At 43.7% G+C, this 144179-nt stretch overlaps 2 protein-coding genes across 5 annotated transcripts in view; both read right to left on the bottom strand.

The window, feature by feature from the left end:
- Positions 1–52671, bottom strand: part of LOC117359440 (fatty acyl-CoA hydrolase precursor, medium chain-like) — a 57486-nt gene extending 4815 nt beyond the window's left edge. The window contains exons 1-11 of one of the 2 annotated variants that reach the window (XM_033942218.1): positions 52589–52671; positions 32873–33077; positions 28131–28269; positions 18977–19110; positions 18607–18760; positions 12536–12649; positions 10671–10775; positions 9131–9271; positions 5540–5620; positions 3270–3417; positions 2102–2251 (exon numbers count right to left, since the gene is read on the bottom strand). In XM_033942218.1, coding sequence (XP_033798109.1) covers positions 2102–2251; positions 3270–3417; positions 5540–5620; positions 9131–9271; positions 10671–10775; positions 12536–12649; positions 18607–18760; positions 18977–19110; positions 28131–28269; positions 32873–33077; positions 52589–52664 — 1447 coding nt within the window. In that variant the 5' untranslated portion in view covers positions 52665–52671. Of the gene's footprint in view, positions 1–2101; positions 2252–3269; positions 3418–5539; positions 5621–9130; positions 9272–10670; positions 10776–12535; positions 12650–18606; positions 18761–18976; positions 19111–28130; positions 28270–32872; positions 33078–34537; positions 34586–52588 lie in introns of those variants that run through there. The other variant, XM_033942219.1, reaches the window with a different exon arrangement.
- A 29953-nt stretch (positions 52672–82624) lies between these two features.
- LOC117358782 (ankyrin and armadillo repeat-containing protein-like) lies at positions 82625–141793 on the bottom strand. Of its 3 annotated transcripts, XM_033940436.1 has the most exons (10): positions 141603–141793; positions 130926–131996; positions 126219–126397; positions 117478–117696; positions 115695–115832; positions 106508–106752; positions 94299–94455; positions 89533–89680; positions 87266–87385; positions 82625–83594 (listed from the first exon to the last, which is right to left on the bottom strand). In XM_033940436.1, the coding sequence occupies exons 2-10, from the start codon at positions 131978–131980 to the stop codon at positions 83390–83392; spliced, it is 2466 nt and encodes an 821-aa protein (XP_033796327.1). In that variant the 5' UTR covers positions 131981–131996; positions 141603–141793; the 3' UTR covers positions 82625–83389. The 3 variants fall into 3 exon arrangements, with proteins under 3 accessions (XP_033796327.1, XP_033796328.1, XP_033796329.1); XM_033940437.1 differs by lacking the exon at positions 141603–141793 and having other exon boundaries at positions 130926–132076; XM_033940438.1 differs by lacking the exon at positions 82625–83594 and having other exon boundaries at positions 87271–87385; positions 89533–89619.
- Between the last annotated feature and the right edge of the window lie 2386 nt (positions 141794–144179).

The following is a 144179-nucleotide window of genomic DNA, read 5'->3' as shown; positions in this document are numbered from 1 at the left end:
AGAGGAATATTGGTCACAGTATGAATTGTCAGCAGAGGTTGATGAAGGGATTGATTTTTGGGATCACTGGACGAAAACAAGCACACTTATTTCGGATAATATTGCTCCTATACAAAATAGTAAAAGCTGCTCAAATAAATATAATAAATGGTTTGATAATGAACTTTTAAAAATGAAACAATTAGTAAGACGATTGGAAAAAATTTGTCAAAAAACGGGAAAGCTATCAGACCAGAATAATTGGAGATTGAATATAAAAGCTTATAAACAATTGATAAAAGAAAAATGTAAAGCATTTTATTCATCCAAAATTGATTCATTAAATATAGGCTCAAAGGCTATTAACACAAAAGAACTGTTTAATTTGGTTAGCTTGGTATTTTGATTCAAAATTAAAAATTTAAGAAATGTTTGCCCGACAACAGATAATTATGAATATCAAACATCTAATATGCAAGGAAATGCTGCTCAAGTGGACATGATTTGGAACTCCTTTCATGATTTAGATTGGAATAATTATACCAAACTATATAACAAGTATGTTAGATCTTACTGTGTTTTGGACACTTGTCCACTGGAAGTTATGAAGGCAGCTCCATTAGATTTTAAACTAAACTTGCTAAATTATTTAAATGATAATTTAAAGAATGGAATTTTTTTTTTACTAATAATGGTTATATTATAATAACTCCAATTCCAAAAAATCATAAAGAATCTTTACAATTAATAACTAAACTAAACTAAACCTTAGGTTTGTATACCGCACCATCTCCGCATGCGCAGAGCTCGGCACGGTTTACAGAGGTAGAGAGGAAAGGGAACTACAAAGAAGGGAAATAGGAGAGGGACTGAGAAGATAGAGAGGGACAGAGTACTAGAGAACGGGAGGTGATTAGGTTTTTGAGAAGAGCCAAGTTTTCAAGTGTTTGCGGAAGGATTGGAAGGAGCTAGAATTTCTGAGCGGGGATGAGAGGTTGTTCCAGAGTTCTGTGGTTCTAAAGGGGAGGGATGTTCCAAGTTCCAAGTTATACTGGTCTATAGTTCCAACTAATTATAGACCAGTAGCATCTATTCCATTTTTTTTGTAAAATAATGGAGGGACTGGTCCATTCTCAATTAATGGAATATCTCTCTTTTGCATGAATCTCAGTCAGGTTTGAGACCTTTGTTTAGTACGGAAACAGTAATTGCAGCTATTCTGGACAATTTACGTTTTATGTTCAGTAAGGGCTTCAGTGCCTTGATCATGCAATTTGATATAAGTTCTGCATTTGATTTAGTGGACCATGAAAAACTGTTACAATATTACATTATAGGGGAAAACACCCTCCAGGGATTCAAGACAAAGTTAGACAACTTCCTGCTGAACCAGAACGTACGCAGGTAAGGCTAGTCTCAGTTAGTGACCTAAGGGCCGCCGCGTGAGCGGATTGCTGGGCACGATGGACCACTGGTCTGACCCAGCAGTGCAATTCTTATGCTTATGATTTAGTTGCAAACTATACTAAGACCATTAGTCCCAATTTCCAATACATTGAAGGTAAATTGATTCAACACACTAGAGAGCTGAAGAATTTAAATGAAGATCTGACTGTTTCAAAAGCTTCAATTCAAAAGCTGGATCAAGACTTGATGACTAAACAAATACAAGGACAACATTAATCTTAGAAAGAAATTAGAAACACTTGAAAATAATTCATGGACTAATAACTTGAGACAGTTAAATATGTTTTCTTTGAACTTCAATAGTTAACTGCTTTTCTGACTCTGTCTCGACTGGATAAAGAGAAACCAACTGCTCTATAGTTTGTATAAGGCGCTCCTACCTCAGCTTTGTCTGTAGTTTATCTTGCTAGATATCTTTAATTTTCTTTTTCTCACTAGTAGGTAATCTTGGATCCACAGTTTGAGGACTTGAGTTGAGTTAGTTGAAAAAATTTTTCTTTATTATTAATTATGTAAATGTGTAAATGAGATTTATATTTGTTATAAGTCATATCCTCACTAACTTACTTGATGTACAAGTGAGTACTTGGTATGTAATTTGAAAATCTATAAATAAATTAAAAAAAAAAAAATGTACTAATTTAATATTACTTACTTAGCAGAGATGCAGCAGTATCCAGGAAAGGAGTCCCAAACACAAAGCCAATTTCATCTGTATGATCCGCTTTCACATAATCTGGTTTTGAATCGCCATATGTGCTTGGTCGATGCTGAAATTCATAAAGGTAGACGGGAAGGCCGGAGTCTAGCAGAAAAGGAGAGACAGTTAGGGGCAAATTCTATAAACGGTGTCAGGTCAAAAGCGTGCCGTGACAAAGGCGCGCCCAGACAATTGAGCGCAGCGCGGAGGCGCGCACCGCTCTAAATTACTGTTTTTTAGGGCTCCGACGGGGGTGTGTGGGGGGAACCCCCCACTTTACTTAATAGACATCGCGCTGCGTTGTGGGGGGTATGGGGGGTTGTAACCCCCCACATTTTACTGAAAACTTAACTTTTTCCCTGTTTTTAGGGAAAAAGTTCAGTTTACAGTAAAATGTGGAGGGTTACAACCCCCCAAACCCCCCATAACGCCGGTGCGATCTCTATTAAGTAAACTGGGGGGGTTCCCCAACAAAACCCCCCGTCGGAGCCCCTAAAAACTGTAATTTTGTGCGGCACGCACCTCCGCGCTGCGCTCAATTGTCGGCGCGCGCTTTTGTCTTTCGCGCCGTTGTCTATGAACCCTATAAACGCCATCCCGATTGTCAGCAGTGGTGCTTTGTCGCGTAGTTAAAAATATGTATAGTTAGGGGCAGATCGTGGGTGTGTTTTTGAGTTAGGTGCCTTTTTTGAATAAGACTAAGGGCCTGATTTACAAAGCCGTGCTAGCGGCTGCCGCCTGGCAACAGCCCCGAAGCCCTTTAAATCTCTATGGGCTTCGGGGCCGTTACCGCGCTGCAGCCACGCTAGCGGCTTTGTAAAACAGGCCCTAAGACTTTTTCTGATAAATACAAAGCAAAATCCACACTGCTCCTTGTGACCCTGAGCAAGTTACTTAATCCCCCATTGCCCCAGCAATTAGATAGTGTTGGCCTGCCAGGACAGACAGGGAAAAATGCTTGAGTACCTGAATGTAGGTGGTATATAAATACATAGAATTAATAGTGTGATAGACCTGGCCTCAAATCTAAGATTTCAGACTGGAGTGCATTGTGAACTAGCATCATCTATACACTCTTTACTTCTCTCCCAACAGGCATGACAATTGTAATTTTTTTCCTTACCTCTGTGATATCTCGCTGTTTTAACAGTTGGGATAACAAAGAACCAATCTCCAAACAACTCAAGCATCCGATCTCTCTGTTGGGTTGAGTCCTTTGTATCTTCAAGATACTTTTCAATCACCAGCTTGTAGATTTCAGGATTTGGAATCTGATATAAATATAACATTAAATGCTCAATTGATCATTTGTGGTCAGAATTGGCCATTACCGCTGAATAAATTGCTCTTTCGGTAATAGTTTGAGATCAAACCTTTATGGCAAAAGTGTGCAGAGATACTGGTGCGACCAAAACTGGTCCCACCATGGCCTCTGAACAGGAATGGCTCCTTCTCCTTGCTTCCCCAAAGAAAAGGCGCCTTCTCCTAGATCAGGGGTGTCAAAGTCCCTCCTCAAGGGCCGCAAGCCAGTCGGGTTTTCAGGATTTCCCCAATGAATATGCATGAGATCTATTTGCATGCACTGCTTTCATTGTATGCTAATAGATCTCATGCATATTCATTGGGGAAATCCTGAAAACCTGTCTGGATTGCAGCCCTCGAGGAGGGACATTGACACCCCTGTCCTAGACCCACCTATAGGCCTCCCCCACATAAGTCCCAGCAGCCATTTTGACTGAGGAACCGGCGGTAGCAACAATGGATCGCTCCTGTCCAGACTAGCCATTACCCCGTCAACAATATAGTAGACCTGGGGGTAGGTGGCAGAGAAGCTCCTTCTGTTCAGAGGGTGAGGAGTGAGGTAGCGGCTGAACAGCATGGTTTTCAGTTTCATTTGCAAATGCACTGACATTTTTTGGCTTAAACCAAAGCAATACTACCTATACAATTCCTTTCTGTCTACAGGCAGAGTGCATTCATGTTGCAGCAAGTATACGATAAGATGCAGAAACATTTTTGGATACTAATAATGATAATGTGAGATGTGTCCTCAGTGTGTGGTCTTAAGCGATGGGCAATCCACCACAGGTATGGACGCTCTATGATTTCTGTGAAAGACTTTCCCACAGAACTATTTTTGCTCCGACACACGCCTAGGGCTCCTTTTACGAAGGTGTGCTAGGGTTTTTAGCACACAAAATTACCGTGCACTGTAGCGCGCAGTAGCCGAAAATCTACCGCCTCCTAAAAAGGAGGCGGCAATGGCTAGCGCGCTATTGCGTGCGTTAAGGCCCTAGCGCACCTTTGTAAAAGGAGCCCCTAGTGTCCTACGTGAATGCAATCGTTCTCAAATAGTGAATCAATCAAATTCTGTGCATCCACATCTCTATACTTCTGTACAAATTGCAATAGTCTGTTCGAAAAAGCATTATTAAACACTTATCTTTAACATTCATTGGCAGTTGTTGTTTTCCTTGGGGTTTTTGGTTTTTTTTAATTACATAGGACAGCAGTGGTTCAATTGTTCCGGCGAATTTAAACTAAATTTAGCCTTTTTTGCTGTCCTAACTTTACATAAGAACATAAAAATAGCCTTACAGGATCAGACCAATGGTCCATCAAGCCCAGTAGCCAATCTAGGTCACTAGTACTTGGCCAAAACCCAAAGAATAGCAACATTTCAGCATCTCAAAGAATAACAAGATTCCGGAACCCCAATGAGAGCAACATTCCAGAGCTGAGATTGTGATGTCATAATGCCTCATTCCACAGTGCCTCAGAGCCAACCTCATCAGCGATGTTACAATGGCTTAATTGTCCTATACTTGGCACACGTAAGAGCATAAGAACAGCCACACTGGGTCAGACCAGTGGTCCATCAAGCCCAGTAGCTCGTTCTCACGGTGGCCTATACAGGTCCCAAGTACCTGGCCAAAACCCAAAGAGTAGCAACATTCCAGCATCTCAAAGAATAGCAAGATTCCGGAACCCCAATGAAAGCAACATTCCAGAGCTTAACTATTCTCTGAGTGAAAAAATATTTCCTCCTATTGGTTAACAGGCTGAATATCCTGCTATTCAGAAAACTCCAAGGAATATCACCACTCTACCCATTATGCACCTGCTACTATCTGGATAGTGCTGAGAGAGTTTATAAGAATATCTAGTAGCATTATCCATACTGTGCTGTTGAATATACCAGTCAGAGGTTTGCTACCCAGATAAGTGTCAATGAATATCAGGCCATGAATGTCTACAAATTAACTCTCAGGTACTGTAATTCTTTTAAATTAAAACTTTAATGTTCCGCCATGTTCATATTGTTTATGTCTTTCTGAGAGTCAAGAACACCAAGTGAAGCAAGACAGAGAAAATGCTTGGATTACATCTTACCAAGTGTTCCAGAAAATCCAGCAAAAAAGTGGTAATGTTTTCTTCGTGCAAGCCTTGCAGAGATCTAGATAACTGAGCCATCTGTGTAATAAAGCAGTTGATATTTTTTCATTTTCAAAATAATTATATTATGGCATTAACATTAGAAGGAAAGGTTTAGCAATTTGAATCTTCAGCACTGAAATGCTCTCCTCCTGTATAAGTTTATTAGGATTTTATATACCGCCTATCAGGGTTTTCTAAGTGGTTTTACAATCAGGTACTCAAGCATTTTCCCTATCTGTCCCGGTGGGCTCACAATCTACCTAATGTACCTGGGGCTATGGAGGATTAATGTAATGTAATGTAATTTATTTCTTATATACCGCTACATCCGTTAGGTTCTAAGCGGTTTACAGAAAATATACATTAAGATTAGAAATAAGAAAGGTACTTGAAAAATTCCCTTACTGTCCCGAAGGCTCACAATCTAACTAAAGTACCTGGAGGGTAATAGAGAAGTGAAAAGTAGAGTTAGAGGAAAAATAAAAATAAAATAAACATTTTAACAAGACAGCATTGATCTAAATACTTTGGAAGGTAGAAGAGAGGAGAGAAAGGAATAGAAGCAGAAGGGGGAGCCGTTGAACAGTAGAATTCTGGAGAAATTTAAATGATAGAAATAGAACAAAACAAAGACAAAAGGCAAAACAATAGATAAGATTAAAGATAAATCATAAGCTGGAAAGAAAAATAAAATAAAACTTTGTCTTCAATCCACGGTTTTAGCGTCAATGATGAAGTGGAGCAAGTAAGTTTAGGAGGAGCGATTGACGTTTCCAGAAAGGGCTTCTTCAGGGAAGAGACTTGGCAGACAGTCCCAGGATGCCTATGTCTCCTCCCCTGCGATGTTCTCCCATCCATGCATTCCCTCCCAGACACACTGCCTGTGCCCCAGCCGCAGGGTCACAAGGAGCAGCACGGGGTTTGAACCCACAACCCCAGGGTGCTAAGGCGGTAGCTTCAACCACTGCGCCACACACTCCTCCTATCTGCTGTCCTGTGGCAAATAGCTTTTGACAAGACCATATTGAAAGAGGGATTGATTCATCAGAACTTATATATGTTTTCAGTAGAGAGATATTTATGTGTATCCTGAAAAAGTAAATCCGGTGTAGCTTCCTTTTCAACTATGGATGCTGTTGTGTATCTCATCTGCTTTCGATGCCATGACTATTGGAAATCAAAAGGTCCTATCATCTCAATTTAGGATGTCCGTTAGTCACAGAGAAGAAAAAGTGTGTGATGACTAATTGAAATCTACTTGGAAGGCATAGAGGCTCGATTTGAAAGCACTTAGACACACAAATTACCATAGGTTACAATGACATTATGTGTGCCTAAGGCCCCGATTCACTAAAGTCAGTGACAGGTTTAGTAACGATCGCTGATAACCGACCCGATTGACAAACCAGCCCACCCCCATATTTTCCCCCCTCGATTGCTCATTTCCTGATCCAGCCATGTAAATGAGTAAAACCCATACAAAATAGCCAAGTGATTGATTCACTTACATTTGTTTGACTATTTTGCATCGGGTTTTAGCATCCTAAAACTTGATTACTGTAGACCTGTAGGTAACTGTGTTATTGACAGGTCTGCCTGGTTTTTTTTCCATTTTTTTTTTCCTTGGCACAGATATTTTGCGTGTATTACACATGCAAAATATCTGCCCCATAAAAAAAAAGAAGAAAAAAATCCCCCACTGCTCGCAACAGCCCTCCCCCAATGACCCCTACAAATGCACCCCCCGACACGTGGCAATGCAAAAATGGCAGGATGGATCCCCACTCTCTCCTGCCATGACTCCCACTGGCCCACCCACTTTCCTGAGGGATGCCCACTCCATCCTACCACCTGACGCTCCCCCCTGCACCGAACTTAAATATGGCAGCAGGGATGCCCAATCCCTCATGCCATCACCCCCCCTCATGCTGCCGAAATGGCAGGAGGGATGCCCACTCTCTCCTGTTACCACAATGCCCCCCTGTCCAACAGCACCTCTTCCCTGCTCTGCCTGTCCAGCAGCAGCCCTTCTCCCTTCCTTTTATCTCCCCCCTGTCAAGCAGCACCCCTTCCCTGCTCCCCCTGTCCAGCAGCAGCCCTTCTCCCTTCGTTTTATCTCCCCCCCCTGTCCAGCAGCACATCTTCCCTGCTCCCCCTGTCCAGCAGCAGCCCTTCTCCCTTCATTTTACCTCCCCACTGTCCAGCAGCACATCTTCCCTGCTCCCTAATACCTGCTCCCAAACCGCTGTTCTTACCCTCCCTCCATCTCGGCTTCCTTGTCTCTTCTGGCTGCCACCACTGCTGCTCTTCATTCGCCTCTTCAAAGCAGCCTCCTGAGGATCACCAGCTGGCTATAGCGAACCTCGCAGGCTGCTCTCCACCTCGGGAGCATGTTCCCTCTGACGCGATCCCACCCCTCCTCTGACGTATGGGATCGCATCAGAGGGAATGTGTTCCCGAGGTGGAGAGCGGCCTGCAAGGTTCGCTACAGCCATTCAGCGATCCTTAGCAGGCTGCTTTGAAGTGGCGAATGAAGAGCAGCAGTTGCGGTAGAGGTTTGTTGTCTGGCGAGCCAATTTTGAACACCCTGCGGGCCTTAAAGTGAGTGAGGGCGGGAGGGGGGAGTCTCCAGCCTGTTCTCCGCCTCCTTGCATCCGTAGTTGCCATTTAAAATTCCACATGCGCAGTAGGACTGCCACGGAGCTACGGATCACGGACGCAGAGAACACGAAGTTTGAAGTGCGCATGCGCGCTTAGGGTTTTATTATAGTAGATTATTTTTGTCATTAGTAGACTTCAAATATTGCTTATAATCCTGAATTATATTAGTAGAGAATGACATGGGGGAAAAATTTGTCCCCGTTATCGCCCCATCCCCACGACCATCTTTGGTCTCACTCAGTACGGCAACTCTTTTTGTAAATTCCTAGCCTATGCTATTTTAATCTGAGTGGGTAACTGGAGCATTGGAAGATGAAGAGACTTGCCCATGATCACAGTGAATGTCAGTGCAGATATATGACAAACTTGGGTTTAATGCCAATGTAATTTATTATGAGTCTGCTGTTTTTGAACTTCATATCACGTAGACAAGGAGTCATAATCCTGCATTTTTTAGGTAAATTAACATATGAATATTGTTGTGGAATAGTGAAAATGTATTTTTGAAGTGGGTACTGAAAAGTTCTCTATCCAGCTAAGACGAGAATGATGAGGATATGGTTCAATCGATGATCTGAAACAATGTGAAAACATAGAATTTTGTTTCTGAAAATTGGCACTTAACGAAATAAGATAACACTCTTTTCAGCTGCGTTGGCAAAATAACACTCAGAACTGAGGTTGGTTGGGCTGAGAACTTTCCAGTACTCCCTCTTAAATGTTTTTTAAATTTTGCATGTATGATTTTATCTTGCAACAACATTAAAAAAACCCAAAAAAAACCACCCTAGATTTAGATCAAATGCATGTTGAAAATGTTCATAAATGTGTATCATATCCAGCTGTCTTTTTAAAATTTGGTACATAGAATAACATAGTACTTACACTTGGAAGTAGCCAACCGTATTCATGGTTATTAACTCCTAGCAGATAAGGGACAGGATTGCCCATTTCACCTGATAGGAACTCTTCAGGGCTCTTTTGAAGAATGACTCCATCCACAACCACTGGTACAATGGAGATGTTCTAAGGGGAAATTATTGGTTGATTATAAGATTACTTTCCTGGGCAGGATAGCCTACGACAGATTTTTTTCACCTGATTTTTTTCAAAGAGGATTCGAGAGTTGGGTTCAACGATGGCGCAAATGCATCGCTTGTGATGCAGATTATGTTGAGTGGTACCTTTGTATAGAGGAAGACTTAGGGCTCCTTTTACTAAGGTGCGCTAGCGTTTTTAGCGCACGCAGGAAATTACCGCGCGCTACGCTTCTAGAACTAACGCCAGCTCAATGCTGGCGTTAAGGTCTAGCGCGCGGGGCAATGTAGCTATTCCATGCGTTAAAGCCCTAACGCACCTTAGTAAAAGGAGCCCTTACTCTACCAACATGTGCAATTCGAACGCCCTATATCAGTTACATTCGATACAGCCCTCATACAAACGTACAGGCTTTATGCATGAAACTTTATTTGCGCTCAGAACTGGCAATTTTATTAAAGCCCATTATTGAGGGTAAACCACTGCTTTATCTGCAGAAATGGTTTTGAAAATTACTCTTGGGGGAGAGGTAATTTTTAAAATAATTTCCCCACATTTAAAGCTATCCCCCTTTTCTATTAAACTGCGCTGGCAGTTTTTAATCACAGAGAGCCATGCTGAATGGCCTGCGCTGCTCCTGATGCTCATAAGAACTCTATGAACTCTATGAACATAGGGCCGTTCAGCGCGGCTCCCCGTGCTGGAAACTGCTAGCGCAGTTTAATAGAAGAGGCCCTATGTTCAAGTATGCCAACAAGAAGAGGTGTACATATATGCGGACCAGATGTTCCTGGGGCATAGTTTGGTGTCACAGGAATGGAGTTTTTTATTTTTTTATAATACAACTCCAGGAATGGAGTTTTGATATTATTAATTGGAATTTATTAACCACCTTTTTAATGAAGAGATTCACCCAAATCAGTTTACAATACTGAATAATGAATAGTAATCAGATACTCTTAAGTATTTTCCCTATCTGTCCTGGCAGGCTTGCAATCGAACTGTGGTAGGATTAAGTGACTCGCCAGAGTCACAAGGAGCAAGCTGGGATCAAACTTACAACCTCAGGCTGCTGAGGCAGCAGTTCTAAGCACTAGGCCACACCTCCATGCCTAGAGTACATACCCCTATTTACATTTGCTCTTCCACAAATTTGTTCTTCCTCCAAGGCCTTTGTGTGGCACTGAGGATATTTCCAGATGCCAATTTTATAAAGGTGCATAGGAGCCTATTTGACGTGTCTTTCAAAATCTTTATAGGTGGCCTTTTATAAAATTTCCCGCCCCCCCCACATGTACTGTAGATCTCTTGGACCCTCCATTTCTGGGTGCTCTTGTAGAGTTCTACAGCTAGGTATGAATCTGTGAAGTTAAATATTTCCACGTACCGCGATTACAGGGGAGTTCAGAAGTTCATCCTCGGGTTTATTCCGTAAACAGTTCACAATGGCGGCAGAATCTTTGTCTTCACAGCCGGACAAGCTTGCTACTTTCTGCGATCCATTCAAACAGAGGAAAACAAAGTTTTCATTCATTCGTTAACTGCACTCAGGGAAATTAAAAATAAAATAAAAGCATAATGAGTCAGATTCAGTAAATGGTGCCTACATTCAGGTGCCAGAAAAATCTCAGCTAAGTTAGTATTCTATAACGGGTACGTTGCAGCCTTTATAGAATATTAGCTTAGTGACGATTTTGCGCCTAATTTTGGTTGCCAACATTTTACGCCTGATGAAACCTAGTGTAAATGCTGATGCCTAATTTTCAGCAGCTGGGCGCACAAATCACAGTGCTCTATAGTCTATAACATCGTGCCTAACTTCTAGGCCACGCCCCTTATGAACTGTGCCCTAGAAAACTTAGGCGCGAATGTTATACAATAGCAACTAGGGCAGATATGCACACAAATCCCAAATTATTGCCAATAAACTCCAATTATTGATTAATGCCTTGTTAACTAATTCATTTGCACATGGCATCTATCCTGCAGGCCCAAATTTGGGTGCTCCGCTTTTTGACGACCCATATAGAATCTGAGGGAATATGACCAATACCAATTTTAAGTTTAAAGCAAATTTAATGACGACTGACATTTTTAACAGAGCTTTGGTTAACGTAATGCACTATAATAATGGAATATGTATCTTGTATTTTTGTTGTGATCTGAATTTTATTGTATAAATTGAAACAGGCATGATGTCACTGGCACATGCAAATGAAGACAGAAAGGATTTGGGATTTAGCTCACATCCTAGCAGCCAATTTTGGGGTCCTTTAATTAAGGTGCGCTAACCAATTTAGTGCACGCTAAATGCTAAGATGCCCATTAGGATATGATGGACGTCTTAGCATTTAACAGGCATTAATCTTTAGCGCATGCTAAATCAGCGTACCTTAATTAAAGGACCCCTTTGTCAAATGGTTGGGGGTGCTAAACCAAATGGAAATTATCCCTCCTTTGACACAGTCAATGAGTTTGCTCAATATTGGGGGTGCTGAAGCACCCACAGCACTCACAGAGTTGGCTTCCACGACTCACGCCTTTCCCAGTAGTAATTGAAGACAAATTAAATTCAGGTAGAGTTGGTAGGACTGGTGACTATAGGCAATAACCAATAGCATGCAAGTTTCAAAATGTTTCACCTAGACTTACCACTATTAACTTAGCAGTTACAATTTCTCAATCTACAAAAATTCTAGGGGCACTTATAGATTCTTACTTAAATTCTTAAAAGGACCATTGAATACCATAAATAAAGGTAATCAGATTAATTATTGGCTTAGTGTTAAGTCATGTCTTCAAATAATAATATTAATAGCTTTATTTATATCCATCATACCTTTCAGTTCAAGACGGTGTACAATAGGTGAATATGTGAATATTGGCCCTGTTATTTCTGTTCCAGAGGTTTCTACTGATTACATTGCTAAAGTATAAGGGGAGGGGGGGGGGAGATATCTGCATGAGTTTGTGCTTAGTTTTCTTGTCCTCAGAGCTGCTGAAGTGCAAGTGGAGGTGATGCCTTTGTGGGCCTTGGAGGAGAACAGGGACCCCTGCTGGTGCTCAAGCAGTATGGAAGGTTTCACTCTGAGAAGGCTTCTCTTCAGTCATTGTTTAGCAGAGATAGGGGAACTGAATTACCTGAGCAATTGTCCTATGCATGTGAGAAATCAAAATCTAAAGGAATGGGAAGACAATGAAGAAAAGGCCACAAAGAAAAAATACCCTGAAAAGGAAACTCTAAAATCTTACATTTGTGAAGTCATTTATCTTTTTGGGATCAGAGATGATGAAGTCAGGCATGCTTGCCACTCCACTCTCAGAAATGGCTTTGTGGAACAAACCCTTAGTTAAAGAAGACAAAATCTAGAGAAAAAAAAAAGCTGAAGGTTACAGGAGCTCAGAATCTAGTAAGTACAGTAATGATAGTTTCTTTATTTATTCATTCCCAGAGGATCCAAGTCAGCATAAACTCATTGGATCCGTAATCTTTAACATTAGCAGACTGGACTCTTAATTTCTTAAGCAAATCTTCTTTAATACAGAACTCAACAACAAAGAAAATAAACTTACAATTCAGTTGCTCTAAAGCAGGGGTGTCCAACTTCAGCCCTCACCAGGTCGGGTTATCAGGATTTCCCCAATGAATATGCATGAGATCTATTTGCATACAGTGGAAGCAGTGCATGCAAATAGATCTCATGCAAATTAATTGGGGAAATCCTGAAAAATGACTGGATTGCAGCCTTTGAGGACCAACGTTGGACAACCCTGCTCTAAAGGAATCTTGCCTTCTGAAAAACTCCTCACACTCCAGCGCGTTTCAGGGTTGGGGAAACTGGGAGTGTATTCAACACATTTGTTGAGGATAATGTTGTACTTCAGAAATTAGTAATATTAGAAACTAACAGTTCCAAAGGTGTAAAACAAGATGGAGAACAATATTTTTCCTATAGCCAAGTGGCTGCCTTAATATGGAATCTTACCCCTGAGCGCAGAACACAGGAGAGAAGCAGAAAGGGGGGCTGGGGATGGGGTGAGGGTGGTCAGCCCAGCATGCATAAAGAAAAGAACGCTGGAAGCTCAAGTTAAAGGTACAGATGCTCTTTACATACTTAAGCAATGTCAAACACACTTCAATACAAGCAGCCTGCTTCCAGGAATGTGGGGGCAGAGCAATAGTTGAGGATCCAGCAAGATAGAAACCTACATTCATAAAATCACAGTTCATGTTTCAAAATAGAATTATCGGAGGAGCAGGGGGGCTAAACTAATAGCTCTCTGTACCATATATACTTCTACCTCCGTTTTCACTGTGATAGGTGATTAACAGACCCGCGAATACAGAAAAACCGAGAATAACTTTTTCATATATTATTCACTATTTTCTATTAAAAACCGTCATGAATCTAATCTAATCTAATCTAATCCTTAGGTTTGTATACCGCATCATCTCCACGTTCGTAGAGCTCGACGCGGTTTACAGTAGGAGAAATAGGAAGGTACTACAACATGGTGAAACTGCAAATAACATGGCGAGAGACCTGGCCTGTTCTTGAAGAAGAGGCAAAACATGGTGAAGAAAGTGATAAGAATCAGCAATTTTCTCTGTAAACGCTTGGAATCAGCGATTTCTCTATGCAAGCTGATGTAATTTTTTGGGAGGAGCCAGCAAGCTAAAAACCGTGAATAATCGATACTGCGATTGCTGAAACCGCGAATACGGAGGGAGAAGTGTATGCCAAATAGCTACACCATGATAGAGTCTGCAGTGCGTTCATTTTCAAAGATATCAGCCAAAAAACACCCTCTGAAAAAGTTCACCACCAAGGGAAGTTTCAAGTTTATTATTACATTTGATTAATCGCTTAATCCGAATTCTAAGCGATGTACAAATTAATAAAAATTACAGAGTAAAGGAAGACAGACTTAAATGACAGGTACCTAAACGACTAAAACATAATATTAAATTAAATTACACATACAAGTAGAAACATAAGGAAATTTGGGAATGAATTACAATTTGATTATAAAGTAGTACAATTAGGGTTAAGAACAATGGGGAAGGGAATAACAAAAGTCCAAATGGTCTAGGTTAGAATCAGAGCCATAAGCAATTCAATTAATCGTTGAATGCATCTTTGAAAAGAAGACTCTTTAATTTGCTCTTAAATTTTTCAAGATTCTTTTCCTCTCTTAAATAAATTCGAAGGGCATTCCAAGATTGGGGAGCTGTTACAGAAAAAATAGACTGCCGCCGCGTATTGATAATTTTAAGAGAGGGGATGACTAATAAATGTTGGTCGTTTGAACGCAAAAGTCTAGATGAGGTATATGGGATTAAAACTTTATAGATAAAAGCTGGAGTTTTAAATATCAAAGATTTAAAAGTGAGCAGGCATAGTTTATACATAATACGGTGAGCGACTGGAAGCCAATGAGCTTTTTTTAGTAAGGAAAAGACATGATAAAAATTTTTGGCTTTCGTAATAAGTTTGATTGAGGCATTCTGAATAATTTGCAAACGTCTAATTTCTTTTTGTGCCAGACCTTTGAATAGGGCGTTACAGTAGTCGATTTTAGAGATAACCAGAGAATGAATTAGAATATTCAGAGATTTCGGGCATAAGAATTTAGATATTGAACGTATTTGACGGAGTCTATAGAAAATTGCTTTGACAACATGACTGACATGGTCGTGATATGATAGCTTATCGTCAAAGATAATCCCAAGAATCTTGATTTTGTGAATCAACTTCAAGGGGATTCCCTTAATAGTGATTGGGAAAGAGAGTTTATGACAATCTTTCCAGGGAAAAAGCATGATATTTGTTTTATTAATGTTAAGGGCTAATCTATTTGAGTCAAGCCATTGGTGAATTTGTTCAAGCTTATCATTTATGGCTGATATTTCACAAGAATTATTGGGGTCGAGAGAATGTAATAATTGTATGTCATCCGCGTAAGCAAATACAGAAAAGTCAATAGATTCATAAGTGTCATAAGAGGTGCAAGGAAGATATTGAAAAGAAGGGGAGAAAGAATGGAACCCTGCTGAATACTGTAGGGTGCAGAAAAGCTTTCTGAAGAAGATTTGTTAAAAAAAACAGAAGAACGATTATCAAAGTAAGATTTTAATCAAAGTAAAACCTGGTCTGTGATACCGATAGAGTGAAGTCTATTTAATAAAAGGTTGTGATCGATAGTTTCGAAAGCAGACGAAAGGTCGATAGAAATCAAAAGCACAGAGGTATGAAGATCTAAATAGTAGAGTATAGAAGTAGTCATGCCAATAAGCGAGTGCTCGGTGGAATGATATTGTCTAAAACCCGTTTGATTTGGGTGTAAGACATTTGTCTTCTCTACAAATTCTGAAATTTGATTAAATACAATCTTTTCTGTCAGTTTTGCTAAGTAGGGGATATTGGCGATTGGCCTATAGTTAGATTTTTCTTCAAGGCTGATTTTGTGATCTTTCAGGATAGGATGAATAATTGTGTTTTTCCAAGCTGGGGGCACGGTACTATATTGCAAACTTGTATTAATTAGAGTGAGTATTTGAGGACCAAATATGGTAAAGTATCTCTTAAGAAGAAAGGGAGGGATTGATTCAAATTGCGTGCCCTTGGTGTTAATAGTTTTAATAAGAGATTCTAGTTCTTTAAGACTGGGAAGATTGAATTGTGAACATTTCGAAGATGATATTAAACTTTGCGCCAAAAGTTCTGAGGGAGGGGCAAGGTCTTGTTTGATAGTTAAATTTTTCCTTATGTTAATGATTTTATCTGTGAAATAGGTTAAGAGTTCTTGTGCGGTCGGTAAAGAATTAGAAGTTTGAATTTGTTTTTTAGCTGTACAAGTAACCGATTTGAGAATAGCATAAAGCATGGAAACATTTTTGGCTTTTAGAATTTGGCTTGAGTAATATTTCATTTTTGCCTGGTTTATTTTTTCTTTATACAGGGTGGAGTGGTCTTTGAATTTTTCATAATTAGATTGACTCTTTTCTTTTCTCCAGCTTCGTTCAAGTGAACGAAGTTGTTTTTTGATAAGATTTAGTTCAGATGTAAACCATGGATTGGACCTTTTCCGAGCAGAGATAAATTTTATTTGGATAGGAGCTAGATTGTCTAATAGAAGCTTAGTAGAAACGTTCCAAAACCCCCCAGGCAAACTGCACTACGTAAGTCCCAGAATCACACCATGCTGTCTGGTACAGTCAACGCTCTTGCTCAGAGATTGAAGCAGGCATGGGGCATATGAAGATCCCAGCAAAGTTGCTCTCAAAATCCCAGGAGGGCAGAGAGGATAGAGTTTAATTTATATTTAATTATTATTTTCTATCACATGCCATCATTGCGTGGGTGTGAATCTCAATGGGGGAGGGGAAGACATTGCAAAGTTGACATTAGCAGGTAAAGTGTTGTTAGGTAGCAATATTGTTTGACTGTTGGATTAATCATATGGACAATATATGCATCTTGTACTTTGTGGTATTGTGTTCCAAAATTGCATAATACATACATAACTGCCAAAATGGGGCTGGCATGATGGCAAATTGCCAGCTGCCCTATTTGAGATGCCAGTGCTTAATTTTGAAGTGGTGCAACCTAACTCTGAATAAAGTCTGTCTACTTTCTCTCTCTCTGGGGCACCAAGGATCTTTTTAGATTCTGCATCCTATAAACTTGAATTATGGCAATAAGTTTCAGTTATTCCGCGCTTTTTTCGACACTTCATTTCGTATGAAATGAAACAAAAAGTGTGGAATAACTTGTAAGTTTCATGGTTCCACATCATTCTCTTCTTGGTTGGGTTGAGAACTTTTCAGTGGCTCGTCGTATCCAGGGCAGGATTAATGAATAGGCCCAGTAGGCATGTGCCTAGGGCCCGAAATGGTCAGGGGTATTTTTTTTTCAAATGGTGATGGGCCCCCCCAGCATCGATCGGCAATGCAGCCCCCCAATCATCAACGTGGGCCCCTCCCTCCATCAATGGACTGATCGGCAACGGACCCCCCCCCCCCATCGACAGAAAGTAAGATGAGTAAGGAACGCGGATAAGAAAGGCAACACCAACTGTAATTTTCCAAGCGGTGCTGCTTGCCGACAGAAAGTAAGATGAGTAAGGAACGTGGATAAGAAAGGCAACACCAACTGTAATTTTCCAAGCGGTGCTGCTTGCCCAAAGCTTCCCTCTGACGCAGCTTCCTGTTTCCGCCGGGGCGTGTCAGAAGGGGAAGGGGGTCCAGTGTACCTGTGTGCCTAGGGGCTCTCGAAAAATTAATCCTGCCCTGCTTGTATGACAACAGATGTCAAAAGCCTAGAAGGGACTGCTCTAATATTAGCTGTAGATATCCCTTATTATCTATTGAACTTATACCATGATAATAATCACAAGCTCCTCATGATGTTGACAATAGACATTAAACTTAATATATGTAAACCGATGTCACAATCTGGGTCACGAAGAACTGTTGTCTTATTTTCAATGTTTAACCTCTCAAATGTCAGTATCTACTCTGTTATTTTCAGTCATTTTAAAATTGTGGGATGTTCATGGAGGCTATGAAGAGCCATGAGCTGAGAATACTGACTTAGAAGAACATGAGTTGCCATACTGGGACAGACTGAAGGTCCATTAAGCCCAGTATCTTGTTTTCAAACAGTAGCTAACTCAGGTTACAAGTACCTGACAAGATCCCAGACTTATGAAGTTTTTTATTTATTTATTTATTTTTCAAAAAAATTTATTTTCCCCCTTCAACCTAGGCGGATCACAACACAACAAACACAGAATATTTCACGTAATCTTCACAGCAAAACAAACTGCAACAAGTAACTCTGCTCCTTCATTCCCTCTTCTAAAATTTCAAATATAAACTCTCACAAAGACATTTCAATCACAAAGGATTATTTCATAACATTTCGCTCTAGAAAAAAGCTCGTAAAAATAAGTACGTTTTCGATTCCTTTTTAAAAGATTTTATCTACCTACATAATCTGGTTCCACAATCATAGGCCTGGAACTGAAATTGCAGTTGTCTGTGTCCTTTTATAATGAGCCTCTCCAGCTGACTCAATCGACAATCGCCTCGCTGTTTCAGATCTTAAAGAATGTGTTGGCAGGTACTTCTTCAGTGCATGTGTTAAATACCAAGGTGCTGTGCCCTAGATTGTTTGATGCACAATTGTCAAAACTTTATATCCTAAACGCCATTGGTAACCGGTGTAGTTATTTTAACACTGGCAAAATATGCTCATATCTAGGTAACCCAGAAATTAATTGCGCTGCAGTTCATTAAAGACTCTTGTAATACTTACCAGTAGAGAAACACTTATTCCACCTGCAGATTCTCCAAATATGGTGATAGAATCTGGATCACCTCCAAAATGCTTAATGTTTTCTTGTGTCCAATGTAACGCTTGAATTTGGTCCTGAAGGCCCAGGTTGCCAGGGCGATCTGCGTTCTCAGAGCTGGAAGCAGAATGAGTAGGGAAATGCTCTTCTGAGTGGGACCATTAGACGTGTCAATATTAACTGAGATTTAGATGAAAAAGATACTGATCTCGCAGCGTTACACTACTGCATTCTACGATAATGAAGAAAAATTCTCAACAGATATTTAAAGCTGATCAATGTATTGGAATACAGTTCAAAGTGTTCTGATATATAGTATACAAAATGTCTTACCTAATAAATCCCAGGACCCCTAATCTGTACTGAATTATTACCATGGTCACATTTTCATAGGCAGATAATGCAGATCCATCATAGAATAAGGCTCCACCATTCACAAATGCTCCTCCATGGATAAAGGCCATAACCTGAATATGGCAAAAGCAATTCAGAGTAAAAATATTTTGATGATATGAAATGCACTTTATCCATTAACTCATTTTCAATCTCTGCATAAATAAGAACAGGGCAAAGAAACTTATGATATATTTAAAATAATCTTAAACCTCAACCCCAATTGTATCTATTCTATGTATCATTAGTATTGTGCCCCGCCTAGAAGCCTGATTAGGCGGTATAAGAAATTTTTAAGAAACTTAGAAACTTAGATGCAGGCATGTGGAAATGACCATGTATAGATTTTGGGCATCATTTTAGAAAAGCAGATCTGTGTGTTTAAGTCCTGTCTAAAATTAATTTATTTCTGTCCCTGGCAAAAGGCATGTAGGTTAGGTGCTGTCTGTGTAGGGCACAGGTGTCAAACTCAAGGCCTGCGGGCTGAATCCAGCCCACTTGGCTGTTTTATGCGCAGGGCCGCCATCAGAAATTTCTGGGCCCCTTACTGAGCAATCCTATTGGGCCCCCCCCCCCCGCACCCCTTCCCCCCCGACCCCCCCCTTCTTCCATGGGCCGAATACACACATACTTTTCTCTGTCGCAGCACTCTTTGACCAAAAGATTTGTAAGCCTGCAACCACGTTAAGGTAGACTCTTTCAGCAGGGCCCTAACCTAACCTAAACTAATCTATACCTATCTATTCTAAACTAACATATGTCTAATACTGAACTAATAACAAACTAACAAACATCTGCATAATAAATAACTAATAAATAATAGTGCTAGTAGCTATAATTCACTTTTGAATGTAAAATCTCAGTTAAGGATTTCTTTTGACCTTTGTAGGCCAGAAGTAGATCACAATTGCACAATATTTTTTGTAACAAGTATTAAATGTGTTTTTATAAATACTGTAAGCTTAATAAATATATCAGAAAAAACTACACATCTGAGTGCATATCTGAACATACACATCTGTATGATCCCATCATCCTCTGCTTGCCTATAGCTGCATCATGCATGTTAAAAATGTACGATATGTTGATATGGGCACCTTCCTTCCTTCCTTCCCATCCATCCTCCTCAGCCTGTCCTTACACATCCACAGCTGCATGTTAATGATGATGTATATGTTATGATGATAAATAAGTGCATATGAGCACATCATTAACATGCAGCTATGGATGAATATAAAAAAGAAACAATATTCTGTACAATTGTCAATTTATAAATCAGCATCTTCTCCCCACTCTCTCTTCCCCATTTCCCTTCAGCGTCCTCAGCCCACTCTCTCTCCACTTTCCTTCAGCGCACGCACATAAAAACAAGCAAGTAATTTATATCATTTTCATTCTATTCATTCATAGAAATTAAAGTCTAAATAATGCCAGTCACATAACAAAACATGATTTTACAAAAATAATTCCCTGCACAGTCAAGCCTGCAAGGATTACTAGATGTCTTTCAGCAGCTCCCCTCCCTCCCCCTTACCTTTGTGGCCAAGTCAAAATGATCTACCAACAATAAAATTTTAAAAACACAAAGCACGCTGTACGCAGAGAAAATGTTAATTATCATTTATATTCCGCGGGTTTTCAAAGAGGTCAAGGCAGATGACTTTATGCAATGTCACCTCAGTAACAACTATACAAAAATAGACAAATTTTCCCCCTCCCTTTTTACTAAAACGCGATAGCGGTTTTTAGCGCAGGGAGCTGCGCTGAATGCCCCACGCTGCTCTCAACGCTCATAGGCTCCCTGCGCTAAAAAACGCTATTGGGGTTTAGTAAAAGGGGGCCATAGTGCAAAATATAGACAGCATATATAAATTCTCAAAGCAGACACATTTTCATCACTAAATTGAAAATAAAATCATTTTTCCTACCTTTGGTAATTTCATCAGTCTCTGGTTGCACTTTATTCTTCTGACTGTGCATCCAATATTTCTTCCCTTCTTTCAGCCTTCTGTATGCTTCCTCTCCTCCAGACCTCATTCCCTCCCCAAACTTTTTCTTTGTTTCACCCTGCCCCTTCTTCTTTTTCTCTCTCTCCATACCCCCTTTCTTTCTGTATGTCTGGTTTTCTCTCTCTCTCACCCTGCCCCCTTCTTTCTTTCTCTCTCCACACTCTCTTTCGTTCTGTATGTCTGTCTTTCTCTCTTTCTCTGTGCCCCATTTTTCTTTGTTTCACCCTGCCCCCTTTCTTTCTTTCTGGCTTCCTGCCCCCCCTTTCTTTCTTTCTCCCTGCCCTCCCCTATGCCACCACCATTGGGAAAATGCTACCACCGCCACTGGGGAATAGGCTGCCACTGCCGCCATCGGGAACAGGCCGGCGCCGAGTTTGCCCTGCTTCTCTTCCCCGCGGGGCCGACCAACTCTCGCCACCCGATGTCAATTCTAACATCGGAGAGGATGTTCTAGGCCATCCAGGCAGCGATTGGCTGGCCCAGAACGTCCTCTCCGACGTCAGAATTGATGCGAATGGCGAGAGTTGGTCGGCCCCACAGGGAAAAGCAGGGAGAACCCGGCGCCGGACTGTTCCCGATGGCGGCGGTGGCACTCAAGTGGCTAAAGAGCCGCAGTTTGCTGGCCTAGGGAGAACACTGGAGGGTGGCCAGCTGTGCACCCCCTTGGGACATAAACCCGGGGTGGGGCGGGGCAGGGTGGACCGCCCCCCCACCCTCCCCCACCTTGGTATGCCACTATCTGTACCTCATTCCCTCCCTATGACCAAGAATTCTCCTTTCTGCTATTCCCCGTGTACACTACCATCTCTTTCCCTCCCTTCCTCTCTCCCAAGTCGATGCCTTCTGTGCCAAAAACCCATTCCCTCCCCCTCAGCATCTCTTTCCCTCCCTTCCTCTCTCCCAAGTCCATGCCTTCTGTGTCCAAAACCCCATTCCCTCCCCCACCTCAGCATCTCTTTCCCTCCCTTCCTCTCTCCCAAGTCCATGCCTTCTGTGTCCAAAAACCCATTCCCTCCCCCACCTCATCATCTCTTTCCCTCCCTTCCTCTCTCCCAAGTCCATGCCTTCTGTGTCCAAAACGCACTCCCTCCCCCCTTTTGTGTTCCGCGTTTGTCTCCCAGCCCATCTTTGCAACTTTCTCAGCAAAACGGAGCTCGAGCCGCGAGGCTTGTCTTCTGTTTCCTGCCTGCCGTGCACAAATAGCCGACCGGAAGTATTCTCCGACGTCAGCGCTGACATCAGAGGGCAGGCTTTGCTTAAGCCCTCCCTCCGACGTCAGCGCCGACATCGGGGAACACTTCCGATCGGCTATATGTGAGCGGCAGGGCAGGTAGGAACAGAAGACGAGCCTCACGGCTCGAGATGTATTGAACTCCGCGGGTTCACCGTCCAGCTCTCTCCTGTGCACCTGGGGCGGCCCGCCCCCTCCCTAGACTGTGGCCTAGGACCCTGGGGGAGCCCGGGCCCCCTGTCAGCTCCGGGCCCCTGAATGCAGGATTGGTAGTACTGCCCTGATGGCGGCCCTGTTTATGCGGCCTGCGGTCCGATGCCTCTGGTGCTATCTTGTGGCTGGCTCCCTCCTCTTCACAGCCACAGTGTACACAAAACCGCTCCTCATGTGTTCCATTCCTCATCCAGAAGCATTCCCTCTGACGTTGCGACATCAGAGAGAAGGCTTCCGATTCAGGCGCAGAACGTGCGAGGAGCTGCTGCACACAGCTGTGAGGAGGAGGGAGTCGGCCAGAAGATAACACTGGGGGCATTGGACTGCGGGCTGCAAAAAAAGACCAGAAGGTAAGACACCCGCCGGAGGGAGGCATAGCATGGAGGGAGGGAGACAACAAAGGTAGGGGAAAATATTTTGTAGGGTCATGAAATGATTAACTGTTGTTTGAAATGCTGTTCTGGCCTACATAGCTGGAAACAGTGTACAATCTGCTGACATTATCTGCCTGAAATGTATGTCCCTGCCTTACCACATTGTAAACTAAATAGATAAAAGTTTGAGCCATGATGTACCCTGCCCTCCTGAACATGTAACAGAACTGCAAGGCTTAGATAAACAGATAAATGAACTAGCTTCCTATAGGACTATAAGTCATACCCCTGAACCTATCGCAAGTGCTGGCTTAGAACCAATAATAATTGTAGAAAAGTTATAGAAGTAACAAATGAGAAGTTCTGGATTTTGCATATATTAGTTTGCATATGTTTAGTGAAAAGGGCATAAAAGTCCGTGCATTTCCTGTTTCTGACACTATTGTAAGCAGGCTGCTCACTGCACAAGAGTCTGGCATGCTGTAAATAAAACTCTTGTACTTTCTTCACGCCTCTGACTTTGTGTGTCCAAGTGACCTTTCATTTAGCGCCTGAACAGGAACCTGAAGGTCTCTTGACCACTGGTCACTCAATTGGTCACTTGTCTCTGGTCCTACGGCTGATGTGTCTGCCTAGCCGGCAGCCCTCCTTTTGGGGTTGGCAGACCTTGGGCAGTTCGACCACTTCAACTGACTTATGATTTTGCATATATTAGTTTGCATATGTTTAGTGAAAAGGGCATAAAAGTCCGTGCATTTCCTGTTTCTGACACTCTTGTAAGCAGGCTGCTCACTGCACAAGAGTCCAGCATGCTGTAAATAAAACTCTTATACTTTCTTCACGCCTCTGACTTTGTGTGTCCAAGTGACCTTTCAATTTCATTTTCAATTTAGTGTTTGAATTGTGCCAATTTTGAGAATTTGCATCTGCTGTCTATATTTTGCACTGCTCAGGAAGAAATACAGTGGTTTCTTTTTCTCTGGGGGTTGTACTGCATGCAGAGTCTTGAATCTTAGGGTTTCGTTTGTATACAGTACTCCCCCGATATTCGTGGGGGTTCCGTTCCAGGAACCCCCCCCCCCACACAAATCTCAAAACACTGTGAATACGGTTTTTCATGGGAGAGTCTGAAGAAGGTAGCGGGAGAGGGCAGCAGGAGAGCAGCTGGAGCACTGCAAGTGCAGGAAATCACTTGCGGTATGCTCCGGCTGCCTCTTCCTGCATTGTTGGGCCTTATCCAATCAGGAGATGCTCGCCTTAGTGCAGGAAGAGGCGGTCGGAACATACTGCGAGTGATTTCCTGCACTCGTGGCACTCCGGCTGCACTCTCCTGCCTCTCCCACTGCCCTCTCTTTGTCGGCGGTTTGCGGTCAGAATATACTGTGAATGACTGGGACCGCAAACCGCCTACCGCGAACGACCGGGGGAACACTGGATATTAGTACTTTTAGTTTTTGGTCCCATATTTGCATAGGGGTTATCTGTGTTCTGGTAAGAACGAATGTTGAGAAGCATACAGTGTGCTTTCTGTAGTTTAATTTTGTGGTTAACCATTATGTATTAATAAGATTATATTGTGTGTGTATATATGAAAAATGGTGTTATAATTAGTACTATTATGGGGGTGGAGATTGGGCAGGGTCTGGCCCGCAACTTAGCCTGTGTTTTTGGATTTCGGCCTCTTAATGTGATTGAGTTTGACACCCCTGGTGTAGTGGAAGGATCAATGTCACAATCTTACACCTGTGTATGTTTTCACTTACCCAGGGCAGGATTAATTCGTTGAGGGCCCCTAGGCACACAAGTACACTGGGCCCCCTGCCCCGCCCCACCACACCATGTGCCCAGGCGGAAACAGGAAGCTGCGTCAGAGGGAAGCTTTAGGCAAGCAGCACCGCTTGCACAATTACAGTTTCCATTGCCTTTCTTACCTGCGTTGCTTGCTTGTCTTACTTTTCGTCTATGGGGGGAGTTCGCGTTGCCAATCGGGGTGGGGCCCGTATTGCCGAACGGGGGGGTCCCGCGTTGCCAATTGATGCTGGAGGGGCCCATCGCCGTTTGGAAAAAACAATGTAGATGCCCTCCTTCATCGGGCCCCCCTGACCATTTCGGACCCTAGGCATGTGCCTACTTGGCCTATTGGCTAATCCTGCCCTGCACTTACCCTTACTAAGGCGCGCTAAACACTAGCGCGTCCATAGAATATAATGGACGCATTAGCATTTAGTGTGCGCTAAATCGGCTAGCGCATCTTAGTAAAAGGACTCCTACACTTACTCTTAGCTTGCAAAATAGCAACACGCACATGTACATGGAAGCATGTGTAAGCAAGCAAATTAGCTAAACTACACCTAGATTCCCAGTGAACACAGAGGTCCCTGTCGGATTTGGCCCCCCCCAACACCACACACACTAAAACAGACTGCCCCTGTAACAGATACAACTAGAGCCAATTCCCCCTGAACAGACTCCCCCAATCACCACTCCCTATTGTAATCCTCCCTCAATCATCACCTGCTTACAATCATCCCCTAATCCCCATCTAAAGTCCCTCCTAAGGTCAACACTCCCTTCACCCACCTGACCCCTTCTCCCACCCGGATCCTTCACCTGTCTTTGGGACTTACCCAGAAGTCATCCCTCGTGGCTTCATGGTTGAGTGCTGGACTGGTGGTTCTCCTCTCCTCCTGCCTTGTCCAGCTTTGGGTCCCCAAATGGCAACAATGACCCCTAGTGGTAATCTTGTATTACTACCACTAGGGAGGTCAACCTTCCATAAAAGTGCAAAAGACAACTCAGAGCTGGATGGGGTGGGACCATAGAAGAACTGCTCCAGCACCCTGCACTGGGCCACCAGGAATGACCTCTGAGTAAGTCCCAGAGATGGGTGGGGAATCTGTGGGAGGTCAGCGGGGGGCTTAGCATGGAGACTGGGAGGTGACTGCAAGCATGGGATGTGATTGGCAGGTGATTGCAAGTAGGGGGCTGTTCAGGGTGATAGAAAGTAGGTGGGAGTTGGGGGAGTGGTCTTAGGCATCATGCGGCACCTCTATAGACATGATTCTCTAGCCAGCCTTATATTTTCCTGCCCCTTTGTTCTTCCCTTCCCTTCTTTACTATCCAAATATTGTAGTTCTTCTCCTTTCCTTTTACTCCACGACTTGTGTTTATTTGTACTGGGTTTATTTGTCTTTTTAAAAAAAAATAATTTTATGTATCTCCTATTGTTTTAAATATGTAAAAACTAATAATTTGGTTAAGGAAAGAAATATGCTACTTAGGAAAACTGAATAATTGGAAAATTATAACCGGAGATTGACTATTCGTTTGTTGAATTTTCCTAAAGCTTATGGAGTGGCCCCTCTGGAAATTTGGAAGCGATACTTGCTAGAAATATTGAAAATTCCTTTGGACCACATACCTCCAATTAACCAAATTTACTATTTGCCTGTTAAAAAAGTTAATGGGGCCACCCCAGAGCTACAACCAAAGGATATATCTTTAAATATTACTGAATTATTGGAAACTACATTATCAGAAAATACTGAGAGGGCAACTTTATAAATATCGCTTGTCTTTGAACAAGATGTGAATGCCATTATGAAACTGTATTTTCATAATTCCCAATGTCTGTTTTATGGGAAAAAGGTTTGGGTTTTCCCAGATGTCACCAGAACTACGCAGGAGCGCAGGAAAGTGTTTCTTTCTATGAGAAAGGAGACAGTAACACTTGGAGCAACATTCCTATTAGCCTATTCTTGCAAATGTTTAGTAAAATTTCTTGAAGTTAACAACTACGATCCTTTTCAGATCTGAAGACCTTGGCAAAGGGGGAGGTTCAGGAATTGAAGAACGATAGTTAAATAAAGGGACTAATATTGCTGTTAAGCCTTCCGAGATTTGTTCTGCAGTGTTTTTCTTTTCCTTTTTTGAGGCTCTTCTTCCTCTATTGTAGTCTCCTCCTCTAAGTATAGTGGTCTGAGAAAGATTAAACTGTTTCCTTTTTGGTTAATTAGCAATATTGCTGTAATTTTGATATATTTTCTTTCTGTTTTACTTGTAACAAGAGGACTCTTGTGAAAAATTTAAACCTCAATTAAAAAAAAAAAAAAAAATATATATATATATATATAGTGGTACCTCGGTTTACGAGTGCACCAGTTTGCGAGTGTTTTGCAAGACGAGCAAAACATTCGCAAACTTGGTGCCTCGTAAACCGAGCTTGCCTCGCTGTACGAGCGCCCCCCCCCCCCGCAATCCGGCATCCCCCCCACTCGCGTTGCCCCCCTCCACCGCGATCCTACTTCCCCCCCCCCCAGCAGTCAATGACACCCTATACCCCTACTTGGCACCAGTGCCGGTGCCCGAAGATCCTCCCTCTTCTGGCGCGGCCTGGGCTGGGCGGTGCATCGGAGATCCTCCTTCTTCTGGTCTGGGCTGGCTTTGAGCATTTGCGCATGCTCAAAGCCTTCTGGTCTCGCTCTCTCCGAGATTGAGAGTGAGACCAGAAGTCTTTGAGCATGCGCAAATGCTCAAAGCCAGTCCAGCCCAGCCCAGACCAGAAGAAGGAGGATCTCCGACGCACCGCCCAGCCGCGCCAGAAGAGGGAGGATCTTCGGGCACCGGCACTGGTGCCAAGTCGGGTAAAGGATGTCATTGACTGCTCGGGGGGAGAAGTAGGATCGCGGTGGAGGGGGAGGGGGAGGGCGAGGGGGAGGGGGAGGGGGGGATGCCGGATTGCAGGGGGGGGTTGGAACAGCGTCGGATTCCTCAAGGGGGGGGGAGAATGGAGCAGCGCCAGTAGCCTCGGGAGGGGGGGGGAGAGGAGGTGGAACCAATCAAAGCAGTTTCCCTTACTTCCTATGGGGAAACTTGCTTTGATATATGAGCAATTTGGTTTATGAGCATGCTTCTGGAACAAATTATGCTCGTAAACCATGTTCCACTGTATATATATATATATATGTATGTAAACTGCTTTGAAACCTGATTTAGCGGGATATCAAATTTTTAAGAAACTTAATAAAATTTAATAAACTTAATAATAAACTTAACGCTGAAAATGTAGGCCTTTAAAACTCTTGCCTACATTTCTGGCACCTACTTTTCACATAGGCCGCAATTCTCCAAATGCCGCTTTTGCGCAATTGATGTACGATTGGCGCCACTTTTGTTAAGCGCCCACTGATGTAGGCGCCGTTTGGAGAATCTGGCCCACGTAGGGTCTCTGGGGAAAATTCTAAGTAGACCATTAATGCTCTGCTTACTGGTAGCTTTGAATTCTTCTTTTCCTGTGCAGGTGTATAAACATTTAGGTACAAACAGTCTTCCGCAACTGGAAGGGGAGGAATCTTTGCTTTCAGAGTTTTTTCGACTACTCGGAACATGTTCTGGGGCTGCAGGCACCTTTCAAGACAGAACAAGATACCAAAGTAATTCACCGTCCGATCGTTAAAGTTGCTCATGGCCGTGCATAAAAGCAAAAGCTCAGCTAATTGGAACGATGCCAATGTAGGACCAGAAGTCTCAGGTGACTCGTGAGCAGCGGTTTCAAACTCAAACCCTTTGGAGGGCCTCAGAGAAAAATAGTTAACGTCTTATTAAAAAAATGACAATTTTGCATGAGGTAAAACTCTTTATAGTTTATAAATCTTTCCTTTTGGCTAAGTCTTAATAATAATATTGTCATTTATAGCTAAAGAAATATATGATCAAGAAACTGTTTTATTTTACTTCTGTGATTATGATAAACATACTGAGGGCCTCAAAATAGTACCTGGCGGGCCACATGTGGCCCCTGGAATGCGAGTTTGAGACCATTGCTCATGAGCATGCTGTTAAATGTAAACACATACAAAGGTAATTCTATAACAGGACATCAACGAGGAAAGTCCAGATTCCAATTTTTCCCTATTTTATAAAAGCAGCATAACCCCCTCCCCCCTCCCCCCCCCCTGATTCTATATACTGTAGATTGCCCAAAGTTGGGCACATAAATATGGGTGCAGATCCTAGATCCGGTGCAAACAGGGTTACTAGATGCCTGGATTTACCCGGACATGTCCTCTTTTAATAGGACTGTCCATGTGTCTGGACGGGTTTTCAAAACACGGCAGTTTGTCTGGGTTTTTAGAGCGCTGAGCTCCAGGAATGCCAATTTCGGGTGGTTCATAGAGGTTATATTTCTCAAAAACAGGCCTTTCATTTTGGGTACACCCTTACCCCCTACTTGTCTCAAATGCCGACAGGTTGATAACACGTTAGCGCATGGCCTCTGGTCTTGTACAGCTATTGCTGGCTTTTGGCGGGAGGTCCGATGCTATTTACAGACTCTGGTGGGTTATACTTTCCCTTCACAGGTTGAGGGGATTCTTTTCCTGGTTCAGGGTCATATGGGCGGGCATTCGGCGGGCGATAGTCTGCTTATCTGCAAGGGTTATGTTGTGGGGAAGAAATGCCTCATGAATCACTGGCTTCAGGACTCCCCACCCACCATATGATGTTGACGCAGTAAGTTCCATCTTTTAATGGTGTGGGAATCTGTGTCTGCTCAGTTTTCTCGACAGCGGAGCAAGATTTTCTTGTCTGTTTGGGCATCTTATTTGGACACCTTACCCCCTTTGATTAAAAGCCAAGTGGTCAACCGGTTGTGGAAGCCAGTGATCCCTACCTTTTGCCAGTTGCCTGAGGAAGGGATAGCTGGAGGGGGAAGGGTGTGGGAGGGGTTGTCTGTTGGGGGGGCGGGGCGGAATAGTCTAGTCTGGGTTATAAGAACCCAAGCCCAGACTCTGATTGTCATCACTTGTTTTCGCTGTTAGCTGTTTGCATTTGAGTATATTGGAAAATGTATCTGCTGGTTTTCCTGTATTTTGCTTGCTTTAATAAATAGTTTTGAGAAAAAAAGTGTCGAGCTTGGGGCTGTGTCTGGAGGGCCTCTGTACATTCATGGATGCAACACGATGATGTCATAAGCAGTGGCGTAGTAAGGGGGGGGAGGTCCACCCCCGGGCACCATCTTGGTGGGGGTACCGGCATCCATTCTCCTTTCCTTGCCCCACTGCGCGTGCGTCTCCACTTCATCCCCCCACTGTACCTCTAGCTCTTCGGTGGCGCGAGTAGCGACTCCAAACTGCTGCTGGCGCCAGCATCGGGTCACCCTCTAGCATCACTTCTGGGTCCCGCCCCTAGGAAATGATGTCAAAGGGAGAGCTGACGCCCGCCATGGGCAGCAAGTTCATGATGCAGCTCGTGCTGGAAAAGTTAGAGGTACGGGGGGAGGGAAGGTGTGCAGGTGGCAGGGGGGTAGGGAAGGAGGTGGGGGCAGAAAAAGGGGTCTTCCACAGGGCGGGGGAGGGGCACCTCTCGCTCCACTACCCCACAGGTCATAAGCGTGTACGCACGCATATGATGTCATCGTGTCATATCCATGCGTGAACAGTGACCCTCCAGACACGGTTCCGAAGAGATAAGGTTTGGGGGAGCCAGGGTTGGGGGGGGGGGAAGTGGGGCCGGGGTGGAATGGGGAGAGGCCACATGTCTTTTTATGAAGAAAAATTTGGTAACCCTATGCAAACTAATTAGTTAAACATTAATTAAGTTCCATGCCATTCTTTGACAGCATGACTACATTTTACAGTGTGCAACTCAAAAGTGGGTGTGGCCATGGGAGGGGTATCAGGGTCAGAGGCATTCTAAGGATTTAGTCCTGATGATAGAATAGGGTCAATTCCACGCACAGCTGCTATTGCGCGTCAGGATTTGCACCAAATTTCAGCAGGCGCAAGTGTGGCGCCCAAAGTTAGGTGCGAGACCCATGCTAAATTAGTAGTCAGTAAAGGGCATTCTGGCCCAGATTCTATATAAAAGACACCTAAAGTCAGGTGCCTAGGTTGGCACGCATAGCCAATCTAGGAGCCTATCTGAATTGGTGCCAATACCAAGCAATTAGCACCTTTAAAATTAATTGGACACGGTGGCGTAGCAAGGGTAGGAGGCACCCGGTGCAGTGGCACCCACCCATGCCCTTCTCCCCATTGCCCTCCTCTCCGCACCCCCTCCATCTGTGGCCCTGTGCCACACTCGCGCTCTCCCTTCCCACTCCCATACCTCTTCGCCAGCGCAAGCAGCTTCTCCGGCTTGCTGCTCGTGCTGGTGTTGGCTTTCCCTCTGTCACTGCATGGCCCTGCAACCCAGAAGTGATTTCAGAGGGAGCCAGGCTAGAGTAGTTGCTCATGCTGGCAAAGATTTTAAAGAGGTATGGGGGAGGAGAAGGGAGGGCATGAGTGTGGTGGTGGTTGGGTGGGGGAGAGGTGCCGGTGCCCCGGGCAGTCCACCCCCTTGCCCTCCCTTAGCATAGTAGGTGCTTAACTCTGTAGGCGCCTAATCCAAGGCGCCTACCAGAAAGTAGGTGTAGTTAGAAAGTGAATTGAGGGCATGGTTGGCATGTAAGCACCTGTTCTGGACATAAGCACTTAAGTAGTTGTTCTGGACTTAAGCACTTAAGCCAAGAAAATCCTGGCGTACATAGGGTACATGTAAGGTTAGGACGCCTACCAGTGACTAAGTCCATTTTAAGTGCTACTAGGTGTGATTCTATAAATGGTGCCTAACTTAAGATTGACATGAGCTAAGCACTGTGTTCCTTGGCACTTATGTTTTGGCGCCATGAATAGAATCTGGGCCTCAGTGTGGAGCTCCTTTTACAGAATACTCTCTTAGCATTGATCTTAACTTTGGGTGTCATGTATTGAAAACCCCTTCTAGGCAGCGATGCGCTTTTATGAAACAGGTACCCAGAATCATTCTTAACAGCGCACAGAATAGTGAAGCGCAAATTTACACCTGCTCCAAAGATGGTAACTGTTTGTACTCTGTGGGGTAGATTCAGTGAAACGAATTGGTGTAAATTAGTGCTTGTCAAGGCCACTCATTGATTCATCACCAGTTCAACACCAACTGTGCCAATTAGTGTATGGGCATTAATGACCCTAGTCTATACTGTGCACCCAATTGCACACCTGTCTTTGGACACCATGTATAGAATGAGTATGTGTACTGACATACTTTATAAACTGTGCATATACTGCAGCTCTGCCCAAAGAGCAGTCGCAGAAATACCTTTGCCATGCCTGCTTAAAAGGATGTGTCTTTTGACATGGATATGGCAGGTTTAGTTAATAAAATCTTTCCTGTAGGCTTTACACGTGCAAAACACTTTACTGAATTACCCATCACCTCCCAAAAAAGTACAAAACAATCAAATGGAACACAGACTTTCAATAAAAGTAAAGAGAACTGTATCATTAAGTTAAATAAAAGACTGGCGTAACATTGGAGGCTAGTTGAAACTGAAACAGATTTCCTTAGATATAATATCAAAGGAATAAGAGGTACAACTACAGTGTTTCTCAACTTAATCCTGGAGTACCCCCTTGCCAGTCAGGTTTTCAGGATAGCCACAATGAGTTCACTGCCTCCATTATATGCAAATTTCTTTCATGCATATTTATTGTGGCTATCCTGAAAACCTGATTGGCAAGAGGGTACTCCGGGACCGAGTTGAGAAACTGAATAATATAGATTGAGTCTAGTGAAAAATGGAAAGTTGATCACCATCTCCCCCACCCCCCCTTTTACAAAACCGCGCAAGAAGTTTTTAGCACCAGCTGGCACGCTGAATGTTCTGCGCTGCTCCAACGCTCATAGGAATTCTATGACTGTCAGAGCATTATAAAATATTCAGCGCGCCAGCCGGCGCTAAAAACCTCTTGCTCGGTTTTGTAAAAAGGGAGCAAATTTGGCGTCAGAAAGCACTATCTATAGCCACGAGCAACATAGAGATGGCTAGTGGCTACAGATAGTCACTGTTCACTGGACCTTCCTCTGGATTGCCATATGGACAATTGTAGAACATGGGGGGGGGGGGGTGACTGAATATGAAAACATATTGTACAAATGTAAGATACCGAGAGCGATAAACAAATAATTTTTAAATATATAAAGGCCTTACATTGGTGGGTTTGATGTAGCATCTCGAACTCCATTCCAGGGCTCAGCAGGCTGCGGGGGAGAAAATCTCAAGGGTCCAACTGGTGGTTTTGCAAACGGAATTCCAAGGTAAGCCTCAACTTGTCTGTCGGTGCCTTTCACGTTGAGCATTTTTCCTTGGAGTTGGCCATATTTTGTGACCACAGTGGGCTGGGAAACCCATTCCCCTTTACAAGAACAATAAATCATCGACAGTTTTACATGCAGTACAAAAAGGGGGTAATTTTATAAGGAGGCTAAGCTGCTAAGAACATGTGGTATTTTAGTCATTTATATGAGGAAGTGATCACATATGGCTGAAAATTGGCTTTTTTTTCTGCTGGGTGCTATTTATAAGTACAAATCTAAATTCAATAGCATACATTTTACTGGAGGGCATATGGAATATGAATGACGCTTGGATGGACCATTCCATTATGCAGGTAGATTATAATCTTAAAATTTATATGTATACCTTCTGGTGGTAGATTTAGGTATTATAATACACTAAAGATCTTGAACTCAACCTGGAAAAATACATATTCAGATTAATATTATGTTCAAACATTTAAATCCCTTTTGCAATGTTTACTAAAGGATAATTACAAATTTGCCATTTAAATTTTTTTTGACTCAGCCTATCCAGATTGTTTCTGTCTCCAGGATTCAAGAATCTTTATCGGTAAGTATTTAACATTTTTGTTCTCTCTCTCTCTTCTCTTTTCTGTCTTTGGCCTGGATGCACTAAACATAATCGCTAATACCAACTGGATCGCTGTTGGCCGATTCTCAGGCCGATTATGGAAGAGCAATCTATGTACCAAAAAGATTGCATACAAATGATTTTCGCGGAGGTTTGATGTAATCCCCACCTCTCTTGTCCAATTGATCGGTGTGAGAGTGACTCTCACACATGCACAAAGTTGGCAAAGGGAAGCACAAGCAGTTGAGAGGCAGGGGAAGCACCAAAAGCAGCCACCTGCCACTCAGCTGTTCGGGGTAGGAAACCTTTTTTTCTTTTTTTTAATGGACAGATATGCATGTGTTACACACGAACAATCTCTGCCCCATTAAAAAATAAAAAAGCCCTCCCTGACGTCCCAGCACCAGGAACTAACCAATACCCATTACCCCCAGCAGCGAAAATGACAGGAGGGACTCCCTCTTGCCATGCCATCCTCCTCATCTCCCCACTCCCTCCTGCCAAAGGAGGACCCCCTCCGATCCATCCCCTCCCCCCTTCCTCCCCCCCCCAGAAGACAGGAGGGATGCCCATTACCTTCTGCTAATGGATGCTCCCCCAACACCCCAACTCCCCACGCCTTCCCCTCCCCCCCCGTGCCTTTGGTAGACATTGGGAGCTGGAGGGACGCACGGTACTACCAGCTCCAAGGCTCACCAGTCAAAAATGACGGGCCTTCCCCTCCCCAGTGCACCATGTAATGGCCTCCCCTTGGGAAGGGCCTTAGGCACCTGAGCCCTCTGTGATGCATGGAGAGAGGCCTAAGGTCCTGATTTGCTCAGAAGACAGATCTTAGGCCCCTCCTTGTGCACCACAGGGGATACAGATGAAGGAGCCTAAGGCCCTGATTGGTGGGCCTCGGAGCTGGAGGGACCATGCTTCCCTCCATCTCCCAATGTCACTAACGTTAGTTTAGCTGGCGATTCCATCAGGCAGCCTCGGCCCGCCTTTGACAAAAGAGGAAGTTGCATCATTGGAGGTGGGCCGGCCTAGTAAAGACTGCCTGATGGAACCATGGCTAAATTAATGCTAGCGGAAGCTGTGTGGGAAAGTTAAAAGCACACAGTGAGCTGCTGCTAGAGAGAGGAGAAGTACTTCTGGACAGGGAGAAGAGGTACTACTGGACATGGGGAAGGGCCGGGGGGTGGCGGAGAAGGGGTACTGCTGGACATGGGGAGAGAAAGGGAAGGGAGAAGAGGTGCTACCACAATATACAGAAAAGAGGTAGATACCAACAAATTTTTAAAATTCAACAGCTGTCATCCTACACGACTTAAACAGTCCCTGCCAATCAGTCAGTTTCTCCGAATTCGGAGAATTTGCTCTTCTAAGGAAGAGTATAAGAAACAAGCAAAATTCTTGTATGATAGATACATCAGCAGACGCTACTCTCATAGCGTTCTTGATGAGACCTATTTGCAGGCGCTATATGCCAACCGAGAACTCTTGCTTCAACCTTCCTCTAAGCCACCAGAGGACAAGACAGTATGTGTGCTTATGTTTTCCAATCATGCTACTACTGTAGCAAAGAGTATTAAAACTCATTGGCATATTATGAGGGCACTGCAGATGTTAGTTAACTCTGCAGCAAGATTAATTACTGGGGTTTCAAGAATGACTCGTATAACCCCAGTGCTGAAACCTATGCAGCAGAGAGTACAGTTTAAGATTCTCTCAAGTCATACAGCAAAACTTATATCACATCTCCCCAAGGGCACTAAAGGAGTTTTTTGAAATCTATCAACCCAGAAAATGTTTGAGATCTGAAAATGGTATGAAGTTGAATTTGGAGGGTAAGATGTTAGTCTCTCATGTTAAGACTGGGGCAAAAATTCTGTCTGTAGCAGGTGCCAAGCTTTGGAATGCGCTGCCCGGTATTCTGCGATTTTATGACGGGAGACTGAATTTTAAGAAAACGCTGAAAGCACAATTATTTGTTAATGCCTTCATGTGCTAATGCTATTTGCTGCTGAAGCCTTACCATCCTGTAAATGTTTTTATGGAATTTTGATTCCATCTTGTTGGATGAATTTGAAAGACGGTTTTAATAATGCGACTGTTAATGTTTTATTGTGTTTGTTCTGTCAAAACATGTTTTAGTATTTTTAATATGTATGCATAGAATTTTGTAAACTGCATGATATTTATGCGGTATATAAATAAATAAATAATAGCTTGTTTTAAGGAAGCTCCTTGCATTGCATATTCTAGACCTCAGAACATTGCTGACCATCTAGTCCATTCGACCTTTACCTCAGAGAAAAGGAGGTGTCCAATCAGGGGTATGTCATGCCCCATGTGGTGGATGTGAGATGTGTGGGCAGACTAGATGGGCCGTGGCCCTTTTCTGCCGTCATTTTCTATGTTTCTATTTCTTCATCTTTTCCTTCTTCTTACAAACAGGGCAGCTTTACATCAACCCCTCAACTCATCCTGCGGAACAGATTCCAGATTCTTCAGGAAGGAACTGCCGATGAGGAACAGGAGCAGGAACAGGAGCAGGCCCAACACACAGCTTCATCTCCAGGGACAACTGACCGGCTCCTCCCAAAGAAGCGCAAAGTAATAGTCATCGGGGATTCCATGCTGAGGGGCACCGAGGGACCAATTTGCAGACTGGATATGCAATCTAGGGAGGTCTGTCTGCCTGGAGCCAGGATACGAGATGTCACCGCCAGTCTGGATAGACTACTCACGCCCCGAGACCACTTTCCTATGCTTCTTGTCCACATAGGAACCAACGACACTGCCAGGAACACACCGGAGACCATCACCAGAGACTTTGGAGCACTGGGTGAGAGGCTGAAGCGGACAGGAGCACAGGTGGTTTTCTCATCGATCCTCCCAGTTAGAGGCAAGGGATGAGCCAGAGATGAACGTATCCTGAGGACGAACGAGTGGCTACAGGGATGGTGCTGGGATATGAACTTCGGATTCCTAAACCATGGGGAAGCGCTACAAGGACTTCAGGGACCAGACGGACTCCATCTGACCAGTAGGGGTAAGAACGTCTTCGGACACCGACTAGCCCGCCTGCTTCACAGGGCTTTAAACTAGGTAAGTCGGGGGAGGGTACCCATTCACATATTAGTGCAGAAAGGAATTATCCTGATGAGGTGAGTCGAAACTCCGCTTCCATGTCCAAGGTAAGTACCCACATTGCAAACAGTTCTTTAGGAGTCACACCGACTCGGGTAGGATACGCCTCACAGGGACTTAGCAAACACAAGATATGGAGGGCCATGTATGTCAATGCACACAGTTTAGGTAACAAAATTCTAGAATTGGAGGCTGAAATAAGGAATGCCGACCTAGATGTGGTGACAATATCTGAAACTTGGTTCACGGACTCACATGGGTGGGATATGGCTATACCGGGCTACAATCTACTTCGTCAGGACAGAGAGGGCAGGTTAGGAGGGGGGTAGCTCTATACATTAAAGAGGACATCAAAACCACCAGGATCACAGATGTCAAGTACACCGGGGAGTCCCTCTGGGTAAACCTGGCAAGAGGCAGAGAAAAATGCCTGTATCTAGGTGTGGTATACAGACACCCAAGACAACTGGAAGACATGGACGCAGAATTAATGGAAGAGGGGGTCACGTGATGCAGCCTATTTGAACGGCTGTGGGAAAGGAGAGCTCCGTCCCAGCCCCGCTAAAATCGGCGCGATATCGGCACTTTCCCCCTCCACCCGCCCTGCAAATTAATCGGAGGCAGTGCCGGGAGTTCCTGCCGCGGCCCGACTCAGTGTTTCCCCAGGGCATGCCCATTCGCGCTGCGAAGTCCACCCGGGATCGGCCTCCCTCTCCCGCTGTTAAAATGGCGGCGGAGCAAGCGTCCTTCACTGTCCCCGCGGGTGACTGGATCCAGGAAATCACCTGCTCTGTGCCGGCTGCTCTGGCGGACCGCCTTAATAAATTGCAATCGGCGGTTGAAGAAGTCCACGAAAAGTTTGATGCACAGCACCGGCGTCTTACTGAGGTGGAGCAGCGCGTGTCTGGCCAGGAGGACACGTGCACTGCTCTGGAGGCCCAGATGTCAGAGCTCCGCAAAACTAACTCGGCTATGCAGGATCAGCTTAAGGAGCTGGAGAACCGCAGCCGCCGTAACAACTTGCGGCTGGTTGGTCTGCCTGAGTCAGTTGGGGAAGCTGACTTGTACCGGGTCTTCAGTATTTGGCTGCCGGAGACGTTGGGCTTGTCTGATTCTGGCCTACAGTTTGCTTGTGAGAAAGCCCATCGAATTGGCCCTAACGCGGGGGATGGCAGGCGAGCCCGCACGGCTATTGCACGTTATTGCAACTGGAGAGGCAAGGAAGCACTTTTGCGGGCTTATCGCAAGGCTGGTGCCCTGGAATTCGAGGGGAAGAAGGTGCTTGTTTTCAACGACTACTCGGTGCGCGTCGCTGCCCAACGTAAGCTGATGTCGCCCTTCTGCACCGAGCTCCACAATAAAGGGATCCAGTTCGCCCTGGTCTTCCCCGCCAAACTGCGGGTCTGGAGGAATGGCGCGTCTGTGACTCTGGCCTCGGTGGAGGAGGCTCGCAACTATGTGGGCAACCTGGCAGCTTGATATACTGCTTGATTTCTGTTTGTGGGGTTTCTTCTGTGCTCTGTGTGTCTTGGCCTTTGTTTGTTCCAGATGACGGCCCGCGGTGGGCGTCCGAAGATCTGCCTTTTGGACTGCGGAGGACAAGGACGCTGTAGCCCGGTTCTGTTCGGCATGTTATTGCCAGGATATCGGTTCAGTCCCCCATCTGGACTTGGGCTCTCGACTGCCTCTGTTCCTCTCATTGTTCTGGCATTGGCAGTGCTCCCGGGCAAGCCTTGATTTGACTCTGACCTATCTAACTATGCCTGTTTATTTGTGCTGCTAGGGTGGTATTCTGGGGATGACTGTTTGCGGGAGGGGGTTGGGGTGGAGTTCTCTCAAGGGTAGGCAGTGGGTTTGTTAGGGTTTGTGTGTTGGACACACACAGTGGGGGCCAGGGGGGTGGGTGGGTTTGGGGAATGGGGGATTGCTGTGGATAGGTTTGGGGTGGGGTGGGGGAGTATGTGGGGGTTTTTTGGGGGCTGTTTGTATGAGGTTGACTGGGGAGTGTGGCTGATGGTGTGGGTGTGGTTGTATGGGGTGCATGGTCCTAGATGGAGGAGCGGCAACTTTTTCTTTTCCTCCCAAGGACTTAGCTGGGAGGTCCTGATGGGGTGGACGACATTTCCTATTGGATTTTTCACTGTGTGTTGGCCTTTTGACAATGGCTGATTTGAAGGTGGTCACCCTTAACGTTGCTGGCCTTCGGTCACCTATAAAGAGATCACGAGTGCTGGCTTCCTTACGCAAACTGAGTGCTGACGTAGCCTTTCTCCAGGAGACACATATGTCCCAGATGGAACATTCTAAATTACGTAGAAGCTGGGTGGGTGAGGTGTACTCCTCTTCCTTTGGGGGTCGGCGACGAGGGGTCGCAATTCTACTTCACAAAAACTTACCTTTTCAGTTTCACAAGCTGGTTCAAGATCGCGAGGGGAGATTTGTTGTGGTTATGGGGGAGCTCTGGGGTATGAGGCTGATGCTCTGCAATATCTATGCTCTGAATGTGTACACTCACAGCTTCTTCTCTACACTCCTCTCTCGATTGTCCGAGTATACCGAGTACAACCTTATCATAGGTGGAGACTTTAACATCACTGCTGATCCGAGTTTCGATTGTAAACCACCCAGAATGGCGCCTCGTGATCACGCAGCGAGGGGGGTTAACTTCCTGCTAAGCCATTTAGACGTTGTGGATATCTGGCGTACCTTGCATCCCTATGAGCGGGACTTTACTTTCTTCTCTCATGCTCATACCACATATGCCCGTCTGGATTATCTTCTTCTAGATCGTCGGTTGTTTACTGCGGCTATCCGAGCAGATATCTCGGATTGCACGGTTTCGGACCATGCTCCTGTGGTGTTGACCCTTTCTTTTTCCTCTAAGGTTCGGGGCACGTCCTGGAAACTGTCTCCTCAATTGTATATGGACAAAGAGTTTCGGGAATATCTTAGAGCGCGCTGGGTAGATTATCAATTAACTAATCAGACCGCTGATGTGGGCCCCAGTACGTACTGGTATGCTTCTAAAGCGGTGATGAGAGGGCATATCATAGCTTACACGGCTCATAAGAGGAAGGAACGGGACGGGAAGCTAATGCAACTTACGAGTGAAATGCGTACTCTTAGGCAACGCCATATTCAGTCGATGTCTGACTCTGACAAACGAGAACTTCGGTCGCTGAGGGAACAGATAGAGGGGCTGCTTAATGATCGTATGCGGACCTCTTTGTACTATCACAGATACCAAATGTATCGCTGGGGGAGCAAAGCTGGGAAACTCTTAGCTAATTTGGTGCGTCCACCTAAAAAGAAGCAAGTTATTACATCCATTAAGGATGCCCGGGGTACCGAGTACACCACAGCTCAGCAAATAGAGGAACAATTTGTTTCTTTTTACTCGAAGCTGTATGCAGCACGTCCCTTGGATCGAGAGGCTTTGCTATCTTTTTTCTCTGATCTCCATCTTCCGGGTCTTAGGCCCTCGCAGCTCCAGGCCTTAAATGCTCCGCTTACGAAAGAGGAACTTTTGCGGAGTATCTGCTCCCTCACCTTGGCAAAGGCCCCGGGCCCTGATGGTTTAGGTCCTGAATATTATAGAATACTCCAGGATTTGGTGGCTCCGCTCTTGTGCGCCCTGTATAATGGAGTGTCTGCGGGTGATGCCGTGTTCCCTGACAATCTTGCTCATGTGGTTTTATTGCCGAAACCGGGCAAGGACCATGCATTGGTGAGTTCGTATCGGCCCATCTCTCTCTTAGATCAGGACATTAAGCTGCTGGCAGCCACCTTAGCGCGGAGGCTGAACTCCATCCTGCCCGACCTTATTCATCATGATCAGGTGGGTTTTGTTCCAGGCCACTACGCTTCCATGAATTTGATGAAAGTGTTGGGAGCCATTCAGAATCAGGTGGGGAGGGGAGGACAGTCAGCCATCGCGGGATTGGACATGGAAAAGGCGTTCGACAGCATCTCCTGGGAGTATCTTTTTTGGACGTTGGAGCAGTATGGCTTTCGGGACTCTTTTCTGGCATGGGTGAAGGCTCTGTATGTTGAGCCGCAGGCTCGCCTCTTAATCAATGGGTGTTTGACAGCCTGTTTTGGCCTTCAATGGGGCACCAGGCAGGGCTGCCCATTGTCCCCTTTATTATTCTTGCTGGCCATGGAGCCCTTAGCCATCAAAATTAGAGGGTGTGATCATATTCGGGGGGTAAGAGTGGGGGGCTACGAGTGTAAAATCAGTCTGTTTGCGGACGATATTCTTTTGTATTTGGATCAGGCTCCCATTCACCTGGATAGGGCCCTGGCAGTGGTACAGGCTTTTGGGTTGCTTTCGGGACTTCAAGTTAATTGCTCTAAGTCGGAACTTTTACTGCTGTCTGGGGGTCCACCGGAGCCTTGGCAAGCACTCTTGGCTATTCCTCCAAAGGCTGAGCCTATGCGGTACCTGGGTATTTTCTTAAGCACACAGCCTTCCGTCATATATGCGGAGAATGTTCTGCGGCCTCTGGAGGAGATAGGCAAGCTTTGTCAGCGTTGGAAGGATTTGCCTTTAGGCCTGATGGGCAGGATAGCGCTCGTAAAAATGGTAATGCTTCCGAAACTGTTATATCCCTTGCAGACCATACCAATTTGGTTACGTCGCAGAGAAGAACTCAAATTCAAGTCGATTATCTCTAAGTTTATTTGGCGCTCCAAGGCTCCGCGAATTAGTCTGGCAAAACTGATGTTGGATAAGTCTGATGGAGGGCTGAATGTCCCTGATATTCGTCTTTACAATGTGGCTGCGCTTATGCGCTGGATATATGAAGGGCATTCGGGGAGTGAGCGATATTCTCCGCCGGGATGGGTGGAAGGTTGGCCTTACCCTTTTCAGTTTATGAATATGCTTCATTCCCAACCCGACCCCTCTCACCGGTACAGAGTTCAACTGCAATTTATGGGGCCGTTGCGGCAGGCCTGGCATTGGTGGCGTCATCGACAGGGGCTTAACTTTGCGGTATCTCCCTTCCTTCGTTTCCTGGGTAACTCCAATTTTCCGCCGGGCTGGGGGGGTTCCGTGTTTCAGGGTTGGGCCTCTCGGGGTTGCAAGGTCATGGCGCAGTTGCTCGAGTTGACCCCCCAGACTTTTCCATCTTTTTCCCAGGTTCAGCGGACATGGGATCTCCCCAATCACTTTTTGTTTTCATATTTTCAGGTCCGCCATTACTGGGAGGCAGAACGTGCCCACTGTCCTGGGGCCTGGTCGATTGGGAGGCTCGACAATCAGTTTCTCTCTACCCCGGTTTCTTTGAACAAGCTTTCACATTGGTATAAACTGTTAAAGCTTTCGAGTTCCACTGATGGGATTTCTAAAGTGAGAGAGGTCTGGCAGGGTGATCTGGGCGTATCTATTGATGAGCATCAGTTTCAGGAGTGTTTTGCCACACTCTTCGCTTTCACTAAATCTGTTGAGTACCAGGACACTCAATTTAAACTCTTGCACCGCTATTACTTAACTCGACAGCGGGGAGCCAGCTTGGGACTCTGGGACTATTCTTGTGTTAAATGCAAATGTCAGCCGGGTACATACATCCACTCCTTTTTGGAATGCTCTAAAATTACCCTGTGGAGGGAGGTGCTGCCCATGCTGGAAGCTATCCTTCAGCAGTCGGTGGAGTGGGACTATGGGGTCTTACTTCTGGGGATGCAGGAGCCGCTTATGGCACAGGGTTTGTCCGCTCCCCAGCGGCGCTTCCTCTATAATGTCTTTCTAGTAGTCAAGAAAATCATTCTTTCCAGCTGGATCTCTGAGGCACCCCCTCCCATTGCCCTGTGGCATGCCAAATTGAGGGACATGGCCGCTTTTGAATGGCAATGGTATGCGGGCTCTTCCAACTGTGATAAGCGATATTATGTGGCTTTGTGGGATAGCTTGTTGCACTCGGTCTCAGCTCAGGAGCCAGTACTCACGTGATGGACCGTTTTGGGTTTTTAGCCATGCGGCGAGGATCCCTTTTGGGGTTCTCGGGAGTCATCTGTTCACTCTGGTGACCTTCTACTCTTCTTTTGTATGCCTTTTTCTTTCTTTTTTTCTTTTCCTCTCTTCTTCTTTGACCGCTCTTCTGTCTAGGAGTGGGGGGTGGGGGGATGCTTGACTGGGGGCTGGGAGGGGAGCATGTGTTTGGGGGTGTGTCTGTTGTGGCTCTGGGTGTGATTGGTGTGCTTGGCTTTTAGAGAAGGGCTGGGGGGATGTCTATTCTGTTGTTTTCGGGCGCAACTAAAAATAGGTGGAGTTTGCACAGACTTCGGGTGGAGATTTTTCACTTCTGTCCTGTTCATAGATTTTTTCAGGCCTCCTGCTGTTTTTGGATGGTTGTGACTATACCAGTTGTTTTCTTTTTTATATAATGTGGTATCTGATTGTATGCTCGGGCATTGTTGTCGCCTGATTGTTTGTGTTGCTTCACTGTTAATAAACATATGTTTAAAAAAAAAAAAGAATTAATGGAAGACATAGAGAATATCACTCTACGAGGAGAAGCTGTACTGCTAGGGGACTTCAATATGCCTGATGCAGACTGGAACTCATTTTCAGCGACAACCAGCGGTAGTAGGAGGCTCTTAACCTCCATAAAGGGAGCACGTCTCAAACAAATGGTAACGGAGCCTACTAGGGCCCAGGCGATCCTCGACCTGGTACTCACCAACGGGGAAAGCGTCTCAGAGGTCTCAGTAGGAGATACGCTAGCCTCCAGCGACCACAACATAGTATGGTTCAACCTTAGGAAAGGCTTCCCTAGATCAAACACGAAAACAAAGGTACTCAATTTCCGGGGCACAGACTTTGCACGCATGGGAGATTTCGTCCATCGGACGCTGCAGGATCAAGCGGAGACCGATGATGTAGAAGCTAAGTGGTTAACACTGAAATCAACCATACATGAAGCAACTAGCCACTTCATAAAATCAGTAAATAAACGACAAAGAAACAATAAACCCCAATGGTTCACCGCGGAGATCTCGCACCTCATTAAGGAGAAGAAAAAAGTGTTTCTCTCCTACAAGCGCACACAGAAAAGAGAGGCAAAGGTAGAATATAGGACCAGGTCTACAGCGGTCAAAATGGCAGTTAGGGAGGCAAAACTTTGAGTGGAAGAAATTCTGGCAAAAAACATTACAAAGGGGGACAAATCCTTCTTCAGGTATATTAGTGACAGAAAAAGGAACACAGGTGGGATAGTACACCTTAGAAGACCGGACGGAAGTTACGTGGAAGCAGATTCCGATAAAGCCGAACTACTGAATGAATACTTCTGCTCAGTCTTCACCTGTGAGGCACCGGGACACGGTCCGCAGTTGAAGGCAACACAAAGCACAGAAGACCCGTTTCAGAATTTTGAGTTCACACCAGGTGAAGTTTACAGTGAACTGGCAAGACTCAAGGTGAACAAAGCCATGGGACCAGACAATTTGCACCCAAGAGTGCTCAGAGAATTGAGCGATGTCCTGGCGAAACCGTTGGCTGAGCTATTCAATCTCTCCCTAAGTAAGGGGAAAGTTCCCCTGGACTGGAAATTAGCTAATGTCATTCCTCTGCATAAAAAGGGTTGCAGGGCAGAGGCTGCGAATTATAGACCGGTGAGTCTCACATCAATAGTGTGCAAACTCATGGAAACACTAATTAAAAGCAAATTGGACACGATCTTGAATGAAGGGAATCTTCGGGATCCCAGTCAGCATGGATTCACCAAGGGAAGGTCCTGCCAATCCAATCTCATCAGCTTCTTTGACTGGGTAACAAGAAAGTTGGACTTGGGAGAGTCTTTGGACGTCGTGTACCTGGACTTCAGTAAAGCTTTTGACAGTGTCCCACACCGTAGGCTGCTAAGCAAGATGGAATCGATGGGGTTAGGAGAGACACTAACTGCATGAGTCAATGATTGGCTGAGTGGCAGACTTCAGAGGGTGGTGGTTAATGGTACCCTCTCTAAAACATCGGAGGTGACCAGTGGAGTGCCGCAGGGCTCGGTCCTGGGTCCACTCCTTTTCAACATATTCATAGGGGATCTGACTCAAGGGCTTCAAGGTAAAATAACACTATTCGCCGATGACGCCAAACTATGTAATATAGTAAGTGAATGCAGTTTACAGAATTATATGGCGCAGGACCTGCTTACATTGGAAAGTTGGTCCTCAACCTGGCAGCTAGGCTTCAATGCTAAGAAATGTAAGGTCATGCACCTCGGAAGCGGAAATCCATGCAGGACGTACTTCTTGAACGGAGAAACTTTAACTAGGACTTCAGCAGAACGAGATTTAGGAGTAATCATCAGTGCAGACATGAAAACTGCCAATCAAGTGGAGAAGGCTTCATCTAAGGCAAGGCAGATATTGGGTTGTATCAATAGAAGTTTCGTTAGCCGAAAGCCTGAAGTCATAATGCCGTTGTACAGGGCCATGGTGAGACCTCATCTGGAGTACTGTGTGCAATTCTGGAGGCCACATTACAGTAAAGATGTGCGCAGAATTGAATCGGTTCAGCAGATGGCCACCAGGATGATCTCGGGGCTCAAGGGTCTCTCGTACGAAGAGAGACTGAACAAATTGCAGCTCTATACTCTCGAGGAACGTAGGGAGAGGGGAGACATGATCGAAACATTTAAGTACCTCAGGGGATGTGTCGAAGTGGAAGATGATATTTTCTTTCTCAAGGGACCCTCGGCCACAAGAGGGCACCCGCTCAAACTCAGGGGCGGAAAATTTCATGGCGACACCAGAAAGTATTTCTTCACAGAGAGAGTGGTTGATCATTGGAACAAGCTTCCAGTGCAGGTGATCGAGGCAGACAGCGTGCCAGACTTTAAGAATAAATGGGATACCCATGTGGGATCCCTACGAGGGTCAAGATAAGGAAATTGGGTCATTAGGGCATAGACAAGGGGTGGGTAAGCAGAGTGGGCAGACTTGATGGGCTATAGCCCTTTTCTGCCGTCATCTTCTATGTTTCTATGTTGTATTCTTTCTTTGACTTGTAGTGAGTGGAATAATCCTGTCACATTTAAGACTTATATTTTACAAGCTATTACTGATTGCCAATCCAAATGGGTGGTTTATGTGATCATATGCCTGTGTTCTCTCATCTATGTGGGCTGGACTAAACGCCAGATTTGCACTAGGTTAACAGAACACAAGAGCCGGATAAAAACGGGTTCCCTGTCATCTCCTATGGTCCCCCATTGTATTCAGTTTAATCATCGTTTTATGGACCTTAGGTGGTTCATTATTGAACAAATTCCTGAGGACTTTAATGGTGACAGAATGCAGCGCTTAACATTGTGGGAGCAATTCTGGATATTCCATCTTAAAGCTGTACAACTCTCTGGACTGAACGATTCTATAGAGTGGCACGCTATTGCTTGAGAAGCAGTAAAACTTACAAACTTTTATTTTTTCATTTTACATATTTTCAGTTATGTGCTCGTACAGTATTGGGCAATGCCGTTTTCATGCTGCTGACGTCATCACGTTTCTTCTTGATCTGCAGCTGTTTCCTGGGCGTCTCCATGCCGAAGTGTCATTTTGCCTTGAGATTCATCATGTTTCCGCTCCCCTGACGGGCTCCTTTTCCAAAGGTGCGCTAGCGTTTTTAGCATACGCACTGGATCAGCACACGCTAGCCAAAAAACTACCGCCTGCTCAAGAGGAGGCGGTAGCGGCTAGCGCGCGAGGCATTATAGCGTACGCTATTCTGCGCGTTAAGGCCCTGAAGCACCTAAGTGTTCATAACTGCCTTTAAGTACAGACTGTTCGGCTTTTTTCAACAAACTTCTTGATAATTTGTTTTCAAGCAGTGGATGTTACTAGTTTTCTCTAATTTTTGATCTCATCATATGCTTTTTAAACAGTTATTGCACATTGGGAGTGTTTTTTATATTGCTTAAGAGAAAAACCAAAAAATAATTTTAAACTTGCAAAGTTGAGCACTTAAGGGCAAATTCTATAAGAAGCACTTAAAAGTTAGGCACTAAATGGTGAAGCCTTGGCTAGGACCACGGCGGAACGTGATTTAGGGCTGATCATTCGTGATGACATGAAAGCTGCCAATCAAGTGGAGAAGGCTTTCTCCAAGGCAAGGCAAATGATGGGTTGTATCCGTAGGGGTTTTGTCAGCAGGAGACCCGAAGTCATAATGTCGCTGTACAGGGCCTTGGTAAGACCTCATTTGGAGTATTGTGTTCAATTCTGGAGACCACACTACCGGAAAGATGTGCTGCGAATTGAGTTGGTTCAGCGAATGGCCACCCGGATGGTCTTGGGGCTCAGGGATCTCATGTATAAAGAAAGGCTAAATAAATTGCAATTATACTCACTTGAGGAACAAAGAGAGAGGGGAGACATGAGAGGGGAGACATGATTGAGACGTTTAAGTATATCACGGGCCGTATCGAGGTGGAAGATGATATCTTCTGTCTTAGAGGACCCTCGACCACCAGAGGGCATCCGCTGAAAATCATGGGAGGGAAGTTTCATGGTGTTTCCAGGAAGTACTTCTTCACCGAATGGGTGGTCGATCATTAGAACGAACTACCTCTGCAGGTGATTGAGGCCAACAGCGTGTCAGATTTTAAAAGAAAATGGGATACTCACGTGGATCTCTAGGGGAGTAAAGTCAGGGGGATGGGTCATTAGAGTGGGCAGACTTGATGGGCTATGGCCCTTTTCTGCCGTCATTTTCTATGTTTCTATGTTTCTATATAGACACTGTTCAGCGAGATTCAAGTATAATTGGGTGCTGTTTAGTGAATCACGCTGAGCGGCACCGATTTGGGCACCTATTTTGGAGGCGCCCATTAAATAGGCCAGCTCTAGGCACACTTATAAGTTAGGCGCCCAGCTGAGCGCTTAAGCACGCTTAAGAGCAGCGATTCTGTAAGAAGGAGCCTAACACATAGCCACGCCCACGCCTAACATGCATAGCACCTATTTTTTTGAAGGCCGCCTAAATTTTTACAGAATCGCACTTTCTTGATAAGCGCCTATGTTTCAATCAGTGCTGATTATAAAGCCTAATTGAGCTTGTAATTCAATTTAGATAGGCGCCTACCTTTAGGCGCTGGTTACAGAATTTGGGCCTTATTATTTTTCACTGTGTGCACAAGATTCGAGGTTGTTTCACGCTTGATTACCCCGTTGGGTGACATTGGCTCATGACTCTTATTACAGGCTTGTCCTGATTCAAAGAGGAGTGAATACTAAGGACCTTTAGACTTCCCAGTGGCAATAAGATAATTGAGGAAGTTTTCTGCTTAGTTTTTGTTCATTCATGTCATTCTTCCTTTTGGGTTATATTATTTAAAGCATTTCTAGCCCATGGCATAGCCTTCCCGTGACTTCCACGAGACAAACATAAACCCCCCTCATGCTTCCATTCAAACAATGCAGCCTTAAACATCCTTTATTTCAGTTTTAAATATAGTGCTCAAAAGTTAAAAACAATTCCCCTCCGGTTAAAAACAATCCCCAGTCACACACAATCAGTCACTCTGTTTTACTCACACACACACTCACAAAAATGATATCTATATCTGTATTGGCTCACTGCATGCGGTAAGCACATGCCAGCAATGCTGTAATCCATAGCTTCTCGCCTTCCTGTCAGGGTCCCCCTTTCATGCACACTCATCTATTTTTAACACTCTGTCTTTGTTAGAGTCCCCAGTGCAAGTTCTCTCTCCCAGGATGCCCACCTCAACAAGCTCTGTTTCTTTATAGCATAAGGTGCCTCCTGCATGTTCTCACATAACATACCGGTTATGTAATATAGAAGGGATTTGTTACGTTCAATGCGGTTTAGAAAATTTAACAAAAAATACAAGCTGAAAAGTGTTAATTGGCGAACAGATGTGTCTTTAATTGCTTTCAAAAATGATTATAAGATATGGAACTCAAAAGCAAAGGTTTCAACTCCTTATCCCAGAGAGCCACCTGATAAGAAAGCAATGATTGGTGGTGTTTTATGTAATGACAGCCTTTAATAGATGGAAAATTAAAAAGGCTGTGTGATCTGAGAGAATGCTTGGATTGAGTGAAAGCAAATAGTTCATACAAGTACATGGGTGCCATACCAATGAGGGCTTGTAACAAAGACAACCAAAGTTAAATTTAATTCGAGCCACTACAGGGAGCCAGTGTAGTTCCCGATAGCAGGGACTCACTTGATCGAACTTTCTCAGTCCATAGATCAGATGATCTGCTGCATTCTGGACTATGCGAAGCCTAGATATGTTCTTTTGATGGCCTGTCAAGTATACTATATTGCAATAATCCAATTGGCTCAATATCAATGATTGAACCAATAGTTTGAATGATGTAGTATCAAATTAAGCTCTTATAGTATGCAATTTCCATGAAGTATAAAAAGCTACCATACCAAAGCGTTTACCTGATCCTGCACAGTCAAGTGGCGATCTACAATAATACCCAGGATCTTGATGGTGGGTTAGAAACATAGAAACATGATGGCAGATAAAGGCCAAATGGCCCATCTAGTCTGCCCATCCACAGTAACCATTATCTCTTTCTTTCTCTGAGAGATCCCACGTGCCTATCCCAGGCCCTCTTGAATTCAGACACAGTCTCTGTTTCTACCACCTCTTCCGGGAGACTGTTCCATGCATCTACCACCCTTTCTGTAAAAAAGTATTTCCTTAGATTACTCCGGAGCCTATCACCTCTTAACTTCATCCTATGCGCTCTCATTGCACCTGTTATGTAGGTACATTATGTAGGTATTTAAACATCTCTATTATATACATTATGTAGGCACCTGTTAGAGAATTGCACCAGGACCTGCCATCAGCTGATTGCAGCAGGCGAATTCCCGATCAGCTGAGCCGGCATGACTCCCATAAATCGTGGATTCAGAGATCCCTGCTGGCTCAGCTGATAGGGAATTCCCCTGCTGCGATCAGCTGAACCGGCAAGGAGATTCCCATTTCCTATTTCCGTCTCTCTCTCCCTCCCTCCCACCCACCAATCCCCCCCAGTCTCGAAAGAGAGCCCCCTCCCAACACTCCACACACCTCCTATATCTTTCAATGAAACATCAGCAGGAGGGCTGCCTCTTCAAAATGGTGGCCCTTCCCCCTCCTAGTGCATCTTGGGATGCAATGGGAGGGGCCTAAGGCCCTAAGCTAATCAAGGCCACCTTAGGCCCCTCCCAGTGATCCCAAGTCCTAATTCAGTCCTAATACATTCTCTTGTGACCATTGTTCCCTCTAAGCTGAGCAGGAGTTCTCCATCAAGGTTCTGTAAGTGAAGGGTGATGTTTCACTATCAAATTTTCAATAGTTCTTTACAGGCAAGCTCTGCAGGACCCCAGAAAGCCTGTTTGTCTGCATCATTTGAAAACACAATATTGAAACACCACCCCTACTGATAACAACGCAATTGGAGGAGTCCTGCTCACCTTAGAGGAAACAATGCTTGCGATTACTCAACTTGACTACAGTAATGCCCTTTATAATGGTATAGGATTAGATGATAGTTCAAATATGGCAGCAAAATTATTGACTAATTCCACCTTATGCAACATACAACAAACTTTAGGAGCGAGTATTTGCACTCACTGAAATCTGGTATAAATTGTGCATAATTTAGGCATGGAGCCCCAGGCCCAGATGCACTAAAGTCGGCAATTGTCGCTAAACCTGTTTTGACTGCTTTAGCAACAATCGCATATGCTGACCCGATGCACAAAATGGCTCACCAATGTTTTTCCCCTCGATCGCCCATTTTCCAATCCAGCCATGCAAATGAGCTAAAGCCTCATGCAAACTAGCCAAGTGATTGATGCACTAACATCACTTGGTTATGCAGAAAACCCCCTCCCAGGGGTTTTAGCAATCCCAAAAAAGCGACTGGTCATGATCAGTCACTTACCTGTCACTGATAGTTCAGCCCCTTTTTTTTAATGGGCACAGATGCTGTGTGTGTTACACACACACAATATTTGTCTCATTTAAAAAAAAAAAAGTTCGCCCCCTCCCCCCGGATAATGGCCCTTCCTGACATCCTCCGACAAACCAGCACCGGGAGCCAAATGGCTGGAAAGATACCCACTCCTTCCTGCCATGCCAACCCCCTCCCCCCGCACAAGCAAAAATGGCAGTAGGGATGCCCTCTCCCTCCTGCCAATGGAGACCCCCGCCCCGTGCCAGGCAGCCCACCCCAAACCATCCCATATCTTCTCCTCTTCCCCCTTCCACAAAAAAGGCAGGAGAGATACCCACTCCCTCCTGCCACTGGATGCTGCCCCAAACCCCACCCCCCACTCCACGAACCCATCTGGCTCTGTGTATGTGTGGGAGTCGCTCTCACAGTGATTAATTGGATGGGAGAGATGGGGATTACTACGAATCTCTGCACGAATCATTTGCATGCAAAATTTTTAGTGCGTCATTAGCTCTTTTAGAATTGGCCAAAAATCGGATCGGAGCAGATCCATGCGGTCTTACTGATTCTAATTAGTTCATCTAGCCCTCAGTGTTTTGTAATGCTGCATGCATCTTTAGTGACTACCCCTGTTGCGCCCATGGCCACACTCCCTTTGCACACTATAAGATTTGCGTGCAGATCTCTATAGAATAGTACAAAGCAAGATGCATGTGCAAATCCAAATCAATGCCAGTTAGCACCCAATTATGGGCACTGATTAGCTCGTTAGCCAATTTTGTTTCATACGCAACTCAGGATAGCATGCAATTTTGCATGTGGAAATTTGTGCCCCACTTATCTGAGGGTAATTTCATAAATAACGCACACTAATTTTTTAATTTACATATTTTATTTTTTTCAAGTATTTCTTTACAATCCTTCAATATAGTCTCCCTGCTTTGCATTGACCGAGTCCCAATGTCCGGGGAACTTCATTATTCCATCCAAGACACTGCTTTTGTTCAGTTCCCGAATGGCTCGGGTACCAGTGGAAGAAAGCTCTTCCAGAGATGCAAAGCAATGTCCATGCATAGGTTGTTTCAACTTTGGAAGAAGGTTGAAGTCTGGTGGATTCATATCTGGATTGTAGGGAGCATGAGGTAACACCTCCCAGCCGTATTTGTGTAGTTTTTCAATGACAAGTGGAGAGCTCCATCTTTCCCATGGCCAAAAAAATTTTGAAGAGCTCAATCAAAAGTCAAACAAATGATGATTTATGCTTATGATCATGATGGCATCATCATCACAGACAAAGTTCCATGTGGAAGAAGTGTCACAACAGTGTATTATCGTGATTTTTTTGCAAACAATGCGCAGAAAAATGCACAAAACCCGACCTCAGTTGCTCTTGGCTGGGCCACTCATTCTTCACGACAACCCTCGCCCGCACATAGGGAATGTCGTTATTGAAAAGCTACGCGAATACGGCTGGGACGCGTTACCTCATGCTCCCTACAGTCCAGACATGAGTCCACCACACTTCGACCTTTTTCCAAAGTTGAAACAACCTATGCGTGGACATCGTTTTGCATCTCTGGAAGAGCTTTCTTCCGCCGGTACCCGAGTCATTCAGCAACTGAACAAAAACGGTGTCTTGGATGGAATAATGAAGCTTCCCAGACGTTGTGACTCGGACATTGCAAAGCAGGGAGACTATATTGAAAGACTGTAAAGAAATACTTGAAAAAACAAACAAACGTAAATTTAAAAAAAAAATATATATATAGTGTGCATTATTTATGAAATGACCCTTGTAGAAACAGGAGTGTAAGGGTTTGAATTAAGTAGTTGGAAGCTTTTACCAGTTCAAACCTCCTGTGAATGTGTGAGTACCAATGCTGTACATTTATTGTAACAAGGGGCCCACATTATTTTTGAACTTACCCTTTGTTGCTGCAATAGCTGCGGCACAAATATTGCACATCAAACAGAGCAGCAGACAGATTGCACAGTAAGCCATTCCTGGGATTACTAGAGGTAATGAAAAGTGGAGTTTTGTCACTTTGCTGTCATGTATTTGCAGCATTTAGAAATGTAATGGATTTACTAAAAATGAACTGAAATTGCAAGAGAAGGAAAGCAAACATACTGAGGCTCCAGAACCCCTTATTTGTAGTATTCTGTTTAACTTGGTTTAAAAATTAACCTTATGATGCTACACTGTAAATCAAGATTAATTCATGGTCCATCAGTTTTGCTCATATTAAGGGACTGTGCTCACATTCCCCTCCATTGGCTGAATCCAAATTCAATACTGTATACTTGAGAACTCTCTGGATTTGAGTCTTCAGATTTAGAGACCAGTTCCTAGGAGAGATCCCAGGATTCCCTAGCCCTGCGACTTTCTCTTTCAGCCAGAGAATGGTGGGCACCAGGATTGTAGCAAAGGCAACAGATACGAGGAAGTTTGTCAACTTCCTGCGCTCTCTCTCTCTCTCTCTCTCTCTATATATATATATATATATTCTGTATATCTCTATTTCTATCATAGAATAAAAGTGCACCAGAAGATCAGAATTTTTTTTACATGACAAACAGGCAAAATGGGGAGAGAGATAAGAGAAAGCAAGAGTAAGAATGGGCTGAAGGAGCAAGTTGAGGGGAAAAGTAAGAATGATGGCATAAGGGAAGAGTGAAGAACAGAAATGGAAGATCAAAGGATGGGTGCAAGTCTAGCAGAACAGGACAGAGCAAGATTTGGGGGGGGGGGGGGAGAACAACATGAAGTAGTAAGAGAAGACAAAGATATCGGGAGAGAAGGGGAAAGAAATGGCGTTGAGGGAGAAGGACATGACTTTAGGGAAGAAGAGGAGATAAGAGAGTGGGGGTAAATGGATAATACTCGGACTGGAAAAGCGTCACAAGTTGAGTGCTGCAGGGTTCGGTGCTTGGACCTGTGCTCTTCAACATATTAAATTTTAAGATGATACAAAGTTAATCAGAGTGGTGAGGATGCAGAAGGATTGCGAAGACCTGCAAAGTGACATAAACACACTCAAGAAATGGGCTGCGACATGACAAATGAGGTTTAACGTGGATAAGTGTGAGGTGATGCATGTCGGTAAGAAAATCTTATACATGAATACAGGATGTCTGGTGCAGTACTTGGAGCGACCCCCCAGGAAAGAGACTTGGGAGTACTGGTCGACAAGTCAATGAAGCCATCTGCACAATGCGCAGCAGCGGCAAAAAGAGTGAACAGAATGCTAGGAATGATTAAGAAGGGGATCATGAACAGATCAGTGAAGGTTAACATGCCGCTGTACAGGGTCATGGTACCCCCACCTGGAATACTGCGTCCAGCACTGGTCGCCATATATGAAAAAGGACACGGTAGTACTCGAGAGGGTCCAGAGAAGAGCAACTAAAATGGTTAAGGGGCTGAAGGAGTTGCCATACAGTGAAAGATTAGAGAAACTGGGCCTCTTCTCCCTTGAAAAGAGGAAACTGAGAGGGACATGATCGAAACATTCAAGATAATGAAGAGAATAGACTTAGTAAATAAAGGCAGGTTTTTCACCCTTTCCAAGATAGAGAGAACGAGAGGGCACTCTCTAAAGTTAAAAGGGGATAGATTCCATACAAACATAAGAAAATTCTTCTTCACCCAGAGAGTGGTAGAAAACTGGAACGCTCTTCTGGAGGCTGTTATAGGGGAAAACACCCTCCAGGGATTCAAGACAGAGTTAGACAAGTTCCTGCTGAACCAGACCGTACGCAGGTAAGGCTAGTCTTACTTAAGGCACTGGTCTTTGACCTAAGGGCCGCCGCATGAGCGGACTGCTGGGCACGATGGACCACTGGTCTGACCCAGAAGCGGCAATTCTGTTCTTATGTCCTTATATAGGAAGATGATTGAAAGAGAGGGAAAGTTCAGGAAATTTGAAGGAAAGAAGACCAAAGACAGGATGGAGGGATGCCCTGGATAGGTAACATGGGATGTTGCTACTCTTTGGATTTTTGCCAGGTACTAGGAACCTGGATTGGCCTCTTTGAGAACAGGCTACTGGGCTAGATGGACCATTGGTCTGACCCAGTAAGGCTATTCTTATGTTATATGGTGAGGATAGGAAAAGAGGGAGCCTAAGAAGATAAAGGTGGGAGGAAGTAGATAAGGAATGATCAGAGAAGAAAAGAGCTAAGCCAGAAAAAGAAGAGGAAGAACAGAAGAACCAGGGGATGAGGAAAGAGTTTACAGCAGGGGTGCCCACACTTTTTGGGCTTGCGAGCTACTTTTTAAATGACCAAGTCACAATGATCTACCAACAATAAAATTTTTAAAAAACACAACGCACACTGTACGCATAGAAAATGTTAATCATCATTCCTATTCCAGGGTTTTCAAAGAGGTCAAAGCAGATGACTCTATGCACTATCACTTCAGTAACAACCATACAAAAATAGACAAATATACCCCCCTCCCTTTTTACTAAACCACGTTAGCAGTTTTTAGTGCAGGGAGCTGCGCTGAATGCCCAGCGCTGCTCTCGACACTCCTAGGCTCCCTGCGCTAAAAACCTCTATTGCGGTTTAGTAAAAGGGGACCTTAGTGTAAAATATAGACAGCAGATATAAATTCAGACACATTTTGATCACTAAATTTAAAATAAAATCATTTTCCCTACCTTGTCTGGTGATTTCATGAGTCTCTGGTTGCACTGTCTTCTTCTGACTGTGCATACAATCTTTCTTCCCTTCTTTTAGCCTGTATGCTTCCTCTCCTCCAGACCTCATTCCCTCCCCCAACTTTTCCTTCCTCTCTCCCTGCCCTTTCTTTCTCTCTGCCTCCCTTTCATTTTTTTCTGTTTCTCTTCTTTCCTTCTGTATCCCTGCCTGCCCTTTTTCTTTCTTTCTCCCTGCCCTCCCCCAAGCCATTGCCACTGCCATTGCCATCGGGGACCAGGCCCCAAACGCCACCAATAACAGGCCCCAAGCTCTCCCTGCTTCGGCCAACCAGCATTCCTCTCCCCGACGTTAATTCTGCCGTCGGGAAGAGGAAGGCTGATCAGCCCAAGATCTTGATCAACCTATTGGGGGAAATGCTGCCGGGTCCTGCCTTCGCGGAAACAGAAAGTAGGCAGGACCCGGCAGGAAGAAGAACAAATGCTTCACTAACCTGTCTCCCGCATTAGCCCGTAGCGAACGCTTGCTTCAGGGCTCTCAACATGTGCGCGCCGGCTTCCCTTCTCCCCTCCCCCCCCGGACATAACTTCCGGTTTCGGAGGGAAGAGAAGAGAAGCCGGCACGCACACGTTAGAGCCCGGAGCATAAGTTCGCTACGGGCTGAAATCTCCAAGCCGGTTTTTTTGTTCAGCAGCGGCAGATGACAGCTGGGCGGATCGCCCAGCTAAAAGGCCCTAGGGAGAAAGAACACTGGAGAGGAAGGCTGATCGGCCCGTAGATCAGGACGGCAACACGAGTCTATCACAGAGCCCGGGATAGGCTCTGCGATCGACTCGCGTTGTCTTCCTGAGCTACTGGTCGATCGCGATCGACGCGTTGGGCACCCCTGGTTTACAGCATTCATTGCTGAAGGAAAATACCAGATTGAAAAAGGACAACAAAGAAAGGGGCAGAAAGCAGAAAATAAAAAGGAATACAAATGACAGAAGAAAATTAGAGAGAGAGAGAGAGAGAAACTGAACCAGAAAATCAAGCAAGCAATACCAAAGATTTGAAACTATTTTACTATCTCAGTGAAATTAGAAAGAGAGTACAGTGGTACCTTGGTTTACGAGCATAATTTGTTCCGGAAGCTTGCTCGTAATCCAAAGCGATCGTATATCAAAGCAAATTTCCCCATAGGAGATAATGGAAACTCGGACAATTCGTTCCACAGCCCCAAAACTCAAAGTGACCAGTGAATTTATAAAAAAATCTACCTCGTATACTAAAATGAGAGTCTTTCCTTTATTTCTGGAAGCAGGTGAGAGACAGCTCTTCTCCCAAGCCTCTGCTGTCCGCCAGCCTCTCTTTCCACACCACCCCGAGCCCACATAGGCTGTCTGGATGTTTGAAGAGCGGGCTGCTATACAATATTTGAGAAGAGCGCCGTCCCGATAAACGATCACGTACATGCGCGTTACATAGAAACACACACAACATCGATGAACGTGCTTATATGTGACACACGTGTACGTGCTCGTTTATCGGGATGGTGCTCATCTTGCGAGTTAAAGTTTGCTGGAGTATTTTGCTCATCTTGCAAAGCACTCACAAACCTTGTTACTCACAAACCGAGGTTTGACTGTAGTAGAATATAAATACAGTAAAACCTTGATGTACGACCATAATTCGATCCTAAAACATGTTTTTAATCCAAAACATTCGTATATCAAAGCGAATTTTCCCATAAGAAATAATGGAAACTTTAATACAAAATACTGTATGTACTCGAATTGCAAAACCTTGCTTGTATATCAAATTAAAATTTACTAAAATGTTTTGCTTGAATTACAAAACACTTGCAAACCAAGTTACTTGCAATCCAAGGTTTTACTGTACTTCCAACTGGGAAGGAGAGGGAAAAAAAGAGAAGAAAATGTCCATAAAATGGTATTCCCCCCCCCCTTCCTTCCTCCTAGCTAATCTCAGGATAAGCAGAAAATAAAAAACAGGTTTACCACCATACAGACAAAGCAAAGCAAAATAAGTCAGCAAATGTTTTCAATCTCTTGCCTAATGACATTCCCAGCATTTCTTATTCTTGCTTCAAGTTCATCTTTTAACACCTGGTTTCTGTATAAGCCTAGCAATTCAGAGTTTGCAAAATCAAAGTTTTCCCCAGTCCCCCTTTGCTATATCCTGTACTGACCTGCACAATGACAGCCTTAGAAGAAGTGAAGTCTCACTCTGCAGTGCTGTTCCTATTCAGGGTTTTTTTTGAAGGAGGCGGGCCTTTATGCCTACTCTGAACTTCTGTATTACATGGGATTCCAGCTCTGTTTCTGAGAGTGTCAGTTGCTAGTAATATGAATACTTAGGGCTCCTTTTATGAAGCTGCATTTATGAAGGGCATTAACGTGTGGAATAGCGCCTGCTACATTGCTGCGCGCGCTAGAAGCTAATGCCAGCATTGAGCTGGCGTTAGTTCTAGCCGCATAGCGTGCGGTAATATCCTGTGCGCGCTAAAAACGCTAGTGCACCTTAGTAAAAGGAGCCCTAAGATCGGTGCGACATCTCTTTGGAACCTATGAACAGTACTGGGCAGAGCTTTGGATTCTTGCCCAGAAATAGCTAAGAAGAAGAACCCTCCCCCCCTCCCCAACAAATTTTTAGATTGAATCAGGTTGGGCAGACTGGATGGACCATTCGGGTCTTTATCTGCCATCATCTACTATGTTACTTTGTAACAATTTTCACACACTCATTCATGCATCCCTGATATCAAGGATAGATTACATTACTGTAATGTAACTTATGCAGGTCTTACAAAATTCAATCTCAGACATTTACAAACATTGCAGAATACGGCGATAAAGTTTTATTGATGACATTTTCTTTATTTGGAAGGGTGCAAGGGATGACGTCTGCCGATTTGTGCAATATCTGAATCAATGCAATTCTCATCTTATTTTCTCAGAGACTATTCATGCACATCAAGTAAATTTTTTTAGATATTACAGTTAAATATGAAAATGGCCTGTTTGATACTTCTATTTACCGTAAAAATACGGATTGGAATACTTTGTTACACTATAAGAGTCATCTGAAAAATTTGAAATAAAGCATTCCAATAGGTCAAATGCTTAGAATAAAGAGGTTGTGTTCCTCAGATCAGGAATTTAAAAATCAAGCACATTTATTGATTGATAGATTTAAGGACAGGGGATATCCTGCTAAATGTTTAAAAACAGCTTATAAGCGTGCTTCTAATGTACATCGAAAGTGGTTGGATTATAATCCCCAACAAGGGAAACATTGACCTGTGTTCTTCCATATTCTACTGAAACTCTGCCATTACGCACTGTGATACAAAGACATTGGGACATTTTGAGATACCATCCTGAATTTACTGACTTGCCTCGTTTTGCCTATAAACGAGGACAGAATTGGGGGGAATTGATAAAGTGTTCAAGATCCTTAGGTTTCTATACTGATAGTAACCAGAGTCATCACCAATGTGGTAAATGTGTTTATAGCCAACATGCTTTGCTATCTACTAGTGTGCAAATACCTCATAGTAATTGACAGTATGAGTTATATGATTATACGATGCAAGTGGTGTATGTGATCATACGCCCATGTGGTCTAATGTATATTGGGCAAACTCGCCGGGTTATGAAGTTGAAGATAACTGAGCGTCTTAGCTGTTTGCACAGTAAGAAAGAAGAAGCCCCATTGGTTGAGTGCTGGCTTGCAAAACGCCATTGGGAAGCTGATTTGAAGTTTGTAATATTAAAACAATTTCAGAATACACATGGCGGTAATATTTCCCGGCATGTTAATCAATTGTGAACAGCGATTCATTTTTACCTGGGATACTGTAGCCCCTAAAGGATTGAACAAAGCATTGGAGTGGCCTTTGGGCTGCTAGTATTAGTTTACCCAATTGGTTTGAAATACGTCAGTAGGTGTCATATGATTTAATGAGAGCAGTTCGGGCATTCATTGTGCTGAATTGAGAGCGTTTGCTAGCGGTTATGCCGCTGTGAAGTCTTGAGTGGGACATTCATCTAATATGAGGCTGTTCATAGCTAACAAGAAGTGAATTTTTGAAAAAGTTTAAGAAGTTTATTTATAAGAAGAGTGTGATTTTGAATTTTTATTTATATAATCCTGCTTCTCCTAGAGTGCTGAGTAAATCTTCCTCTTGAAAAAGATGAAGGGGAAACACGCATTGTGTCAAGCAACTACCGGACTACACATACTGTATCGAGGAAGTTCTTAATGTATAAACAAAATATATCATATGGATTACTGCAAGATGGATTAAACAGATTGTGTTTTGGACTTTATTTTTCTATTTTTGTTTTTTGTGTTTTTGTATTTTTGGAGTGAATGGGGAGCACTAAGCACTTTTGGGACTTGAAGCAGAAGCCCGGGACTTTATGACAACTCCAGTATAGATAAGTACCCCCCTTTTTTCTCATGTTTATTTAGTGCTTTCATTTTTTAGAGCTTGAGTTATTATACTGGTAGGAAGGGAGGAGTGCTATGATGTATTTAAGCCTGAACTGGAATACTCCTGTGCTCTTATGTCTTGAAGTTCATATTGGTTCGTATTAGTTAAGAATAATTTTAGAATATTATATTTTCTCTTTTTGAAGAAGTTGATAAAGATATTAGGACACAAAGGTAAATATGACCATGTTGCTCCTCTATATAAACAATATTATTGGTTCCCACTTGCATATCGAATTCAATTTAAAATTCTTTTCTGTGCTCATAAATCATTCACATGCAGATTCCCGACTATCTTAGCTCTCTGACAATTCATTATTCTCTGATGCACGTTTTCAGATCAATACAAGATAACACACTTGTGTTCTCCCAGGAGTAAGTAGAACAAATGGGAGTCGACATGTGTAAAAGCTTTTTTCTACTTCGCACTTAGGAGTCCTTTTACTAAGGTGCGCTAGCGTTTTTAGTGCCTGCAGGATTTTAGCGCACGCTAAACCCAGGCTACGCTTCTAGAACTAACGCCAGCTCAATGCTGGCATTAAGGTCTAGCACGTGCAGCAATTTAGCGCTTGCTATTCCGCACGTTAAGGCCGTAACGCACCTTTGTAAAAGGAGCCCTTAGTCTCTGGAACGGCCTCCCTAAAAACATCAGAGTGGAGATGAACATCAAAGCCTTTAAAACACTGATTCCAAAACTTGGTGGCGACAGGGATGGCTATGTAACTACTGAGCTCTTCCCTTGGGCAAACTTACTGCTTATTATTGATATTTTATTTCCTCCTAGCAGTTTTTATTGTTGCCAGATGGCCTCAGGAAGACAAACATGATTAGAGGCTTCATTTGCTGCTCAGGAATCAGGTAAAAGATTGAAGCCTGACCATGTGACTCCTTCTAAAGTGCCTTTGCCAGTTGAATCCATGGAAATGCTGGAACAATTGATGGAGAGCGTGAAAAAGGTGCAAGAGATGTTACAGGACAACTCACTAAAGTTAACATCAGTTCAGGAAGATCTGGCTAACCTGACTCAACAAGTGCAGATCTCCAATTCCAGGCTGGAGATATATGAACAGCGGATCTCTGAATGTGAGATAAAAATGGTCCAGTGCCAGTCGGATCATAAAGCAGTCCTTGCTCTCACTAAGAAACTAGAGGATTTGGACAATAAGGGAAGGAGAAATAATTTGTGACTTTTGGGTCTTTCTGAGGGTATTGAGGGGAAGGATATTATAGGATTCCTGGCAGATTTTATTCCTAAATAGCTCTCTATAAATTTTGCTCAACCCCTGGAATTTGAAAGGGCTCATAGAGTCTCTTTGAGGAAAAATAGCACTACTACTGGCCCTAGGCCCATAATTTTTAAGCTTTTGAGATTTCCGCAGGTGCTAGAAATTTTAAGAGTGGTGTGACCAACCCAACACCAGTGCTGGCTTACTCCCAAGAAAAGGCAGCATTAGGAACTTACGGTCCCTTACCAAAAGAGCTGACCAGGTCAGTAGCCATAGTCAGGAGTTAGCTGGCTACTTCCCAGGCAGTGAAGCTGAGCAAGTCATGGACTGGTTACCTAGCCACAGACAAAGGACAGGAAAGGTTTATTTCTGTGCCAAGAAGGTTTACTGTTTTTAAAGAGAAGCCTGCTATTTTGAGACAGTCCCTTAAAAAGCAATATGGAGGAAGCCAGGCTCCTCAGCTTAGAGAATCAATTCCCCTCCTCCGCTCCAGGTGCAGTGGGCGTGGCTCTTCCAAGCATAAAATGTAGGGCTTGGAACAGCTAGAGGAGGAGCTGGGGGAGGAGCATGAGAAGCAGGTGAAACAGTTTCAGGAGCAGTGCTGGAAGCAGCAGAAGGAGCTGGTGGAAAGGATCAAGGGAGCAAAGTGGTGCCTTGCTGAGCAATGGTTGGGCCAAGAGAACGAAAGAAGTTATCCTGCGTCCGCATCTGGAGTACTGCGTACAATATTGGTCGCCGTACCTTAAGAAGGATATGGCATTACTCGAGAGAGTTCAGAGGAGAGCGACACGTCTGATAAAAGGGATGGAAAACCTTTCATACGCTGAGAGATTGGAGAAACTGGGTCTCTTTTCCCTGGAGAAGAGGAGACGTAGAGGGGATATGATAGAGACATACAAGATCATGAAAGGCATAGAGAGGGACAGATTCTTCAAACTTTCAAAAAATAAAAGAACAAGAGGGCACTCAGAAAAGTTGAAAGGGGACAGATTCAAAACAAATGCCAGGAAGTTCTTCTTTACCCAATGCATGGTGGACACCTGGAAAGCGCTTCCAGAGGACGTAATAGGGCAGAGAACGGTACTGGGGTTTAAGAAAGGATTAGACAATTTCCTGCTGGAAAAAGGGATAGAGGGATATAGATAGAGGATTTCTGCACAGGTCCTGCACCTGTTGGGCCGCCGTGTGAGTGGACTTCTGGGCACAATGGACCTCAGGTCTGACCCAGCAGAGGCATTGCTTATTTTCTTACATGCTTGAGGAGGGACTGACTTCACCTCAAACCTCCAGGGAACCACCAGATTGGGAAGCTATGGATTACCACCTGTGGGCCAGAGGAGGTCAGTTACCTTCCTGAAGATATGGAGGTGGGTCCCTGAAAGTTTAAACCTCTGAACTGTTTGGATTGGATTTTTTTTCTTTGCCTGTTTTGTTTAAACTGGGGCTGGGAAGCCGAAGCTTCTATAGGAGGAAGCAGGAAGCTGACTTTGGGGAGTTGTTTTTTTTTTTTTCCTGCATTTCTTTTTGGCTGTGAAGTGTTTTTGTTTTTTTCTACTGCTGAGTTTGGCAGTAATTGCAGCCCAGTGTGGACTATTGGGAGTGTGCTCCTGGGGAGAAGGCAAGAGCCCTAGAAGTCAGACCAAGAAGATTGGCATTTATTTTGAGGGTTTTTTAAAAATGCTAATTTGTGAATTTCTTCTCCTTTGTGCAAGCCAGACCACACTTACCACCTCAACCAGGAGGAAAAGGAACAACCTTCCTTTCTTTGAAGTACTTACCAGCATAAAGCCATTACAGGACCTGATTAAACCTGTGAGACCACTTGCAGCGCAAGCCATTGCAAACAGCTACAACTCAGTGGTGCAATTTATGATGTATTATCTTCCTGTTTGGCATTGCATGTTTCTCTGTAAAGTTTTTTTTTCTTTTTTTTGATTTGCATGGAAACTGTGGTGTGGATTGCCTTTGTGATTTACAATTGCCTGCCTGACTATTTTGCTTTAAGCCCAGTGAAAGGGCTAAATAAAGACTACTTTTTTCTTTTCACTACTTGTTTTGTGTGGTGGTGCTTTTGGGCTAATACAGCCAGCCTACCGTGTGGCCCAAGGCAAGTGCCCAGGCTAGAGTTTTCTCCTAAGGGTTACCCTAGTTCCAGAGGAACACGCCAGGGATCCGAATCTAGTCCCCACCAGCGCCCTCTGCTGTCCTGACTAGAGGCCTGGTGGGTGGCATTGGCTAAGGAAAAAAGGAGCATAAATTGGCAGGGATCCAAATTGGTTTTTTTCCCCCGAATTTGCAAAGGCCACAGCAGATATGAGGAGGCAATTTTTGGCACTTCAGCCTCAGCTGAAGCAGATGGGAGCATTGTACGGATTACTCTATCCTGCTGTAATTAAGATCACTCACAGTAACAAAACTATTTTTTATGAAGATCCAATTAAGTTACAAGAGTACATTCATCAAAACCTGGATGGAATGCCATAAAGCATGGATGGAATGACAAATTACTCTTTTATTTTATTTGATTGCTTTGTGTTTGGCAAGACTGTTTTTGGTTTTTTTTAACTGCAGTTTGGCTTTCAACTTGTTTTGAACATTAGTTGCCATGGTTACAGAAGAGTTATTTACAGCTCTGTTATATGATCTTAAGGGAATTTACCATTCAAAATGTACCGTATCGAATGCTCTGACGTTTGAGAATCGGGCAGTACCAGTTAATCTTCTTTGCAGCTCTTCTGCTTGTGCCTCATTATGCCTTCCAGGCCTCTTTGTGGTTAGCGCTCCGCCCTTTTCAGCGTCATGATGTACAGATAAGATGTTCGTGCTGCAGCATCATGGTGAAAGGCCCTGTTGAGTTCCTTAAAAGTTTACCTAACCTAACCGCGGCAGCACAAATTTTTCTATCGGGGCATGCAGTCCCTGCGGCAACAAGATGCTGGCCAGCGTCACGGAGAGGGGTCCTTAGCAATTCATTCAACAGTGCTTCCGGTGATCAGCTGAGGTGCTCTGTGTCGAAGGTCAGCTGCTAATAATTAAAATCCTGTAGCGAGCCTGTGAGTGGGAGGTGGATGGTGGGTGAACATAATGGAGAAGGCACAGTGTTCACAGGAGAATATAGGTGACTCAGAAAGAGTGAATAACCTGTCAGAGGATAGCATCATTTTGGTCCAGCAGGATCACATTCAGCGGAGATTGCTACTGACATCAGGTTATCTGCCGCAGGTGCATCAGTTTTCAGCATTTCATCAAAGACGGCAAAATAGTGAAGAAGTTCTATCAATGGGCAATGAAGCCGATGGCAAAGAACTGAGACTACATCCACATCATTGCACTGGTGCAATGCCCGGATTGTTTCCATCCTAATGGAGTATTTCATGATGATTTCTTGAAACTGTGTTCATATATTGTATGTATGACTGGGGAACTAGAAATAGAGTTTTGGGGAAGGGTGGTGTATAGGTTGATTGTAAATGTACTGAATGTGTATGGTAGTATGATTGGATACAGTGTGACTGAAAGTAGTTTTATCTGACTAATAGTATGAATGTACTTATTTATTAAGATTGGAATTAATAATCCTAGTCAGTCTTGGTTTGTATATGTTGTTGGCATTGATAGATATTTATTTTTTATGAGATGCTTTATAGAGTCAATTTTTTTGCATAAATTGACTTGTTAATTTATTTAATTTAGCTATGTTATAAACTGCTGTTTTTCATCTTATTTATTCACTTGGTAAGAGTTGTATAGCTTACTTAATATGGTTATAAAGATTCATGAGATATTTCCATTAAAAATTTAATAACATTAAATTAATAATAAAAATACTATTATAATTTAGCTTACTAATATATCAATTAATTAAAGCAATGAGTTACATATTGATAGTATTTTATTATGCAATAATCCTTTCAAATAGGGTATTTAGAGGGGGACAATGCATGAGTGGGAGGATATGTTTGGTTTATATATATATGATGTATATGATGGGGAAAAATTAATGAAATATATTTTAAAGCAATAACTATTCTATGCTTCTTGCTGCTCCTACTTTCCTTTATTTATGTTTATAAATGGTACAGTCAGATGTTTATTGCTTTTAGTAGATTTATGAATTTAGCTTGGAGATTGCATTTAATATAATGTCATTTTAGTTAAGACAGTTAAGACAGGATATTATTCCATGAAATTTTCACTTTTTTGTTAAAAGGGATAAATGATTTGTTTTGTATACTGTTAATTTGAATTTCTTTTTTTTTTTAATTGAAAAGCTTTTATTGAAAAACACTCCAAACAGCATATAACAATTGCACATGAAATGCCAGAACAAAAATGCATAGAGCAAAATAACGCACTCCAAAATAGCACACATAAGTACAATCAAGAATATAAACATGTGCAAGTCCTACAAACTAATAAGAACACTCTATAATACCCACCCAAGCACAGCCAATACCCCCCCTCCCATCCCCCAGGGACAAAGCACAATACCCACAGCTCTCAATATGGTTGAGAACAGTCAATGCCAAACAAAACCCAAATATTGGAAAGGAATATGGTTATGGGATCCCCCCAAGCATCACCCCCCCATTCCGACTCCAAGGCCAACTCAAAGCCCCTGACCACCCCTACCACAAACCCCCACAGAGGCCCGAAAATTACGCCACACATGAGCATAGCCATGTAGTTTACCATGTCTCAAGGCCGTTAAGTGATATAGGTTCTGCCAAGTCAGCAAACGGTGCTCCACCAGGGCCCAAGTGGGAGGGAGCGCCTGATTCCACAGAGAGGCAATGGCTAAACGAGCAGCAGTGAATGCCAACTTGCAAAACAAAGAGTCACCCCAAGCCAGATCCAATTGATGCCAAAACAACAAGGTGTGTCGCCAATCGGCCGGTATCTGGACATCCAGGATCCGGGACACCCGAACAAAGACCTCAGTCCAGAATCCACACACCTGCCCACACTGCCACCACATATGAAAGTAGGTACCCACTTCCCCACAGCCCCTCCAACAGAGAACACTCGCACCTCCCCGCCAGCGAGCCACAACCTGAGGGGTATAATACCAACGAAAGAGGACCTTGTATCCATTCTCGATCAGCAAAGCAGCTATACCCGCCGAGGAAATCTCCGACCAGATGTCACCCCAAGTGTCCCAGGAAATAGCGGAACCACCATCACCCTCCCAGGCCCTCATGTAGGGAAGGGGAGCCCCCCCGACAATTAAGACACCTATATACCGCAGAGAGAACTCCCTTCCGGAGCACTGGACCCAATAGCAGCTCAAAGGGCATCTTACCACCCCTTAAGTCCCCCAGAAGGCCCGAGGTCCTGATATAATGGAGAACTTGTAGGTAGGGAAACAAATCCCGTACCCCAAACTCAAAACTTGCCACTGAGTTCTGCGAAGGGTCTAATCCTACCCAGAACCGGATCCCACAACTGTCCCACACAGACTAAGCCCCGAGCCTCCCAGTCTGTAAACACTCCCCTATCCCTTCCCGGTGGAAAGTCAGGGTTATGTCTCAACGGTGTATACCAGGAATGCCGCCTACGCCCCAATAAACTAGCACGGGTCTGATTCCACACCCTCAGAGAAGTCGCAACCGAAGGTATCTCCCCCCCCCCAGTCACACCCTACCAGGCACCCACGGCCGATGCAACAAAGGCACCCCAGCACTCAAGCTTTGCTCAATCTCCACCCACTGTTTCGGCGTCTGCGTCTGCCACTCCAAAAGAGTGCGCAGCTGAGCAGCCTGATAATATTTTACCACATCCGGGACCCCCAACCCCCCATCCCCTCTCCCCATACATAGGACCTTTCTACTTACTCTGGGCCGTCGACCAGCCCAAATAAAATTAAAGATATGCCTTTGAACCCCCTCCAACGTTCGCCTTCCCACCCAAAGGGGCAATACTTGGAATAAGAACAACAACCGAGGCAGAATCATCATCTTCACAATGGCCACCCGACCCAACCAAGAAAAATACAGATCTGTCCACTTAAGCAAATCCTGGTGAATACGACGAAAAAGCGGAGGAAAATTAAGGTCATATAAATCCACTCCCGGCGGTCCAAAATAAACTCCAAGATACCGCAGAGAACGCTGAACCCACCGAAATGGATACCGGTCTCGGAGATAGGATACCCAATCAGCAGGCAAATTAATATAAGAAGCTCTGATTTGCCAACATTGACCCGGAATCCTGACACCTCACCATAATTATCTAACTCCCGTAGTATAGCCGGCAGGGAAGTAGCGGGGTCTTCCACCGTAAACAAAATATCATCCGCAAACAAAGCCAGCTTATAATATCCTCCCGGCACCGTAACCCCCTTAATATCCTGATTCATCCGCACTCGCTGTGCCAGGGGTTCCACCGTTAGGGCGAAAAGGAGCGGGGAAAGGGGACACCCCTGGCGCATTCCCCTAGCCAGAGAAAAAGTCTCCGAATAACCCCCATTCACCTTGATACAACTAAGAGGTCCAGTGTATAGAACCCGAATCCAATCCCGCATACGTGGACCCAAACCCACAGATTCCAGGACCCGAAATAAGAAGGGCCAAGACACCCTGTCGAACGCCTTCTCAGCATCGACAGATAAAAATACTGTTTCCCGCACCCCCCCCCCCGGCCCGGTCATATAAATCATAGACCCGACGAGTATTATCGCCCACCTGTCTACCCACCACAAACCCCGACTGATCTGGGTGGATCAGCCGGGGAATCCAACTCATCAATCTGTCCGCCAGGATCCGCGTAAAAATCTTAGTATCCACCCCCAACAAGGATATCGGTCTGTAGTAGGCACTTTGAAGGGGATCCTTCCCCTCCTTAGCCAACACTGTCACACCCGCCAAGCGCATGAAGTAGGGGAGGGCACTATTCCCTTGTAAAGAGTTAAGAAAACGTAACAGAGGAGGCAGTAGCAGGTCCTGAAAACGTTTGTAGTACCGAACGGTGAAACCATCCAACCCAGGCGACTTACCAAGCTTCATAGAACGCAGCGCACCCCGAGCCTCAATCAACGTAAGAGGGCGGTCCAATCGCGCTACGTCTGCCTGAGCAATCTGGGGCAACTCTGCAGAGTCTAGATAAGCGTCCTGGTCCTGTGAGGGCCCAGGTGCCTCCGGAGTATAGAGTTGGGAATAATACTCCACAAAACGGGCACGGATAGCATCCTCAGTCTGCAACAATTCCCCAGAGGCTGCCCGAAGCGCAAGAATCTGGTTACGTGTCTGTCGCACCTTAAGACGATGGGCAACCAATCGACTAGCTTTGTTAGAAAACTCAAAATATCTCTGTTGGATAAGCTGTAAGTTATGGTGCAATCTGTCCAAGTCAAGAGCCTGGAGATCCCGACGTGCCTGAGATAAGCGCTCCCGCAGCTCCGCGTCCCAAGGACGACGCTTATGCATACACTCCCACCTACCAATCACACCCAACAGGACCGCCGCATCCTCCCGTCGTTTACGCTGCCGGGCCGATGACAGGGCAATCAATCTGCCCCTAAGGGTAGCCTTCAACCCCTCCCAGACCGCTTCCAACGAGGCTCCACACTCCACATTCACATCCAAATATTCTTGTATCCACCCTTCAATCTGTGCCCCCACCTCCGGATCATCTAGTAGACTATCATTGAAACGCCAGAATTTTTAATTTGAATTTCTAATGCTCAATATGGTTAGAATAACTTGATATCCAGATTATAGGAGTCACAGTTTAGTTAATGCTAAGTGCTGACTAAGGGGGATTCAGTTTTGGGTATATTTAGAGTGCCTAGGGGGGGTTAGTCATTATGCAAGCTCCCAAGTTTATGAGATATTTTAAGGGAGAGTTTAAGGGGAGGCGGGGGAGAGGGGTTTAAATTGGGATCCTGGATGAGGGGGAAAGTTATATGTACCTATAGATTCAAAGGGAAATCAAGAAAATATTTGGTTGAATGGTATATTCACTTAAAATGGCTTTAAAAATATTTTCTTTGAATGTTAATGGACTCAACCATCCTATAAAAAGGAAAAAAATCCTTAATTTTTTTAAAACAGGAGGTGGATATATGTGTTTTGCAGGAAACACACTTGTCACATGTTGAGGCAGCAAACTGGTCGTGGGGTGGGTTAAGTATTGTTTTTGTGCTCCTGCGGTGGCAAAAAAGGCTGGGGTGGCTATCCTAGTACATAGAAAATGCTTAGCTACATTTGATGCAATTACAGCAGATCCCATGGGAAGGTGGCTTCAAGTGGAAATGAGCTCAGGAAAAGATAACCTGATGCTTCTTAATATTTATGCCCCTAATTCAAATCAGGCTGAATTTTTCAAAAATCTCCAGCAGTTGATTTTGCCACTGGTTACTTCTAATTTAATAGTAGCGGGGGATTTTAATGCTGTTATGGATCCATTGTTGGATAAACAACCCATCATTGGGTTTAGATAATTTAGTAGTCTTGTGGTTTGAGAGCTATATGGCAGATTCTTCATTTTAATGCTCGGGAATTTTCTTTTTGCTCCCATGTGCATAAATCGTTTTCAAGAATAATTACATTTTTGTTTCAGAGCAATTAACTCAGCAGGTTTCAAGAGCTAGTATAGACACGATCATTCTGTTGGATCATGCTGGTGTTTGGATTGAATTTCAATTTGCTGAAAAAGATTGTAGTAAACCTGTTTGGCGATTCAGTAATATATTGCTTGCAGATTCAAACTTTCTTGAGGAATTTCAAATAAAAATGAATGAATATTTTCAACTCAATGCCTCTGAGGAAATCTCTTTAGAAACACCCTACGAGGGTCAAGATAAGAAAATTGGGTCATTAGGGCATAGACAGGGGGTGGGTAAGCAGAGTGGGCAGACGATGGGCTGTAGCCCTTTTCTGCCGTCATCTTCTATGTTTCTATGATGCTTTTAAAGCTACTATGTGAAGGCATATCAATTCATATTTGGCACACATTAGGAAACAACTTATACTGGAATTTTCTAATTTAGAACAAAATATTAAGGATTTGGAGTCACAATTGACCTCGAAATGGGAACAGATCACTTTACAGGCCCTCCTGAAAGCTAAATATAAGTACAATGAGATTTCCTCACAATTGGCTAGGAAAGATTTGTTTTCTCAACAGGCTCTGTATTATGGAAACTCGAATAAAGCGGGAAGATTATTGGCTAATTATCTAAAATCCAAAAAATGAAAAGTAATGATTGTGGCTATTAAAGATGAGAAATTCTCAAACTGGAAATATTTTAAAACAATTTCTGAACTATTATAAAGCTTTCTATTCTTCTGAGCTTTATTCAAATAAAGAACTTGAAGGTTTAGAGTTTTTAAAGTTAATCAAGGGGCCAAAAATTCCTGAGCGTATAAAAGGAACTCTTGAGGCGCCTATATCACTTAAAGAACTTCAGGCAGCATTGAAGTCCCATAGAGTTGGATCCGCTCCAGGTGGTGATGGATTCATTGTGGAATTTTATAAAACATTCCAAATTACATTATTACCCATCTTTTAAAATTATTTAAATCACAACTAACTAAAGGTTGCATTTCAGGTACTATGGCAAAATCTTTAACTGTTGTTTTGCCGAAGCCAAATAAAGATCCTATGTTGGTTTCAAATTACAGGCCTATTTCTTTGATTAGTATAGATGGAAAACTTCTGGCTAAGTTATTGGCTTTATGCTTAGTCAAGATTCTCCCTTATATTATTGGTATGCACCAAACGGGTTGCATTGCTCAAAGACATTCTTCAAATAACACCAGACTGGCTTTTCACATGTTAAACTTAACGAAAGCCATGGATTATCCAGCCTTCTCCGTGTCCTTGGATGCAGAGAAGGCCTTTGATCGTGTAGAGTAGATCTTTATGTATCAAGCAATGGATTGGTTTGGTGTAGGATCTGGATTTATTCAAATGATTCAAACCATGTATAGTTCCCCTTCTGCCAGACTATATATTAATAATACTTTTTCAGAACATTTTCAACTGGAGAGGGGAGTTAGACAAGGGTGTCCACTATCCCCTTTGCTTTTTTACATTGTTCTGGAACCCTTGTTATTGGCTATTCAACAGGCATAGGAGATACAAGGTATTCCTTATGCAGGTCAGGAATACCGTATAAGGTCTCTGCTTATGCAGATGACATTTTGCTTCATTTGAATAATCCTGAATATACCATTCCGCATTTACTAGATTTGATTGACCGATTTGGAAAATTTTCTGGATATAAAATAAATTAGAGTAAATCGGAGGTTCTTCTGCTAAATGTACATTGTGTAAAAGGATTATTTGATTCATTCCCTTTCATTAGAAGGAAGAGGGTATAAAATACAATGAGAGTAAATGAAAAATCTTTATTGCTGAAAGTCACAGAAATGTGTGAGCAATGGAACCCATTACATCTTTCTTGGTGGGGGAAAGTTCAAATGGTTAAGATGATGATTTTGTCTGTAGTTTGCTACCAAATGGGTATGTTGGCAGTTCATTTTCAGGGGTCCTTTTATAAGAAATTAAATAGTATTTTTACTAAATTTATTTGACTGGGTAAAACTTCCAGAATAACTTTAGTATCTTTACAAAAACCAATTGAGGCGGGTGGGGTAAATTTCCCAAATTTTTATAGATACCATCAGGCCTATATACTGCATCGGGGTATGTATTGGATCCTTCCTGAGCTCATAGAACATCTCCCTGATTGGTTATTTCTAGAATGGCAACTTATGTCACCATTAAGATTATGTCATATGGTGAGAATTAAATTGCCCAGACTTTATAAGGACAATAGTATCTTATTTGCCACATGGAGCACCTTAAAATTTATTAACAACTTAACAACAGATATTCCAGTAGAAAAATCCACGTCAGTCCTTATGGTTGAACTCCAAGATTAAAATTGGCAAGTCTAAGATCCTCTGGAAGCATTGGATGCAGGCAGGCTTACACGTACGCTAGATGATGTGATATCTAATGGGAAAATGCTTGATTTTTCACGACTGCAACAATATAACATTCTCACATATATAAGTGGTTGCAGTTGAAGCAAGCCATTCAGAAGGAGTTCCCTGATTGGCGAATCTGCAAAATCAGTATAACTTGCCGGTCCTATGTTTCCAGACAGATTTACTAGGGCATCAGTCTGTCAAGTGGTATAAATTAATATCTGGTTATATGAATGAGAAATCAAAAACAAGTCTGAGAGATATTTGGAGCATTGAGGTTAAGCAGCATATTTCTGCTACTCAATGGCCACGGATTTGGTCTTGGAGGATGAGATGCATAGCGTGAGCATCTACGAGACAAACCTGTTTTTTTTGTTGTTGTTGTTGCACAGTTTTTGGACCTCTGTTTGGTTGCAGAAATTAGATAGTTCAAAATCTAATAGATGCTGGCATTGTCATCGTGACATAGGGACGCTGGATCATTTATTATTCTTTTGTCCTTTGATACTTAGTTTTTTGAGATCTATATGGGGGACATATTACTTTGATTTTGGAGTCTGTAATTCCGTTGTCATAAGACACGGTAATATATGGGATATTGTTATCTTCTCTTCCTCCAATAGACAGACATAAAAACAGGTTATTGGATATAATGACTGGGATAGCTAGCCAAATGATTACGAAAAATTGGAAGAACTGTGATCGTTTAAATTTCACTTTTTGGTGGAATTCAATATGTTTGTGTTATCGTTACGAGAAAATGATGTCTGAACAAAAGGGTAATATTAAGTGGTTTAATCTGACGTGGGGCCCATTGACAAATTTTATTGATTCTAATTGAGTGGTTTTCCCTTTACTTTTGGTTATATTTTACACATCCAGGGAAGGGGGGGAGGGAGGGAGAAGGATAATGTATAGCGACTAATTTATTTATGAGTTGTTGGTACTATTGTATGAGTAATTTGAATATATTGAAATCAGGGGGGATGGGGTAAAAATTATTCTTATGTATTTCACTGATGGATATAAATGCTGTTTTTTCAGATAACTTGTTATGCAATTTTTGTATACACTGTTTTTAGAATGAAAATGAATAAAGATATATTAAAAAATAAAAAGTCTTTAAAACACTTCTTAAAACATATTTTTTCCAGCAAGCTTTCGGGGCAGATGCTTTAGTAATGGATCATATCTATTGAACACTTTCAGCAGATCATCTTGAAAAAACACAATGGGGCTCATAATCGAAACGGAAGTGCGTCTAAAAACCGGCCTAAATCGGCACGTAGACGATCAATGAGACAAGTCGTCCAAGTGCTGATGATTAAACCGGGTTTAGACGTATCTAAAAATGACTTAGGCCTTCACAGTGCTGCAGTACATCCAGAGCTAAAAGAACGTTTTAGGAGAAGTGGTGAGGGCGCAATTTGGGCGGGACATAGGCCGTCCTAGACTTAGTCGTACTGCATGTATAATCGAAAGTTTAAGAACACTACCTAGACAGAACTTGAATGTTGTGACTTAGGCCATCTAAAACCAGGTCTAAGTCACAAGAAGGTATCCAAAATGACCAGATAACCACTGCAAGGACAATGTACAGATCCCTACACACTCCCCCCAGTGATCACTGATCCCCCCGCCATAAAATTCGTAATAAAAATGTCACATATCTGCCTCCAGAACATCAGCACCTGGCAGCCTGGCATAGGAAAGCCTAGTAGAGCTGTACAGAGATGGCTTAAGTGGTCTGGGGGGTGGGCTAGTGAACCATGGAGAGGAGGACCCAGGCCCATAAGCCACTCTAACCACTACATGTATGGTGAAACATGTGCAGCCCCCAAAACCCTTATGTACTGCCATATAAGTGGCACCTGCAGCCATAAGGGCTATTGGGGTGGATAGACAGGTGGGTCTAGTTAGGTTCTGGGGGTGTTTTTTGAGGGGCTCACCATGACCTATAGGGTTGTTGTGGTGAGATGTGTATGTGACACCTTTTTTGTGAAATTCACAGCAGTATCCTGTAAGGTACCCCACTTCTTTGGTGCAGTGTTTGGGTGTCCAGTCCATTACTTTGTTGACCCCGCCCACGTCCAAAAGGTCTTTTTCTAGACGTTTTTGACTTGGATGAATTATTGGACGGCTTAGCGGTCTGGACGATCAGACGGCTGGATGTACAGTTAGACAATTTTCAAAAAAACCCCAAATTTTGGGGACGTATTTTTCGAAAATGGACTTTTTCCATGTCTGACTTTGGGCGACTAGCGACTTAAGCCCAAAATGGACTTAGACGTATTTTATGATTATGCCCCTCCACATATTTTGTATTTTAAATTTTTATCATTGGAATTTGTTGTTTTTTTTAAAATGTTGTTGTTGTTCTCTGTGTGCTTTCCTATTTTAATTGGCGTCCCTTTTTATTATTTTTTTATTTTTAGATATTAGTGTTTATGTAAACCGCTGAGTAAGATTTAGCGGTATATCAAATTCAAATAAACATAAACATCTTCTGCTGCTGCTGGAAGGGGTGGCTACTTCTGGTGCCTCTGGCCATGAATTGGCGTGTACCAGGGGTGGGGCTGTGAGCGGAGCTAGGTGGAGCTAAGGATGGGTCTGAGTGGAGATATGGGCTGGCCTTAAATCTCCCACTCAGATGTCGGCCCCTTTGGCAACTCTGCAACAGTTGAAAAATCACTGGGTTACCGTACCACTTTTCAGTTAAGATTTCCTTGCAAATGTTTTATTTTGTATCACCAAAATAGGTGTGTTTTCTATGAGCCCAGTCATCTTAGTTTTTTTGTTGGAAGGAAAGGGGATTTAATTTGCACCATAGGAAGATCTAGTCTAATTTCAGCAAAATGATTAGGAATCATCCTAGATAAAGACCTCACCTTTCATGATCAGATCAGTGCAGTTACCCAAAAATGCTTCTATAAACTCCGTCTAATTCACTCTAGATCCTCTATTCTCGAACCGGCCTCTATCCAAACCCTAGTTCACTCGCTGATTATTTCCCACATAGATTACTGCAACTCCTTATACCATGGAATCACGCAAAAAGAAATTCGCCGACTGCAGTTGATTCAAAATACTGCCATTAAACTTATCCATAACGCAAAAAAAATACAATCACGTCACCCCTTTTCCAGTTTGTTTGTTTTTTTGTATCGTAGGAAAAATGGCTTACATAAAAATTGGAATTTTGCTGGACTAAGCTTGAAACCCTCAATGGAAACTACGTTGTTTACCATGCTGTTTTATCAAACTTTTCAAACCACTCTCATAGAAGAGAACTTAATGTTACTGCAACTGATTCAGTTCCTTGAGCTACTGGGCACGTGATGGAAGGACGTTGCAGATGGTAGGAGTCTGATCAGCAGACAAGACACAAATGATGTCATTTAATAGTGCTTCATTGAAATCCAAAAGTATCTTCTGCATTTTTTAAAATTTTTTTTAAATAATCCTTGAATTCAGTTGCCAGTTGTCTAAAATGTGTTAAATTTTTACATATCGATACTAGCATTTTATAGATGCTGTTCCATCTAATTGGAACAACTTGTTTAAGGCTAGTTTCAAGATTTTAGAAAATGACATGGGAACAAAGTTTGCCCCCTTCCCTATGGGTCCCGTCCCTGTGTCATTCTCTACTCACCACATTTGTCAGTGAATTTATGCTGTTACTAGTCGGTAAGCCCGTTACATTAACGGGTGCTAGAATATATGTGTCTGTCTGTCTGTGTTTCTTTCTCTCTCTCTCCTTGGCCGCTGTCTGTGTCCTTCTGTCTCCCCCCTCCCCCGAGCAAAGCTGTCTGCCCCCTCCCCCCAAAGCAGCCCCCTTTCCCTCTCCCTAACTGTCTCTCCATGGCCCTCTTCTGTCTTCCCCCCTAGAGCAAAGCTGTTTGCCCTAAGCACACCCCTACCCCCAAAAGCAGCCCTCTTTCCTTCTCCCTAACTGTCTCTCCATGGCCCCTTCTGTCTTCCCCCCAGTGCAAAACTGTCTGTCCCCAGCACACCCCACCCCATAGTAGCCCCCTTTCCCTCTCCCTGTCTCTCCATGGTCCCTTCTGTGTTCCACCCAGAGCAAACCTGTCTGTCCCCAGCACATCTCCCTCCCAAAGCAGCCCCCTTTTCCCTCTCCCTATCTCTCCATGGCCCCTTCTGTCTCCCCCCAGCACACCCCTCCCCCATAGCAGCCCCCTTTCCCTCTCCCTGTCTCTCCATGGCCCCTTCTGTCTCCCCTCAGCACACCCCTCCCCCCAAAGCAGCCCCCTTTCCCTCTCCCTCTGGCCCCCTGTATTGATTCCCCTGCTTACCCTCCCTGCATCCCGGTGTCTTCTGGTCTGCTCCAGGCCGCGATCGTGGTGGCCGGCCCCAGCGAACCTCACAGGCCGCTCCCCAACCCGGAAGCACGTTCCCTCCCGACGCGATCCCGTGCGTCAGAGGGAACGTGCCACCGAGGCCGGAAAGCAGCCTGCGAGGCCCGCCAAAGCCGGCCACGATTGCAGGCTGCCCAGAAGAGAAGGATCAGCGGCAGCAGCAGCAGTGAGCAAGGGCGGGAGGTGAGGTGCTTGCTTCTGGTTGGTGAGGAGCTTGCTTCGGATTGGTGAGTGAGGAGGGGAGTGGCCAGAGTGATCCCTGGCCACGTTCTAAAATGGAACGCGGCCACGGATCAGAAAACACGGCGCCAGGGATCACGATTTTTCAAGAGCGCATGCGCGCTCTAGAGTTTTATTATATAGGATAGGATTAATCATACCCTGCCCTTTTCAGTACTTTCCCTATTCAGAGCTGCCAAGGACCTATTCCAGGAGGGAGATCTCTTGGCCAGTCCTAGATTTCTGCCAATCCCATCCTGGTGTATTGTGGGACCTGCAGTACCGATTTCATTGGATAGACTAGAAATACTACACTGCTTTGGGATGTAAGTTTAAAGCCAAGACGGGCAAAAAGTCACCCTCCTGGAATAGGCAACTTGTCAGCTCTGAGCAAAACTGACAAAACAACAATAAAGAATCAAGGAAAAACACACGATATTAATCCCCAAAGAACTCCCCTTATAATAAATGTGTCAATGTGAACAAAATACATACATTACTTTTATTCATTGTACCAGTGTTGATGGTCGAAACAAGCAATAAAAAACAGCGGGGATCAAAAAGACTCCAAACCACACCTTTACTATACAGTATATCATTTATAGAAGGATTTGCAGGTAAATACTTCGCAGACATTAAAAAACCTCCCCTTTGTTTGCCTTTTGTGCTATTATGTCTAAAAAAAAAAGCTAAGGGCTCCTTTAACTAAGCTGCATTAGCGTTTTTAGCGCACGCAGCATTTTAGTGAGCGTTAAACCCGCACTACGTGACTAGAACTAACACCAGCTCAATGCTGGCGTTAAACTCTAGCGCAGGCAACAATTTAGCGTGCACTATTCTGCGCATTAAAGCCGTAACGTGGCTTAGCAAAAGTACAATATAAATCTTTTAAAACAAATTAACTACAGTGTCAACTTATCTGATCTGGGCTTCAGCCGACGAGGGCCAGCATTTTGCCAAGTGCTGCTTAAAGGATGACCCGGATCAAAGCTATGCTAGAAAGTCATGTGTCAAACAAAATACAGTCAAACCTTGGTTTGTGAGCATAATTTGTTCTAGGAGCACGCTTGTAATCCAAAGCACTCGTATATCAAAGCGAATTTCCACATAGGAAATAATGGAAACTCAGACGATTCGTTCCACAACCCAAAAACTTTAATACAAAATACTATAAATACTTGTATTGCAAGACCTCGCTCATTTAAAACAATCACTAGACTCCTGCAGTTGTGATGATGCGACGTGTGTATACTGTATGTACTTGTAGTGTAAGATTTTGCTCGTTTAGAACAGTCACTACACTCTTGAGAGAAGAACCATTGGCTCAGTTGTGATGACGTGACGCGTGTATACTGTATGTACTTGTATTGCAAGACATTGCTTGTATAGCAAGTTAAAATTTAACAAAATGTTTTGCTTGTCTTGCAAAACACTTGCAAACCAAGTTACTTGCAATCCAAGGTTTTACTGTAAGTCCAATTGCAACACTTCATAAATTCTTAAATGATACTATTTAAAGTTGCATTCACTTAACTTCTATCTTTAGCTCTGTATCCCTCCCCTCCTCCTTCCCCATGCAAGCTCAGATATATATTTGCCCACCTCCTGAACGTCACTTCATACATCTGACAAAGTGGACTCTGATCCTTGAAAGCTCAAAGCTAGTCTGTAAGGTGCCACCTGCCTCTGTCATTTTTCTAAATTTAGAAATTTTGGTTCTGTGCAAAGCATTGAACAAGTTTTCTGCAATAATGTCAGCCTGTCAGTAACTGTGAATATTCAGTTCAAAGGGCTAGATTCACTAAGCAAACCGATCGTGCATCGATCGGTATGCGACCCGATTTTCCTCCGACCTGATTCACTAACCTCGTGGCCGATCATCCTCTGGATCCGATCCAATCCACGCATGCAACTGAGGGGAAACATGCAAAGTAGGCAGACAGTGATTCACTAAACCAAAACTGGAACACCGACTGGGCTGGCCGATCAAGAAACAAGCAACTGCTGGGGACCAGTCGCTTGCGTCCTTTCCAACTGCATCTCCTGCTCTCTTCTCCTGCTCTCTTCTACCATGATTCTCCTGCCACCTTGCTCTGCCCTAAATCTCCTTCTCTCTGCCCTGCAGTGTCGCCTCTCCCCCCCAGCAATCTGTGTAAAAACTCTGCTGCACGACTCATCTTCTACCAACCTCGCTACGCTCATGTCACCCCTCTCCTTAAGTCACTTCACTGGCTCCCTTTCTGCCATCGCATACAGTTCAAGATCTTATTGCTGACCTACAAGTGTGTTCATTCTGCTGCCCCTCAATATCTCTCCTCGCTTCTCGCTCCTTATACACCTCTCAGAGAACCTGAGTTTGTCCGTCAAGTCCCTTCCCTTGTTTAAAAGCAGACTGAAAACCCACCTTTTTGATATAGCCTTCAATCCTTAACCCTTCTCCTCTGCCCTCTTACCCAGCCAGCTGATTAACCATTCTCCTTAACTGTATCCATGACATCCTGTTTGTCTGTCTTGGCTGTTTAGATTGTAAGCTCTTCCGAACAGGGGCTGTCTTCTTTGTAACTCTGTACAGCACTGCGTATGTCTGGTAGCCCTATAGAAATAATTCGTAGTAGTAGTGTAAAGAGTTTCAGTCTTTGGGAAGCAGAGCTGAGACTGTGATGTCATAATGCCTCATTCCACCAATAGGAGACAACCTCATCAGTGATGTCACAATGGCTTGATTGTCCTGTACTCCCCTCTGCCCTCCAACCCAGCCAGCTGATTAACCGTTCCCCTTAACTGTATCCATGACATCCTGTTTGTCTGTCTTGGCTGTTTAGATTGTAAGCTCTTTCGAGCAGGGAATGTTTTCTTCTTTGTGGCTCTGTACAGCACTGTGTATGTCTGGTGGCGCTTTAGAAATAATTAGTAGTAATAGTAGTAGTAGTAATGGTAATGGAGAAGCACAACAAACTGTTAGAGATTTCATGAATACACACTAGCTGAATCGTTAGCTCACCTCAGTCACACAGGCAGAAAATGGAACTACCTTCCCATAATACAAAATAAGAGATTGCAAATTAGAAACAGAAAAATGCAGACAAAAAAAATGAAATAGAAACTCTTCTAAAAGTTAGACTGAGAAGTGCAGTACTGGAAAAAGAAAAAGTGAAATGCATTTCATCCTGTACTTTGCAAACATACAAAAATAGATGTGCATACCAGGGGGTGCTGAAAAGTTCTCAGAACATAAGAATTGACATATTGGGACAGACTGAAGGTCCATCAAGTCCAGTATTCTGTTTCCAACAGTGGCCAACCCAGGTCCCAAATACCTAGCTAGATCCCAAGTAGTAAAATAGATTTTATGCTGCTTATCTTAAGAATAAGCAGTGGATTTGCCCAAGCCATCTCAATAATAGCCTATGGACTTCTCTTTTAGGAAATTATCCAAGCCTTTTTTTTAAACCCCGCTAAGCTAACTGATTTTACCACATTCTCCAGCAATGAATTCCAGAGTTTAATTACACGTTGTGTGAAGAAATATTTTCTCTGGTTTGTTTTAAATCTATTACTTACTAGCTTCATCGCATGTCCCCTAGTTCTAATATTTTTGGAAAGAGTGAACAAGCTTTTTCACATCTACCCTTTCCACTCCACTCAGTATTTTATAGACCTCTTATCATATTACCCCTGAGCTGTCTCATATCCAAGCTGAAGAGCCCTTACCGCTTTAGCCTTTCCTCATAGGGAAGTCATCCCAATCCCAAACCTCATCATTTTTGTCACCCTTCTATGTACCTTTTCTAATTCTGCTATATATATTTTTTGAGATACAGCGACCAGAACTGCACACAGTGTTCAAGTTGTGCCTATATAGAAGTGAGGTCAGAAGGACAACTGAGGCCAGCGTGAGTAGCAGGTAGGAGATGCTGCTGGCTGCCAGCGAAGATTTGAAGAGGTGGGTGCACGGAGAGGAGGACAGATGCTGGCACCCCTGCCAAGATGGCACCTGGGACAGTCCAACCCCCACCCCCTGCTATACCCCTTATTATGCTAATATTTCACAAAGTACAGTAGGTACCTACTTTCCTTTATGAAATACCAGCATAACAGGTGACATACACACCTAAATGCCAGAAATATAGTATGTGTGTAGTTTATAGTATTCTATGAATGACACGTGTAAATATAAATCTCATCCATGCTCCACTCACATTCCACCTTGTCAAATATGTGTTCCAGAGATCAACTGCTTTTACATCTAAGCAGCAATGAGACCAGCCACAACCACCAAGAGCCCACAGACCCGATCCTGCCAGGAGTGTGAACTCCTCCCCCTGCAGTCCATTGGAGAGATCAATCTGCCTGCTTTTAAATATCAGCAGCAGTGGAGATCAACTGCTTTTACACCTAAGCAGCAATGAGACCAGCCACAACCACCGAGAGCACACAGACCCGATCCTACCAAGAGTGTGAACTCTTCCCCCCCTGCAATCCGCTAAGAAGATCGACTGTCGGTTCCGGGCGGCTTTCCCGCAGAGGAGAGAATCCTGCATTCACCGTGGGCCTCATCTGGGGCAGCCTCCTTGGAGCGGCTGGGGCACGGGCAGTGTGTCTGGGAGGGAATGCATGGATGGGAGAACATCGCAGGGGAGGAGACATAGGCATCCTGGGACTGTCGGCCAAGTCTCTTCCCTGAAGAAGCCCTTTCTGGAAACATCAATCGCTCCTCCTAAACTTACTTGCTCCACTTCATCACTGACGCTGAAACCGTGGATTGAAGACAAAGTTTTATTTTATTTTTCTTTCCAGCTTATGATTTATCTTTAATCTTATCTATTGTTTTGCCTTTTGTCTTTGTTTTGTTCTATTTCTATCATTTAAATTTCTCCAGAATTCTACTGTTCAACGGCTCCCCCTTCTGCTTCTATTCCTTTCTCTCCTCTCTTCTACCTTCCAAAGTATTTAGATCAATGCTGTCTTGTTAAAATGTTTATTTTATTTTTATTTTTCCTCTAACTCTACTTTTCACTTCTCTATTACCCTCCAGGTACTTTAGTTAGATTGTGAGCCTTCGGGACAGTAAGGGAATTTTTCAAGTACCTTTCTTATTTCTAATCTTAATGTATATTTTCTGTAAACCGCTTAGAACCTAACGGATGTAGCGGTATATAAGAAATAAATTACATTACATTACATTACATTACATGGACCATTTGGCCTTCATCTGCCATCATGTTTCTAGGTTTCTATAACCATAAAGCTCTATGACATCACAATGCAGGCAAAGAGCCTTAGCCAATGGGAAGAAGATATGCAAATGTTAAGAGCCTTAGCCAATAGGGAGAGGAGGAGATAGTGGATGCTGCAGAATTCTACTGTTCAACGGCTCCCCCTTCTGCTTCTATTCCTTTCTCTCCTCTCTTCTACCTTCCAAAGTATTTAGATCAATGCTGTCTTGTTAAAATGTTTATTTTATTTTTATTTTTCCTCTAACTCTACTTTTCACTTCTCTATTACCCTCCAGGTACTTTAGTTAGATTGTGAGCCTTCGGGACAGTAAGGGAATTTTTCAAGTACCTTTCTTATTTCTAATCTTAATGTATATTTTCTGTAAACCGCTTAGAACCTAACGGATGTAGCGGTATATAAGAAATAAATTACATTACATTACATTACATTACATGGACCATTTGGCCTTCATCTGCCATCATGTTTCTAGGTTTCTATAACCATAAAGCTCTATGACATCACAATGCAGGCAAAGAGCCTTAGCCAATGGGAAGAAGATATGCAAATGTTAAGAGCCTTAGCCAATAGGGAGAGGAGGAGATAGTGGATGCTGCAGAATTCTACTGTTCAACGGCTCCCCCTTCTGCTTCTATTCCTTTCTCTCCTCTCTTCTACCTTCCAAAGTATTTAGATCAATGCTGTCTTGTTAAAATGTTTATTTTATTTTTATTTTTCCTCTAACTCTACTTTTCACTTCTCTATTACCCTCCAGGTACTTTAGTTAGATTGTGAGCCTTCGGGACAGTAAGGGAATTTTTCAAGTACCTTTCTTATTTCTAATCTTAATGTATATTTTCTGTAAACCGCTTAGAACCTAACGGATGGAGCGGTATATAAGAAATAAATTACATTACATTACATATTAAAACCACGGGCTCGCGAGCTGTGTCTGAAAATTTGGCAAACTTGTCTCGTATTACCTATGGAGGTAAATGACCAGGGCCCTGTGGCTGCCAGTTGCCATAATCAAGTCTTCACAGCCTCCTCTGTCACACAAATACAATTTAGCAGAAGTGCTTCTGCTTTACTACCTTAATCCACAAGACGCTACACTTTCAATAGGGGAGAGGAGTTTTGGGGGCGATCCTTGTGCGAAGGCATGTGCAGACCATCTACAAGGAAAGAAGATGGTCTGCACATGCGTCGGGATTGTTCTTCAGCAATCCATGTGGTTGGTGTGGGACGTGCCTCCGATCGCCCCCATTTGCACGAGGACACATTGTGGATGAGTCACCCAGCCACAGATCGAATAGGATCAGATCGCCCACGGAGTGGTAAGGTTAGTGAATCTAGCCCAAAGAGGCAGAGCTGATCTTTGTCAGGATCTGCACTTATGAAGCACAGATTTATGTAGATGTCAGAGGAAGATACTTAGCTCCATTATCCCACCGCTCATTCTATGAGAGCCCTACTCAATAGGTTTTAAATAAAAACTAGGATCGAGGCAGAACATAAAAGAAAACAGCCAGAGGAGCCAGTGGAGAGAAGAAAACTCTTCGATTGATCGTGCCCAGGATCATTATTAATTTATCCTTCTTTGGATCTTTCTTGTATAGTTCTAGGGTAAGTAATGTGGCTCACTAAGGATAACTTTGCTGGTTTAAAGACTGTCGCGTCGCAGAGATGTGGGAGAATTTCCTTAGCCTGGTTCTGATGATGCTGAGTCCTGTGTTCACAGATCTTGACTGAGCGCTGTGGGTCAGGGTGGTGATCGGGACAAGAAGATGATATCCTTTAGAAATTAAATCAAATGAAAGGATTATTAAACAGTTAAAATGATGGCAGCAGAAGTTTGTTGAAGTTAGGTTTTATAAAGTTGTACTGTACATGAAGCTGAAGAGATTTTAAATAACTCATTCTGCTCCTGCTGTCTTTCCATTGCTTATATGATTTCTTGTATTAGTATAATAATATACCCACATTCATTTGGGCCCACAAGCTTTATTCACATTCATGAACTAGTCCCTTAAAAAAATATAACATTCCTCCCAAATGTCTGTGCGTTCATCCCTAAGTGAATGATTTGCATAAGGTGTTATCCAACCCCCCTACCATTGTAACCTATGTGAACTAGAGAGTTGCACGGGGACAGAAATCCCACCCGTCCCCGCCAAAGTCCCACCCGTCCCCGTGAGGACTCCCACTCGCCCCACCCGTCTCCGCGAGGAATCCCCTACGTCCCCGCGAGGAATCCCTTACATCCCCGCCCGTCCCTATAAACTACAGAAATAGTTATTTCATTTAATTATGCTACTGAATTAAAGGCTCTGGTAGAAACCCATTTAAAAATACGCAAAAAGACTTTATTAATTTGGAAATATTAATTGGGAAGAATACATACTTTGTAAACGGGTTTCTACCAGAGCCTCTAATGTTTATAAATTTTTATCAACACAACTAATATACTACTTTATCCTTAAGCAAAAAAAAAAAAAAAAAAAGAATTTTTTTCCTACTTTTGTTGCCTGGTTTCTGCTTTCTTCATGTTCTCATTCAATTCCTTCCATCCACTGCCTCTCTTCTCTCTGTGTCTTCCATTTGCTCTGTTACTGTGCCTCTCCCTTTCTCCCCCTCCCAAATTGGTCTGGCACCCATCTTTTTCCCTCTGCTCCCCCCATAGTCTGGCACCTCTGTCTTCTTCCCTGCCAGCGTCTTCTCCCCATTCCCTCTTCCCCATTTCCTTTCAGTATCTTTCTCCCCCACCATCTTCCCCATGTTCTGTCAGGCAGCATCCTTCTCCCCCCTCTGCCTTCCCCATGTCCTTTCAGTGTCCTTCTCTCCCTTCTGTCTTCCCCATGTCCTTTCAGCGGCCTTCTCCCCCCCTCTGTCTTACCCATGTCCTTTCAGCGGCCTTCTCCACCCCTGTTTTCCCCATGTCCTTTCAGTGGCATTCTCCACCCCTCTGTCTTCCCTATATGCTTTCAGCATCCTTCCCCCCCTCCTCCCATTTACCCCATGTCCTTTCAGCGTCCTTCTCCACCCCTTTGTCTTCCCCAGTGCTTTCAGCGGCCTTCTCCCCCCTTAAGCGTCTTTTCTTCTCCACTCCACCTTTCCTCTCTCCCTGCCCCTTACCTTTGTGGCGCTTCCGCACTTGACCGACAACAGAACAGGCCCGGTCGGACAAATCTCCCTGTCCTGTAGCCGTGAATCTAAATTACCTTCTTACAGCAGCTGGAGTAGTGAAGCTGCTGTAAGGTAATTTAGATTTGCGGCTATAGGGCAGGGAGATTTGTCGGCTGGGCCTGTTGTCGGTCGATCGGGGAACCTGACCGGCTGTTCTCCGGGGCGGACCTTCCCCTCCCCCCTCTTTCGTACGCCATTGCCTTCTTCCTACTTGCCCTGCCGCACACAGCCGACCGGAAGTCTTCCTGATGTCAGCGCTGACGTCGGAGGAAGGGAGGGCTTTGCTTAAGCCCTCCCTCCGATGTCAGCGCTGACATCGGGAAGACTTCCGTTCGGCTGTGTGCTGCAACAGGGCAGGTAAGGAGGAGGAGACTACCCTCGCGGCTCGAGTGCACTGCGATCCAACCCCGCAGGAACCCCGCGACCCTTGGAGGTGTCCCCACGGGATCCCTGCGACCCTAGGGGGCGTCCCCACGGGATCCCCGTGACCCTAGGGGGCTTCCCCACGGGATCCCCATGACTCAAAGGGGGAACCCGCGGGATTCCCGTCATCCCCGTTCCCGTGCAGCTCTCTAATGTGAACTGGATGAAATTCTCCTTCATTACAAATAGATGGCAGTCACAACTGTTCTCATTCGGCTTCAATGCAAACAGATAAATGCTGATTTAAAACCAACTAAACACAAAGATTTCTTCTTTTCAAGCTGTCAGAATCCCCCTCCCCCCTCATGGGTGTCCGGAGTTCAAGGGGGCCCAGCGGCAAGAAGGAGCGGGCATCTCTCCTGCGGATCTCAGAGGGGAGGTGTGTCAGAGGGGTGTCAGGAAAGAGAGAGTGGGCCTCCCTACGGCTGGTGTCAGGGGAGGTGTCATTCAGGCAAGAGGGAGTGGGCATCCCTCCTGCCAGCTGAGTTAATTGAGGATGGGGAATTTCCCCCAATCAGCTGAGCCAGCAGCCCTTTCCGAAGCCGCATCTTTAGGGAGTCCTGCCAGCTCAGCTGATCGAGGATTCTCATTCCATGATCAGGTGATGGCAAAGTGGCATTTTGCAGTTCTACATTTCAGGTGTCTATGTCCCGTCTACGGAGACGCAAAGGGACACTCAAGCCCGCCCAAGGCCACTTTTGGGTGAAATCATGCCCACTCTCCACCTTGGGCATGTTTAAGTGTCCCTACACGTCTCAGTAGATGCACTACACATGCCTGAAATTTAGGCATCCATCCTCACATTTTGCATCCTGGTTGACTGATGAGAAGGCGGTAAGATGTCTGCCACCGCCTACAATCGGTACGCCATTTAAAGAATCAACTCCATATTACATATAATCTTATAAATCTTTATCTGATTAATCGACAAGTATTTTTGCTTGTTTAAATATTGTAAAAAATGTACTTAAATAAAAATGAAATAAAAGCTCACGCCTCAATACATAGATTAGTCTATAACAGTGGTCTCAAACTCATGGCCCGAGGGCCACATGCGGCCCCACCAGGCACTGTTTTGCAGCCCGCAGTGTGTACTAGTGCTGCCCACTCTATGTAGCGTCCTCCGGCTTCCCCCCTAGCCTCCCACTCTTACCTTCAGATAATTACCGCAGCCTGCAGAAAGTATTGCCGGTGCTGTAGCGATCCTTGCAGGCTGCCATCGTCCTCAGCAGCACATTCCCTCTGCTGCAATTCTGCCCCTGACGTCAGAGGATAGGCGGGACCATGGCAGAGGGAACGTGCTGTGGAGGCCGATGGCAGCCTGCAAGGATCGCTACAGCACTGGCGATCCTCTCTGCATGCTGCGGTAATTAGCTGAAACTAAGACCGGGAGGCCAGAGGGGAAGCTGGAGGATGCTGCAAAGAAGGGGGGAACATGCAGGCCTTTGGTGGGGGTGGGGAGGGGAATATTTATAAACTATAAAGAGTTTTACCTCATGCAAAATTGTCATTTCTCTAATAAGACATTAATTATTTTTTCTGCGGCCCTCCAAGTACCTACAAATCCAAAATGTGGCCCTGCAAAGGGTTTGAGTTTGAGACCACTGGTCTATAAGATGCCACCTGCTTCTAACACAGCTACCCCTTTTAAACTTTAACTGTTATAACTTTGACTCAAGTAAAGACAGCATCATAACCTAGACCTGATTGTCCACCTATTTTTTTTTTTTTACAAGGATAGATATCATAGAATTTTACAAAATAGAGAAAGCATTTTGAGACTTCAAGAATACTGCACGGCTAGTGGTAGCTTAACTTTCAAATACCCCAGTCCCTAGCACTCTCACAGCTGGTTACCTGATAGGAGGCAGCCCCAACACTTCTAAGTGTTTCCATCTCTCGAGAAACGTTGAAGATATCCTGTGTCTTCTGCTGTAGAAAAGCAATTTCTCCATGAAATGAGGTTCCTCTCTGCACCTGAAGAGGAGAGAAGTGCCATGAAAGCTTAATGAAGCTTAAGCTTAGCTTAATGAAGTGCCATGAAAGCAAGGAAAAAAAAATTCTCAGTATAGTTAGTGAATATCGGATTCTCCAGGGAAAGCTTAAAGAAGGAAACGTGAAGGGGTGGGGTAAAGATAGGTTTGTTTGGCGAAATGATTGTTAAGGTTTTATATGAGTTACGAATGTTTTATTTGTTCTCTGCCATTGCCAAGGATTTTGAAGACTGTGGACTATAGATACAGTAAATAATAAGTGGGGAAAGAGGGAATTAAAGGGGAAAACGGAAGGATAACTGTGCCTGGAAAACTGTGTTATTTTTCTTCAAATGAAAATGTTTGATTACCACCCCCTCCCCTTCCCCCCAAAAAAGAATACAGCATATTCTTAGAAATTATGTTTCCTCGAATGTTTTCATTGAATGGGTGCCACCAATGGGAACTTCACTCTCTCAGGAGAATCAGAACACAAATCACTGTACTAGGGTAAAGCTAGCATAACTATGGGGGTACCAATTACTTCAAATGGAACAACGGTGGATTCACCGTTTACGATGTCTGAAACCACAAGGTTTGAATACAGCCATTAATTGGCATGCATTCTTTTGATATACTGTATATACTCGAATATAAGTCGAGACCCCCTTTTTCCCCAGAAAAGGAGGAAAATAATTAACTCAAATATAAGTGGGGCGGCTTAATAGTCAAGTGCCCTGCCAGGCTCTGCACCCAGCCCCCTCCCTGCCAAGCTCTGCACCCAGCCCCCTTCCCTCCCTCCCCTGTCAGGCACTGCACCAAGCCCCCTTCCCTCCCTCCCCTGTTAGACTCTGCACCCAGCACCCTTCCTTCCCTCCCTCCCTCCCTATCCCCACCATCAGACTCTGCACCCAGCACCCTTCCTTTCTTCCCCCATCATACTATGCACCCTCCCTCCCAGGCTCTGCACTCTGTCCTCCTCCCTGCCCTAGCCTTATACCTCATCTGCCAATCCCTGGTGGAGGTGCAGCTGGCAGGAGCAAACTTTCCGAGTTCCTGCCCCGCTGCTAGCTGGCTGACATGAGATCGTTTCATCGGCCGCTGAGTAGCATGAGCAAGAGCGCGATAGGGCGCTGCTGCTCGGTGCTGAGCGGCTTCCTTACCCATTCCCAGAAATTCTCCCCCCCCCCTCACCTCTGAAGACAGGTACTCTCTCCCCCTTACCTTAATTTAGATGGCTGACTGGAGGGGTCCCTACTCCCTCTGGTCAGCTAGCCCGCCTCTTCAAAATGCATCCTAGGATGCACTGGGGAGGGGCCTGAGGCTATGATTGGCCCAGGTCATTTAAGGCCCCTCCTATGGGTAGGACCTTATGTATCTGGACCAATCAGAGACTTAGGCCCCTTCCCAGATGCATTGGTAAGGAGCCTAAGGGTCTGATTGGCCCGGACACCTAAGGTTATTGGTGGCAGCGGGAGAGAGTGGGCATCTCTCCTGCTGCGGGGGGGGGGGGCACTTGGCAGGGGGAGAGAATGTGCATCTCTCCCACTGCAAGGAGGGGGAATCGCTTGTCAGCGGGAGAGAATGTGCATCTCTTCTGCTGCCATTGTTTGGCAGCGGGAGAGAGTGGGTATCTCTCTTGCTGCCAGGGTTTTAAACAGTGCTGCCAAGGGTTTAAACAGTACTGTAACTGTATCAGCATCCCTGGACCAGTCGCTGATTTTTGTCGCCATAATCCGACACCGCTCTTGAAGAATGGCTCGATGATTTTAAGAATCCACAGGAGTGCTCATTCAATGTTGAAGAGCCCATTTGCACGGCAGTGTCAGAGACTGCTAGAAAGCTCGCTAAAGATAGAGATAAGCCATTTTGATAATCCGTCGCTAAATGCATGCAGGCTGAACTGTTGAAACCAGTTTAGCAACCACGTTAAAGTTTTGAGAATTTGGCCCTTAGTTTGCCTAATACTTAAGCCTGTTCTGCATGAAAGACACAAAATTTATATAAACAACTTTTTTCACTAAGGAAATTGATTCTTGGGGACTTAAAGAATCCACAAAGCTTTATGATCGTGCATTGCCTTTGGACACAAACAAACTTTACTGTAACTTTAATGATAGACAAGATTAAGTAGAATTAAACTCTGGATACCTTTTTAAGAGCTGCCTCTCTGCCAGGGGATTGAAACTCAGGTAGCTGAGTGCAATGGCTGTACATCCCTGCACCTCAGTGGAAGCACTGGAGAGAAGCCGGCACAGCACATTAATAATGTCAATGGAAACCAGTGCAGCTGAGATACCTGGAAAGAATGCATGGTTATTCATATCATAGCATTAGAGAAACACAGATAGATTGCAAACATTGGGCTCCTTTTCACAAAGCAGGAACATGACTTGCATATATTGATTCATGCACTAGTGATATCTAAATTGGATTATTGTAACACTAGTCTTTAAGCCCATTACATTAACGGGTGCTAGAATAGATGTGTGTGTCTGTCTTTCTTTCTCTCTCTCTCCTTGGCCACTGTCTGTCTATCTTTCTTTCTCTCTCTTTCCTCGGCTGTCCACCACCACCCCTTGCCTGCTCCCCCTGTCCAGCAGTAGGCCTTCTCCCTTCCTTTTACCTCCCCCCCCCCCCGTCCAGCAGCACCTCTTCCATGCTCCCCCTGTCCGGGTGAGGCGCTGAAAGCATGGAAGAGGGCCGCCACTATTCCTCCTCACCTGCCTTTGCGTCCCCTAGCTGCTGGGTGGCGGAAGTGCCTTGGACTTGCACTTTTTGGGCCTTGAGGCCTAAGTGGCGCTCAACCTCTCACTGGGGGCGGACTGGACTTAATGAAATTCGCGGTTGAAATGATCTCATCTGGCACAACCTGCACCTGTGAGCCCCACTCTGCCTTCCCACAGGGGATGTGCTGTGGGGCGCCACCGAACTGGTCACTGCTCTTTTGCTTTCGGGGGGCTGCCGCAAGCCGCTCCAAGCCGGTGCGCACCGCAAACTGGGTCTTTCCATGGCCATATTCCATTTGCCAAATAGAATACGGCCACGGAAGGACACAGCATGCTGCAGCGATCACAAAACCCTAAGTGTGCATGTGCGCTTAGGGTTTTATTCTATTTTATTTTTTAAATATATGTTTATTAACAGTGAAGCAACACAAACAGCCAGGAGTCAACAATCCCAGAACAGACAATCAAATACCTCAGGGTATACATGAGCAGCTGACAAAGGCAAAGCACATCAAAATACAAGATCTTCCGGTACAATCCGTCAACTGGAAATAGATTGTATATGTTGATCTCTGAAAGTGCAATCTGAAACGTTTGCAGATATTTCAAAATACAGTAAAACCTTGGATTGCGAGTGTTTTACAAGATGAGAAAAACATTTTATTAAATTTTAACTTGATAAGCGAGCAAGAAGGTCTTGTAATATGAGTACGTACATTATATATGCATCAAGTTATCCCAACTGAGCCGATGGTTCTTCTCTCTCTGACGCTGCGGGAGTATAGTAAATGCTCTGTACAATACAGTGTTTTGTATTAAAATTTTTGGGTTGTGGAATGAATCGTGTGAGTTTCCATTATTTCCTATGGGGAAATTCGCTTTGATATATGGGTATTTTGGATTAAAAGCATGTTTCCGGTACAAATTATGCTCACAAACCAAGGTTTTACTGTACTGCTATTAAAGTATTAGGTTCCAAAAAGAAATTTGATAGAGTAACGCCACTCTACAATTTCATTGGTTACCAGTCTTTTATTGAATCCATTTTAAAGCTCTAATCTTGGCACATAGAGCTTTTTACTTATATCATCCTAGTTATTTACAATCTTTGACAATCCCTTATTCACTATCAAGAACTTTGAGGTCTATTCACAATAATAGATTAGTCCTTCCATCGGCAAATAGGGCAAAATAGGAATCCTCTAGAAAGAAAGCTTTTTATTTTGTTGCTCTATTTCTATGAAATTTTTTACCACTGGATATAAGGCTGGAAGAAAATACCAAGGCTTTTAAAACTTTGTTGAAAACTCATTTGTTTCAGGAAGCATTTGGAACAGATTCAGTTTTATCTGATTTAATTCATATATATTAGAGGAATATAGCTTTTAGAAGACATCCTGTAATTTAACATTAGTACAAGAGATATGTTGTAAATTGTATCTAGATATGAAAGGTGTTGTATGTATGTTTTAAAGCTAAGTAGGTCTGTCCTGTTTTAAATGGAGTTCTTTTTATAAATTATATATATTTGTAAACTGTTTGGACCTATCGTAAGAAGAAGCAGTATAACAAGTTTTAATAAAACATAAATCCCAGAAAAATGGGAGATGATTACTTCCCAAGACTTGGAAAGTGGAAAAGAAACAACGAAAGAAGACTCTGGTGCTCAGTATCTTTTAATGATATATTGTGACGCCTCAGGAGTCTATTAGTAGAATGATGTAAAGCCTACTATCTTCCTAAGAATGTCACAAATCACTCTTTTAAAATGTTAAAAATGGCTCTGAGAGCTGGCATAGTGATTCTTAATGGAAAAGCTTGGCCCTTTATTTGTGACATTCTTAGGAAGATAGTAGGCTTTACATCAATAAAAGCCATTGAGCACCAGTCTTCCTTCGCTGTTTATTTTCACTTAATAAAACATACAAATGAGTGCCACACTGAATGTGAAAAATGCCATTCAATTCCCATGGGCTTCTTCGCATTCAGCGCACGCAAATTGGTAACGCTGCTTTGTAAACGGAGCCCATTATGATCATATCATGCCTATCAAGATCATTCATAAGGGATTGATTTTGTAAGAGGATGCCTATGTGCAAAGTCTAAAAGGGAAATATAGATGCCTATTTGACTTTATACCAGATTCAGTCGTGATGGTCCAGAGTCCTGTTCTGAAAAAGGTGTAAATAAACATAAGAATACCCTTACTGGGTCAGACCAGTGGCTTATCAAGCCCAGTGGCTCGTTCTCACGGTGGCCTATAAAGGTCCCTATTACCTGGCCAAAACCCAAAGAGTAGCAACATTCCAGCATCTCAAAGAATAACCAGATTCCAGAACCCCAATGAGAGCAACATTCCAGAGCTGAGATTGTGATATCATAATGCCTCATTCCACAGTGCCTCAGAGTCAACCTCATCAGTGATGTTACAATGGCTTGATTGTCCTATACTTGGCTCACATAAGAACATAAGAATAGTCTTAATGGGTCAGACCAACAATGGTCCATCAAGCCCAGTAGTCCATTCTCACAGTGGCCAATCCAGGTCTTTATTACCTGGTCAAAACCCAAGGAATAGCAACATTCCATGGGCTATCGTAAAGGTGTGTTATTTTATCGTTAACCCCAGTTATTATTAACTAAGTCTCATTGCATAAAATGGGAGCTATGCTAAAATAGCACATGTTAGTGGTAAAATAATATGTCTTAAAAGTAGCCCATGCTGATAACTTCTCCCTTTAGTATGAAGAGTTTCAATTTCAGGGAACCATGGATGATACTGTGATGTCACAATGCCTCATTCCACCCTTGCCTAAGAGAGAACCTCATTAGTGAGGTCACAGTGTCTTGGATTGCCCTTTGCCTGGTTCACTTTTATTACATAATAACAGTGATTTTGATTTGTACAGTCATTTATTTCCTTAAATTGAGGGGTAACATTATTACTGTGGGCATATCCACCTTTCTTATCTCACTTGTAACAAAAAATTGTAACTATCCTGGAAATGTCCTGTTAGCTCTTTTGTAATCCGCCTAGAACTGCAAGGTACAGGCGGAATAGAAGTCACTAATGTAATGTAATGTAATGTATTGTTAAGATGTGTTATTTTACTGTAACCCAGGTTATTAGCAACTAGGTCTCATTGCATAAAACGGGACAAGTTAGTGGAAAAATAGCTTCCCCCCCTCCCTGAGTGTGAAGAGCCAGCGTCTTCTGTGATGTCACAATAGCTTGACTGCCCTATACTTTAAAAAAAACAAAACATTTTTTAAATTAATTATCAAATTTTTTCACAAGTATAACTACTTGGTAAAGAAATAGAGTCATTTAGCGCGGCTAAAGATTAGTGGGTGCTAAATGCTAAGACGCCCATTATATTCTATGGGCGCCTTAGCATTTAGTGTGCGTTAAATCGGTTAGCGCGCCTTAGTAAAAGGACCCCATGGTACCTGGGGCAACGGAGAGCTAAGTAACTTGCCCAGGGTCACAAGGAGTGGTGCTGGGACTGAACCTACAAACTCAGGTAGCTGCTTTAACCACTAGACCACTCCTCCACTCATGTGTAAAAACATACACGTGTATTTATCTGATTGTGCTAGTATTCTATGAAAAAATAGGCACCGACTTTTCTCAATAGAATAGGCCTTACACAGGCATGTTCATGATGCCTGCTGTCTTGTAGAACTACCATCTCAGTACTTGGCCTTTAACTTAAGCACCTACATGTAACAGAAAGAATAGTGGACCCTCAAATTTGCACAAATTTACACTTAATTTCAACAGAAATTGTGCCAAGCTGTAGAGTCCTAAAATGGGGGCATCTAGACCAATGTCTTCTGAATTAGAGAATGACACGGGGACAAAATTTTCCACGTCCCCGCGGGAACTCATTTTCCCGTCCCCATAAGTTCTTTTCCTGTCCCTGCCCCATTCCTGCAAACTCCGTCCTCATCTGCACAAGCCTCAAACTCTTTAAAATCATAAGTGTTCAAGGCTTAAGTGTGGTTAAGGCAGAGCTTACGGGAATGGAGCAGGGACAGGAACAGTGACAAAACATGCGGGGACGGGGCGGCGAAATTGAGTTCCTGTGGGGACGGGGAAAACTTATTCCCCGTGTCATTCTCTATTCTGAATCTCAGAACTATAACATGATAGAGTAAGACTCTTTCAAAAGAGTAGCGTCTTACCTGCCCGGGTGTGTGCTAAACGGGCCACACAGTCAGCAGCTACTGCTAAGGTGCTATTCGATGTGGCTTGTTCCAGGGTGTCCACCAGAATCCTGAGCCCTGTGGCACAGGTATCAGCGGGGTCATTATTCAGAATGATTCTTGACAGCACGACAGACTGTAAGATAACATTGTACGAGTGAAAACTTCTGCATTCAACTTTTCCAGCTTCTGTCTTGCAAGGATCACAGTACCATGCTGATAGTAGAATGGCATTAAAGGAGCAGGCAGCTCACAAATTCACAACCAAACTGAAGGCGCTAATTAAGAAGTGATTGGAACTATATTAACAGAGCTCTGTTTTGTGGAGGGTTTTTAGTATCATAGTTGACGCATGATTTTGATCATTGGGAAAGCAAGTTCCCTAAGTAAATTGGTTGTTTGAAAATTAGTCACTACAGAGAACAAAGAAGTCTCACAGAAAGCAACCAAGTCAGTCAGCAAAGCACAGTGGGAAACACCGAGCAGACACAAGGGATATGGTACCAATAGCTCTTTGTTGTAGAAGTGTCAACAAGGACTCAACACAGGCCATGATCTGGTGAAAGCCTTCATCAGGAGTCCAAGGAGATTCAGCAAATATTCTATAAAATTTACAGATATAAAGAGCTTGTGCTTTTTATTCCATCCACTGTAATGGATGAGTTACTTCACTTGTTTTTCATTTATGGCAACCTTTTTTACACCAGGGGTGCCCACACTTTTTGGGCTTGCGAGCTACTTTTAAAATGACCAAGTCAAAATGATCTACCAACAATAAAATTAAAAAAAAAAACAAACCACAAAGCACACTGTACGCTGAGAAAATGTTAATTATCATTCCTATTCCAGGGTTTTTTTCAAAGAGGTCAAGTCAGATGACTCTTTGCACTGTCACCTCACTAACAACCATACAAAAATAGACAAATATACCCCCCTCCCTTTTTACTAAACTACAATAGCAGTTTTTAGCGCAGGGAGCTGCGCTGCTCTCGACGCTCACATGCTCCCTGCGCTAAAAACCGCTATTGTGTTTTAGTAAAAGGGGGGCCATAGTGCTTGTGGTTTAGTAAAAGGGGGGGGCCATAGTGCAAAATATAGACCGCAGATATAAATTCAGACACATTTTGATCACTAAATTTAAAATAAAATTATTTTTCTACCTTGTTGTCTAGTGATTTCATGAGTCTCTGGTTGCACTTTCTTCTTCTGACTGTGCATCCAATCTTTCTTCCCTTCTTTCAGCCTGTATGTTTCCTCTCCTCCAGACCTCATTCCCTCCCCCAACTTTTTCTTCCTCTCTCCATGCCCTTTCTTTCTCCTTGCCTCCCTTTCTTTTTTTTCTCTCTTCATGCCCACTTTCTTTTTTTCTGTTTCCCTTCTTTCCTTCTGTCTCCCTGCCTGCCTCCTTTCTTTCTTTCTCCCTGCCTTCCACCAAGCCACTGCTGCCACCATCGGGTAACAGGCCTCAAAGCTGCTGCTGCCCCAAGCTCTCCCTGCTTCCCTGCGTCGGGCCGACCAGCATTCCTCTCCCCAACGTCAATTCTGCTGTCGGAGAGGAAGTTCCGGCCCAGCCAGGCAGCGATTGGGTGCTTGCTGCTTGCTTGGATTTTCATAGTGCACCCTCAGCTTAGCCGGGTATTGTAGCACGAACCGCATCTGCCGCTGGTGAAGTTGGGTACAGTAGGGAGCCATCGCCCTTCTCTGCTCCGCTACTCTCGGCGAATAGTCTTGAAACAACAAGATGCGGTTCCCCTCGTAAGAGAGAGTCCCCTTCGCTTTATAGCCTCTGAGAAGCCATTGTTTATCAGCGAAGTTGAGGATGCGGGCAATCACAGGTCTTGGTCGCAGATCTCCTTCTCGGCGGCTCCCCAGCCAATGTGCCCGCTCAACCAATATGGGAGCGCCGCCAGGGTCCATTCCCAGCTCTTTGGGCAGCCACGTGGAGATCAGGGCGGGAAGATCCGCAGCAGGGAGCGATTCTGGCACTCCAATCAGCCGGACATTATTCCTCCGGCTACGATTTTCCAGATCCTCCGCTCGGTCTTCCAGGCGGCGGCATTTCTCCTCCAAGGATTGGATCCCCGCTTCCAAAGCCACTGTTCGATCCTCCTGTGCCGACACTCGATCCTCCACATGCTGTCCTTCATCCCATCCACCGTGGTCTGCAGCCGAGTGAGCTTATCATCGAGAAATGCGGTGAGATGTTTTTTTAATTCCTCAATGGCATCGGCCTGTAACGTTATCGTCGGGCTAAGTTGAACCTTGGCAGGTGAGGGTACCGTCGCCATCTTTACAGGGGTTGAAAGGCTGTGCTGAGCTTTGGAAGCCTTCGAGGCTCTTGTCGGCATAACTCGAAACCCCAGCAAAAGTGGTACCAGCTGGCAGCCCACTGAGGTACCCGTGCAGAGAGAAACCGTGTCAGCAAACAGAACCCAAAAGTATATGGTATATAGCCGATAAAGCAGGGCCGGGATCAGGAGAGAGGTCTAGAGACGTCAGTTCAGGTTGAGTGCATCACGTGACCCCCCCCCCTCCAATCTGTTTCCGATCTGTGCATGCAAATGAGGGGAAACAGCATGCAAAGTAGGCAGGGACCCAATTTATTAAACAAATCTGGGACACTGACTGGGCTGGCCAATCAACAGAAGAAGTGACTACTGAGAACCAGTTGCACACGTCCCTGCCAACTCTTCTGCTCAATTGCCGCCCTGCACTCTGCCCCGATCTTCCAGCCCTGCTCTCTGCCCCGATCTTGCCCTGTTCTCTGTCCTTATCATGCCCTGCTCTCTGCCCTAAGCTCTGCCCCGATATTCCAGCCCTGCTCTCTACCCCGAGCTCTGCCTTGATCTTGCCCTGCTCTCTGCCCCGAGCTCTAGATCTCTGCCACTTTCCCTGCAGTGCGAGCCTGCGGATTTAAAGCAGAGCTTTAAACCCACGAGCTTGCACTGCAGGGAAGGTGGCAGAGAGTAGGAGAGTCGGGGCGGGTTAAGGCCTAGTAGGATTCACGTGTTCTGGCTGATTGGCCCCCCCCCCCCCCCCGCCTGCAAAACGCAGACCATTGACACGCAAAGAGATGGTCTGCGCATGCATCGGAATCACTCATTAGCGATCCGTGTGGTCGGTGGGGGTCATTCCTCTGATCACCCCCATTCAAATATTAGCCTTTAGTGATTTGGTCGGCCTGCCACGGATCGGTCACGATCGGGCAGGTTAGTGAATCGGGCCCTTAATGGGGTGAGCCCCTGGGATTAACTTCAAGAGCAGTTTGAAAAGCTTGGTAAAAAAACAAGTCAAACATCATAGTCTCCATCAAGGGCTACACACTTTAGTATTTAGCCTACACTATTCATTAGCGCATGTTCATTAGTGCATGCTAAATCCATTAGTACACCTTAGTGAAAGAACCCCATTGTTGTTAAATATAGTTTATTTAACAATTTTAATGTAAACCACTTACGGTAGCACATTTTTTTGTAAATACTTAGCTATGACTTTTAAAAAAAAATATAATATTGTACTATTTAAAGTAGGGTTTGTAGTATATTATTGTATACTTGTTTGATTCCTTCAATAAAATGTTAAAAATTAAAGTAGGGTTTTTAAAATTTTTAAATCACTTAAATCACATTTCTTGTAATTAGCAGTACATCAAGTGAATAAATCAAATCAAGTCAAATTGTGGCCCATACAATATTTTGCCTAACACAGCAACTAGAAAGCTTGGGGATAGGGCTGAAGATCGGCTTGTTTGGCTCTCCAACCAAAAGGTTGTTCTGCTGACCCTGAAGTTTGTGCAAAATATCATCAAAGGGAGAGAGGGTATAAACGTGAGTATTGCGCTCAATTCTGGTCACCTTATTAAAAAAAAAAAAAAAAAAGAAACGGTGGACCTAGAAAAGGTTCAAAGAAGAGCAACCTAGATGATAAAGGGAATGGGACTTCTCTGGTATGAGGAAAGACTAAAGAGGTTGGGGCTCTTCAGCTTAGAAAAGAGACAGCTGAGAAGAGAGATGATTGAAATCTACAAAATCCTGAGTGGTGTAAAATATAGAATGACACGTGGAAAAAATTTATCACCATCCCTGCCCCGTCTCCGCAAGCTCAGTCCCCATCCCCGCCCTGCAAACTGTCAGATCCCATCCGCACAAGCCTCAAATAGTTATGATTTTATACTGAACTTATTTTATTAAAGTATAAAAAGAGATAGTATTCTATACAATTGTCATTTTATAAACACAAATAATACAGAGCAAGGATCAACAAAACACCTGTCTCCCCTCCCTTTCACAAATATCCCCTCCACTATTGTGAAAACTGAACAAACCAAATTACTACAGAATGCTACATAGAAAAATCAAGCTAACAGAATACTTCAGTCACACATGGCAGGAATGGTGTTAGGGAAATGCAACTAGGGCAACTGCCCCTTGGTCAGAGAGAGAGCCCTAAGCCAGCTGGAAGCTAAAGAAGCACAGCCTGGGCTTTGCAGTCCCCAGTTATGTCTAATACCAGGATACTATTTCAAATCTGCTCTAGCAGGATACATATTTCAAATCTGAAATAGTCTAATCACAAAATATAAAATAAATTATTTTTTTTCCTACCTTTTGTTGTCTGGTAATTTTATTCTTCAAATCATATTGGTCTCAGGCTTTGTTTTTTTCTTCTGTTTTCATCATGGCATGGCTGGCTCCTGAAGGTAAAATACATGCAAGAGGAGCTGGGGAGGAGATGCCGAGTCTGACAATGGCGCAATTTTTTTTACCACAGGAGCGAGACTTTTCATCGCTTCCGCGGGGCGGTGAAAGGTCTTGTCCCCATTCCTGCGGGGCGGTGAGAGGTCTTGTCCCCATTCCTGCGGTAAAACAGTTGCAAATGTCTCCATTCCTGCGGATTTACTGCAGTGACAACGGTTTACCGCGGTAAATAGTCCCCGTGTCATTCTCTAGTGTAAAACAGGTATAAGTGGACCTAACCTAAGTAAATTACATGTAGCTCACATCCTCAATCCAATTCTCTGGCCGCCCAGGCAAAGAATTCAATCAGATTCATTTGGCACTATCTATCTAGATCAGTGGTCTCAAACTCAAACCCTTTGCAGGGCCACATTTTGGATTTGTAGGTACTTGGAGGGCCGCCGAAAAAAATAGCTCATGTCTTATTAAAGAAAACACTGACCCAGAAAGAACAACGTGGATTTTTAAACTGAAAACAATTGAACCTGAAGGCTTGAACAAAGCTTTAGCATGGCAACATTTCTATTGATTTGGCTAAAGTTTTGCTGTAGTCGTATTTGTTGCCTTTTAACCTTTATTGTGGAACTTTTTAAGGTTGTCCAACAGGTTAGTGTATATAAATAGGATAAAAAATCCTTGCCAGTCTGTTCTACCTTAAGAGGATGGTAATTAAGTTTAACCACGTGGACGTGTTAGACGTCAGGTCATTCTCTTTAAGAATAACGTAATGCCATGTTCCCCCTTTGCTCAGCCAAAAGAAGGTAAAAGTGAATTTTGCATAATAAGTTATAAGATTGAAGTTATTGTTTAAAGGAGCCACTAATGTCTGCATGTTTTTATTTCCTAGTGTTGCTAGAGATATTTTCCCTGACACAACGGGGAGGTAGTTTATCCCACGAAACGCAGATTGCGTCGGATGATCAAAAGTAACAAGCAACGGCCTTGGTTATTTAGAGCAGGAGCTATGCACTTTAAGCTTTACAAGCAGAAATTAATTATGAAATTTACAGCACGAATGCACTTTCTAATACAGCACTTTTAAAGCACCAGTGCACTTTCTTAAGATAAGTACTTTTTTCTGTCAGTTCTGTGTTCTAAAATGAGCTGTTAGGTGATTGAATAGTGAATTTAGATGAATTTTATGTAATTTTTAAAAAAAGAAAAAGTAATGAATTAAAGTATTGAAGTATTAATTGAGTTTAAAAAGTAGGTAGGATGGGTTCAAGCCAGTGATGTAAGCAGGAGTAAGAGAACTATTTGACTTCTCTCTTTGAGAAAACCCGGAATGGGTGCAACTCCATGGTCTGAGGCTTGTTCCCTTATCTATAAAACCCTTTCAGTATTATTGTGGCTAATGGTGGTTTATACATTTGATTTTATTCAAGAAATGACAATTTTGCATGAGGTAAAACTCTTTATAGTTTATAAATCTTTCCTTTAACTGTTAAAGGAAAGATTTATAAAGAGTTTTTTTTAATCTTATGCAAAATTGTCATTTCTTTAATAAGACATTAACTATTTTTTCTGCGGCCCTCACAGTTAAAGTTTAACATCGTTCCTTCCTCAAAACTGACACATTTCAATCACTATATTGAAAATAAAATCATTTTCCCTACCTTTGTTGTCTGGTGACTTTATTTTTCTGTGCTTTTAACTATGTTTCCACGGCTTTCTTGTCCATTGACTGTTTTTCTCTCTGTCTTCACTTTCTGCCTTGCATCCATTTTTAATAATAGGTAAGAGACTGACTATAATGGTACTATATACCAGTGGGGAGAGAGCAAATGACTCCTAAAAACGCTCAGAAAAGTGAAACTCTGAAGGGGAGGTGGATACCTTCCCTTGGGACAAGAGTTTACCGTCCAGTCATTGCATTTACTTTGTAGAACTTCACTTTCTGACCACTGGTAAAACTGGTAAAACCTTAAAAAGCTTGCACAGATAAGTGTATGGTATCACTTTTCCAATGAGCAAGAGTCTTTTTGTGCATAACATCTTTGAACAATTTTTGTCGATTTAACAAAACATTCAAACAGATTACAGTTTTACCAGTGGTCAGAAAGTGAAGTTCTACAAAGTAAATGCAATGACTGGACGGTAAACTCTTGTCCCAAGGGAAGGTATCCACCTCCCCTTCAGAGTTTCACTTTTCTGAGCGTTTTTAGGAGTCATTTGCTCTCTCCCCACTGGTATATAGTACCATTATAGTCAGTCTCTTACCTATTATTACATTCATTTTACTGACTAGTATTTACATACGAGCCCCTGTATGTTTTTCTAACGAAGTTGCATCCATTTTTGGCATTAACTTAACATTCAATTTTTCCATTTTCTACTTTCTTCTCAAAATCTACTTTTCCATGTCTTACCTTCTCTTCCTATCTCTCTCTCCTTTCCTCCCTATTTCCATGGTCTGATATCTCTCTCCTTCCTTTCTCTCCATCCTTCCTTCCTTTCTCCTGGTCTGGCATCTGTCTCCTTCCATCACCCAATGCCCTGGCATCTCTCCCTCCCCCTCCATGGTCTGGTATCTCCTTTCCCTCCCTCCCTTGGACTTGGCATCTCTCATTCCTCTCCTCTCCTTTGTCTTCCTTCTCCCTCCTTCCCTCTCTCTCCCCAATTGGGTGCAGCAGTAGCATTTCTCTTTCCCCTTCCCAACCCCCCTTCCCTGTTTCAGCAGCAGCAGGATTTCTCTTCCCCCTTCCCTGTGCAGCAGCAGCATCATTTCTCTTCCCCCTTCCCTCCCCCCCTTCCCTGTGCAGCAGCAGCAGCATTTCTCTTCCTGTTTAGTTTCTGGCCAGCTCCCTTGCTGCACTCGTTTTTCCTTCAAAGCTGTGGGCTGTGGTGGCGGCAGCTGCTCCTCACGCAATCAGCGCCTTTTCTCTGATGTTGTGACAGAGAGGCTTCCGATGCTGGTGCAGATTGCGCGAGGAGCCACCGCCCGCAGCTTTGAAGGACAACCAAGTGCAGGAAGGGAGTCAGCCAGAAACTAAACATGCCATCATCGCGTCCAGACCACAGGCCACAAAACAGTACCTGGGGGACCGCGAGTTTGAGACCACTGATCTAGATCATTAGAGAACAAACAAAGACATTGAATAGTAAAGGAGACAACCTTGACCCCTGAGGTAAACCACAGATCCAGTATTGCTTTTTCCCTTGGTTCTGTCACCATTTGTCAGAGCAGAGCCCCTTGAAGGGCATCCACTATCTCTCTACTTCTTTCCGATTCCGCAGACAAATCTTTCCAATCTGCATCCTGCAGGTTGAAATCACCCAGCAACAGCCACCTCTCGTTTCTTTCTGAACTTTTGGATATCTGCAACAAGATCTTTATCAACCTAATGTGATTGAGTCAGAGGTCTGTAGACAACACCCATAGATAGAAGTTCCAGCTTCTCTTTTCAAGTCGATCCACATCGCTTCTTCCTTTTCCGAGGCCCTCTGCATTTCAGTCGCTTGGATATTGGTCTTTACATAGAGAGCTACTCCTACACTTTTTCAACCATCTCTGTTTTTCCTAAAAGATTATAGCTTAGTATGTTTGTGTCCTATCCAGGGGAATCACTGAACCATGTCTCTGTGATAGCAACAATATCCAAGTCTGTCTCTAACATCAGGGCTTGCAGATCATGATTTTTGTTGCTTAGACTACAAGTGTTTATGGTCATTACATTCCAACTACCTTTGAGCGACAATTTAATTTTTTATCTAGTTTTTTTGTTTTGTCTCACTTAGTTTTTTGTTTCATCTCACTTCCTATTGCCTTACTAAGAAGTGTATTGCTAATAATGTTGTTTACATTGCTATCTTTACTACCGTCACATCTTGACTTTTGCTGGGGGTGGCCACCGTAAGTGTCCTGCAAACATATACCATCACCACCTTCTAGTTTAAACGCCTAGAAACATAGAGGGCATAATCAAAAAATATGTCTAAGTCCATTTTGGGCCTAAGTCACTAGTCGCCCAAAGTTGGACATGTCCAAAGTCCATTCTTGAAAAATACGTCCAAAATCTATATATTTTTGAGAACTGTTTACTTGTACGTCCAGCCGTTTGATCGTCCAGACCGCTAAGTCGCCTACCTTTATACCCCATTCTCATCCAAAAATTTGTCTAAGTCCAAAACACATAGAACATAACCTTTTTGGACGTGGGAGGGGCCAGCAAAGTGATGGACTGGCCATCCAGACATTACAACAGAGTAGTAGGGCACCTTACAGGGTACTGCTGTGAACTTCATAAAAAGGGTGCCATATAAACAGCTCACTACAACTCCTTTGCAGGTCATGGGGAGCCCCCCCAAATCTATCAGACTCACCTGTCTACTACCCTAATAGCTCTTGTGACTGCAGGTGCCACCTATATGGCAGTTCAATAGGGTTTGGGTTTTTTTTGAGGGGTGACATGTTTCACCGTGAATGCAGTAGTTAGAGTGGCTTATGGGCCTGGGACCTCCCCTCTAGCCCACCCCCCAGGCTACTTAAGCCACCTCTGTGCAGCTCTACTAGGCTTTCCTATGCCAGGTGCTGATGTTCTGGAGGCAATTATGTACGTTTTCATTCCAATTTTTATGGCGGGGGGGGGGGGGAGTCAGTGATCACTGGGAGAGTGTGTGGGGGTCTGTACTTTGTCCCTGCAGTGGTTATCTGATCACTTTGGATACCTTCTGGGCACTTAGACCTATTTTTAGATCGCCTAAGTCACTAAGTATAAGTTCTGTCTAGGCAGTCTCATTAAACTTTCGGTTATACATGCAGTACGACTAAGTCTAGCTCAGCCAACGTCCTGCCCAAATCCCACCCTCGCCACTCCTCCTAAAACATCCCTTTCAGCTCTGGGCATACAGCAACACTGAAAAGGCCTAAGCTGTTTTTAGATACGTCTAGAAACCCGTTTCGATCACCGGCACTTGGAGGACCTGTCTTTAAGGTCATCCAAGTGCCGACTTGGGTGGGATTTTAGACGTATTTCTGTTTCGATTATGAGCCCCATATTGCCTGAACATACTTTAAATGCAGAAAGGCACAGATTCTATAAATGATGCCTAAAGTAAGGCGCCTAGATCGGCGCACCCAGCCGATCTAAGTGCCTAACTTAATTTTCTTAATTAGCTTAATCGGCGCTGATAATTGAAAGTGCCATTGAAAAATAATTTTTAAATTTAAAAAAAAATTAGGCGTATTTAGGAGCAGATTCTGAGTGGAATTGTGGTGGATTTGGGGCCTGGTTTGACTTAAGTGCCAGTAGGTATCTAACTCATTTAGGCCAAGGAAACCCTGGAAGTGCGCCTAAGGTTTCACTGCCTACCAGTGCCTACGACCGCTTAGGCACTGCTAGGCGTAATTCTATTAACAGCACCTAGCGGATGATTGACAATTGCGCTCAACTGCACCTAAGAGTTAGGCGCCATTTATAGAATCAAGACAAAGGGCTCCTTTTACTAAGGTGCGCTAGCAGTTATAGTGCGCGCTTAGCACGCACTACAATGCCATGCGTGCTAAACGCTAACGCCTCCATAGAGCTTGCATTAGTATTTTTCATTTAGCGCGTGATTTGCGCACGTTAATCTTTAGTGCGTGCTAAAAACACTACCGCACCTTAGTAAAAGGAGCCCAAAATGTATTTTAAAAATTGCCCAATACCCATTGCCAGGAAGGAGACCCTTCAGGACTAGGCAAAAATCTCCTAGTTGGTTTGTTTTTTTTTGCTAAAAAAATAATATTTCACTGTGTTTAAAGATAATCTCATTGCACTTGCCACATAATGGCAGATAGTAACAACAAATAAAGCTGTAAAACTTTACACTGAAATTTCAAAATGGTTACTGGGAAAACAGATAAAAAAGTAACCCCAAGAGGTATTTTTTGCTGTTTTCTCGGTAACTGTTTGGAATTTCAATGTGAAATTTTACAGCTTTATTTGCCAAGTGCAATGAGATTATCTTTAAACACAGTAAAGTTACTGTATGTCCAATCCTGATTGTCAAAAAACCTCAGTACATGATAGCATTTGTAGTCCCTAATTCTACTCATTGAAATCTTTGCCTAAATGCTACTGCTGCCTGATTTGCAGATTCAAATTGATTCACTTCGGTGAATCAATTCGAATCACTTAATTTGCCCCCCAAATCGGACTTGCTAATTCAGTAATCCCTCCTTCCCCACTGCCCCCAATGAATCCTGACATACCTTTGGGCCTCCTAAAGCAGCAGTGGCCAGTCAACAGTGCTCTGAACAGGAAGCTTGCAGTCTGCCCTGCCGGGGCCTTCCCTCTGCCGAGTCACTGATGATGCAGCAGAGGGAAGCCCTGGTGAGGCAGGCTGTAAGCTGCCTGTTCACAGTACTGCCTCTGCCAGCCAGCCTATGCCACCACTGCTGCTGCTTTGGGAGGCCTGAAGGCATATCATATCTTATGAAGGGGTGGGGTCTGTGGGGAGCTGCTGCACAGGGGGATGGGAGGGAGAAATGGAAACCACACAGGGGAATGAGAAGGAGGGAGGGATGGAAAGCTGCTGCACAGAAGGATGGGTGGAAGAGGAGACAAGCTGCTGCTCAGGGGAATGGGAGGGGAGGAAAGCTGCTGCACATAAGAACATAAGAATTGCCGCTGCTGGGTCAGACCAGTGGTCCATTCTGCCCAGCAGTCCGCTCATGCGGCGACCCCTAGGTCAAGACCAGTGCTCCAGATGAGAGGAGAGAGGAAAAATTGTTGGACATGGGGTGGAGGAGAGGAAGGGAGAGTTGCAACAAAGAGGTAGAAAGGGGTGAGAAGGATAAATCCTGCATCTGGTGGAGGGGAGGGAGACATGCATGGAAAAGAGAAAGGGAGAAATGTTGCACATAGAGTGGATGGCAGGGAGAGATGGTGCATGGGGAGAGAGAAAGAAATGTTGCAAATTATAATGGAAGACGGGAGAAATGCGGCATGAAGGAGAATAGAGAGGTTTGACCCAGGGCACAAGGTACGGAGAGAGAGAAAGAGAAAGAGATGGGAAACAGTGGGAAAGAAACAGAAATAGCAGTGGAAGGTAGAAAAAAATAATTTTATTTTCTATTTTGTGATTATAGTTTGTCAGATTTGAAATGTGTATCCTGCTAGAGCTGGTGTTAGACAATAAACATGAGCTAGGACCTTACAGAAAGAGGAAAAGTATTTTTTTGTGTATTTTGTTTACATCACAGCGCCAGCGTGGGGTTGGAGAGGGCATAGAGGAGCGGGTGGGTGAATAGGCTACAAAATAAACCCTCCAGGCTGTTTGAAAAGAAACAATGCATGATTGGGTGGGAAAAACGAATCAAAATCAATTCAATAGGCCAAATTGAATCGAATCAAAAATTTTTTCCCTAAATCAGGCAGCACTACTAAATACCGTACTCCCTCCTGGAGTTGGGTAGCTTAGGATTTTCTTCTAGGAATTAAAGCTGGTGTTGTCTTTGATCTTCCTTACCTGGAAGGCAGCATGCACTTTGTGAATTTCCTTCCCTGACTGCAGAAATGGGAGGAAATTCTGCCACCGCAGACCACCTGATTCAACAATCTCTCGCTGCTGGTTCACACTGTTGAAAGCAAAGGTTGCCAGAGCACCACCTGCCAGCAGTCGAACCTCTTCCTGAGATGACTCCAACAGACGGAGAACATGCATGTAATTGAAACATTTGCTGTCACATAGCATCTCCATACTTTTGCGGTTGCCTGGACACATAGAAGGAAAAACATTAGCATCTATTTATCTTCAGTTCAGAATCTGCACAGCAGGTGCTTACGAACTTTGATTTACCGGGTGTCTTAAAGAGACTGGAACGGTCATCAGGTTCCTTTTCGGTTAGTTCTTACATTTTGATGTGACAATAGGAATCGTGCTTGGTCTTGTTTCTGGTGTAATATTACCTATATAAAAGTGCCTTAAGGTATTCTCTTGCAAACCCCCCACTCAGCCACACACCCACACACCCTTCTGATTTATCAGTCTGTGGAACACACAAACAGAACGTCCCATTTCAAAGCACCTCAGCTCCATGTCCTCTTCAAAAATAATAAGGCAAACACTGTCAGTGCTTTGCTTACAGTGCTGTGCACATGCAGGTCCAGCATATTAAACAGACATTTACAGGGCTGGAAAAATGAGCTTGTACAATACTGTTTTGTTGACTGAGGCTTTGATGTGTCTTTGCCACCGCACAAGAGCTGTAAAAAAAAATGTTAGTTTCCAAGTTGTATGACACCCCTGGCCCTTATGCAAACAAGAAGGGGAAAGAAGAATTTTGCCTCAAGAATATCGCAGAAAACCAAAAACAAGAGGCAAAAGAGACGTCAAAATATCAACCAACTTCGCAGGTTGTGGCAGTTCAGGTAGAGGAGTGATCGCATCGCGGCAGGGGAGATGGCCAATCTCTCCTGCCATGATACATCACTCCCCACACACACTTTCGGGGCAGAAGGGAGCCCAAGCCCTCCTGCCCTGGCGAACCGTGACCCCCCTGCTGACATCGGGGCAAGAGGGAGCCCAAGCCCTCCTGCCCCATGGCACCCCCAAACCCCGTGACACGATCAGGGCAGGAGGGAGCCCAAGCCCTCCTGCCCTGGCGAACCACGACCCCCCCCCCCCCCCCCCCCGGCTGACATCGGGGCAAGAGGGAGCCCAAGCCCTCTTGCCCCGCGATTAAGTCAATAAAAAATGTTGTAAAATTAGACACAGTCTACAATATAATGTTCATCTTGATATACGTATAACTCAGTCTAGGTAATGCCTAGCTAGTCCCAACTAGGATCCCAGTTTTAGCATCCGTAGATGCCTTCATCAGGGGATGAATGGACACTGCTGTGAATGAGAGACAACCAAACCAGCAGGAAACAAAAAAACAGATTAGTGAATCGGGTCGGAGGGAAATCGGGTCGCAAAAGGGTCACAAACCAATCGATACACGATCGGTTTGCTTAGTGAATCTAGCCCTTAGTATAGGAAAGAGAACAAAATACATAAAACCTATTTAACACAACCAGATCCGTCCCAAGCTTCACCTACAATACTATCTACCGTACTCCTTAGCAAATCTAAAATGTTCAAATTAGCCCTTTGTATTTCCTAATTTAACGACAATCCTTATGTAATACGCCTTATATATTTCGTAATACCATGACAATTCCTATGTACTCCTCCTTGAACTGCAAGGTAATGGCGGAATGGAAATCACTAATGTAATGTACTAACAAAAGGGTATTTGTGTGATCAACGCTTGCCTGCTTCGAGTGGAGATGGCAGATGGACTCCAAAATCAGATTAATTAAAGGTGTCCCTGGATAGGTAACTTTTTAACCTTTTCCTATCGTAATAAATTTTACGTTATGCTGGTTCCAATCGTAATTATTTTAACAAAGTTTTCACCGTTATAATTTACGGCTTTTGTAAACATAGTGTAAATAAGTCATAAGTCTGTAAATTCAAATATTTTGTGTTCCTGGTTCTTTATTAGTCCACTAGTATTTTAGCCCGTTACATTAACGGGTGCTAGAATATATGTCTTTATTTCTGTCTCTCTCTCCCTCCCGCTGCCTGTCTCTCTCCCTGGCCCCCTTTGTCTGTCTGCCTTTCTGTGTCTCTCCCTGCCTCTGTGTCTTTCTTCTTTTCTTTCTATCTATCTGTCTCTCTCCCTGCCTCCTATGCAGCAGCATTTCTCTCCCACCACTTCCCTGTGCAGCAGCCACAGCAGCATTCCCTCCCCCCACACCACTTCCCTGTGCAGTAGCAGCATTTCCCCTACCTCCCCTTTCCCTTCCTGCGGTCTGGCCGGCTCCATTAGTCCCTTACCGCCCACCCCACTTCCCTTCCCGCAGTCCCCAACAAACTTCCGATTCCAGCAGCGTCTGCAGCACTCTACACACTGCTGCTTCGGGGCCTTCTACTGCCCAGCAAATCAGGGCAGTAGAAGGCCCTGAAGCAGCGTGTGTAGAGTGCTGCAGATGCTGCTTGAATCGGAAGGTTTCAGGACCCGCAGCCCTTGCCGGACCCGAAGCGAGCTCTGGGGGTTTTTGGTTTTTTTACACAGGCCCAGTCGGAGCAGGAGGAGAAGCCTGGGAGGCAGGAATTAAAGTCCTTTCCAGCCTCCGCTGACGTCACCCTGGCCAGTTCACATCCTTCAGACGGCAAGAGCCGCCGAGGCCGACAGGCTCTGCGCCACCACTCGCATGCGCACTCCTACCTGCGGGTCCCTACAGCGTACGGAAAACGGGAGCACGCAGGTGGGAGCGCATATGCGCGCTTAGGGCTTTATTATATTAGATACAGACTGTTTATCCACGATGGCAAACGACATTTTTGGAATGTCCCGTCATCCGGGACACACGATAGAAAAAGGTTAATTTTGATTTGAACTTTTCGAGTGTTATTTCTTCCCTTACTGTGGTTGGTAGTAGGTTCCAGATTTGGGGAACAGTAATTGCAAAAAGTGTGTTTTGCCTAGTGTGTATAATTTGTAGGGATGGAATTGTGAGAAGATTTTTTATCCTCTGATCATAAAGTGCGAAAAGTATTATTTTGGATGACTCTATCCAGGAATAGTGGAGCTTTAGATAGTAGGACTTTAAATGTAATTAGTGCCAGTTTGTAAGTAATTCTGTGGTTGATGGGGAACCAATGCGCATTCTTTAATAAGGGTGGAACGTGATCAAATTTCCTTTTTCTTATGATAATTTTTATTGCGGAATTTTGTATTATTTTTAATCTTCTAATTTCCTTTTGTGCGATACCTTTATAAAGTGAGTTGCAATAATCCAATTTAGATATTATCAGAGAATGTATTAAAGTATTCAAGGAAGGAGCATCTAAAAAATTGACCACGGATCTAATCATATGGCACCCAGGTGTTATTTTATAGAATAATTCCTAGGGTACAGTATATGGGTGCCTAAGTGTCAATTCATGATGCTTTGATGCCCTTACATGGGATGTCCATCTATGTGCCAGTTTAAATAATTTCATTGGACCAACAACAACAACAACAACAACAAAAAGAGACATTTACAAGAATATTCCAGAATCTAGACCAGTGTTCTTCAACCACCGGTCCATGGACCAGTGCCGGTCCACAGAAATTTCCTGCCGGTCCACAGTGCCAGCATGTACATCAGGCCCAAAACAGTGTTCTTCAACCGCCGGTCCACGGTGCGATCGATGCGGCGTTATCTTCGAGCCAGCTCCCTCTTCCTAACTGATTCAGTGCACAAAGCCACGGGCAGTGGCTCCTACGGGCATCCTGCGTCTGAACCGGAAGCCTTCTCTCTGACGTTGCAACCTCAGAGGGAAGGCTTCCAGATGAGGCACGGGACGTGCAAGGTGCAATTAGTACTATTATGGGGGCGGGGTCTGGGGTGGAGATTGGGTAGAGATGGGCGGGGTCTGGCCCACGACTTAGCCCAGTGTTCTTCAACTGCTGGTCCAAGGACCGATGCCGGTCCACAGAATAATTCTTTTATTTCTGCCGGTTCATAGGTGTAAAAAGGTTGAAAAACACTGGTCTAGACTAAGGGCGAGATTCATTAAGCCCACCGATCAACTTCCGACCACTTAGCGACCCCTTTACGACCCGATTTTCCTCCGACCCGATTCGCTAACCTCTGTCTCGATCATCCTCCGATCCGTGCATGCAAATGAGGGGGAAAGGCATTCAAATGTAGGCAGGAAGCAATTCACTATAATAAAAAAGCAACACCGACTGGGCTGCCCAATCCAAAAATAAGCGACTGCTGAGGACCAGTCGCTGAGATCCTTTCCGATTGCCCTGCCTTCTGCCGCCCTGCTCTCAGCCCCGATCTCCTGCCTGCCCCGATCTCCTGCAGTTTACCGAATCTGGTATAATACAGTTCAAAATGCCTAGTACACACTGTCCTACCCCCTGCTATCACTATAGTGTGAAAGCGGCAATATTCCAAACTACAAAGATTCATGCCAATCAACCCGTACCTTCATCAGTCACCCTCACCCAGGAGGTGATCAAAGATATTCATGCATCATCAGTGCTGTTTCAAGTTGTTTTTTTTTTAATTATTATTAAAATTTGATAATGTCACTTATCTGTTAGTCCAGAAAAGTTTCTTCTTATATCTTTAGAAAATTTGTTTTAAAATACTTTTTATTTTTAATGATTGTTAAGTGAATAAGTTTGTTTGGACACAATATTTTTTTTGCCTAGAACAGTGTATCGCAAACTGTATGCTGTGGCGAGATTCTGGGTGTGCCGCAAGACGCCAGCGCCAGCTGACTGCTTACGGGACGTGTCACACATCCTGTGGGCAGTCATCTGGTGCCGGTGCCTCTCCTCCTCGCTGACGTCTCTCCTCCTCTCCACACCTCTCCTCCTCCAGTGTACCGCCCCCCCCCTCCCCACCGTCATAGTGATAGCATGCTCAGGGCTCTGTCTGGAGTGCCTCCAAGCATGCACGTACGAGTGATGTTATTGCCTCCAAAGTCCACGCATTTCCAGATGCCTTTCAGCCGCAGTAACGAGTTTAGTGTGCCATGGCATCAAAACGTTTGTGGGACACTGGCCTAGAATCTATTATGAGAATAGTGCGGAATATAAATAAATAAGCATAGAATAGAAAAAAACTTTTTGTACAGAGTTGACAAGCATTGAGGTGTCTGCTGCCCTCTTCACGCTTTCTAATCTCATTGAATAATAGTCGCAGAGGCTTGTTGGTACATGCATTCGCAAATTAGATCAATAAACTTCAGAGTCGGAGACCACAGACTAGTAAAAATGTCATGCCTTAATACTCTGGAGTGCCTAAGATCTCTGTATATAATGTCTGATGATTTATTAAAGTAAATATTTTTTCTTCCTTGATAAATAGAGTTGCTGTGGAAAAAGTCAAGATGATCCATTCTAAGAATAGAATGCAGATTATAGAGTTGATATACTATACTGCGCTAACAGTGGCTGTTGACGGAAGTAAGCACGGTGTTCCATGCGCATGCTATCAGGTGTACGAGGGGGTGCGGAAAAGTTCTCAGCCCAACCAGCTTTCTAAATCTGATGTTATTTTGCCAGTGCAGCTGAAGAGAGTGTTATTTTAGTTTATTTTGGGCTAGATTCACTAACCTGCCCGATCATGACCGATCCGTGTCCGATCCGGGCAGGTCCGATGGATTCACAAACCAGCAATATTGAAATGGGAGCGATCGGAGGAAAGCCCTCATCTACCGACGCGGATCGCAAGTGTGCGATCCAGACGCATGCGTAGACCATCTGCTTTCCCTGAAGATGGTCTGCGCATGCGTTCTTGTTCGTTTCTGCTCTGGTTTTGTTTTTTTTTGGTTTGGTTTTTGGGGCCCCGACTCTCTTGAAGGGCGATCCCCGGCAGCAGCAGCCTTAAACTCACTGGCCCCGACTCTCCTGCTCTCTGTCGCCTTCTCTGCAGTGTGAGCCACCGGTTTAAAGCAGGGCCAGCATCTATTAGATTTTGAACTGTCTAACTTTTGCAAACGAACTGAGTCACCTTGATATCTTGAAGAAATCTTCCCCCATGCTCATCGCTGAAGTCGAGGTGAGAATGTAAAAAGTGCATTTTAAGTGACATTCTGGCCCCCATTAGCTGATTTGCTGTCAGCATGTTCTCCACAAGCTCGGCATAATTCTCTGATCTGTAATTACCAAGAAAATTCTGAACAAGTAGCATGATTGCAGTAATCTAAGCATGAGGTTATGAGAGCGTGGACAAGGGTCTGGGTAGTGTGCTCAGAGAGGAAGGGGCGAATTTTGATGATACTGAAGTGACAGAAGTGACAGATCTTAGCAGCTTGTTGGATGTGCATATTGTGTGAGTTTTAAAAGTACATTTCCTTCAACCTAACTGCATGAGCAACAGGAACAGATGGCTTCTGGTTTCCATTGTGTAAAAGTACTGCTTTAAGGTTTGCTTTGCTTCAATCAATGAATCGTCTCCATTCATCAGAAACATGTTCATATCCAAGTTCACGCATGAGACCATTAATATCAGTAGAGAAACAAATGTGGCCTTCCATTTGGTAAAAGGAAGCCAAGATGGTGTGACAATCACGGGGAAAAAGATATTTGGGTATCCTGCCTTACAAGATTCCATTGCTTCAGCCTTGAACCCAGCAATTCTGCTTTCTCCTTTGATAGTGACAAGTCTCTAACCAGATCATTAAGATCTTCTTGAGTTAGCAGGTGAGGTTGTGCATCCACTTCAGATTCCTACAACTCCTCCACAGCAGCAGAGGCACATTCTTCATCTGAACTTTCATCACATTGTGCTGCAGATGTGGAAGGAAGAACTGGAACCGGATTCTCCGAATCATGAGGAGCTGGTTTAATTGCTGACGGGCAATCGAGATCCACAATTTTTGATGTATTCCTCTATGCGAATCCAGCAATTTTTGTCATGCAAAAATAAGTCTGAGTGATGATTTGTTGGTTCAGGCCACACCATGGGAACCTCCTACCAAACTATTATGACTCACTTCAAGTTATGAAAAGATAGCCTCAATAATAGTTATGCTCAGAATACCTTATACAATCCAATAGGAATTCTGATTCCACTTTCTCAAAACGAGTCAGTGGTGTTGGAATTCTTCATCATTCCCAATACATGGAAAGTACTCAATATGTTTTTTAGAGATATATTTTTAAAAAAGATTTTTTCTCTTTTTTTCCCCCTTTTTTTTACTTTTTAGAGATTTTTTCTGATTTCACATCAATATAACTTATTATAGCTTAAATAGCTTATATATAGAAAAAGGTTTAAAAGTGCATCACTTAACTTAAATCCTTATCGGTTCCACTTCCCTTCCTTGGGATAACCAATAAGGATTTAAGTTAAGTGATGCACTTTTAAACCTTTTTCTATATATAAGCTATTTAAGCTATAATAAGTTATATTGATGTGAAATCAGAAAAAATCTCTAAAAAGTAAAAAAAAGGGGAAAAAAAAGAGAAAAAATCTTTTTTAAAAATATATCTCTAAAAAACATATTGAGTACTTTCCATGTATTGGGAATGATGAAGAATTCCAACACCACTGACTCGTTTTGAGAAAGTGGAATCAGAATTCCTATTGGATTGTATAAGATATTCTGAGCATAACTATTATTGACACCATGGGAACCGCAAAAGGCATCTTCTTCCATTTCCCATTCAGCCACTGTGTTAATCCGGAATAGCACACATGAGGGGCCCAAGCTTTATCTTGGTCGCCAACTTTACAGCCCAAATAATGCATGTACGCACTTTAAAGTCTGCTGGACAAATTATTTCGCTGATCTTGTGCAGTAAATTGTCCGCAGACATAACAAAAATTATCAGGATGGTTAACACAACCTCGTCTGTTCATAAGAATTATAATATCTTAGACAAAAACAAACAAAATATAAAAATTCACAGGTAGAAATAGCAGCACAATCACTTTTTAGTATAAACTTTCAAATTATTTATTTTTTTATACCGTTCTCCCAAAGGAGCTCAGAACGGTTTACATGAATTTATTCAGGTACTCAAGCATTTTTCCCTGTCTGTCCCAGCGGGCTCACAATCTACCTAATGTACCTGGGGCAATGGGGGGGGCGGGATTAAGTGACTTGCCCAGGGTCACAAGGAGCAGCGTGGGTTTGAACCCACAACCCCAGGGTGCTGAGGCTGTAGCTTTAACCACTGAGCCACACACTGGTATATGTGACTGATGAGCTGTCCTAAAATGCAATATTGTGTCACAGAAATAGTATAATACCGACGCTTCACGGTAGCATTATTGACGAAAATGACACAAACCCAAATTGACACATAACTTAAAAACAGGATGTGATAGATGAAAACTATTTTTAGATTTAGAGTCCGCATGTGGCCCTTGTTAAGGTACAGGTGACAGAACCCCAGTAGCAAAATGCTTGTTGACCAGTGTAATTTGCAGAATACTATGGCTGGTGTAACTGTGTGCCCCTAATTGTATGGCTTGCCAATACCGGTTTATGCAAATGGTGCTCATTTATACAATTGAACCTTGTGTGCATGCAAGAGCTTTTCTGTCTTGTGCAACTCAAGTGAATGTGCCTTAATTCACGGTGACCTGTCTGCGCGCACGACAAATACGGGCACTGAATGGGAGGTGACCCATCAAATGTGCTCCGACAATTGGATACTATTTTGTCTTTATGAGGATTACAAAGTAACCCTCTATTTTGAGGAGGGGACCCCCCCTACACTTAAAAGATTCACTTGGTATCTAGTGTTAGGGTAAGGTTTACATGATGATTATGGGAACCCTTTACATAAGTGCATATCTGGAAGGCCCTGATTTGCTCAGACTCCTCAGGTCCCGCCCCTGAGGAACCTCAAGCCCCTCCTAAGGGACGGGGCCTGAGGAGTCTGAACAAATCAGGGCCTTCCAGATATCCACTTATGGCAGATTTCACGGGCGCAATTGAAAGGGCGGCATTGTTGTGCGTGCACTTGGCCATGTGCGCAATTCTCGGGGTGCATTTGTTGGGGCACAATTGTCATGCGCAGATTTGTCGGTGTGCCTAATTCACAAGTACAGTATATGCGAGGGGCAAGTGATTTGGCCCGCACAAATAATTTGTGCACACGAATGCAGATTTCTACGCAACGAATCAGTCGACAATTTACCTAGCACCACAGCTGCCACGGCATAGGCTGCCTCCACCTGGATTACTTCACAGTGTGAATGGATCATCAAGGCTGCTAAAAACCTTAGCCCTCTGGAGTTTCTGACTGCTTTCTGGCTTCTGTGATGAGGACTGTAAGCTTAAAAAAACAGATTACAAATTAAGGAGTTATCCTTTATATCATTTCTCGACCTAGGTGCATATCTGTACAGCAAAAACTCTATCCAACCATGTAATAGGCGCCGAACACTATTACCAGACTCTTCATAGCATTTTCTTGTGTTTAATGTATAAATAAATCAGTGCCCTAAAATCAAAGACTCTAGGATCTATTTCTTTCACCCGACAAATAATAAGAGGTTTGGATAAATCTCCCACCCACAACTCTACTGCAGCACTGAAGGAAAATAAAAAGAGGCTGAGATTCAAAGTACTTTTTATTCCTAACTTTGAGAGCTTTGAGGGCTAACATTTACGGTCTAGTTCAGGGGTGTGCAACTCTGGTCCTCGAGGGCCGGAATCCAGTCGGGTTTTCAGGATTTCCCTAATGAATAGGCATTGAAAGCAGTGCATGCAAATAGATCTCATGCATATTCATTGAAGAAATCCTGAAAACCTGACTGGATTCCGGTCCTTGAGGACCGGAGTTGCCCACCCCTGGTCTAGTTTCATTATCCCCGGATTCTATTGAGACCACCGAAATTTGCATGCCAAAATTAGAGCATGCAGGGCAGATGCACATGCACAGTAAACATGGCATTAAGAATCAATTGGCATTAATGGGCAGCCTTAGTCACTATTCTATAAAATTGTCGCCATTGTAAATGTTCAGTTAGAGTAGACGCTGTTTATTGAATCATGCCTAGCGGCACCTAAAATGGACTTAAGCATGGGCAGGCGCCTGAACCTTAGGTGCTCCCCCCCCCAATTATGTCAGGGGTTTCTTGGTCTAAATACTGGCACCTAAGTCCATTTTAAGTGCCTTCACAGAAACCACACTCAAGATCCACCCACGATCTGCCCTTAACCACACCCACTTTCTGATCAGTAGACACAAAAATTTGGCGGTCAGAAGAGTCGGTTATGGCTCTACTCCCCCACCCACCTCCTCCCGGCTGCTGTAATTTTAAATCTGCCAGCAGCCGCCGTGCAGTGTAGAATGAAGACTTCTGGGGCAGGCCTGCTTCTTGACGCTGCTTGGTGGCCGCCCGAACATTTAAAATGACAGTGACCGGGTAAGGTAGGTGGGGGAGTCATCATGCTGCAGGATCCTGCAGCTCTAGGTCCCCCCAAACAAAAAAGTGTTCCGCTGCCTATACAATATTCATGAGCTCAATTTGCTTATATTGCCTCCTTAGTGTGCAAAATTATCTCAAGCTTATTTTTTGTGGCTATCTTGAAATCTGATTGGCTGGGATTCTCTCGAATAGGTTTAGGAACCCCTGCCACAACCGGTTAAATGCCAATTATCACACTTCACCGGTTTTGTTTTTGCTGCCCCTGTGTACCCAGAAATACTGGTGCCCGTATGTGGCTCGGCATTGAGTGTCAGGGTATAACACTGGCAGCAGTCGGCAAAATGCTGGCCACCACCAGCTGAATATTAGGCCCTTAATTTTTATTTGAGATTTCTACTTTTGGAGACAGCACTCCTCTGCAAACCAGCTTTGCCCACCATTAACCTCTCTTCACCAAATGAATGTACTGCAGTGTGATCGTGCCAATTGACTTTCATCTGTGTCCCAGTTACATAATTAAATATTGTAGACCCTTTTGGGACGTACCAACATCGAGACACAGGTGTCGAAGAGCTTGGATCGTATGTAAGACTATGCTCTCTTTCTCCGATCTCAAAAGTCTTACGAGATGAGGCACTGCATTCGCTGAGGCAATGGCACATTCCATGTCATATGGGCCTTGCACAAGAGCAACGATCCCTTCTAATCCTATCATGTGGAGCTTGTAAGACAAAGATCCCAGGAACTCAACCAATAGATTTACACCTGAAAAGTGAAAATATTAAGATACTATGCAGTTGAAGCTTAATGGACTACCTGGAGAAGTGAAGGAAGCAGGAATGGCACAGTCAAAGACCCAATGCAATAAGACGTGCTATCTTTTAGCACAGACAACGGTGGCGATATACACAGGTGTGTCAATAAATTGTAGGCTCCTGAGACAGGCCATATAGGCTGCAACATGTGCGTGTCGAGCCGTCGCCCGCAATTATCATTGTTTTGGAATAAATCAGCACACCAACATCTTTGTGTATCTCCACTGTTGTTTGTTCATTCCTGACTGAGCTGTGGAGATTCTTCTCCTGGATTTGCATGCAAGCTTATAGCACAGCAGTTTACTTTTGATTTCCCCCCTCTCAAAGCAATAAGGGTTTTAGCATGGAAATTGGAAAACCCACAGCAAAGCCATCAAGCTACGTGGCAGCATGGTTGGCGAGTAAATTGCATGCATACCTGCTGCAATAGGAATTGCCTCCAATATACAACCCCCACTCCCCTATACTGTCTTTTGATGTGGTTCTTGCTTTGCCTTCAGGACTGACGTAAATATCCTGTGCAGGAACAATTGAAATGCAGCACTTCACCTCAGAAGATCCACACCCTATGTGGACCTGACAGCCGCACCAACCCCTGAGGCCATCTGGTCTATGTGGCCTGAGCTTCCAAACTCAGCACACCCCTGATCCCAGAACCCCTGGACTGAGCACCTAGCACAGGGAAAACCTGCAGTAGAGAGCCTCCATGCTGCAGGACCCCACCCATTCCCTCCAACCATACCAATAATGCTTACTGGGTCTGGAAAAACATCCAGCAGCATCTTTCCATTTCTACTATCTCTGAAAATGGTGGTATCTAATCCCTAGGTATGCACTGGGATATGCCACTAGAATCAGTCAGAAAAATATTTCAAGCTTCCCAGTACCGGAGGCAATCCTTTATTTGGCAAATTGATCCCTAGTGATGCATTTTGATAAACTGCTAGCAGTCTGGTGCCACCATTTTCCAAGATGACAGCTGGAAAAGAAGGACGCAGCTGGATGCCTCCCCAGACCAAGTAAGTATTTTGGTCTAGGGGGTCCAGCAACATTAAGTTCTTTGGTTGACAGAACCAAATGCCAGGTACCCAAACTACAGGCTGCCCTAAACTGGATGTTTAGGTCAGGAGTACCCTAGTGGGACAGTGGGTCCAGGACCCACCAAACCACAAGGAATATTTTTTGGAAGAGGGAAAAAGGGAGTCTTGTCTTGCCAGTATGTGAATGAATCTTATAAGGAAGGCTGATCCCTAGGGGTAGTACCACAAGACTTACACTAGGGGTCTCCAATGCCATTTTGAACCCAATGCTGCATGGAGAGAGAGTGGAAGGGGACTTTGCCACTGGACCACACAACCTTACCTCCAGGTAAGTTTAGGATATGGGGAGGGGAGTATGGAAGGCCCAGTGGAGTCTAGTCGATGGAACAAAGATCAGGTTGGTGAACTTTATCACATGGGTAGAGCTTGACAGGGCAGTACTTGGAGAGACCTCCTAGGAAAGAGACTTGGAAGTTCTGATTGACAAGTCGATGAAGCTGTCCGCTCAATGTACGGTGGCGGCACAAAGGGCAAACAGAATGCTAGGAATGATAAAGAAGGGAATCACGAACAGATCGGAGAAGGTTTTCATGCTGCTGCATCGGGCCATGGTGTGCCCTCACCTGGAGTACTGTGTCCAGCACTAGTCGCCGTACATGAAGAAGGACACGGTACTACTGGAAAGGGTCCAGAGAAGAGTGACTAAAATGGTTAAGGGGTTGGAGGAGTTGCCATACAGTGAGAGATTGGAAAAACTGGGCCTCTTCTCCCTTGAAAAGAGGAGATTGAGAGGGGACAAGATCGAAACATTCAAGATACTGAAGGAAATAGACTTAGTAGATAAAGACAGATTGTTCACCCTCTCCAAGGTAGTGAGAACGAGAGGGCACTCCCTAAAGCTGAAAGGGGATAGATTCCGTACGAACGTAAGGAAGTTCTTCTTCACCAAGAGAGTGGTGGAGAGCTGGAACGCTCTTCCAGAGTCTGTTGTAGGGGAAAACACCCTCCAGGGATTCAAGACTAAGCTGGACAAGTTCCTGCTAAACTAGGATGTACGCAAGTGAGGCTGGACTCATTTAGAGCACTGGTCTTAGAAGGAGGCATCAGAGTTGTGGGGGAGGTGAGAGAATGGATTCGCAGAGGATCAGTGAATTGGAAAGGAAAGTTGATTGGAGTTAAGGCTATGCTCATAATACTGGATTATGAGTACATGTGGTGTAATTGCGCTTACCATCTCCTCTTAAAGTGGTGGCAAATGCAGCCATTCTATCAGCAGTTGTGACAACTAGAGTACTCTATCAGTCTGCATGCTACCTGCCACTGCTGGCCACACTTCCGACCCACATATCACCTGGTTTCCTACCCCTACCCATGTTAAGCAGCTAGAGTGAATGTGCTCCTTTGCTGTTAAACATGTGTTAGAAACATAGAAACATGATGGTAGATAAAGGCCAAATGGCCCATCCAGTCTGCCCATCCACGGGAACCATTATCTCTTCCTCCCCCTTAAGAGATCCCACGTGCCTATCCCACACTTTCTTGAATTGAGACACAGTCTCGGTCTCTACCACTTCTTCTGGGAGACTGTTCCACGCATCTACCACCCTTTCCGTAAAAAAATATTTCCTCAGATTATTCAAGTTTATTTAAAATTTCTTATACCGCCTAATCAAGCCTTCTAGGCGGTGTACAAAATACGCCAAAACAATGCGCCGATTAAAATACAATCTGAACCAAGACAAACCAGGGGAAATGACAATTTATAAATACATTGACAAACCAGAACAAAAGAGAAGAAGGGTTGGAACTACAATTGATAGAAAGGAAGAAAACATTTGAGGGAAAGAGCAAAGGGAGGGGGGAACTGAGGGTAGAAACCTTTCCTAAATCTAAGTCATCCTTAAGGTTTAAGTTTCAAAAGCATCAAGGAATAAAAATGTCTTTAACTGCGCCTTAAAATTGGCAAGAGTTGTTATTTCACGTAAGTGATTTGGGATACTGTTCCAAAGAGAGGGGGCACAAACGGAGAAAATTGTGGTCCTCATTGTACTGATATATTTCAATGAGGGAATGGTAAGAAGGTTGTGAGTCCTAGTTTGATTGTATGGAATAAGTAAGTTGTTTATAAATGCAGGCTGGTTATTTGCTCTGGGTTTAAAGGTAAGTAAAAGAATTTTGTAGGTGATCCTATGTTGCATCACCTCTTAACTTCATCCTATGCCCTCTCATTCCAGAGCTTCCTTTCAAATGAAAGAGACTTGACTCATGCGCATTTATGCCACGTAGGTATTTAAATGTCTCTATCATATCTCCCCCTCTCCCGCCTTTCCTCCAGAGTATACAGATTGAGATCTTTAAGTCTGTCCCCATACACCTTATGACGGGTCCGTGCTAATGTCTACTCTGCTGTAAAACCTGTGCTAGATGCATAAGGTGGCTTAGTAGAAGGGCCCTTTAATTTATGTAACAACTGAATGCAGTACTAGCAGATCAGATAACCAGAATAAATGACTTTTCGTCTAGCTCAGTGTTCCTTGTAACTATAAATTCTCCAACAACAGAGAAATGAACCCCATAAATCCTTCACCCAGAAGAAAATGAAGCACTGCTTCAGAAAAGCTAGCCGTTGTGTGGGGTGGGTGAGAGTCCAAGAGTAGATCAGAATAGCAAAGTGGCGACTTCCTTGCTTTTCATGCTGTAATTTAATCATTGACTAAATAAATGGATTTTCAAGGCTCATTACCTCTATGCCTATCTCCATGAGAGTTCAACGAGGCCATTAACATCCACAGTGAGAATGCAGAGAATATGTTTTTCAACCCAAAAAATGCAACCATCCATTAAAAATTGTTCTAATAGCATGTTTTCCATATTATCAGCTAATTATTATTATACATCATATTTTCATTTTTCTTTACCTTTAGTTGAAACAGAAAAATAATTTTTCTTCTTTCTGCCTTTCTTACAACTAATAAAAAATTTTTCAGGGAAAAATGTATGCATTAGTGCAATCTGTACATGAATATTAAAGAATCACACGCGGATAAAATTTGGGGAAATCTAAGCATGTAAAGAACCAGAAAACTATAATAATAATAATAATAACTTTATTTTTCTATACCGCCATAGTCAGGCGACTTCTAGGCGGTTTACATTATAAGAAGGCTGGACATTCAGCGAATAGCAAAAATCTTAATACAATACGATATCATAGATCCACTTACAATACAATACAGTGAGTCTATGCATAACAGGAAGCCAGAATGTGTGTTAAGAACTCACAAAGCCCAGCATATATGAAAAATGGGCAGCACAATACATGTTAGAGACCCACATAACATATTGCATGCCAGAGATCCATGTACATGCAGAAATATTTCTCACCAAACAAAGACAATATGTAGCCGAATCTCTTATAAATACCCATTAGGTAATTTTCAGACCATTAAATATTAATTTATGCAGTGACAAGCAAGGTGCTTAGATACTATGTGCAGGCTTCCAATTTGATCTCCAAGCCAACTGATCCTGGGGATGATGTGAAGGCAGCAAGTAACATAGTAACATAGTAGATGACGGCAGATAAAGACCCAAATGGCCATCCAGTCTGTCCAACCTGATTCAATTTAAATTTTTTAAATTTTTTCTTCTTAGCTATATCTGGGCAAGAATCCAAAGCTCTACCCGATACTGTGCTTGGGTTCCAACTGCCGAAATCTCCATTAAAACTTATTCCAGCCCTTCTAAATCCTCCCAGCCATTGAAGCCCTCTCCAGCCCATCCTCCCCCAAACGGCCATATACAGACACAGACCATGCAAGTCTGCCCAGTACTGGCCATAGTTCAATATTTAATATTATTTTCTGATTCTAGATCCTCTGTGTTCATCCCACGCTTCTTTGCACTCAGTCACCGTTTTCCTCTCCACCACCTCTCTCGGGAGCGCATTCCAGGCATCCACCACCCTCTCCGTAAAGTAGAATTTTCTAACATTGTTCTGGAATCTACCACCCCTCAACCTCAAATTATGTCCTCTTGTTTTGCCATTTTCCTTTCTCTGGAAAAGATTTTGTTCTACGTTAATACCCTTCAAGTATTTGAACGTCTGAATCATATCTCCCCTGTCCTTCCTTTCCTCTAGGGTATACATATTCAGGGCTTCCAGTCTCTCCTCATATGTTTTCTGGCGCAAGCCTCCTATCATTTTTGTTGCCCTCCTCTGGACTGCTTCAAGTCTTCTTACGTCCTTCGCCAGATACAGTCTCCAAAACTGAACACAACACTCCAAGTGGGGCCTCACCAATGACCTGTATAGAGGCATCAACACCTTCTTCCTTCTACTGGCTACACCTCTCTTTATACAGCCCAGCATCCTTCTGGCAGCAGCCACCACCTTGTCACACTGTTTTTTCGCCTTTAGATCTTTGGGCACTATCACCTCAAGGTCCCTCTCCCTGTCCGTGCATATTATCTTCTCACCTCCCAGCATATATGGTTCCTTCTGATTATTAATCCCCAAATGCATTACTCTGCATTTCTTTGCATTGAGTTTTAGTTGCCAGGCATTAGACCATTCCTCTAACTTTTGCAGATCCTTTTTCATATTTTGCACTCCCTCTTCAGTGTCTACTCTGTTACAAATCTTGGTATCATCTACAAAAAGGCACACTTTTCCTTCTAACCCTTCAGCAATGTCACTCACAAACATATTGAACAGGATTGGCCCCAGCACCAAACCCTGAGGGACTCCACTACTCACCTTTCCTTCCTCCGAGCGACTTTCATTAACCACCACCTTCTGGCGTCTGTCCGACAGCCAGTTTCTAATCCAGTTAGAAAGTAATGCCCCTATGATCCTCCTTCCCTCCATAGTGGTCGCTGAAGGACACAGCTACTGCATGGATTCGAAGTCCTTGATGGCAGTTACCAGAAATAGCCTTGCTGCGTAGCCTCCCTCATCAAAGTCACTGCAATGGTCATACTGGATATTGTGGTATGCTGGATAGAACGACCCTGTTTTTATATTGGCCGAACACTTATGGGGGGAGGGACTCCATGATAAGTAGCAAAGCTCAGCTAGAAAGTATGCACATGAGAATAGTGAGAATTGTAGTTTCTGGGAATCTTGAACGGATGGGAAGAGAGTTCCCAGAAGTAAAAACTCTCAGACGTAAGCGAAAGCAATTGCGCACCTGCAGCTAATTAGGCAGTCTGCTGGGGAATGCAAGAAAGGTCAGATTGTTTCAAGACAGCCCATACTGAAATCCCATCATTATTAGTATTAGTATTTTTCTATAGTATTTAGACACTGGTGTTATTCTCATCGGGAGGCAAAATCTCCTACCAATTATTTTGGATTAGTTCAAGACAGGGAAACTGGCGAACTCATTAAAAGTTCTTAATACTCGCCGTAATACACCATTTTCAGCAACAGCTCCACTTATATAGAACTCCCTACCAGCTTTTTTAAGAGAGGAAAAAAATCTTGATAAATTTAAAGGATCTCTTAAATGTTTTCTTTTTAAAGATGCATTGAATTCTAATCATGACGTTTCTCCCATCCTTAAGTACTAACTTCCTCTTGACAATGCCAAACTTTTTATTTTTCTATTTTTCATTTTTTCATGGTTTTGCCCCCTCCACTCATGCTACCCTTTCATGTTTCTCTCCTATACAAATTGTAGTTCTCCCTTGTTCCTATTCGTTCAGTTAGTCAATTGGAGTCTCTGTATTTTGTCATGTCGTACACGATTCCTTGTATCCCCCTATTTTAATTATAAATTGCTTAGAATTTTATGTGAAGCGATTAATCAACTCTTACACTGGACTCTTAGGGGCAGGAAGCTAGGAAGGGAAAACCCTGGCTTCTGGATGCAAAGGCTCCTTATACTTCCCTCTAAAACAGGGACACGCCCAGTCACAAGGGTGATAGGTCGGCTCAACATCAGTGGCATCGCGAGGGCACCCCCTGCCCTCTTCTCCACCCCTCAACCCTACCGCGCATGCACCCCTTCCTCCATACCGCTTTAACTTTCCCGGTGTGAGCAGCATCTCCAACTTGCTGCCTGCACCGGCCTCGGCTCTCCCTCTGATGTCGCATCCTGGTCCCACAACCAGGATGTGATGTCAGAGGGAGAGCCAACGCCAGCGCAAGGTATGGGAGGAAAGGAAAGTGTGCACGTGGTGAGGGAAGGGTGGGAAGGACTGGGGGTGGAGAGAAGGAGAGGTGTCGACGCCCCCACCGTCAGCACCTGGGGTGGTCTGCCCCCCCCCCCTCTTACTGCACTACCGCTCAACATCCATGACACTGCACAACGCAAAGAAATCAACTGGAACAGGGAACCAGAATATTCATCTATTACTACATATATTGCTATGTCCTGCTATACTATGGAATCCAGGATTCTGCCCAAGGGTCAATGAGTTTTCTGAGTGATATGTTTTGAATAGGAGCCCTAGGGAAGAATTTAATTTAAAGATAGCTTGGGAGCATCTTGAAGCTGGGACTTTGGATCATCTACTATTCTATTGTCCATTGGTACTTAGCTTTTGGAAATCCATTTGGAGTCAAGTAAATAATTTATTGAAAAATCCGGTGGCATTATTGTATGATAGTGTGTTATTTGGTACATCAATGAGAGCTAAGAGCCATATATCTTCTAATAATAATAAACTTTTACTCATTATGACAGGGGTTGCCATACAGCATATTAAAAAAACTGGAAAAATTGGGACCGGCTGAGTTATAATTTTTGGTGGAATTCTTTATGCCACATCTTTAAAATGGAGTGTGTAATAGCCATACAGCAGGGGCATTTTAAGAAATTTAGGGATGTTTGGGAGCCATTAACAAAGTATTGTAAAGAATGAATATTACTCTTTCCCTTTGAACATACACATCCAAGTTGGGGGGGGGGAGTGTGGGGGTAATTTTTCTTTTCTTAAGTCTGCGGATAATTGTTGGGGATGTGGGAAGGAGGGATATTTGATGTGAATTAGACTTTAATAGAGTATTAAGTGATGTTAAAGTGTAAAATGATTTTTTTTTTTTTTCTTGTATTGCACTTATTGAAAGTTTTAAAATGAATAAAGAATTTAAAAAAGAAAGAAAGAAAGATAGCTTGGGATGAGGAAATAAATAGCAAAGTTTAGGGTTACTAGACGCCCGGACTTCCATGGACATATCCTCCTTTTGAGGACATATCCGGGAGTTCGGATGGCTTTGCAAAACCCGGCACTTTGTCCGGGTTTTGAAAAGCTTCCCCCGAAATTGTGTCTTTTAATTCTATCTAAAATAAATTTTAAAATCCCCAGATAGCCGTGAATGAAAGCTTAATGTGCCAGACGTGAGTTTCCACCTCTGGTTCCAATTCAGTTGCAGACCCAGGATATTACTGGGTCAAAAGAACAATTGTATGTGAGAGATATGAACCTATCTTAGCTGCCATGGTTCTTCTGTTTTCTTTCTTCGCCCCAGCCAGTGCCCACATTGTCTCTGCAATGGCTTCTTGAAGAGGCTGAGTTCGGCTTCTTTTCAGAAGGAGAATCAGAGGAATAATACAATTCAAATTCCAGACTTTTCTTCGCACAAGAGAATTTCCTTCCACCAACCTGAGTTAGTAAGTACAAAATATTAGTCCCAACCCAATATAAGCAAGTTTGTTTGATTGTCTGATTCAGCTACTGCAATATAATATTAATAAAGTGACAGAAGTTAGAAAACCTTCTTTATATTTTGTTGATATCCTGTGAGTAATTGTATAACTGGATGTCTACGTGTGGAGTCCTGAAAGGCACTTATTTTAACAGGCAGCCTAAGTGACTGTGGCCCATATTCTATAAACAGTGCCTACCAGTATCTAACTTAAGTTGGAAACGCCATTAAAAAAAATTGCTAAAAGAAAAAAAATGTAGATGCCTTAAAAAACAGCACCTACATTGCACCTATGGAGGTGCTTTGCAATGCCTAACTGTACTATAGTTGTGGCTAACGCCAGAAGTGGCGTTTGGTGTCATAAAGTTCCTCTCTAGGCACGATTCATGCAAGAGGTAGGTGCCGAAAATGTAGGCCTTGAAAACCCTGGCCTACATTTCCGGTGCCTACTTTTTCCGAAGCTGTGATTCCATAAATGGCGCTGTAACATGATTCCAATACTAACAACAAAAATGGGATGATTTATTTATCTTTCTGGCAATCATTCCATAATAATAAATAAATATATAATGCCCTCTTATTAAATTTAAATCATGTATTTATTAAACACAATTTATTTAAAATTTCACAATATATATAATACACATAAATTCATAAAGTGTAAATTAAAGTGCTGTGTATACTTATAAATGGCTGCTACCTCAGACCTGACATCAATGTCATTTCATTTCTCCTCTGTCTGTTGAGGAGAATCATGTATCTGTATGACTAACAAGAAAAGTTTTTTAGTCCTTGAATTGCTCACAACGGTTCAGTTTGTCTGGATTATATTTCTTACTAGCTGATGCCCCGGCGTTGCACGGGTATTTAATTATAGCAATAACACTGTAAATGGATTCAAATAAAGATACTTTATAGTGGTGAATGAAAGTATTTTTTTACAGCTTAATAAAAAGTACAATATTCAAATTATAAAGTGAAATATTTGACAAAATGAATACAATACAACTAACGCAAAACGTGATTATAAACAACATTTTTAGTTTCACCTCCTGGAGCAAGAACATATAAATTCTTGGGTGAACCCACCCTTGAGCAAGCAAAATAGAGTTGTGGGCCGCGAGACCCCCAGAACATATCAACCCAGGTAGTGAGGGATCTGCATACCAAGTTTCGTCCAAATCGGTCAAGCCGTTTTTGAATAACAGTGAGAATGGCAGCTTTTTACATATTTTCCATTGACATGAATGGGTGAAATCTGATTTTCTGTTTGTAGCTCCGCCCACATGTGCAGGAGGGCCGCGAGACCCCCAGAACATATCACCCCAGGTAGGGAGGGATCTGCATACCAAGTTTCGTCCAAATTGGTCACAGTGAGAATGGCAGCTTTTTACATTTTTTCCATTGACATGAAATGGGTGAAATCTGATTTTCTGTTTGTAGCTCCGCCCACATGTGCAGGAGGGCCGCGAGACCCCCAGAACATATCACCCCAGGTAGTGAGGGATCTGCATACCAAGTTTCGTTCAAATCGGTCAAGCCGTTTGTGAATTACTGTGAGAATGGCAGCTTTTTACATTTTTTCCATTGACATGAATGGGTGAAATCTGATTTTCTGTTTGTAGCTCCACCCACGTGTGCAGGGGGGCCGGGAGACACCCAGAACATATCACCCCAGGTAGTGAGGGATCTGCATACCAAGTTTCGTTCAAATCGGTCAAGCCGTTTTTGAATTACTGTGAGAATGGCAGCGTTTTACATTTTTTCCATTGACATGAATGGGTGAAATCCGATTTTCTGTTTGTAGCTCCGCCCACGTGTGCAGGTGGGCCGCGAGACCCCCAGAACATATCACCACAGGTAGTGAGGGATCTGCATACCAATTTTTGTTCAAATCGGTCAAGCCGTTTTTGCGTGATCGCGGCACATACACACACACATACATACACACATACATACCTCCGATTTTATATATATAGATTGAGTGCAGCCAAGTCCCAGTTCAAAATAAAGTGCTCAGTATTCAGTGCTCGTATACCACATCCGTTTAGTTTCATTTTTGAAAATTTGGGACCCCTATATTCAAAATCTTTCCTCTAGAGCAGGGATCTCAAAGTCCCTCCTCGAGGGCCGCAATCCAGTCGGGTTTTCAGGATTTCCCCTATGAATATGCATGAGATCTATGTGCATGCGCTGCTTTCAATGCATATTCATTGGGGAAATCCTGAAAACCCGACTGGATTGTGGCCCTCGAGGAGGGACTTTGAGATCCCTGCTCTAGAGCATGAAGTATGATTCTTAATGTTTTACACTGAAGCTTTGGAAACATTCATTGCATTCCAACACCTGGTAATTTGTGTCACCTTCCATTCTGGGGGAGGGGTGGGAATAGGGGAGATAATAGTAATTTGTATGGAAATACTTGAATTGTATATTTGCTTAATTCCTTCAAGTTTCAAGTTTTATTAAGGTTTGTTGTACACGCAATGTCAAATACTTCAATGCGTAGAACATTTTAAAAATGGGGGACAAAACAGAACAGTTTTATACAATTAAATACAAAATATATACGTACTAATAAATAACTGGTACTAATAAATAACTGGTGAGGGGGATGAACTACAATCTTTAAAGGAAGAGAAGAAACATTTAGGGAAAAACACATATGGTGGGTAGCACAAAAGAAAAAAGAGATATAAGGCAGAAATAATCATAGAAAGAAAGAAGATAAATTTACAACCTGCCCATAGGTCTAATTAGGATCTAAGAGATTTAATGATTGATAGGTTATACTATCTATATTTCAAATTCATCCTTATATAGGAAACTTTTTTAACGAACGCTTGAATTTTTCTATAGAGAATTCATTACATAAATATATTGATAAATTATTCCAGAGCTGGGGGTGCTATAACCGAGAAAATAGTAGATCTCCTGGTCCCTATTACTTTTAAAGAAGGAATATCCAAAAATATCAAAGCATTAGATTGTTGAATTTTAAAAGTTATTCTATGTGTAATTCTTTCATTACAATGTTATAATTGGAAATAAAAAGAAGGGGGGGAAGGGAAGGAGGGAAGGGAAGAGGGGAAGGGGAAAGGTGGAAGGGAACAGGGGGGTGTATAGAGGAATGAAATAGGTCATATGGAAATATATTTTGGAGGAATGATAGAAATATGTATGGAAATATTATTATTGTGAATCTAATTGTAAAGAATATCTTTTTGTATTATATTATTGTATATTTATTTGATTCCTTCAATAAAATGTTATAAATAAAACTTTTTTTCTCTTGAAGCCTTACCGCTTCTAAGTTCGTTTTCCACTGCTACCAGTGATCTCCCGCCTCCAACTCAAGCTGAGTTTCGATTTGCTCGTCATCAGGGAGGTTCTATTTAGTAGTGCTTCACGTTTTTCACGATTTTCTTAGCAGAGAAAGCCAGCTGGGCAGAACGAAATGAAATGACATTGATGGCAGGTCTGAGGTAGCAGCCATTTATAAGTACACACAGCACTTTAGGTTACACTTTATGAATTTATGTGTATTATATATATTGTGAAATTTTAAATAAATAGCGTTTAATACAGCTGTCACATGATTGACATGCGATTGGGCAGCCGTTTATAAGGTGACCGCCACCAACAGCGCCACGTATAGAATCCGGGCATGTGTGTCTATAAAACAGAATCCCCAAAGGCACATAAATGCCAACACACAAATTTTATCTGCTTCATACATGTACTCTAGGTATAGACCCCCATATTTTATTTAGAGAGGGTCATATTCTATAATTGTCGCCTAAAAAATTATTGCCGCCTAGAACGGCACAGTGCAATTCTGCAAGGTGAGCATACCTTTTATAGCATCAGGCTAAGTGCCAGTGAGCAACATATAACTTAGGCGCAGGCATTTACGCCTAAATGCCTGTGCCTAAGTTGTGCACGGATCAAGCGTATTCTATAACTATGCACGTGACTTTTAGGAACTCCCCAATCCTGGCCATGGCCCCTTTTTCAAATCTGGGCACTGCAACTGGTGCATGCTTGTTATAGGATCCATTGAGTGCAACTAAGGAGCCATTGAGCCAAGGATATCAAACAACCACATATACTATTCAACATATTTACGCAGGTCATTTTGGAAATGTGAAAAACTGTGCATGCAAGATGTTCACGTACGCATGAGCTTCCACACAGGAATGAAACATTAAATCCAACTACCTTCTAAATGGATTGTTCTGCAAAGGAATCATACAAAGCTAATTATCTATGCCTGGGGTTGTTAGTTCTTTTCTTTTGGCATGAATAATTTAACACACATAATGAAATATAGTCATTATTGAAAAGGTGCTGAAGACTTGGTTTGACTTCAGAAGGGAATAGTGATAGATACAAAAGACTAAACGTGATGGAACATTAACACTTGAAATTGAAGGAGGCCAAACTGGATAATTAATGTATGTATACAAAAGTAAAAATTATTACCTGTGTAGTGTTTTTAATGCACTCAATTGCTCATCCTTGTACTTTGAATTTATGATTTGGATCAGTGGCACTATCCCATTTTCGTCCACAAAAGCATTTTGGTTGATTTGATGGTTGGCAACAACTCTTCCTATTGCCTCATTCCATGAAATCATACGGTTCTCGGACCTAAATTCCTTGATCGTTTGTACCAGCACTGAAAGGAAACCCTTCTGTTTTCCCAGGGCATCCTTACAGTCTTCGGAAGCTTCAGCCATCAAACCCAGGATCTTGACAGCTGATGTTAGAATCTCTTCTCTGTTATCATTTTCCAAACTCTTGCAGCCATCTCCATTTACGACTATTCTCATCAGTACTGGCATAGCATTTGCCAAGAATAAGGCATCGGCATACTCTTTTTCAGAGACAATCTCAGACAACACACTGAGCAAACCAAACAGTAGCTGATTTGACTCTTCATTCACCAAAGCCACGAGAATCTGAAAGCCGTTATGTTGACATATTTGTTCCTTAACATTTCTGTCTCGGATGATAATATTTAATACATGCAGTGCTTGCTCTTTCACACCATCTCCAATATTTTTCCCAAGTACACAGAGCAAAGTGGGAACTACGCCTTCCTCTACAAAACTAGCAGCTTGCAAAGGCCTCTTTGTCAATGATGAAATTACCAGACCAGCATGTAAAGCTTTCTTCTCATTGCTAGAATCCAGCCATGTAATCAGTTTTCTGTAGACATTGAGTTTTGGGCTTTTCATATCAATAAAATACTGCAGAAGATCCACATGACCATGCAGCGCACAGATCTCCACAACGCCGTGGTTTTGGCTGTTCACAGCTGCAACGTCAGCACCAAGCCTGACCAGTAATTCAACAGTCGATTGGCTGGCGGTAGAAACAGCCAGTAACAGTGGCGTATTTCTATGTCTATCGCCTGTATTCCTCTCAAGTTGTTGTGTACCTGGTGTCTCTAAAATACGTTCAATAGAAGTTACGTGATTCTTCAATGCAGCATGGTGTATTGGAGCCCAGCCATTTTCATCTAGATCATCCATAGCGTTCAGTAAAAATCTATAAAAAAAAGACAATATGCTATTGTTTTACATATCGGGTTAAAAAAAGACTGTCGTGATTTTAAAACAAAAAAAATCAATAAGGCCCAGATTCTATAAACGACGCCATTGTTGGCAGCTGCCTTAAAAACATCCGTCGATTGTATGTCAATCATGCAATGGTGCCGTTATAGAATTGCCACATATGTCCCAAATCTAAGGAATACACAAACTCATTCAGTTTCTTCTCATTAATTTATGCATGTTCTCAGCACATTTCTAAAAGACCTCAGAATCACCACTCCACCGTCCCACTTAGAGTGTTTTATACGGACCATCTTACTAACAGAAACACGAGTGTACGGTGGTGGTTAGCGGTTTTGCATGGATCCCTGATGAAACTTCGGTGAAACATGTTGGGTCCTACCGCTGAACTCAGTGAGATTCTGATAGTACACCATTACTAAAGTTAAGTCAAATATAAATTATATTTTGAGAAGTTAAAATTATAAGTAGCTTGGAGCACTAATTTAAATCTGAAAAATTGAATATAAGACCGGTGAGGAGTTCACCACAAGTGTCTCCCCGTATAAAACACTCTAAGTGGGACGGTGGAGTGGTGGTTCTGCGGTCTTTTTAGAAATGTGCCGAGAACATAAATTAATGAGAAGAAACTGAATGAGTTTGTGTATGCCTTAGATTTGGGACATATGTGGCATAGTGTCTAAGGCTAAATATTTTGCCATTTTGGTGGATCTGAACAGTGGTTTATAGAATTGCGGCTTTGGAAAAGGTAGGCGGCGGAAATATAAGCTAGGGTTTTCAAGGCCTACATTTCTGGTGAATTATACCTACAGAGGCGCTTTATAATGCTTAATGTCACTTCCAGCATTAGCCATGCCTACCGTGGTGTTAGGTGTCGTAAAGTGTGTCTGTAGGCGCAATTCAGGCGCAATGTAGGTGCCTACATTTTTTTCTTTTAAATGCTTTTTTCCTTTTCGTAAACAACGTTTTCAAGTTAGGCTCCGTTTATTGAATCTAGGCCTTAATGCTTTATAGATTGTGATACTCTTTTATGGAAACACCGTCGCCAGAACCTGAAAATTCAGATCAGTGGGTTCTTGAAATTTGGTCTTGTCACATGATGAAATTAATTGATTCAATAAATCATTATACATTTTACCTACTCACCGTTAACACAAATGGTATAAACAATACTATATACAGTACATTTACACTGCTAATTTAAAATCCCTGGGTAGTGTTCTTTCCGCTATCAACCCAGGGAATCTAGAAGCATTAGTGGCAGTCAGAAAATGTATGCAAACCAGCTCTGTGGATGCTATGGATAATATAGCTAACGTGCGTTCACACCCATACCCACCCTCCATTTTGAGCAAACTCCTTTAGAAGTGTCCAAGGAAGGGTCATTTCCATTGGGTTTTGAAACGTTGACTCCTATGTATGCAGAGAAGGTAGATTCTAGGGATCAGAGCTTTGAACTAGACGTGAATTTAGGTTTCCACTGTGATGGGGGGGAAGTCACTTTGGGAGCCATTTTATGACAGGGGACTTCTATTTAGATGTCCCAGTGCTGTTCAGGGAGCATCTTTTGGAAGTGAGGAATGGCCTTGTGATAAAGCATTGCCTCAGCACCATGAGTTTGTGGGATCTAATCCTTGCACTGCTTCTTGTGACCCTGGGCAAGTCACTTAAATCCTCCATTGCCTCAGCTACAAAATAAGTACAGTACCTGAATATATGTAAATGTCTTTGAATGTGTAACCACACAAATAAAAGGCAGTATACAAGTCTCATTCCCTTTCCCTTTTCTACAATGACATCTGAGAATCCCAATTCTGTTATAGAATACTAATATATATATATATATATTTAATTAAAACATTTGTAGCCCGCATATCAACCATCTATGAGTATGACAATGATACATACATAATAAAATAGAACATAGCAGATTATTAAGATAACAGCATAAAATAAACTTACACATGTGCCTTAAAATACAAAGCCAAGCAATAACAATATTACAAAGTAACCAAATTTGAAAAGGCAAGTCGAAAAAAAATAGATTTTCAAACTTTTCAGAAATGCCCAAAAATCTGAGGTCAGCAGATAGAATCTGGAATCGAGTTCCATAGTACAGGTTCAGCTACTTGGAACATGTGTGATCAATTTGCAACTTTGGTGACAGAACGAAGAGTGGGAACAGATAGAAAAGCTCTGTCTAGTGATCTCAAAGAACGAGAAGGCACGTAAATCTGCGGCAGAGAAACAATCACCTTGCGCAATAGATCCTGAACATGCACCTAAATATAGGTGTTAACTATAGGTGCACCTAAATATAGGTGTTAAATATAGGTGTACCTAAATATAGGTGTTTTTATATAGGTGTTAAATATAGGTGTTGTATATAGGTGTTAAATATAGGTGCACCTAAATATAGTTGTTACCATTTACACCAGATTAACAGCAGGTATAAGTAGGCACATCTAGGTGCACTATGCAACACATGCAACTATTCTTTAAGCTGTGTGTGTAAATTGAAGATATGCCTGTGCCCTTCCCATGTTCCACCCTTTGTACACCTCCTTGCAAGTGCACACTATCATACTGAATAGAAATAGTGCACTTACACATACATAGTCACCGACTGCCTTTTATGCACTTATGTGTACAAAGTACATGCAACTGAACTCACCTAATTGCAGAACTGATTTTTTAATATCTCCATGAGCTTAGTGTTACCCGAATTAGGGTTACCAGATGTCTGGGAAACCCCATTCATGTCCTCTTTTTAGAGGACTGTCTGGGTTCCCGGACAGACTTTCCAAAACCCAGCAGTTTCTCCGGGTTTTGGAAAGCCCCGACAAGCTCTGGCCGCATCTGGAGGGCCTCTGAGCATGCATGGATGACATCACACACATGATCCAAGACCTCCAGACGTGGCCGGAGCTCATTGGGGAAGACGAGAGTAGGCTTTGTGGGACTGGAGATGGAACTGGGCAGGGCTGGAGTAGAAAAGGGCGGGGCTAGATTGGAAATGGGGCAGGGCCATGTGTCTAGGGTTTTACAGCTCAAAATATGGTAACTAATCCAAATGTAATTTGGTAACAATAAATAATGCTTTAATTAAATTTACCCAAATTCAATTAAAAAAAAAAAAATCCTTTTTCTGCTCCTCTTTGGAAGCCCTTCTGCAAACACAGTACTAGAAATGTGTTCCCAAGTTATCTACCCCCCACAGATGGCTTCATGGATAGATCTGCAGCACATAGGACCAAATTTAAGAAATGGGCAAAAGAGCAAAAAAAAACCCTCCAAACCCCTGATTAGTTTGTTTGCACATATATGGGAAAAGCCATGCTCTGTACAAGATGTTCATTTCATGCAAACTTCTCAGGGGAAAGCTAGGAATGCCCCTGACTCCCATGGCCACACCTCCTTTTCAGATCCATCTTAAAAGATGTGTGTGTAAATTCAAATTGGTGATAATTAGTACTAATAATTGACTGTTAGCGCCTACTGTTTATTTCTAGGATAAGCTGCTTAAAATCTGTTTTACTCTTATTGGATCTTGCCAGATACTTGTGACTTGGGTTGGCCACTGCTGGAAACAGGATATTGGGCTTGATGGACCTTCGGCCTATCTCAGTAATGGTAACTCTTATTGGTTCATTATTCATGTAAACTGGAGGAAGTGAGTGAACTGTAGAGCACAAGAAGGTCTTGACTGCTCCCCCCGCATCTGTCAGTATTTCACTGTTGCACCCCAAAAATGTTTGCACCAACGTGGACACTCTTGGCTATCTCTTTTAAATTACACCAATACTGACCTTTTTAACAAAATTGCATTTCTCCTTTTCAAGATGTGCAATGGAATTTTTGATTATTAAAATCTGTGCAGAAGCCATTAATATCTATAGACGCACCTGAATCCCTCCTACATCACACTGATGAACATTGTCAACCTACATATCGCGAAGTCCACCAAGGTCCTAGGAGTCACCTTATACAACTCATTGTCATTTGAAAAACATAGATGCATGGAATGGTCTCCCAGTAGAGGTGGTGGAGACCAAAGACTGTGCCTGATTTCAAGAAAGCATGGGACAGGCACGTGGGATCTCTTAGGGAGAGGAGGAGATCGTGGATGCTGCGGATGGGCAGATTGGATGGTGTTTTGAAAGACAGGACAAAATGATTAGAAAAATAAAATCACCAAGCAACAAAGGTAAGAAAAATAATTTATTTTCATTTTAGTAAGTAAAACATGTTGGTTATTAGAATTTACTTCTGCTGACTATATTTGCTACTGTACAAGTATAGAAGGAATTGTGAGGAGGGGAGAGACAATTTATGTGATTAAAAATTTTAATTACAATTAATCACAATTAATCGATGTGCAACCCTATTTTTTTTTACCAATCTTTCAAGCCACCCTTGTATATAGTACACTTACCTGTCAATTTCACATCATGCGTGTGGTCTGGTAAGTTTGGAGACCACTGCAGGTGGCTGCCCTCCAAAGCTTCCACAGAGCAAATGCTAGGAAAAAAAAATCTTTCCACAAATGCCATGTTCTGTGGTCAGTTAATTCATACAGTATCTAGGAAACAGTGCAGAAACTGGCCAGTGGGCCAGAGGTCTCCAACCCTGCGAGACGGGTTTTCCCGATAGCCTTAATGAATATGCATGAGAGAGATTTACATATAATGGAGGTGACAGGCATGCAAATCTGGTCCATACATATTCATTAGGTCTATCCTGAAAACCAGACTGGCTGGTGGTCCTCCAGGTAAGGGTTGGGGGACCACTGATCTATCATATGTTGTCAGGAGGTGTGACCAATATCCCGGGCATGAGCCAACAGAATGAATTCATATCTCTTTTTCATGCTGCAACTGTGAACTTCATTGAATGTAGGTTGATGCATTTGATGAAAGGCTACATATGTTGATGGTTTTCTTGTTCAACATTGAAAAAAAAAATGATGGTAAATATTTACTAAGCTGAAAGTTGCTGGATCATTTTACCTGCTTCAGAAATCTATTTAGTATTGCTTGCGAAGAACCAGCAGATGGAGGAATAAAAATAAAACCTGCTCTTCCGGGTGGGAACTATTCTGGGAGCAAGTAAATTAATTTGTCAAAGTAATTTAATAAGGGCTTCTGCCATGGTGTGAAGCTTCAGGCAGCAGCGTGTATGCTCGTGAAAAGTCTTTTACTTGATACAAGCTGTGCATAGGGAATAATTTTCTTCAAGTTGTGCTTTAGCAGCTCAGGATATTACCTTTTGTGCAATAACACATTCACTGGTCCAGCTGTACTCCTGCATAAGGGTGTGACCTTAGGGTACAGGGAAAGGAACTTGTGGAAGATAACCAAATTAACCTACTGGATGTCTGATATTTCTATCTTTGAATAATTATGCTTCAGAGGCATTAATGTGTCAACCGCTTAAATGCATCTTTGATACTTTCTATGAACGTTTATTTGCATTTATTTTTTACATTTATTTTAAAAATTTCTACACCGCCTAAGACCTAAGCGGTTTACAAAGAAAACATAAATTAATTGGTAAATGCACTTAGCCAGCCTTGTTCACAATCACCCATGAGTTTTTATTTTTTTTCTCAGAGGGAAGGGAGGGAAATCTCACCTGCCTATACCCTTCATCCTCAGGTGGAGGCGGCAGGTGCCATACTTTCAGGGATCCATGGTGACCATCCAAGGATGATTCCTGCCTGGTCAGACCCAGACCCAAGGATGCCCCTGAAAGGTGACTGCGTATGAGACACTACATTGGAGTTCTGGATCTCGCTACTCCATCTCCAGACAAGGAATAGAATCCGCATAGTGAGGTGAAATATCCTTGTTAATTATAAACAAATAGCCACATTACCAGCTCCAAAAAATGCTGCGGATTTCTGTAGATATTCATTGGGGTCTATATTTGCCATATAGGTTTCTAGAAAGTTCCACTTTTTGCTGACCTCGACTCCCCTTCCCTCCCCAGATATTCCACCTGTGGAAAATAGTGTTTTTCAAGCCACACACTTCTGCAGGCTGAATCTAACCTGAATATGCAATGCCAGACCATGTCTGGGCACTCGAATATTCAGACCATCTGTGGACCTAGAAGTTATGAAGGTGCCGACCAATACTTCATTGCTAACTGGTTAAACACAAGACTGCCTTCTATGCAGTCCGATCTGCTCAGTTAGCTATGCAGGCACTAGCATTGAAGGTCACCAGTGCCCATGAAACTGCCTGCTCCACTCCAGTTTTGCTCACAGACTATCAGGGCACTAATTCCACAGAAAATAGTGAAGTTTCTGGAATCCAGTAAGCATTGTTTCTCAACTCTGTCCTGGAGTACCCCTTGCCAGTCAGGTTTCCAGGATATCCACAATGAATATGCATGAAAGAGAAAATCGCTAATTCCCAGCACTTTCTTCACAATGTTTTGCCTCTCCTTCAGGAACAGGCCAGGTCTCCCACCATGTTATTTGCGGTTTCACCATATTCACGATGGTTTTTAATAGAAAACAGTGAATAACATGAAAAAGTTATTTGCGGTTTTTCTGTATTCGCGGGTCTGTTAATCCCCTATCACAGCAAATACGTTGGGAGAAATATACCTCTACGTTCAGCAGTTTAATCTCCCAGACCACCACTTTATCTATCCTTACAACACATTCCCAACCCAAAAATTGCCCAAGTCTCAAATGCTCAAAACAAGACCTTTTAGGCGAAGGAGGGGCCAGTCCTTCGGCTAAAAGCAGGATTCTCTTACCAGCGTCTGTCACAAACAATGCTGGTTACAGAATCCTGGAACTGTGTCCCCCCCCCTGCCCCCACGATCACAGCAGGAGAGATGCCCAATCTCTCCTGCTGGACACAACCCCTCCCCCCTCCTGAACTCCCAACACCCGAGATTACTGGCAGGAGAGTGCCCAATCCCTCCTACCAGACAGAAACCCCTCCGAACCCCAAACACCAGTGATCATCGGCAGGAGAGATACCCAATCTTTCCTGCCAGACAACCCCCCTGAAACCCCCTTTCCCCTGACTGCACCCTGACCCCCCCCCCCCAAGCCCTGGCCCTCCCTTACCATAATAGATGGCCAGCCGGACAAGTCCTCCCTCTGTCCGGCAGGCCCACCTTCCTCTGAAAGTGGGATGCATGGGGAGGGGTCTAGGCCCTAATTGTCCCAGGTGCCTAAGGCACCTGGTCCAAAAATGGGGGTCTCGGTTTATATTTGAGCTAACCCCATCCCGTACCCACCGCAGGCCTCCAGTATTGCCCTGGTGGTCCAGCGATGAGGTGGGACAGGAGCAATCCTTTTACGCTCCTGCCTAGCAGTCTTCGTAGTGAAAAAATGGCTGCTGTGAGATCCCGCGGCAAACTTCGTGAGACGAGCAATCTCATGAAGTTTGCCCAGAATCTCACAATAGTCATTAGATTGTGAGCCTACCAGGACAGTCAGGCAAAAATGCTTGAGTACCTGAATAAATTCATGTAAACCCTTCTGAGCTCCCTTGGGAGAAGAGTATAGAACAGTGTCACACAAACTTTGTTGAGTTGCGGTACACTAAACGTAGTGGCCACGGCTCAAGGCATCCTGGACATGCATGACATTGACATGATGACATCATGCATATGCATGACATCATCACATAAACATCTGCTCATGAACAAAGTCCCTCCAGACAGGCCCTGAGCTGCCAGTGGGGAGTGCTGGCAGGAAAGATGCATGGAGAAAAGGAAAGGGACTGGCACTGGCTGATTGCCTACAGGAGGCGCCTCTCATCATGAGAGGCACATCCTGTAGAGCAGGGGTGCCCACACTTTTTGGGCTTGCGAGCTACTTTTAAAATGACCAAGTCAAAATGATCTACCAACAATAAAATTTAAAAAAAACACAACGCACACTGTACGCATAGAAAATGTTAATCATCATTCCTATTCCAGGGTTTTTCAAAGAGGTCAAAGCAGATGACTCTATGCACTATCACCTCAGTAACAACCATACAAAAATAGACAAATATACCCCCCTCCCTTTTTACTAAACCACGATAGCAGTTTTTAGAGCGCAGGGAGCTGCGCTGAATGCCCAGCGCTGCTCTCGACGCTCATAGGCTCCCTGCGCTAAAAAACTCTATTGCGGTTTAGTAAAAGGGGACCTTAGTGTAAAATATAGACAGCAGATATAAATTGAGACACATTTCGATCACTAAATTTAAAATAAAATCATTTTTCCTACCGTGTCTGGTGATTTCATGAGTCTCTGGTTGCACTTTCTTCTTCTGACTGTGCATCCAGTCTTTCTTCCCTTCTTTCAGCCTGTATGCTTCCTCTCCTCCACACCTCATTCCCTCCCCCAACTTTTCCTTCCTCTCCCCTGCCCTTTCTTTCTCTCTGCCTCCCTTTCCTTTTTTTCTGTTTCTCTTCTTTCCTTCTGTCTCCCTGCCTGCCCTTTTTCTTTCTTTCTTTCTCCCTGCCCTCCCCCAAGACACTGCCACTGCCATCGGGGACCCAAACTGCCATCTGGGACCAGGACCCAAACCGCCACCAATAACAGGCCCTAAAGCCGACGCCAATAACACGCCCAAAAGCCGACGCCGCCCCAACCTCTCCCTGCTTCGGCCGACCAGCATCGCGAGGAACTGTTGGGGGAAATGCTGCCGGGTCCTGCCTTCGCGGAAACAGAAAGTAGGCAGGACCCGGCAGCAAGAAGAGGAAATGCTTCACTAACATGTCTCCCGCCTTAGCCCGTAGCGAACGCTTGCTTCAGGGCTCTCAACATGTGCGTGCAGGCTTCCCTTCTCCCCCCCCCCCCCCGGACATAACTTCCGGTTTCGGAGGAAAGAGAAGAGAAGCCTGCACGCACACGTTAGAGCCCGGAGCATAAGTTCGCTAGGGGCTGAAATCTCCAAGCCGGTTTTTTGGGGGTTTTTTTTAATGTTCAGCAGCGGCAGATGACAGCTGGGCGGACCGCCCAGCTAAAAGGCCCTAGGGAGAACACTGGAGAGGAAGGCTGATCGGCCCGTAGATCAGGACGGCAACATGAGTGCGATCGACTCGAGTTGCCTTCCTGAGCTACTGGTCGATCGCGATCGACGCGTTGGGCACCCCTGCTGTAGACAGTCAGCTGGTGCCTCTCCTTCTCCCCAGTGTCTCGCAGCATATCTGAAATTTCAGGAGGTAGCACACAGTTTGTGATAACTGGTATAGAAAATTAATTAAACAAACAGTTGATTTAACTGGTTAGTGGCTCTTTTCTGCAAGTGAAATCACTTTGAATATCTGCTAAACTGATTTTTGGTACCCTAGTAGCTAAACACCTAAATGTACAAGTCAAAAACATCTAAGAATGGGAGTCCTAGGTACAATTCATAAAAATATCCATGTTGAAGGTCAAGACCAGAACATCAAAAGAAAAGAAATTCCTCAGTAAAAATCAAAGGAACATTTCAATCGACATGACACCTCTTTGCATACACAAAGCCACAGCATGCAAGAGATCCTACACAACCGGTCAGAACAATAGCTTATCCAGACTCATTATGTAGTCTTTTTTCAAGGAAAAAGCTTCACTTACCTGACATGTGGATCTCGATTCTGGAGCAGAACTCGATGTGTGAAGCTATCAGAACTCTGAACTTGAGCACCCAAGGAAAGAGGTTCATTCCTCTGGCTCCTGGCTGATGAAAGAGAGCTGTGTTTCCTGTATTCCTTTAAAGAAAAAGTCAAACAGAATCCAGCACCATTTCTTCTCTGTTCTCAGTTCCAGTGACTAGAGACAGCTCAGACCAAAGGCAGTCGAGTATGAGATCCCTATACTGATAGAGGACAATTGAAATGTTGCCTCTGTTCTGCCCTCTGCTGGACTGAAATTAAGAAGCCCAACTTCGAGCTCTCTTAATTAATTAATTTTTGAAATAAGTGACATTGGGGAAAGATTAGAAGGAAAAGTAAGCCGGTTTTCAAGTTCTATGAAAATCTACAACAGAAAAGGTATCCTAAAACTAACAGTTAAGTTGAAAAATACCTTTTAAAATGGGAAGAACGGTCTGGGGGGTCGCCAACTCCTTAGTAACTACATTTTAATTTAAAAATTGCAAACCAATTGGGCTGATATATTCAGCCTGAAGTGATTAGTGATTGCCATAGTGCTAACCAGCACAGGTGAAACTTTACCAACATATTCAATGCTGGACCTAACCAAGGCATTGACATTGAATATTTGGGAATTGCGTAACCGTAGGAAGTTACAGACAATATTCAAACCGATGTCTGGATAACAAAGGCTAGGGTTACTGGGACTGTCCGGGTGCCTGGAGGAATTTCCATGTCCGGGTTTTGGAAGTCCTTGAGCTCGGAGCCGCATCTGGAGGCCTCTGCGCATGTGTGGAGGTTGACACGATGACATCATATGCGCACATGCATTCGTGTGATGTCACAGAGGCCCTCCAGATCTTAGGGAATGGGGGCAGAACGGGGTAGAGCTGGAGGCGGAACAGGGCAGAATGAGGTGTTCTTTCTTACTAAACCCTAATAGAGCTTTAAATGCTCTGAAGCTCATAGCATTCCTATGAGCGCTGGAGCAGCGTCGGAGCATTTGGCGCTCCGGGACACGGCAGAAACCTCTACGGCAGCATAGTAAGAGAGGATCAAAGTTAGGACACAGTGGGTGAGGATGGGTAGAGTTGTAGGCAGGGAAGATGGGGTGGGGTACGGTTATGTATGGAGGAGGGCAGAGTTGGGTCCTCCTTGGCAGCTCTGGGTTATGTGCTGTTGAAAATCCAGGAGTCTCCTGGTTAGGGTTACCAGATGTACAGATTTCCCAGGACATGTCCTCCTTTTGAGGACATGTCCTGGGCTCTGGACGGCTTTTCAAAACCTGGCACTTTGCCCTGGTTTTGAAAAGCTTTGAAGAAATCAGTGTCGGGCAGGAGGGCATCCGCACATGTGCGGATGCCATGTGACATCTGCACATGCCCTCCTGCCTGACAAGACAGGCAGTGGGGGTGGGGCAGGGGCGGGGCTAGAATGGGATTGGGGGAGGGGAGGGGTGGGCCTGGGGAGCGGGTCTAGGAAAATCTTGGAACCTTACTCCTGGTCAGCAAGAGCTAACCGTTTAGGAGCTCTCCAAACTGGTTATCTCCCACTAGATATTAGCCTGAAGGCATTTACAATGCAGAAATGCAAAGATCTAGAATTAGAAACCACCAAACAAGAGTGAGACTTGGATATCACCCACACAAATGTTGTAAAACCAGAAGCATCATAGCAGTATGAATTCTGGATCCAAGGAAGGTGTTGGATGCCACATACAGTGCAGCAAAAGCCATCAGGCAGAGCTCTTGATCTGGATATGCAGTAGTGCTGCCTGATTCAGGAAAAAAAAATTTCAATTCAGCCTATTGAATCGATTTTTCGATTTGATTCAATTCAATTTTCCTGCCCAATTGGGTGTTTTCTTCCAACATCCTAGTGGGTTTATTTTATAGCCTCTTCACCCCATTTGCCCTCTCCTACCTACACTGGAACTGTGGTGTATACAAAATAAACAAACAAAAAAGACTTTTCCTCTCTCTGTTAAATCCTAGCTCACGTTCATGGTCTAACACCAGCTCTGGCAGGATACACATTTCAAATCTGACTTATTGTAATCACAAAACAGAAAATAAATTATTTTTTCTACCTTTTGTTGACTGGTCATTATTCAAATCATGTTGGTCCCAGGCTCTGGTTGTCTTCTGAAACTCGCTTGCCAGGGTCTCCTGCCCATTTGTCATTTTCTTCTTTCTCCGTGCTAACCATCCATCTTCCATCTCTGTCCTCCCCTTCTGTTTCCCTTCCCTCCCCCGGAGCTCTGGCATCTTTCCTTTTTTTTCCATCTCCATCCCCGCAGCTGCAGCGATGGACCCCACCATCCCCAGATCCATTATCTCTCCTTTTCTCAACTACCCTTTCATCCAGATTCTCTCCCTTCTTCCCAGCCTCCAGCTCTCCCTTTCTCATCCCAACTACCCTCCTATCCAGTATCTCTATCCGCAACCCCCCTCCACACCATCCCTTGTGCCCTTCTCTCCCTTTCTGTTCCTTCTCTCCCTAAATCCCATTTTCCACCATCTCTCTCCCTCTCTGTTTTTAGACCCATTATTTCTTCCCC

This window comes from Geotrypetes seraphini, chromosome 4 (genome assembly GCF_902459505.1).
Source record: "Geotrypetes seraphini chromosome 4, aGeoSer1.1, whole genome shotgun sequence".
Taxonomy (NCBI): Eukaryota; Metazoa; Chordata; class Amphibia; order Gymnophiona; family Dermophiidae; genus Geotrypetes; species Geotrypetes seraphini.
The sequence above is the reverse complement of the archived record's forward strand: the minus strand, read 5'-3'. Positions and strand labels throughout refer to the sequence as shown.

Excerpts from the sequence above, each read along its gene's own strand:
- LOC117358782 (XM_033940436.1), bottom strand. The coding sequence starts at position 131,980 with ATGGATGATCTAGATGAAAATGGCTGGGCTCCAATACACCATGCTGCA. Across the intron at positions 126,398-130,925 it reads GCATTAAAAACACTACACAG|GTTGGTGGAAGGAAATTCTC; the intron begins GTAATAATTTTT and ends TTACTAACTCAG. Across the intron at positions 94,456-106,507 it reads AAGTGCATGCTGCCTTCCAG|TCTGTCGTGCTGTCAAGAAT; the intron begins GTAAGGAAGATC and ends GTTATCTTACAG.